This window comes from Bombyx mandarina, chromosome 05 (assembly GCF_030267445.1).
Source record: "Bombyx mandarina strain Sakado chromosome 05, ASM3026744v2".
Taxonomy (NCBI): domain Eukaryota; kingdom Metazoa; phylum Arthropoda; class Insecta; order Lepidoptera; family Bombycidae; genus Bombyx; species Bombyx mandarina.
The window spans coordinates 7,200,962-7,342,108 of record NC_143212.1 but is presented as its reverse complement, the minus strand read 5'-3'; the positions used below and the strand labels follow the sequence as shown (position 1 = coordinate 7,342,108).

The window sequence follows — 141,147 nt, the reverse complement described above, 5'->3', positions numbered from 1 at the left end:
CGAGCTTACCCAAGTCGTTCCAATTAGAAACGAACGCTGAAACCGGTCACGACCAAAGATCCGATAAAAGTAAGTTACGTACATCTATTAGCAACAAACTCGCTCGCAAACGTTTTACAAATTCATCGGGTAACGCGAATCGACAAACTTTAATTAAAATGAATCTCGTCGTGTTCATAAATCGAAAATGCTGTTTCGTTTATATCTACGGAAATTAGGATCTGTTTTATGTGACGTAAAATATAAATAAAAGCGTAATAATAATAAATAGGCATTGAGAAGCACTTCGTCTTCCTTTTCTTCACCTTATCCCACTAGGTGGGGTCGACACAGCTATTTTTTCTCTTCCATTCCCTTCTATCAGCCGTCATCTCAACACTCACTCCTCTCTCTCTCATGTCGTCATTCTCACACTCCCTCCATGTCTTCTTCGGTCGACCTCTTCCCCCTCTACCTTGTACTACCATTTCCATACATCTCCTAATCACATGCATTTTCTCTCTACGCATCATATGTCCATACCACGCTAATCATCTGCTCTCTGATTTGTTGAATATCGGGGCTACTTTCACACTTCCTCTGGGAAACACTTCGTAAGTTTTGGATATCGGGGTGGTTAAATCAGGTTCTTTAAATGGATAAAACAAAGGCAGCTATTAATTATAATCTCAGTATCCGTCAGACCTTAGGTCGCTGTTTATCTGAGATCAACTCTGCAACGATAATTTCCCAAATCGTTTAATACCGTGAACACTCCAGCAGAGTAACGCCATCCGACGGTGCATACTGTAACGCATTACTCTGCAGAGCGCTTAGCACGGAATTCGATTCTACTAATGCCTCCTAATCCTAGCCGGTGCCACGCAAATAGCGGAGTACGCATTCTCGAAGCCTATAGGCAATTAGTTATTTGTAATATATGTACAATATATTCTGTGCGAGCGTAAAAAGTATTCGCATACATATTTTTTTAATTCAAAATAGGCCTTATCAGATTTGAGTTACAAGTTTAAAGGACTTAAGAATTTAAGTTAAGAATGTTGGAGACAGCAGCAACGGCAGTCAGACGAAACTTAATTCGATTTTAAAACAACACTTTTGTTTATTCCATAGTCAGGGAATGGTTCGGTGTTAAATTATAACCCACAATAAGACATGAGGTTAGTTTCACTTGTATTGTGTAACGACTGTCCATCTTTCCAACTGAATTAAATCACTAGTCCCTTTTTTTTCTAAGTCAGATGGACGAGCTCACAACTCATCTGGTGCTAAATGATCACCGGAGCCCATAGACATCATAATTTAAATGCCGCCACCCACCTTGAGACACGAATTTTAAGTCTCAGTTTTCAGTACAACGGCTGCCCCACCCTTCAAACTAAAACGCATTAATAGCACGCAGAAATAAACAGGGTGGTTGTACCTACACATGCGGGCACACTAGACGCCCTACGCCCAGTAATTAGCCAAATTATAATTTCGCTTGCCTAAAAATAGGCTGGATACCTACCTGTGCCATTTACAATACGCCTTACCATTTAAGAGGTACTAGAAAGTACTACCAGAGAAAACAAAAAAATATAAAATCGGTACTATTCATAACCCCGGCATATCCTAACTTACAAATATTGTGGAGGGACTGAAATTCTAATAGCCGTAATAGCTCTGCAATATAAACGGACACAATTCGAACTGGAATCCTAACACTCCATAAAGCACTGGGGGTTTATTAATATTTCCTCTATATTTCAATATCAGTTTATCATTGGATCTTGCTGTAATATCGAATACTCGGAGGGATGGTACTAAGCGGTAAATTACACGTCAATTTTACAGGTCGATAAACTATCTATAATGTTTATTCCGGTCTGGTGAGCGGTGGTTACATTTTTAAATTTGCGTGCATAAACTGTTATACGGGTTCATTTCCGATTTCATTTTATTATTTCGCACGCTTCGAATGCTTATCAGTTTTAGTGGTCAGGGAAGATTATTATTGTTACAAACTACCTACCAACATTATTTTATTTTTTACGACTCGCTAAAACAGGACAAAATGGTTTGTTGTTTGTCATTAACATAAACTAGTATTAGGAGGTGTAATATAACTTTTCTTTTCGCCCGGGAACCGAATATCCGAGTTCCTGCGTCTAGGAGGGGCGCGGGTTATGTGGGACATGTGGCCAAAGATGTTAAAGGTCCACCCACTAAGCGACTACCCTACGCTATCACCGATCCCCGCCCGAGACAGAACCCAAGCATTGAAGGGGAGATTCGGTGGCCAACACTTCAACCAGATGTGCAGCTCTTCCGAAGGACGTGATAGTGAACGGCTCTAAGTCAGCTGTTTCCATTGGGAAGCCCATCAGGTCACCCCTTACCTCAAGCACCGGTCGCCGTCCTCGCCGAAATCGTCGATTGCGACGAAGGCCTCGACGAGTAAATTAATCCATAGACACAGCCCACTGAGTTTCTCGCCGTATCTTCTCAGTGGGTCACGTTTCCGATCCGGTGGTAGATTTTGCGAAGCACTGCTCTTACTGGGGCCAGGTCGCTCCCGGTTTGAGCCCCGTGAGCTCACCTACACGTCAAGGAGAAGCTGAAATAGCCTGTCAAGGCTATCAGCATCGGTAAAAAAAAACTCCCCAGGCGGTCCAGGTGATGTTCCAGAATACATTGCTGGACCAAAACTAAGCCTACCGAGTTGCAAAAGATGCGTGATGCATAATTTCTAATATATTCTGTTTTTAAAGGCGTAACAGCCTTAAAAATACAAATGAGAATTCTTCTCTTTTTGGCCACATTGCCTACGGCACCCACATTGCGCTATTTGCGACCCGTAGGTACTTATTGGCTAATTGCAACTGACTTCGTCCCAATGTTCTGATATTCTTGAAATATTTCAACCTTAATGCTGCTGTCCGTCTTACGTCATTAACTGAAGTCTTAACATCGTTGGAATATATATAAAAGATCATACCAAAATACCGTCACACTTCAGCAAAAAGGTCTCAATTGAGTAGTTTTGACCGATTGGATATCGTTGACAAGTGCAATATGTCAGCTGCAAAACTGCATTATATTACGCAAATACATGCTTTATCAGACACGTGCTTCTATCAAAATGTTATCTGATTACATAAAGATTATATTTATTGATTTACATATTATTATGCACATTTTTTTTTGAGAATATATTGACCTTTGCTGTTTTTTAAAAAGACTGGTAGAACGAGTTCACTGATCATTTCATTTAAAGCTATTGTTTGAGCGCATAGATTTGACAATCTCGATGGAGCTTCAACTTCATCCTTACAAAATCCTATTCTGCCCTCCTTATTGGCAGTAGATCTAAGCTACGTTGTGGGGTTCTTGTAACAATATTTACTGAAGATAGGGATTAAGGGACTGTTAATAAAATATTTAGATGTGAAAACGTTGGGAGTATACCACAAATAGATAGTGAAGCATTAGCAGTAGAATTGTTTCTACTCTTTGATGGTTGAACGACTATTGTTATTAAAATTTGCTGGCCTGACAGCAATTGTACCTTGGTACTTTTTATTGTCACTCAACGTTGTAACACATTGTTTTAAATTTTTAGGTGCTTTCTTATTTATGTTAACATTTCATTGTTTGTTGTTGACAAAATACCTATATCTAAATAGGTCAAGAAACAGAAAGTAATGTTTGTGTAGTGGCCGAGAATAGCGCAATCTCATCTCTTCCTCTAGTGTCGTTAAGGGGGACTTAGCGATGCCTCGCAAAACGGACAGCAGCGTTCTCTAAGTATATTAACATGTTGCGGTCGCCTACCCGCATTTACAGGTATTAGGTAGGGTATTATAAACCCACACGGGCAAGAAGTACTGAACAACCTATTTTTACCCCAAAGGAAGTTTGCATCCCACTTTAAAAGAGGTAATACCCATTAAACAACACAGCCGAGACTTCGAATTCTTGTTTCAAGATGGCTAACAGCATTCACGTTATAGTCTCTATAGTCTCCGTGAAACACTTAATGCGTCGTGAGCTCATCTGAGCAACTACAACAATATATAATATTGTGTAATTTATATCACAGTCATCATTATATCGAACAACTGCCTATTACATTAAAATTAATACATATGTAGATTGTATGAAATTTTCTGTCAAAGTATGCGTTAGAACAAAACCGGTTTTCCAAAAATATATATACAGCAACTCACTCACCACAAATTACAATACCTCTTTGAAATTATTCCGCTGTCTGTTTCCGGAACCGCTGAGCAACTGAAAGATCCGCGGCTCCTTTGAGAGCTCCATTGACGTCCAGACAGATGCGTTGTTCGACAACTTTTTGAAAGACTAACTTCACAGACGACTGATGGTACTGTGTCTACAAGGCGTGTTTTTTCATTCTCGCTGATATTCGTAAATTCGTCGACTGAGACTTAGAAGCCATACACGTGTTTTCTTTGCCTTTCGCATTACGTACCTAACATGTTTTTAGTCTTAAAACTTATTATTATATTCATTCAAATTCTTATGTAATAAAGTAAAATATATTTTCTTGTGGCTTTATGACATCAATAACACAATAATTTAGTTAGTTTATTTATTTATTTTTTATTGCTTAGATGGATGGACAAGCTCACAGCCCACCTGGTGTTAAGTGGTTACTGGAGCCCATAGACATCTAGAACGTAAATGCGCCACCCAGCTTGAGATATAAGTTCTAAGGTCTCAGTATAGTTACAACGGCTACCCCACCCTTCAAATCGAAACGCATTAGGTACCTAATGCTTCACGGCAGAAATAGGCGAGGTGGTAGTACCTACCTGCGCGGACTCACAAGACCTACCACCAATCATTACGAAAATTATAATTTTGCGGGTTTGATTTTTATTACACGATGTTATTCTTTTCACCGTGGAAGTCAATCGCGAACATTTGTTAAGTACGTATTTCATTAGAAAAATTGGTACCCACCTGCGGGATTGGAACACCGTTGCATCGCTAGATACGAATGCACCGAACGTCTTATGCTTTAGGCCACGACGACTTATTTTGGTTACATGATAGCATTACTCCTTCAATGCGGGACAAGTTTGTGAACTACTCGTAGTAATAAACGTACCTACTTATTTATTTGCAAATTGGTATCTGCTAGAATTTTGTACCTCAATAAAGTCACATCACTCCAAATGAATAAATCGGGCGTCTTCCCCATCAAGCCACGGATGCTTAAAACTCATTAAGTCACATGTTGTGTTAAGGTAATTAAGAAATCACAAAATGTGTTCAAAGCAAATTTACAACATTTACTCATTACAAAAGGTAACAATGCTTAATCATGATTCTACCTACGCACTAGTGATTTCATTTTCATGGAAATTAGTACATTTGCCTAGTTTTGGGCCTCTCTACAAACAAAAAACTACTAAATACTGGAGATATTTGTTTTGTTTCTTTTCAAGCACTAAGATATTTTTTTAGTGTAGACTTTTATTTATCTATGATAGTATTTCGAATTTAAATTGATGTTCTTGTAATATAAAAATATATCTTACGTATTTTGAATAATTACGGTTCCAACTAAGAATCGTTGTATATTCCAATTCCTCGTTAGTCTATTCTACTAAGAGCGGTGTCAGCCGCAGTGTTCCACTCAAGTGATTAGTGCGAGTGTACAGTGTAGCTAACTGCTTTAGCCACGTTCCGAACTTCACTCGGATGCCTGATTTAATGCAATGAATTTGAAACGTTTACCAAGTATATACCTTCAGAGACCGAGGAAACTTTTTTATGTTTTGTTTAATTCAAACGCATTTAATAATTCGAATTTAAATGTTTAGTTTCAAGCTTAAGTCTTATCAATGAGAATCGAAGCTAATGATTTTAATTTGAAAACTTATATGATAATCACTACATAGTATAAAACAAAGTCGCTTTCTCTGTCCCTATATCCCTATGTATGCTTAATTCTTTAAAACTACGGAACGGATTTTGATGCGGTTTTTTTTTATAGATAGAGTGATTGAAGAGGAAGGTTTATGAGTATAATAACATCCATTAAATAGTGAAGAAATCAATAACAAATTACAGATACCTATATAATATAAAGCAGCTAGCGTAGTCAGTGTCGTATATTACTATGCTGAAATGTAATTTGCTCATGTTCATAGTGTCCTTTAGTTCGTCAATGCAGAGTTCAACTTCAGCATATGCTGACACAGTATTGAATATGGCCATCCACACTGTTGACATTATCTTGCTGACTGCATCTTGCACGTTTAACTAATCTATTCTTGTATGTGTTCTGTACAAACAAAATAACATATTTACATGAAAATTTTCGGTGCTCATAATAAATAATAAATAACCTCTAATTAAAAACATGTCAGTTTAGTATCAAAAAAAAACTTCCTTTCTACAATATTAAGTAACGCTGGTAGTGTAATAACATGAAACACCTTTTAGTAGGAAAAATTGTACTATTTTCAGATTTGGATTTATGTTTTTCATATACTTTATAGTCAAAGGAAAGAAGGAGCTAGCAGAATGGCAATGTGCTCGTAAAAACGCAATAAGCGCTGGAGGTGAAACACACGGAGAACATACGGTTAAGGGTTAGACAAATTGTTTGAAATACTGCTCTAACTTTAAAACTGGAAAGGCACATTTTAAATCTACACGATAGTACTAACAATTACCTAGTCAGGTCATAAATTCTGTCACATGTTTAATATAAAATAATTGAAACAAGTTTATTCATTATGTAACCATTCATATACCAAAATGAACATAACAAAACATAGATTCTTATGACACTAAAGTTTATTCAAAATGACCTCCGTGATTTTGAATACAGGCCTTCAATCTGCGCGGCCAGTCGTCTATCGCAGCACGAACAAGGTCCATGTCAATATCGGCGGCTGCCTTAATCAAGGATGTCTTGAGTGACTCCAAATTGGGATGAGGCTTTGAGCACGCTTTTTCCTCCAAGTGTTGCCATATCTTGTAATCTAACGGATTCAAATCTGGACTGGAGGAGGGCCAGTCTTCGTGCCGGATGAAGTCGATTTCACGCGCCGCCAGCCAGTCTTGTGTGCTCTTCGCTCTATGAGCTGGCGCCGAATCTTGTTGGAATACCCAGTGCCTGTTATTGAACATGGTATGAGAAACAGGTTCCACAAGGTTCGTCAGTACTGTATTTTGATACACAACTGCATTCGTTTTTACACCTTTCTCACAAAAATGTACCTCTGTTAAGTCCCAATAAGAAACTCCCAACCATACCATGAGCGAGGATGGAAAATGACCTCGTTGGACACGCGGAATACGGTTGCTCGCTTCTTCACTACTGTGTGCGTACACCTTATCATTTTGTTTGTTGTAGCTCTCTTCTACGGTAAAAATTTTTTCATCCGAAAAAAGAATTTCCCGATATTTTTTTCCCGCGTACCGCTTCAACAAAGCGCGGCTACTCTTCAGTCTCAGGTCCATTAGACGAGCATTCAAACGATGTCCTGTTTTTCTTCGATATGCCCGAAGCCCTAAGTCTTCATTTAACACCCTTTTCACCGTGGTTCTGCTTAACCCCATCTGAAGGGCCGACAGTTTCTGCTTACGTTTGGGATTTCTTTGAATTCGCGCCTTCACAGCTTTTATCACTGCTGGAGTCCTAACAGACCGAGGGTGACCACTTCTTGACCTGTCATCTACACTAGAGTCTTCATTGTATCGTTTGATGGTACGATAAACGAATCTTTTGGTTATATTCAAATTTTTCAGTATGTTAAAAATTTGAATTGGCGCGTATCCGCAACGATGCAACGCAATAACTGCAACACGGTCTTCTTTAAGCGTCCACTCCATATTTAAAAATGAGTAAAATTCTAAAAGTATACGTTTTTATTTTCATGAACAATTCGAAATTCGAATTCAATAAACTTTTTTGTGGCCAGCATTCTAAAAGAAAAGTTTTTACTGTGTGACAATACTTATGACCTGACTAGTTATTATCGGGAAGCTCTCTTCTAGATCGTTATGATACTTAATGGTGCGATTGGCCACGGGGAATTTCCCTCTGCCGCGACAGCTCTGTCTGCCCGATATAGAAGGGGTATTTGGTAGAATTTTGTTTCCATTTAAAATATTGATTTATTACACACAGACAGACTTTATTGTAAAACAGACGTATTATTTAATTGATTACTATTAACTATTTACACGCTTAAACTACTTATTATAGCTAAGCCGAAATAAAATCTAAGCTATGGGCCTATGGAAAAAGGAGGGGGGATATTTTTTTATTGCTTAGGGTGGACGAGCTCACAGCCTACCTGGTGTTAAGTAGTTACTAGAGCCCATAGACATCTACAACGTAAATGCGCCACCCACCTTGAGATGATAAGTTCTAAGGTCTCAGTATGATTACAACGGCTGCCCCACCCTTCAAGCCGAAACGCATTACTGCTTCACGGCAGAAATAGGCCGGGCGGTGGTACCTACCCGTGCGGACTCACAAGAGGTCCTACCACCAGAAGAAGTGAAGAGTACACCCAGCTAGGATCTTTCTTGATTGATACCTTGAAGTGGGAATGGAAAGGGGTTAACTTCACAGAATGGGAAGCTGCTACACCCATTATTTGGGGGCGAAAAGTCGGACGAGGGGCACTCTTTATGTCTGCTCTAGCACTACTCATGGTAAGACTTTACTACCACACGACTATCGCGGGATTCAGGAGCTCCTTCAACATCGCTTTATGATCAGACTCCGACAACTGCTTTAACGTCAGTTGGCTGTGATTCCTTAAGCCCTGAAACTCTAATAAAAATTAAAATATTATACTGAAAAAAAATATGATACTTCATCTCATCTATGAATACGAATGTTTCATTCATTTTAATTTTATTTAAACCGCATTCATTATTGTTCCCAATTACATCAGTAATTAGTATGTGAATAGACTTTGAGTAGTATCATTGGCAGTAAATGAATGCTGTAAACTATGTGTAGCAGAAAAACTAGTATCTTTAAAGTGCCGTCAAACTTATACTTCCAAAACGTAGATAACAGAGCACAGCTAACAAAAGAAGCGGTAATAACTCCGTCCCCAACCGCTCTGAGGATGCAAGTGAGACTGCACGGAGTCTTTAGCACTGAAACGTCCATTGACGTCCAGTAAGGTGTAATAGTTCTGGAACTTTTAAAGGGAAACTTTAGTGAGACGACCGTGCATAAGTTTTATGTACAAAAGTTTCGTTCATATTTCACAGCGCCTGTTGTTCATTTCATGATTTTTGTATTGGAAAACGTGATGTATCAAAAACAATGTAGCGAAACTTTTATAGAACATACAGGCAAGAGTATATGCATTGTAATAGTCTGTTCGGCTATTATTGAGAAGACATGGGTATGCTGCTACTACTGTCTTCGATATGCTACCAACGGATCTGTATTGTACTTCTCTTTATGATGTTCATTGAGCGACAAGAGTTCTGAACGGTAGATAGAAACTTAGCTGTACTCCTGGCATTGATGATGTCCATCGGCGATGATTACCACTCGCCATCATGTGGGTTACATGCTTTCACAGTTTACCCCTTTGCTTAATATTCATCTTATTTCTCTGTTTATTTTCACGTACTCCTCTAAGTCTTATTTTGAGTATGAATTAATCAATATTTACAAGTTCTGTTTATTGCCGACTATCTAGTTTCATGTCGCAATGATTCATATAACAGACGTATAAAAACTGGTGGCAGGACCTCTTGTGAGTCCGCGCGGGTAGGTACCACCACCCTGCCTATTTCTGCCGTGAATTAGTAATGCGTTTCGGTTTCAAGGGTGGAGCAGCCGTTGTAACTATACTGAGGTGGGTGGCGCATTTACGTTGTAGATGTCTATGGGCTCCATTAACCACTTAACACTAGTTGGGCTGTGAGCTCGTCCACCCATCTAAGCAATAAAAAAAATAAAAAAATCTACGAACTTCGTGAACATTTTTAGAATATCTTAGATTCCCATCAAAAATAATCTGAAGTCGTAGAGGTTGAAAGGAAAATACGCCCGGCTTACTCGTATGGAGCGATGTGGCTATGCCAGTATTCAAATCCTGTACGCGAGTATCAATTTTTCTAATGAAATACGTACTTAACACATTCTCACGACTGTCTTAAACAATGAAGGAACAATATAATGTAAACAAAATCAAAATCATAAAAAAAGTAGTAATTAGTCGTGATAGAGGCTCTTTTGAGACCGCACGGATACACATTGCCTATTTCTGGCGCAAAACCATAATGCTTTCCGATTTGAAGGATTATACAGCCATTATACTAATAAATAGAGCTATGATGGCCATAGGCGCTGGTCCATACCTAAAAAAAAGTAGAATTACACTTGTTGGCGGGCTATATATTTTATTAATATATTACGGTCCATAAAGTAGCTTTGTAAAAGTTAGAGAGGCACTAGCAGCACTGCTGCGTGTTTGAAGAGGTTGCGTTATTGCGTTGTAAAACTATAAGAATTCCCCAAGCGAAGTGCACTTGATATAGTCTTGAGAACTACCAACAAAATATAATAATATATTATGAACTGTCATTGTAACAATACTATTGCGGGTTGTTTATATATATTCTATGTTTGTATATATTAGACTAAATTGATCTGTTATTTGTTTAGATAGTGATTATTCGTATAATAAAATAATAATTCAGTGTGTTGATACATAGTGCAGAAAAGTAAAAAAAAAGTGTTTTTTTTTTTGCAGCCCAAGGACTGCTGGACATTGGATTGACATGAAAAAGGAAAGTTAAAGAAGAGTAATAAAAAATTAGCTAACGATTTTTTAAATATTTTCTGTCTCTTCGTAGGTTTGTTTGTCGCGCACAAATTTGAAACTACTAAGTAGATTTTCATTTAGTTCTCAGGTAGGTTCTTAGATAGATGAAAGATTTTGAGATTTTAGATATTTAAAAAAAAAATGAGACTTTTTGCTACGGAAACTCTTTTTTAAATAAAAAAAAACCCTTATAAGTTTTAGAAGTCGTCGCGGTATAATGGATAAAACGCCTGAATCACGAATCGCGCCGGCGTGTAGCGATTTTTTTCTAATTAAATACGTTCTTAACAATTATTCATAAATGACTTCCACGATGAAGCATCGTGAAAATTATAATTTGCTTATTTACTTGTGGTGGCGGCATTTACTATGCTAATATTTATGAGCCCTTGTGACTATGTAACACCAGGTGGTTTGTGAGCTTGTCCATTCATCTAAGCTATAAATAAATAAAATTTACTTTCATAATTACATTAATTACATTAATACCATGTTTTACTTGTATGTAAACATATATTGTTACATAAACATATTTTGTTTGTCAGTAGAGGAATGTAACAATACAACACTATATCAGAATTTACGTGCTGATCCGTGAGATTACCATAGTCCATTAATTTAGGCAGCGGCGAGGTCTCAGATGGCTTGTAGTGGCCATTCATTAGCAGCAAAGCTATGGATAATTCTGTAATAATGCGACACAATACGCGATAATTTGTTGCAAATTACTATGAAGCCACTCATAAGCTAGGTGTGACTAAGGAGTAGGAAATACCCAGGAATGGTAATTCAGTAAGTGAGTTTCGTCATCAGCAAACATCATTGTCCTGTGATGAGAAATACGCAGATCGTAAATTCTAGCATTGTTAGCATTTTTTTAGTCTTTAATATCGTTGAGATGCAGCAATCAAGAATATTCAAAGACTCTTAAAACTTCAGTTAGAACCACCTAATCCGATTGTTACCTTAATTAATGTACAGCATACACAGATGAACGAGCTTACGGACTACCTGTTATTTTTTTATAGCTCCTGTAGGCGGACTAACATACGCCCGACCTGATGGTGAGTGGTTACCGTCACGCATAGACATCAGCAATGCCAGGGGTAGAGCCAAGCCACTGCTTAACGTTAAATACTCTGCACAAGCCTCGTTTGAAGCAGAAAATGAAGAAAAAGACTTCGGGAAACACCGTAGGAGGGAGCCCATTCCAAAGCCGGATGGTACGTGACTAAAAAGATCTCTGGAAACGCACTAAGGATGAGTATAGTGATTCTAAGTAGTACGGCAAAAATGAGATGATGGGATCATTTTAAATAACCGCCAGCACCCACCTCGAGACATGAGGTTCAAATCTTAATACCATAACGTCTGTGTAACCTTTCAAGCCGGAATAGATTACAGCTTCACGACGTAAATAAGCTGGATAGTGGTACAGGCGTATCTAGTATGACGTGATACTTGAAAGTATAAACGGTTTCTATTTACAAGTACAATATATTAGGTAATATATTAGGTTTCGATTTTACGGTGTATAATATAGTGGTGTGGGCTCACAAGATACCCTACTACGAGTATTCATCCTAATAATATTGATTTATCTATCATTTATTATTTATGCTATTATCATATTAAATAAACATATATATATATATATATATATATATATATATATATATATATATATATATATATATATATATATGTATTTCATCTCATTACTTTGTTTGTCTTGTATCAACATGCCCCTTCGTTGACCTGGATAATGATATAACGGTACATGTGTGATAATGAGTTGCAAATTACTGTGATATTACTGTCTAGCCACGGTAATACGGTAATTACTTTGGTTAGAACGTCAGCTTGGTTACGCTGTCATCAGCAAAAACAAAACACATCACAAACTGTTTGAATATGTTATTAAATTGACCTGTTTATAAATAAGGTAACGTACACTTGCATACATTACATAACACACAAAGCAGTATACAATGTCACGATTCATATTCATTCATGTCTCAAAGTGAATGGGGGAATATCTCTTGATTTCATTACTTTAGATCGTCGCCTACAACCATATAGCACCAAAATAATGAAATGTACATTTATTTTAGCTTTTTATTGCTTAAATGTTTTAATAATTATGTTTTTCATCGGTTTCTGGACTATATTATCTAGTCTAGCAAAAAAATACTGTAATTATGTATTAAAAACTGTTTGGTTAAGTTATAGAGGAAAAACCAAATGAAAAACTCCTCATAAGAATATTTTCATAGTAGAGATATAACATGACAAAAGATATGATCTATTAAACAGTCAAAGGGGATTGCCCACTCTCCATAGTGTGCTAGGCCCAAGATGGACATCAAATATTACTATAAAAATGTACTGATTCAAATTCTTAAATGTATTGGATATCAAAAAAATATATTGAAATTGACGCCACTATTATAAAAAATATAATAAAAATAAAAACTCGTTTTGAGGTTAATTTTCTATATAAATAAGTGTCGGATTGTGAGATACTTCAAGAACTTTTCTTTTCTTAATGTTTAAGATGTTCCTAATGTATTTTTATCCAATAGGGTATAAAAACACACTTAATTCTTTAAATATCTATATTTTCTTCATCTTCATACACAATTAGTATCATCTAAAAATAGCAAAGGAGAGCATATACACGGTTTTAAATCTCGGTCAGGGTAAAACCACAATTCACACAATGTTTTTTAGTCGTAGTATGAAACGTTATTGATAAAAGTAAAATAAATCGAAGAAAAATCAAAACGCATCCATTTTGTACGCAAGCACAACACCACAAGCAGCAAGCGAAGTATCAGTCAGTCAGATTAAATTCAGTGTTGTCAGTATAAAGAAAAATAATTACATGAAATTCATATATCAATTATTTTTTTAAATAACCGATAATTGATTTATATCTTAATCTTTTTTTTACGAGTACACATTATTTTTTATGTTTTTGTTTTAGTTGTACATATTTAAATAACAATACTAGTAAAGTTTTTTTTATTGCTTAGATGGGTGGGCGAGCTCACAGCCACCCTGGTGTTGCTAAGTGGTTACTGGAGCGCATAGACATCTACAACGTAAATGCGCCACCCACCTTGAGATATAAGTTCTAAAGTCTCAAGTATAGTTACAAGTTAAAGTCCAATGGGTATGTCTTCGATGTTATTTTATGTGCATAAAATCCATTAAAATCGTTTGATTAATGATAATACTTAAAATGATTTATTTATATGTTTTATTTATATACTCAAAATATTTACTTCATACGTAAAAGGATTTGAAGCTGGCAATATTTTTCCCGCAAAAATAAAAATCCTTGTTTTTTCAATAGAGTTACTTTTTTTAAACTACTTATTGTAAACTATAGTGGCGCTTATTTGCAAGAAAGTAAATGCATATTTATTTATGACAAAATTAATGCACTAAGTATTTTTTCTATAATCTATTGTCCGCTTTGGGCCTAAAATGGGCCATCCCCTTTACAATCATTCGATAGAAAGCTCAAACATGACAGAGACGAAACAACCACTCGTATTCACACACCGCCTTTATTCATAGCTAGCAAAATAATCAGACATGAGATAATGGAACGGAAATATAAAAAGTCTAACCTTTAAAGAACAAGGGGCTTAAATACAAATTGTGTTGTAAGTTATCCAGCTTTTACTTTAAATCGTGTACGATTGCCACAATTCGTAATAACATACATCTTACAAAGTGTCCTCCCACTAAATAACGGTCATTTCCCGTTTTCCTCTGAGTTCAATGGCTCGTTTCATTGTCTTGTTCCAATGTATGTTTTTGTTTTATATCTTTATCGGAGCGTTCCGCTGATTCAGGTACTATCGTGCACATTAGTTATACTAAAAATCTAAAAAGTATTGACATAAATACTTTTACTCGGTTCGCTCAAATCTGGTACTCGAGTAAAATTAAAAATAAATGAAGACAAAAGCACTGCTAATTTACAAAAAAAATGCTTTATAGTGGACCTATTATTATTATATATTATGGTCAATAATAAACAATTAATAGTGATATAATGTTTAGTTAGAACAAAAATATTAAACAAAATTTACATTTTTGCACTTGGGTTAATAAACGTAGAAAGCGTCGATTTCATATCAGCGATGCTTCGTGTAATGTAATTGACAACACCCAATTTATTCCGCCATTTCGTGCCCTATGGTATGAAATAAACTAATGAACTCATTTATCTGGGATCGAAGCGAATTTTAAACTCAGCGAAACCCGACAAGCACGCTTACATGCGCCTGTAAAATATTTCAACGATCATTTGTGTCTTCAAACGTTGTACTTGACAATGAAGAAAATATATTATGTTGTTCATAATATAAAGCTTGGATAGTTGAGATCTTAGTGTCTGTAGAATCGAATCAGTATTCTGCACACCATTCGACGGGAGGAAACAAATTCCCAAAATTGAATTTTACGAAACGAGTCGAATACGACACGGGTACACAAACTCGTGGAAGGAACGAGATTTTTATCATTTTAACAAAAACTTCGCGCTTTCGTTCTTTTTTTTTTTTTTTTTCGAAACGTGAGCCCCACACAATTTGACTTCGTTAAGTTTGTTTCGTGTGCTGAAGTTAAAAAGGTAATTCGTCGCGATTTCCCTAAGAATACGAAGCCAATGCCCTAATAAGAAAGGCTAAGTGTTTTCGTATCGATTTATAAGACTATGTTGTGACTATATTGTGATTCGAATTATGAGGATTATTGTAAGAGATTCATGCGTTCGTTGTGAAAGGTAAAATAGTCGTCATTGCAATACAATTTTTACTGGTGGTAGGACCTCTTATGAGTCCGAGCGGGTGGGTACCACCGCCCTGCTTGTTTCTGCCGTGAAGCAGTAATGCGTTTCGGTTTAAAGGGTGGGGCAGCCGTTGTAACTATACTGAGATCTTAGAACTTATATTTCAAGGTGGGTGGCGCATTTGCGTTGTAGATGTCTATGGGCTCCAGTAACCACTTAACACCAGGTGGGCTGTGAGCTCGTCCACCCATCTAAGCAATAAAAAAAATAAAAAATCCACCTCATGTTGCAAGCTACGCAGTTGTATTCAGTGTAAGATCTATGTGCTCCAGTACAGCTTAATTGGCAAATTAATTGGCAATGATTGGCAAATCTACTATAGTAAAATAAAAAAAATCATCAACAAATATTTTAAAATTCAAAATAATTTTAAAGTAAATCTTCTGATAGCTTTGAATAAGATTCAAAATACATAATTCTCGCGTAATCCTTATTAACGTTTAGCAGAAGACTACATAACTTGTGCAAGTCTAAGAATTTCTTCGGTAAGATGCTAGTCGTATTAAGTTCTACTTTGTACAATTTAACAATTGCAACGAACGACAAAGATAATTCTCCAAAGCGATTCCTAATTAAATGCGTCTAGTTTAAGACTGGTATTAGCGCTTATTAAGTATACAGTTAGATTTGAAACTTATACAACGCCATTTCGGAAACAAGTGTCTATAATAATTTAATAACTTCAATATGTTAAATCAAATCTTCAATTATTTTTCTAAGTTTGATTTAATTTTATAATGTAACCTATTTATTGAAATCAACGATCGCGGAGAGAGTATCAAGTGCAGTTTTGTTTTCCACGAGATATTTAAGATTTTATATTTTTCCTAAAGCACTAGGAGTTGTTTTCTATTCGGTCACCCTTTATTTTAAAATTCTAGAACATTTTTTATTAATTAATATTATTCGAATTACGTTTAGAAAATAATGGGCACGTTGTTTTTCTTTTCTTTTCGTTTCGTCGTGTGCTTGTTCACCTACGTATATATAAATTTAAAATAAATTGTTTTGTACCGTGAAACTTCAGTATTCAGATTAAAAATTATAATATTAAAACCTATATAATTAAAACTATTTTTACGGCTTAATCTCTCCCGTTATTTCCAACGTTCCGAATACCTTACAGTTTTCCACGAACGACATTCGAAGATTGTGCTAATAGTTAGTGGAAAGTAGTTTTAATTATATCAACGACTTGCGAAAACTGAAGAAGATAAAACCATGAAAATTTTAAATTGGCTACATTCTTATCGCGGATGGAAGGTGCCGTACCGGACTGTCTCCGGCGTGCATGACACTGAAGATGGCGTATATTAATGCCCGTAGTTTATAGCTCCTTATACAACAAACATAGGCATGTGGCAACATCAGCATTATGTTACATTGCTCACAAATTGATATTCAACCGGCAAAGCATGTTGGGCGTGCTTCGAAAGTACAAACGCGCCGAATGTGCGTCTATTCGAATTGGAGGTTGGTTTGATTTAAATTGCTTGACGTATCTAATACTTGTAGCTTTCAAACATTTTTTGCCAATAACGTTAAACTGTTCTTTTTTAATCCCTCGACTCGTTTCATTATTATTTTTTTACAAAATGAGTCGAATGTTTAATTCATACATTTATCTTACTATTTCAATGGCATAATTAATTCAGTAGTAATTAGCAACATTACAGTTGAAATTGTCTCTTCTCCACCACGAGGTAGGATGGTGCGTAAGATGAAGGAACTCCAATCAATATCACACTGTCGTGGGAGGAGTTTCTTAGACAATTTCCTCCACTTTTCCACACTTTTCTTTCTCTTTTGACTCCTTGGTACGTAATTGGTAGAGATGGTGGAGAACTATTCAACTTCCAATCAGGAGTAGATTGAACTTGATGTTCGGCGTCAGATTTCAACTTGGTAATATTCAATTTTAGTGGATATATGTATATATAGGTTTCAAAACAACATTCAATATCATATGGAATCTTATTTCATAACCTTTCTAATTCTGCTAAGTATTTTATGTTTCTATATTTGCGAATAATATATATAATATAATGCGATCCCCATTGCACAGCCTGGAAAAACTCATCATTCTCTGACAAATGGAGGGGAAGCGCGCTTGAGGAAAAGCGCCAGCTAGATGTTTGGACCAACTCAAGGAGGTGACTGGAGGCCAGATACAGGGAGCGGTACATATGGCGCAGAACCGGACCGAGTGAATAAGATTGACATACAGTCACGATCCTCAGCATTGAGGGAACGACCAGAAAGAATAATTTGCGATGGCATTCTTCTTCTTTCATTCCACCAACTGCCACAGCTGAACGTCCTCTCCCAAGCCTCGCCATAATGACCGGTCCTGTACTACCTGTATCCAGCGGATTCCCACGACCTTCAAGAGGTCGTTGGTCCACCTTGTGGGATGTCATTGCTTATCTTATTATTTATATAAACTAAATCAGATTTTTATCATTACTGGTGGTAGGACCTCTTGTAAGTCCGCGTGAGTGGATACCACCACCCTGCCTATTTCTGCCGTGAAGCAGTAATGCGTTTCGGTTTGAAGTGTGCTGCAGCCGTTGTAACTATACTTGAGACCTTAGAACTTATATCTCAAGGTGGGTGGCGTATTTACGTTGTGGATGTCTATGGGCTCCAGTAACTACTTAGCACCAGGTGGGCTGTGAGCTCGTCCACCCATCTAAGCAATAAAAAAATAAGGAAAAATAGATTAGTAAGTACTGCTCGTATCAATCTCATGCTTTCTGTCAAAATCAGAACGTAGTAACGACAAAACAAAGCCTTTCATACGAATTGAACATTTATGTCAATTCAGATAATACATTCTAATTATTGAAAATCGTGACTGCGTACGTAAAGCGTCCATTACAGGAGATAAGTGCCCTCTGTTCGGCCTTATCTCGGTAAAATGGCTTTGTTACATGTACGGATTGGTGCTTTACGGAGAATTGAAAATTACCACTTTGATATTGTGTAATGAAATACATCTAATTATTAGTACATTTATTTATTACGGAATGTACTACTACTTTTTTTTAAAGTAACAAGGTATATTTGGTAGCTCTGCTTCTACAGATGGACATTGCTTTCATTTATTTTTCATTGCATACCTATTTAAAGGAGAACTCTGATCGTATTGTCTTTCTGTCATAGAATCCACACATCACCTTTTTTTTACTTTGAAGTTACTTCTCCAAATGTTTTAAAGGTATTCAATTGATCAAAATTTATTCACATACAGTTTATTAAAAATTCATTTAATCAGAATTTGTTTAGTTAGTAATTAATCTTACTAATCAACTTAAAATTAATATTGTAAGATCACTGAACTATACTTTCACACTCTATGTAGACGCGAGATAAGCAAACTATGAAAATATTTAAAATTTGGTCGTTGCAAATGAAGGACACAGACTGCGGGAAGAAACGATAAGAAGCGGCAGTTCTGCGTTAAAGGAAGGATGCACAATACCTTTATGTAGTCCTTACTGCAGACTCGTACCACTTCGCGATGAGAAACACCAACGATTTCACTTATTTACGTATTTAACATAACAAAGACACGAAGCGCGCGCGCGGTTGTTCAGCCATATATTTTTTTTCGTCTCGATGTCACCACACGATTTCGCTCGCACGCGTCCGTAGGTAAAGTGCCGGAGAGGGATGGGACAGGATTTGCAAAACCAAATTAAAATGTTGCTATTTTCCGAAACCTAAAACTAACTAAGTTTTAAACCAGCGCAACCATTCCCCCGGGCTTGAAGGGACGCCTTCAAAGTATTATCTAACTAAAACGTGTATTATCTAACTAAAAAACTAAAAAGTGTATTATCTAACAAACGAATAACAATAAATTCAAATAAGTACGCTACGTTGGTCTACTATTACGCTATGTTCCTACAAGAATTAAGAATCTATACTATATCTATATACAACTAACCAAAATAATATGAAAAATCTAAATGAGCTACTGATTGGGTAGTGGGCAGAGTCGCACCACGGGACGCAAATACGATCCGATCGCTGTCTTAACCCGTGCAATGCGTGTAACTCCCGTAGAGTCCGGAAACACTTCTTCCACGACACCCAAAGGCCAGTGTAGAGGAGGCGAATTATCGTTAATCAGAATCACCACCGAGCCGACGACGACTGGATCGACCGGCGTGTTCCATTTGCGGCGTGATTGCAACGTATGAAGGTATTCCCGTCTCCAGCGCTTCCAAAACGATTGAACTAATTTGTCTAGCAAATCGTGTCTAGCAAGAGTAGTTAAATTTTCATCGATTTCTTCCGCAGGCAAGCATTTCAAAGGCGTGAGATTCAAAAAATGCGCAGGAGTTAAGGCAAGCGGTTCTGAAGGATCACTAGAGAGTGTTCTACATAAAGGTCGTGTATTCATTACCGATTCGATCTGAGTGAGAACAGTACATAGCTCTTCAAATGAAAGAATTGTATCACCTATAACGCGATATAGATGAGACTTTAAGCTTTTGATATTAGCCTCCCAATTCCCGCCAAAATGGCTAGCTGTCGGTACATTTAGGGACCATTCAATGCGATTTTCAGCTAAGACGTGACCAAACTCTGTATTATGATACTTTGAACAAAGAAATTCAAGGTTCTGAAAGCTTGCGTTTAGCACCTATATAATTCGTTCCATTGTCCGAATAAATTCTACCCACCGGGCCTCGTCTTGATAGGAACCGCTTGAAGGCTCCCATGAAACTAGCTGTGCTTAAATCACCAGCCAGTTCTATATGTACCGCGCGCGTAGTCATGCAAACAAATAAACACACGTAAGCTTTGGTAGAACGAATACCTCGCCCACGTGTTATGGTAACCTTGAAAGGGCCAGCATAATCTGTACCCGTGTGAATGAAGGGTTTAGCGGATTGAACGACACGACAAGAACGATGATCCGCCATTTCAGGGAATGTTGGCTTAGGACGAAGTCGAAAGCAAGGCATGCATTTGTGTATCCTATTCCTAATTAAATTACGAGCAGAAAGTATCCAATACCTCTGACGTAAGAGCGCCATCAGCAGGTCAGGACCGGCGTGACAATTTAATTTATGATGATATTCGACAAGTAAATTCAAGATCGGATCTTTTCTCGGAAGCAAAATGGGATATTTCTCGTCGTAGCTCAAGTCAGAGTTTCTTAAACGTCCCCCTACTCTAATTACTCCATCTTTAAGAAATGGTTTTAAGTGTCGAAATGCAGGGCTACAAACTTGACCTTCCTCGAGCTTCTCGATATCAGCGCGAAAATAAAACCGTTGAAGTTCACGAAGAATTAATAACTCAGCGAACTCATAATCCGATGCTGACATGCGATATCTGTGAGGTAACAATTTTACAAATCGACAAACGAAAACTACACTGCGCAATAGTTTAGACCAAGATGAGATACGATCTCCTAGTGATAATATAGGAGATTTTTCATTTAAAGTAGCGGCGATAAAGTCTGTTTCTTTTCTTCCGGCGCCTCAGGCTCTACGGAAGGATTAAAAGGAACAGCAGGCCACTGCGCGACATCCAAATGTGCCCAAGGGGGGCCACTAAACCAAAGCGGGTGATTAATTATTTGGGAAGGAGTGAGGCCACGCGACAAACAATCAGCGGGATTGTCTTTACCAGACACGTGATATAGATTTTGTGGAGATAAATAGCTTTGTATCTTCGTCACTCTGTTAGCCACAAAGGTGCTCCATCGATGAGGCGATGAATGTGTCCAACAAAGTGCGACTGTTGAGTCTGAAAACGCGAATATATTGCGAAAAACAATGCGATTTTGACAAGCGACTACTACATTTTTTATGAGCTGAGCGAGTATGAGAATCGCGCAAAGCTCAAGTCTGGCGAGCGACACAACCTTTTTAGGAGAAACCTTTGATTTTGCTGTTATCAAACGTATTGTATTATCATTGTTATTTTGAACGTGAAAATATATCACCCCCCCATATGCTTTCTCACTGGCGTCCGCGAAACCTAAGATAGTCGCGATGCTGTCGACGTTCATACCTACGTGACGTGGGATCTTTATATGAGAAAGCAAAGGAAGTTCTTCTTTGAATCGGCTCCACATTTTTACTATATCTTCGGATGGAGTGTCATCCCAGTCACAATTGCTCAGCCACAACTGCTTAATAATAAGTTTAACGAACAGGACGACCGGTGCGACAAATCCCATGACGTCCCATATTTTAGCAACACATGACAGTATTGTACGTTTAGTACAAATTTCAATCGGAGTGTCAATTTTTATACAAAATTTGTCCGACGTAGGAGACCAACACAAGCCGAGTACTTTATGCTGGTTCGACTCATCGAACTCCTTGACACCTGGCAGGCGATGCGACGGCGGGATCGAATCTAACACTACTTGTGAGTTACTCGTCCACTTCACCAGCTCGAACTGACCGGCCTTCATGAGACCTATCATCTCAGAAGCGGTCGATATGCCGATGTCTTCAGTTCGAATTGAATAAACAAAATCGTCCATATACAGGCTAGTATCAATAATTTCTCTGGCCCGCGGGTAAGCGACACCTTCATCAGCTGCCAGCTGTTTAATAGTACGCAACGCATGAAAAGGACTAGACTTAAGCCCGAAAACTACACGATTAAATTCGTAAACTTGTAATGGTTGTTGAGGAGAAAAACGATATAGAATGCGTTGAAAACGCCTGTCAGATTCTCTGACTCCAATACTCAGAAACATCTGACGAATGTCAGCGGAAAGGGCAACCGGAAACAAACGAAAATTAATAATGATATTAAATAAATTTCCTTGGAAATTTTGTCCACGATATAACAGATCATTGAGCGAAACATTAGTAGTAGTCTTACAACTACCATCGAGTACGACTCTTAATTTGGTTGTGACCTTATCTTGTCTGATTACACCATGATGCGGAATAAAATAAGAAATATCTGAACTGTCACAATCTACAGCTGAGAGATAGTTCTTCTCTAAATATTCGAGAATGATGTTGTCGTACGCTAATTTTAGTTGCAGAGAAGCTTGCATCTTTCTTTCTAAGCAGTAAAATCGATTTCCACTCGCTTGACGCGAATTACCGAGAGTGTTAACATCACCTTTAAAGGGCAAAGCCACCACGTATCGTCCGTCACTATCTCGTGTGGTAGTACTGGTATAAAACTCCTCAGACATTTTGTCCTCGGGGCTGAGTACAGACGGCACGTCTACCTCCTCTAATTCCCAAAACTTCCGAATTGTGGAGTCTAACGGGTCTCGGGTACAGCAATATGAAACGCTCTCGTTGCTAGCTACACGAACGGGAGCGTCACCAACAATAACATAACCGAGGATAGTCTCTAACGCGATCGGCGAAGCATGCGAAGGCCGTCCTTGAACCTTGTTCGATAAGAGCAGATGCGGGAAAATCGAAGCTCCAATCAACAGTTGGATCGGGCCTGGGTTAAAGTAAGTATCGTCTGCCAATGCTATGTCTTCGAAATTCGATAAAAGAGAGGCATCAACTGTGGTAGTTGGTAAACGTTCAGTAATTTTATCTACTACTAACGACTCCATAGTATAATTTACGTTACGATCGAAACGAGAATAAAATTTTATTTCTACAGAACCTTCAATTGTTTTGCTAGAACCTCCTATTCCCTTTACTACGGAACAAGCAGGTCCATTATTTATGTTCAAACCCAATCGTCGACAACAATCACGAGTGACAAAATTGCTTTGAGACGCGCCATCCAACAACGCGCGTACACAATGCTCCCTACCACGTGAATCAATAATAACTACACGTGCGGTCGCAATTAGTACCGTAGTAGGACTGCGTAAGATGCGGTTATAACCTTTCGATAAAGTGCACAGCGTTACGTCATCCGTGCTGACGCGAGCTGGAGCAATGCCCATATCATTTAAGCCTACCGAAGAAGGCATGGAGGGCCGTGCGACAGCCGATGCTCGTGTACCTGGTGACTGCGTGCGTCTAGCATTCGAATGCGCTTTACTCGCGACGGGTTCATTTCCGAAACATAATAAAGTGTGATGCTTAGAATTACATTTTTTACATAAAGAGGACGACCTACACGCGGAAACACGATGACCGCTACTTAAACAATTTATACATAAATTGTTCGATTTGACGAATTGAAACCGCGCATTCGGTTTATAACTATTAAAAACCCTACATTTATAAATGTGATCATGTTTGTCACGACACAGACTACATACCGTTGACTCAGAACTAGATGTATAAGCCTGTGTAGATGATAACTTAGAGTCAAACTGCCCTTTGTTGGCAGCCTTGGGAACTGATGACGTGCGCTCTAATACTTTTATGTGATCACGAACAAAAGACACTAGATCTACAAACAATGTTATTTCGCATCCCTTATTATTTAAGCGCTGATAGGATTCAAACGCACGGGCAGTGTCTGTGTCTAATTTTTAAGCGCAACATGCAAAAATGTAAAATCCGATAGGTCATTGACCTTCAAGTTTTTTAAAGCGGCTACCGACGATGCGAACTTGTCCAAAAACAATTCTAAATTACTAGGCTTCGCAGAAGAGATAGGTTTGAATTCAAATAATTGATCTAAATACGCAGTAGCAGATAGACGTTTATCTTCGTATTTGCTATTTAATAAATCAAAAATTAACGAATAGTTTTCGGCGCTTGGAGTAATTCCCGCGCATATGGAACGAGCCCTGCCGGTTAATTTGCCTATCAAATAATAAAGTTTCTCAGAGTCCGTTAACGATGTATTATTATGTACGACATTCCGAAAGCTAGAGATAAACAAAGGCCAGTTTTTTATATCGCCATTGAATTCGGGAATTTCTATTGGGGGTAGTTTTGGAATCCTATGTTGACCAGCCAGCGTAACGTGATCCCCCGTTTGCGATTGTAACCTTTTGGCAGCTCGTTTCACGCAGCCTAAGAGATCTTCAAACGCCGTAAGAGGTTGATAATTAACTAAATAATCGGGATTAGCCTTTAACTCCAACAAGATTATTTTATCGAGCACACCTTCAAAATCTTCACGCAATGAATCTACTGTTTCAAAGTCGCACAAAAAAGCGTCAGCGTTGAATGACTTTGAATCCATATCTCTAACTTGGCTAGAAATGCTTTGCATGCGGGAGAATATCCTATCTCTTTTAGCATATAACATCTTTAAATTAGTATCTGAAGGTGCCATTTTAAGATAAACGTTAATAAATATTTCAAATAAACAAACTAACGATATTCGAAGCGGCGGGTAAGGTAAACACCTACCTACGAGTACAAATTTATGCGAATAGTAGAAATGTTAATAAATATTTTAGAGTAAAAAACTAAAGATAATATTCGAAGCGGCGGGTGTTTATTAGCACACAGGAATACGCTACTACCCGTCGCCTGGCGTTTCCTATCTATCGCCTTTTACGATATCCCAGGAAGAGGCGGGAGTGGTGCTATTCTACGTAAGGTACCCGACACCACACGGGGAACCTACACTGAATACCTAAACTAATGTATGCGGCCGGCTCGAGGCGTACGCTCGACCGGTGATCTAAAAAAAGAAACTACTGTTTGCAATAACCGATATAATTATGAAACCAGAACGCGGGTTTTCTATCTAGGTACCTAATTTGATATTGTAAATAAGTGAATTTTAAGAAATAATGTGAACGAAAACGATATTAAAGACGAAATCAGGAAAAGCGATATTTTTTCGAAGTATCTACTTGGTACGCGGTTCTAATTATATTAGGTAAATTAGGTAAACCTAGGCAATGGTTGGCGCTGATTTAATACGAATCCGGCTCGAAGGACCAAAAATGTAGACGCGAGATAAGCAAACTATGAAAATATTTAAAATTTGGTCGTTGCAAATGAAGGACACAGACTGCGGGAAGAAACGATAAGAAGCGGCAGTTCTGCGTTAAAGGAAGGATGCACAATACCTTTATGTAGTCCTTACTGCAGACTCGTACCACTTCGCGATGAGAAACACCAACGATTTCACTTATTTACGTATTTAACATAACAAAGACACGAAGCGCGCGCGTGGTTGTTCAGCCATATATTTTTTTTCGTCTCGATGTCACCACACGATCTCGCTCGCACGCGTCCGTAGGTAAAGTGCCGGAGAGGGATGGGACAGGATTTGCAAAACCAAATTAAAATGTTGCTATTTTCCGAAACCTAAAACTAACTAAGTTTTAAACCAGCGCAACCACTCTAACTATACGAAATATCCAAAAACTCACTGGCGTTTTAGTCTTACCGTTTTTAGAACCAGAATTTACTGTATACAATTATTTTAAAGTATTGTTTTCGCCAAGTGTGTACCACAATCTGGCTCGTGATCTTAGATTCAATTTTAAAAATTTTGTTTCACTCGCAACTCGCTTTTAGAATATCAATGAGCAGAACTTATGACTGTTGAGTTTGCATTTTATTTAGCCTTCTTATGTATACTACAGGACTGTAAAAACTTTGGTTTCTTAATAATTAAAACATTCAAATATCTTTATGACCAGAGACAATAGAGAAGCAATGTAGATATGATTTCCACTTCAAAAGTAGAGAATATTAAGATTTTATATATAATTTACAATAAGTTTTAGCGCGTTACGAATAAATAAAGAAAATCTTTCTTTCCATCGTTTCGCATACTAATTACACTCTTCGTATTCACGGACGACTTACCCAGTTCGTTAGGATTGTCAAGGTGAGCCTATATGAAGATACCGACCGCGAAATAAATAAATAAAATGAATAAAATTTCTGACGAAGACATTGAAGTCATTCGCGGCTTGAAAATATTAAATTGGTTATGAATGTTCATCACTACATAGTATAAAACAAAGTCGCATTCTCTGTCCCTATGTATGCTTAAATCTTTAAAACTACGCAACGGATTTTGATGCGGTTTTTTTTAATAGATAGAGTGATTGAAAAGGAAGGTTCATATGTATAATAACATTCATTAAATAGTGGAAAAATCAATAATAAATAACAGTTTCCGAAGCGAAGCGAGGACGGGTCGCTAGTCTTCAATAATACGGAGTTATCGAGGCCCGTCCTCAAATGTACCGCCAACGGAAATTGAATGCGAACTATTATCGAGCACAGACAGCGCTGACACGTTGCGATGGACGTGTACATTCGTCTGACGTATCTGTCCGTCAGCCGACACAAAGACAGTCATCTAGCGTCCGGAACATCTGACTGACAAGTTTCAATTAGTCAGGAATCGATTACTTTTCGTTCTGTGTAGTGTGCGTGTGTTTGCCTCACATGCACCGTGTTCAGTGTGCTTAGTACAAGTTTTTTAAGGTTATCGATAGTGTAAAAGTTAGCCCAATTTGTATGCAGTTGGAACAGCGCCCTAGCAGCAAACGTAGGCAAACGATTCCATACAAATATGAGCTAACTTTTACGCCATCGAGAACGTTAAAAAACTCTCACTAAGCACACTGATTTTATTACTTCTTGATAGATCCGTGATAAGGGTATATCGGAAATAGTTCTATGACTGAAATGAGACTATACCATTATTTGTATCTTGAAGCACCTACTTAGTTTTCTAAGAAAACATGACATAAGTATTCGCGCATGACTATTACGATGAATTAATAACTTAACTTACTTGAAAGCTCGCACTTATTAATGTCACCATGTAGGTTATTTCTCAGGTGACTGGTTTACGGGTGGTAGGACCTCTTGTGAGTCCGCACGGGTAGATACCACCACCTTGCCTATTTCTGCCGTGAAGCAGTAATGCGTTTCGGTATGAAGGGTGAGGCATCCGTTGTAACTAGACTGGGACCTTAGAACTTATATCTCAAGGTGGGTGGCGCTTTTTCGTTGTAGATGTGGATGGGCTCAAGTAACCACTTAACACCACGTGAGCTGTGAGCTGGTCCAGACGTCTAAGCAATAAATAGATACAAATAAATATAAATAAATAGATAGAACAAAAAAAAAGATGAAGCATTCTTGCATTCCAGTTTTAACATAGGTTGGTTGGTAGGTATTTAATGTCGTAAAAACTTTAACCTCATGATTCTTGCGGGTTTTTTACTCATTTACATTAACAACATGAAGGCGGTGAGCTCGTCTAACATAATAAAAAAATAATCACAAAAGTTGTTACTTTCCATCCAACTAATTCCAATTAATCCAATTAATTCGCTTATAAATCATATTCCGAATGAAATACTTTGGCAGCGAAGTAATCTCGTGGAAGGTTTAAAAGACTTGCAAGATATACTTGTTCCAATGGAAATAAAACTTGGATCTGAAGGTATCTGAGAGATCTGAGATATCTGAAGGTACCCCTATTGTGTTAACAAATCTTAATATTAAGGTAAGTCTTATCTGATTTGATATTGTTTTTAAAGAGTAATAGATATGGAAGAAAAATGTATACACATATAATGTGGCATAGAATTGGTGTGACGCGATGATGTAATACTGCAATATAAAACGTGTGTTCCCAAGAATTATTTTATTTCTGGTTTTAGGATACTTAATAGATAATTCATATCCAAATTCTTTAAAATGTTTGATGAAGTATACGAGATTTAATACCTTAAGTCAAGCAGGGGTTATTTTTTTTTTGGCGTTTTCACCTATCAGAATGTATTTATAAGCATTCAGGTCCATAATGCAAAAAATCGATAAAACAAAATTCACATTGTACTTATTTTAAATGAACTATCAGCTAATAGAGGTCATAAAGAAGTTTCTCGAGCTGAAAGTTGATCAGAAGCCACGTATTGAACTACCAAAAGATTCCCCCAACTATCACGAACTTTCAATAACCCTGACTTGGGCCATTGTACTGAAACTTGCTCTTGTAAATAAAGCTTTTTTTTTAACTTACCCTATTTGGTTTGGTTACTTTGAAATGTTTAATTACTGACGATTATTATAGACAAGTATAATTAGTTAAATGAGACCTGATCATGTTTTTTGGTTCTTTATGCCAAAGAGAGAATATTATGGACCTGATGAGAAGTAAGTTCATTAGAAATAGGTATTTCCATCCATTCCATTCCATGTTGGTAATAGGTCCCATCAAATATTTGCAACAATGGCTCGTCCTGTGATATTTGGCAATCGGTCTACCTTGAGGGAACCCTTTCCACAATACGCTTCCCACCACGTGGTCGCCACTTGAGAAAGTTTTTGCTCCAGCGATCATATTATTTTCTAACAGCAACGTACTTTAACCTTGAAGTGGCAATCTCTAAAAGTTATATCTAATCCTTGGTAATCAACGATACATACAATAAATTGTCAGAAAAATTCTGCAAAGTCCATAAAAAATTATTCAATATACAAACTTTTATAGTTAATTTTGTACTATAATTTATAATTTGTTTAATTCAAAATATTACATCAAGAACGAATCAACCATTCATAGGACCCTATAAACAAAAAGGAAGAAGAGCGACTGTGATACGGTTTTCAATTTCCTTTTAGATCGCAAACAAATACTTGAGGTTGGCGGATTGTATGAACGTGAACTGGTATCTATAAAATATACTATGTTGTCTATTACATTTTAGCTTGCCACGTTTGAAATTTTACTAATACTATATTACGATATAGCTTGGATTTTCGTAATAATGATATTATCTCCATCTTTCTCTTTTTACATGAAATTAATATAAGTATTTATTTTTCAACTCAAAACACTTAATGTCGGATTTACTTTCACAAAATACTACTTTTCGTTTAGACTACAATTTTTGGTTCAGATAGGTTAAGAAATATTAAAAATGATTCTATTTCTCTACAATACTATGGAATCAACTGCATTTTGAAATATTTCATTTGAAAAGTAAGAGCTGTGGATATACGACCTTTTGGTCTGAATGCGAATGCGAATGTGAATAAGATAGTGTGAGATTCAAAGAGAGTCAACCTTTACGTAATGATGATAAAATCACAAGTTCTTTGTATTCACCAATACCTATAAGCTAGCTCAGCTCCATCTTAAATTTCTAGTGCTAATTTCTCTTTGTGCCAACATTACAAAAACAAATCTCTGAAACGTAATCCCTTTTTCCGTTACACTGTACTCGTGAAGTTGAAATTAGTGGAATAGTAAAATAGTGTTATGCAAAATTAAGCAAGTTCATAATGAATATTTATCGGTTTAATACCTTCGAGCTGTTGATTCACAGAGACGTACTCAGGAACGTTTTAGCTGTATTAATACCCCCCTGGGTAGTAAGCCGACAAATTCTTGTTGCTTTTTGCTTTGAAAAAATGATAAAACGAATAAAAAATAAATAGCTCAAATGGATAACTTGTGTTGCATAATGTCTATCGACAGGACAGTTTGCTAGTGAAATGTAATAATATAGCAGCAAAAACCTTCTTCTTTTTTTATTGCTTATATAGATGAACGAGCTCACAGCCCACCTGGTGATAAGCGGTTACTGGAGCCCATAGATATCTACAACGTAAATGCGCCACCCACCTTGAGATTTAAGTTCTAAGGTATCAAGTATAGTTACAACGACAGCCCCACCCTTCAAACCGAAACGCATTAGTGCTTCACGGCAGAAATATGCGGGGTGGTGGTACACACCCGTGCGGACTCACAAGAGGTCCTACTACCAGTAATTACGCAAATCATAATTTTGCGGGTTTGATTTTTATTACACGATGTTATTCCTTCACCGTGGAGGTCAATCGTGAATATTTGTTAAGTACGTATGTCATTAGAAAAATTGGTACCCGCCTGCGGGATTCGAATTCCGATTTCGATTCGACACCGAATTCTGATTCTTTAGGCCACGACGACTTCATAAATCATTACACTAACATACCAACGTCCATTTATCTAATACTATGCAGATTTTTTAAACTATGAAAATGTTGTATGTCGTAGAAAACCCTCAATATATGTTCAGAGTACAGCCTCGTGTGTCCCGTACGGAGTTAACAGCGGATAACAATCGGCGTTGCATAGAAAATTACTACGTTAAGTGGCCTTTTTATTGCCACAATTCGCTTCGGGGCGTCGAAAAAACTTCTGTGTGAACGCTGCCGGAAAATTATTACGAGCGAGTTATTTTTAATTGGTATTGTCTGATTTTTTATTAAAAAATCTGGTTAATTCAATTTGCAAATCAATATATGTACATATTTGTGAACAACAAAAAAAAAATATGCTGTAAAAATAAATGTTCCTCCATGCGTTTACCTGATTGAGTCGGAATTCGTTATCGTTGCTTTTAATATTTCAACGAAGGTATTTATAACAGTATCATAAATGTACGAGATGATGCACAAATAATTTCAATATATTTTTATATATTAGCGTCATTATCAAAAAACACTGCGTAGTGTTACCGGACTTAATTATAAAATGAAATATTTTATTGCCTAATATGACTTTTCAATAATTGTCCTCACCGATCACCTCTAGATCTTGCTTGTGACGGTTTTTTCTTCTACTTTATTTGACAGTTTACTGTAGAGTGTGCCTGTGTATTTATTTTTACTAATAATTATACATTAATATGTAGAGCTTATTCTTAACATGTGTCTCCATCCATGCCCCTCTATACACTAAAAACATATTATTATGATCTTGAGACTAATCAAATCTTTCACACAGATTTAATTTTAATGGAAAACATTTATTCTAGATATTTCGAAATATTATTACTAATAAGACCCAAAATATAAATCTCAATGCTGGTGGCATAAAGTCAGATATCTTGATCATAATCAGGCCAGATTGTGTTAGAAGTAATTATAAATGTTTAGGATAATATATAAATGTAAATATATAAAATGTATAATTGTTATTTCAGTAAATTATCCAAAGAATAATGTCGGTCTTGAATCTCAAGAAAAAACAAAACCACATAAAGACAATGATTAAAAATTTTAATAATATTGTATTTAATGCCGACAAAAAAATACAAAGAACGGTCCCTATATTCTTTATTGCATTTCCTGCGGTTAAGTTACATCAACGGACTATTGCGGTCACATTGGAACAGAGCTTGTTTGTACGTTAAAGTAAACTGGACGTCGGTATTAGTAGACTAAAGGAAATTGCTCACAATCGATACATTACGATACAGCATTTCAGAACATCTATACAATTAATTTGATTCTATCCGCGCATTCGCTGTGTGATAACAGCTAGCAAAAATAATTCGACTATATATACTGTATAATTCGACTATAACGGTCGTCTGGTGTAGTGGTAAGTGACATGGTCACTACACAAGGGGGTCGCGGGTTCGAATCCCGCCAAGGGAAGATATTTGTATGATAAATATAAATGTATTTTCCAGGGTTATGGATGTATATTAAATATATGTATGTGTATAATAAAAATATTATATTTATATCAGTTATCTGGTACCTGTAACACAAGTTCTTTACGAACTTATCACGGGACCAGTTAACGTGGCGTGATTGTTAGTAAATATTTATTTATTTATTTATCTATACCTTCGTCTATCGATAGACTCCATCTATTAAGGTTTTCCTTTTATTTAACATCTTGCGAAGTAAAACCTTATTCATCTAATATATTTTTAAAATTTATTTACGAAAAAAGACATCCTTTTACCTTATTTTTTTTATTTTTAAATTTACTCGAATAACTATTCTGATATCACTTTCAAGAAGAAAAAAAATTAAATCAAAACTTTTTGGTTATTGGAATGACATTAATGAAGATGAAACAAGTTATTGTATAATACAATAGTAATAGCTTTCAAGCAATCATGCTTCACTAAATTTAATAATCAGGCTTAATACCCAACATCATAGTTCCTTAATGTAATTAGCACCATGACTGAGGCTTACGGTCATATCTTTTTCTTTTTTTTTCTTAAATATAGGCCGAGAATGGAAGAAGAAAGAAACGTAGTCGTGCGGGATTATAATATCGTCTATCACCTCCTTGTGTATTTACATTATTGCGAACTGAAGAACTATCTTAATACAAGCAAATCCACCTTATTACTCGTTTCCATCGTATATCGTATAAATAAAATTAGAGTGTCTGTTTGTAGTACATATGCATGTAGTAAAAAGCAATTATTTCAATATATAATATTCAATATATAAATATAATATACGGTACACACACCAATACAACATTTTTTACAATTTTTATCTGTCTGTCTGTTTGTTCCGGCTAATATCTGGAACGGCTCGACCGATTTTGATGAGACTTTCACTAATAGGTAGCTGATGATATAAGGTGTAACTTAGGCTAGCTAAGGAGTAACTTTTTTTTAGACTAGCTTCGCCCCGCGGCGTCACCGTCGTACCGCCCGCAACATGGCAGGCTTCGCCTATCAATAATAAAATGTAATGTTTCCGAAGCGAAGCGAGGGCGGGTCGCTAGTCGGTTATATAATTTACTCAACTTTCATCTCTATAGAATTAGGAGAATTTTATGGCTAATTCTACAAACGTTAACAAAACTTTACGGGAGCCGCTTGAGCAGCTTATTTTCACGACATGAATGAATTTCTATGAACTAGTATTTCAGTAATAAATCCCCACTGAACCGACACTAAACTAATAATAGAGGTTTTATTGAATTAACAAGAGTAAAAAGAGCCACTTTGCTCAATATTCTCCAATACTTTAATGTTCTATATAAAAACTTACTTTCATGTCGCTTCGTCCACGATGTGAACTATATCTATAAAGCGCTACCTATAAAATCCATTAAAATAGCCGTATCTACGAAATAAGGCAGTTAAAAATACTTCTTCATAACACCCCTTTTACGCAAGGTTATAACAGTATAGACATTGCGTCCACTCCTTAAGTACCTAAGTCGTATTTTCTCCGGGAAACATTGCAATACCTTTGTTTGTTCAGATTCGTATTTTTATAAGATGCCTTCGAGACTTGGGAGCTACTGATGGTTTCTCTTGTAAAGTTTTAAGCTGTGGGAGGATTTTAACATGAATTCAAGAATAATAAATACATTTTTAGATTTTTTTTAATAATAACGCTTATTAAATGTGGAAAATATGTAAATAACGCTCATGTTCACGCTCAAGCTCACGCATCATCAGTTTGTTCGGAGTGTTCAATGGATCCTTTAAGGTGAAACGGGACCTCACTATACAAAACCAGCTGTAGTGTGTATTTTTTATCCTTCACACGACAGCACCCCGTAGTTCCCTGTACTTTAAATGTATAATCTCAACCTAAAATGAGTGACATAGCCATCTCCAAGCCCCTTAAGAAATTATTAGTCTTTTTAAACTTCTTAATAAGTATTAAGAAATGGGATAATACTCCAGATGGTCTGTATCACAATTACGGCACAATCGTATTTATAGTAAAAATTAAAACTATATAGTCAATAATAATTTGCGCAGGAGTTGCCGCCCCTTTCAACATGTCCTCCGCCTGAAGAACAATAGATCAAAGCGTGGCCATCTTGTGTCTTTACCACTTCGACAAATAAGATGCTCCGGCGACATGTTGCATGGGGCGTGGTTTAACAGTCTTTGCACACGGCACTTGGATCACCTGATGTGACGTAAAATCATATGATTTCGGTGCTGTGTTGTGATGTGCGAGTTGACTTGCTCACTCGCCACAATACAATGCCTTAGCTTATTCTCAAAGTCAGGGCTCTAAGGTAAATGACTCATAAACCGTGCAATTAAATGCAATTGAGACTTTGATCTTACGTTGAGCTTGCATCATTCACGATGCGATCTCTAGATTCCGGTAACCACTTGAATCCAGTCGTTTCACGACCTCGCCTCCTTAATTGCAGTGACAAAAAAAACTAGACCCAAGAAGAAGATCACGCGTTTATAATAAATCAATAGCTTCGTCCATGTGAACTAAGTCTCAGCGATTGGAAATGGCATACAGCCATTTAAATTATTCTAAAGTAAAAACATATTCACAGTTTAGATAAACTCATATTAGAATAGTAACAGAAGCACTTGGTGGTAGTCTGTACTATGCGGTCCGTGCCACCCATGATCGAACACAGTGAAAGAACGTCACATGTGGTCGCGATCCTAAGTGAGGGAACGATATAGAACAGATATTAGAATATAAGAAGTTCGTTCTAAATATTCATTAAGAACGATGGGTGATGCTTTATTTAGAAGTTAATGATAAAGGGAAGAACTTCCACCGAGCAGGTGGAATTGATCGGTAGATCGACCGACGGTCCAAATGTTCATGTTCGAAGCTTGTATATTTGCAAGCTTATCTTGAAAATGTCGTAAGCGACAATCAGGCATCTTTTTTTTTTTATTGCTTAGATGGGTGGACGAGCTCACAGCCCACCTGGTGTGAAGTGGTTACTGGAGCCCATAGACATCCACAACGTAAATGCGCCACCCACCTTGAGATATAAGTTCTAAGGTCTCAAATATAGTTACAACGGCTGCCCCACCCTTCAAACCGAAACGCATTACTGCTTCACGGCAGAAATAGGCAGGGTGGTGGTACCCACCCGCGCGGACTCACAAGAGGTCCTACCACCAGTAATTACGCAAATCATAATTTTGCGGGTTTGGTTTTTATTACACGATGTTATTCCTTCACCGTGGAAGTCAATCGTGAACATTTGTTGAGTACGTATTTCATTAGAAAAATTGGTACCCGCCTGCGGATTCGAACACCGTTGCATCGCTCGATACGAATGCACCGGACGTCTTATCCGTTAGGCCACGACGACTTCTGTCAAATCTGGCATCTGTCAAATATCTTGTGTTGTACGATGGCTACGGCCTCACTCTATGGACAGGTTCGACAAAACAAACGAAGTTCGAACATGCACCTAAAATTTCAATTAGGTATGCACCCGAATTGTGTTCGTGCTACGGTTTAATGCGTTTTAGATTTCAGTCCGCATTATAGATCCGTACTGTTGGTCCTAATGCAGTAGTGTCGACAATAAATTAAGAAAGGTATTTTATTTTAAGCCTGATATTGACGTCGCACCATTGTGTCAGAACAGAACAGAGAATCGCTCATAAAAACTTATGAAAGATTGTATTTTCCAGAATTTTATTAGCCGATTTATTTCTTTTTCGCACGCAATAGGATATATTTTTCACTAAATCTATTGGTTTCAATGAGTACGAAATCAATCAGCTACCTAATTCTAAAGACAGCAGAAGCGTCCGCTCCGTTGAGCAGAAATGCATTCCAATAACGTGTGTATTCCGAGCTTGATGATCCACTGTCACGATTCCTGACATTGTGAGGATGTAGTCACATGTATGCAGTAAGAGCGAGTATTTTGGGCTTCATGTGCATGATGGATAAGTTTGTGTGAGGTGTAGAGTGTATTTGTCCAATTATTTATTATCATTTCGAATACTTTTATTTTTAATGGCGGACAAATCCGATAACTACTAAGAATACAATTTGCGCGACGTTTTTTTTAATCTCTCTCTCTCTCTTCTCTTCCTCAATCTGTGTCCACCGAATGCTGATCTCTTTACATGCACTCCATTCTTTTTGGTCTCTTACCTGTCGTATTCAGTTCTTATCAGCTGTATTGACCAGGTCGTTGGTTCACCTCATTGATTGTCTACCCACGTTACGATGTCCAATACATTTGGAGTAACAGCGTTTTTTTTGCTGCGTTGCCCTACCCTTCAAAAAGAATGAATTACCGCTCACGGCAGAACGAGGAAGGAGGCTGGTGGTACCTGCTTGTGCGGGTTTACAATAAACTCTATCACCATTTGACATCTTGATCGTGAAGAACTTCAGCAATCTTTGCTCTTCAGCAATCCTGTACGGGAAGAAACCATATTACGCAAAAATAATAATCTCGTCGCCTACCTAGGGCTCAATGGTTTCCAAAATACAAAGACGCTACAACTTAGTTATCATGAAATATCACAAAAATAGCCTTTAATATCATCAAGCTTATTTTGGTTTTTGTTAGTTATTGGTTGAATATGACGGGTATAGCCAGAGATTCGCATTGTGGAATGTTATAGCGGTTGCAGCAGCGATCACGAGAGTACGGTCCAATTATTCAGCACATTAGAAGCGCTGTTCAATTGGGAATGCTTCTGCACTTCGCTTTATGCTACCACCTAATATCCATCGATTTCCTGTAACAAGTACGTCAATCTCGAGTCAATACGTGAACTATAATGACTAATAACAGACATATTAAGGAACTAATTTCGGTTTCGCCGCTTTCACGACGACACCGGCACTCTTCAGATGAACCACTGATCTCAATGTCACGATAAATAGCCGGTAATACACTTAGGCTTGCGACGACCGACCGTAATAGCTTGGAGCGTAACGTGATTTGCTAGATCACTATTACCTTAATGCTCCACAAGTATTCCGCCAACAAAGGAAGGATCTTAATATAATATTATATGGAGGTATAGGCGTCACGTACATACATATGTAGGTGTTACTGTGTGTTGAATTTGGTTTTGAATAAAATTTGGCACTTTATAAGTTATTTTGGACTCTTTATTTAGACTTCACTTCTACTTCATCTAAAAGATAGAATATTTATTTATTTATTCGGGTCTACCGATCTGGTCTATAACTAAAATTACAGAAAAATAATAATAATAGGTCTTGTATGTAGCACGGAGACCGATGTCATTAGTCGACTTCAACGCGATACCGTGAGTCTGGTTATTAGTGTTCTACTACTCTGCTTGGGCCCTGACCACAGTTGGAGATCGGACGTCGAGTGAGAAAATACAAGACCCCCAAATCCCTCGCGCTCCCTAGACGCGGAAACCTCATGAAAGAGGTTTGGCTCCTGCCCGAAAAAAAAAGTTATCGTGTGTGTGCAACTATTTAACGGTAAACAAAACGCGTGGTTCAAGAAAGATAATGATGAAATAATAAGATAATCTTCGAAAGAAGGTGAAGTACTTGTTTTCTTATGAGTCGATCAACTCAATATAAACCACCAAACATGGAAGAGAAAACGTGTGTGACATTAACATACTTCGGTTAACTGTGCACAAATTATAATCAATACTTGTGTTTAATTTAAAGTATTAATGTGTTATGTATTTTCTCATATTAAAAAACAATCGGTCTGATTTAATATCAATAATATGGCTGAGCTAACTAGTTGTATTTGTATGATTTGATGATATCGCAGGGTATTTCTGTGACTAAGTATGTACCTAGTCTGTTGTACTATAGAGACTTCGACTTGATGTCCTAAAGTCTGTGGCTGTATTCATTTTGTGAAATTTATCGGCTCCGGTGTAACCACTTCATACCATTTTGGCAATAACCTCGTTCTGTCAGTAATGTTAATAATGATGTAAAGAAGAAAAAGAAAAAAAGAAACCCTCCTTTGTGAAGTGATTTCCAACAAATTGATTCCAAACAAGAACTGTTATTATTAAAATACCTTGAAAACTTTTATGTTATATTTATTTACATCAATTTTAAATGTAGATAAAACGAATCGCCTTGTGTCAAGTCCCAAAATGCCCTAAGGTCGATTCACTATCAATAGACTAATCGCTTATGATGAAGATTTATTATTCTGTAAAGTCATAGATTTCACTCGAGTCAAGGAAAACGGCTGAGTAATTAATTATTTTAAGGTTTTTTTTTTCTTACATATAATATACTAAATTTTAATAAGATTTAAATATTTGTACTGATGCACTATAACTAAATTATTTTGTACAAGCGGCTCGCTCCGGCTCCGCTCGGATCTTTAACAAAAATTTCAACGATATTTATTTATATAACACATATTGCGGCATAACTATAATGTGTTCTACAAAGTATTATTTTATTCTATCATCAATCATTTTCGCAGGGCACGCGATGTAAATAATATTTTAGGTAATTTTTTTACACCTTATGTTACATTTTTGGAGTTTTAGTAAGGACATCTAATTAAAAAAAAAGAAGTTATAGCCTATGTCACTCGGGAATAGTGTAGCTTCGAAACAGTGAAAAAAAATTTCAAATCGGTTCAGCAGTTTCGGAGCCTATTCAATACAAACAAACAAACAAATCTTTCCGCTTTATAATATTAGTATAGACTAGTGAAAATAGAAGTGTAGACTAGTAAAACGAGACGTCTATAGACTAATCTTGTTAATGGTATAAAGGATAGGTCTAGAGTATAGTGTATGGAGCGAGCCACGACTTAATATCATAGCTAAACCATCAGACGGCCATCGCCGCCGTCTTAAGTGCACTTCAGAAGACCGTCACTCAGATACGTGTTAGTAACACTCCTGATATTGACACCTACTTGCATATTCCGATATTTCATGCAAATACATACGAGAGATTCGAATTTAGTAATCGTTACATATAAATCCAACCTAATTCTGATTGTAAGACACAAAGGAAGATTAAATCGATATCCGAAATCTCACAAGTCTGAAGGACTATTTCGAGAGTACTTGCTATTAGCAATCTACTTACGTTTCCTTTTACCTCGATAAAATGGAAAAATACTTTTATTGATATTAGAAGTTTAACCTATCTTATCGGAGATAATCATTCAAAGATTTCTCAATTCTATACCGTATTTGAGCTTCTTTCAATTTATTTATACATACAATATAATGTTTATGGGTACAGCTCACACGCTGATGATTTGTCAAAGATGGATAAAAATTGAACTGGTAAGTAAGACTTATGTAAACATTTTAAATATTAAATCGTAACTATATATTAAGCTTTAAAAGATAAGAATTAATACTTGATCTTTTAAAAGTTAATTTTACACGTATTCGCGAATAATTTGATTTCTTTATTTCTAGGATAAACCAACAACGAATACTGTACGTATGTACCAATGCAGATTATAAAGGATTAAGTGTTTAGATTGTAGAAAATAAAACCAATGAGAGGAGTGTTCGGGAGAAGCAATCGATTTTTCTTTTACTTTTTATTTTAGTTGCGCTATATTTTCATACACATCACAATTTGAATTTAGTTACATGATGCATTCTAAAGATTATATTTAATATTTGCGTATTTGCCTTAGATATCTCTTCTTTGTAATAATTTATTACTGGTGGTAGGACCACTTGTGAGCCCGCGCGGGTGGGTACCACCACCCTGCCTATATTCTGCCGTGAAGCAGTAATGCGTTTCGGTTTGAAGGGTGGAGCAGCCGTTGTAACTACACTTGAGACCTTAGAGGTTATATCTCAAGGTGGGTGGCGCATTTACGTTGTGGATGTCTATGGACTCCAGTAACCACTTAACACCAGGTGGGCTGTGAGCTCGTCCACCATGCTATGCAATAAAAAAAAAACTTAAATACCGTGTTATAGATATTAAGTAAATCAATGAAATGTATCATCGAATGTACGCCTGGTTTCCGTTCACGATTTTCTCAAGGCACATCGCCGATTCGGGTCGTTCTAACTTGATTTCCCCAAATAGAACAGCTCTCTTTGAGTGCTCTTCAAACGTTTGCTCCGTAAAAGGCATATCTGCGATGGTCACTCGGAGTCCCTATTGAAAACGATACGTGTTTACTTTATGCTGAATATGAGGCTTCTTATGCTTTTAACGGGACATCATTTTCGACTGTTGATGTTTTGTTAACTACGTAATAATATAATACATGTTTTGAGAGGCTTCCGTACGTATGACGTACTTTAAGATCAGTTTTTTGTTTAAGCGTGGTGTTCGTGCTATTAATTGTACTGTATAAAACGTATCTTTTCACCTATTGGGCTTTGATAATTTAATCAAAAAGTCATCCCTTATGGATTGTCAACAACTGTGCACAGTTGTTAACGTTAACCAGATTAAAAAGCTTGATAAATCTTATATCATATATACTATATATAAGTTTTATTAATATATATATGTCGTGGATAACGACTTTTAGTAATATTAAGACGGTGGTTTTGATTATTATTTTAAATGATGAAATGTTGTTTTGATAAATATCACAAAATGGAGGGTAGACTCCGTAACGCCACAGTATAAAATGGCGGTACGTGGACAGAGTCGTGGCATTCGTGTCAGACAGTGATTCCGTCCGTCTCAGCAGTGAGTCTCTGACAGTCAGTCAGTCAGTCAGTCGGTCTGTCGGTATGTGCAACGAAACTGTCGGTTTATCCTGTCATTGTGAAAGTTGTGTGTGTTGAGTTTCAATAATTATTATTGAAAAGTTTTATTGACTAAACTGAGTTCAATCGAATACGAGTGATGACGAAACTACCGCTCAGCCATCCCTGACGTGTGCCAACATATAAATATTGCCATATACTTAGTCTGGCCATAAAAACTGTTACAATAAAAAATAATAAAAAATCTATTGCAAATAACATTTATTACTTTTACAGTGTGTTAGTTTAATACATAAATATAAAACAATTTAAAGTATTAAAGCTTATTCGAAGTGGTATCCATTGGCTGCAATACAGTTCTTTAAACCTTGAGGCCAGTTATCAATAGAAGCACGCACTCTTTCCATGGGAAAAATTTTCACTGCCAATCGTACGGATTGTTTTAGGGACCCCAAATTATCATGGCGTTTAGAGCAAGCCGTACTCTCTAAAACTGAGTATAAATCATAATCCAGCGGATTAAGATCGGGAGTAGACGACGGGCAGTCTTCAGCTCTGATGAAGTCCGAAACGTTCGTTTCCAACCAAGACTGCTAGACCGAGCTTTATGACCTGGCGCCGAGTCTTGCTGGAAGGACCATTCTTGATTATTGGACATGGTGTTGTTAAGGGGCTTCACTACCTTCTCAAGAACGGTATCTTGATACACTTGTGCCGATGTTTTGATACCTTTTTCACAAAAGTATGGCTCAGTCACTCCTTCATAGCTAATACCCCACCAAACCATCACTGAAGTCGGATAGTGCCCACGTTGCACTCTATCGACTAATTGAGAAGCTTCCTAAGAGCTTTGAGCATAAATACGGTCATTTTGTTTGTTAAAATGTTGCTAATTGTAAAAATTTTCTCATCCGTAAACAACATTTTTCTACGACCTCCCTTTGCGTACCGCTTCAGTAGTAGTTTTGATTTTACCACCCTATTCTCTTTTAAATTATCAGCTAAGAAATGACCAGTACGTCTCTTATAGGCTGCAAGTCCTAAGTCATCTTTTAAAATACGCAACATGGTTCTAGGTGCTATCTTCATCTCCCGAGATAAAATCTTTTGCTTTCGGACAGGATTTCTTCGAACTCTTTCCCTTACTGCTTTGACCACCTTTTTCGTACGAACACTACGTGGACGGCCAGATCTTTTTCTGTCACAAACAGAGGAGGTCTCATTGCACCTATTAATAGCCCGGTACACAAACATTTTACTAATACCAAGCGTATGGAGAGTTTTAAAAATTGCATTTGGCTCCATACCTACTTTGTGTAATCACAGCGATTCGGTTCTCTTTATCACCCCACTCCATTTTAATATCGCAAAATATTGTACAATGTATTGGCACCAAAATGAGAAATCATATAAAAATGACAGATCCAAATTCAAATGTAATGTTTTGTTTATTTTTAATTGTAACAATATTTATGGCCAGACTAAGTATATACCACAGTAGGTGGGAAATGTACATGGGCAGCTCAAACCGTGTCCGAACCTTGAGTGAAATTTTTGTAAAAATAATTAAGGCACACTAAAGTAGTACCTATCTCAAAGAACTATTTTGACTGCTGTTGCCCAAATAAATGGGTTAATGAGCGGGAAAATGACGTCATCCATCTTAGTTGGATTCCCCTTAGCATTCCCGTGCCACGGCGAGCGCGTTCAAATTCACTTCATTAATGTTTTAGTACATTTATTTTATTGCATGTAACTTGAAAAACCAGATAAGCTATGAAATAATGAATTCAAAACTTTTTGTTTGTTGTAACTATACAAAGTATTCCAAATGCTCAATAAATAATAAATAAATAAATATTTTACTAACAATCACGCCACGTTAACTGGTCCCGTGATAAGTTCGTAAAGAGCTTGTGTTACAGGTACCAGATAACGGAAATAAATGTAAGATTTTTATTATACACATACATATATTTAATATACATCCATAACCCTGGAAAAGACATTTATATTTATCATACAAATATCTCCCCTTGGCGGGATTCGAACCCGCGACCCCCTTGTGTAGTGACCATGTCACTTACCACTACACCAGACGGCCGTTAATGCTCAATGCAGTTGAAATTTGATTTTGATTTGTTAAAATAAACTTTCAATTTTTTTTCTTTTATTTAAGAGCCCGCTGTAAATACAATGCTTTTTTCAGTTTCATTAATAGACAATACTAGAAGTTGGCTCGGTCTTCAGCAATTTAGCAGAGTATCATTTAATATGGTTTTATGATGTACTGGTCATACATAACCTTTAAATGTTATATAAATAATCAGCTAAGGTCATCATCATCATTCAGTAGTCATCATCAGCCTTTATCGAATTAATTTATTAGCAGGATCGCTATCTTGAATTCGACGGTTTCCTGAAATAGGTCTAAGAATCGATCAGCGATCGAAATAGATACCGTTCATTTAACCGCACAAACGTCGGACAGTTAAGTAGTTCCGTTCAATATTTCTAGGATTCTAGAATTGTATTTCGTGAAAACTACATGATATCCGCCCAAACTAACGAACACGGAATTATGTTTTACAGGTAAAGCCCGAATGCTGCGTACCGTAATCGGACATATTACTTTCACGAGCAATCATGCATTCTAATTTCAAGGGTGGGATAACTGTTTTACATTACAATTGATTGATTTCCATCTCGTGTCAAACTTAATACCTTGCAGGCCGTGAGCTCGTTCATCAACTTAGTAAATAAATAAAAAACTTATATTCTATATCTAGATAAATCTAACTGTTCTAGTCTATCTATAAAAGACTGTACCTATTTGAAAAGTGAAATGGTTTCATTATAGCTAAATAACTAATATTACCTTTTTTTATTGCTTATATGGGTGGACGAGCTCACAGCCAACCTGGTGTTAAATATACATCTACAACGTAAATGCGCCACCCACCTTGAGATATAAGTTCTAAGGTATCAGTATTGTTACAACGGCTGCCCCACCCTTCAAACCGAAACGCATTACTGCTTCACGGCAGAAATAGGCAGGGCGGTGGTACCTACCCGTACGGACTCACGAGAGGTCCTACCACCAGTAATTACGCAAATTATAATTTTGCGGGTTTGATTTTTATTACACGATGTTATCCCTTCACCGTGAAAGGTAATCTTGAACATTTGTTGAGTACGTATTTCATTAGAAAAATTGGTACCCGCCTGGGATTTGAACACCATTGCATCGCTAGATACGAATGCACTGGACGTCTTCTTTAATATCAGATGGATTGCAAGCTAGTGTGAATTAAGAATTTTTTTTTTATGTAAAATGGCGCAAAATCGAAATAAGTTTTTAAAATAATATACATGTTCCAAATTCAAAATAATAAAAAAGTTGAAAAAAATTAAAGGTACATTTGGCAATATTTATGGCCAGACTAGATACAACTTTAATAAATTGACCAGTGATATTTCAATCGAGAATTCAGCGGTATTATTCCAATAACGTTCTTGGCAGTTATCAGAGAATACCCATCCGTCCGTTAGTGACAGTATTGCATCCAAACATCTCGGCGTAGGCTGTTATCCCGAACATTCTGTCGCCGCCGCTCCGTTATCTGCGACCCCAAGCGGACGCAAGCCCTCTTTATTTTGCATTGTCTCGCTATATTACTTTCGAGAATGTAACAAAACTATTTACATGAGATGAAGTGTTTGAATTTCACAGAACACTGCCGCCAAGTAACATTGTGGATTTTACTTTCGTACATTTCGCATTTTTTTTTAAATCTTTTATATTATTATTATTAAAGCTTTTGGAACGAAGTTCCTTATAGGACGATGCGGAGGGGTACCCTAACCGGGAAAAAACGTCCGTAACGTAAGATTTTTATTAGTAATGCACACAGTGTACGACTTAACTTTGTAAGAACGTACAAAAATAACATATTTTTTTATCATTCATTGACCACGATCTCAGAGCGTTCGTTTGCGCAATGCACTAACACACAATAAGTTCGCACGCTACCGACCGTTTAATGACCGTGGGTTGCTGCGAAACGTCCAGTTCTATTTTCCTTTATGCCTCGAATAGAACTTAAAATTAATATTTTTATAATAAGGAACTTCGTTCCTATCCGGTGTCCCACGACACCGCACATCTTTTTTTTTAAATTTACTTTAACTATTGTAATAATGACAGTCGGTGTATTTATATTAAGCTATATGTTTACTAGGCTATAATTAAGTGAAAGGAAAAGAATGGCGTACCTAGTGATGATCACTGAGAAATCTGGGTTAGTGGTTCAATAGTCCGCATTGAAAGATAATGCTCGACGGACGATTCCATCACGGTCTATGCCCGATATCGCTAATCCGATTTCAAGTCGTACGCCCGTCCGCTCGGAACATCCGTACAAAGAACTTCCATTAACTGACAAAAAGCCCTTGAAACCCGTTTTACCTTAACGCCTTTCGCTGGTCACGTTACATCTCACCTGGTAACAATAAAGCTTATCCATTCCCGATTCAGTAAATAAACATTTACAAATTACATATACCATGATTTAAAAACAAAAAAACTCATAAAAAATAAATTACACTGTACATTACTTACTGGTAGGTACCTCTTGTGAGTCAGCGCGGGTAGGTACCATCACCCTGCCTATTTCTGCCGTGAAGCAGTAATGCGTTTCGGTTTGAAGGGTGGGGCAGCCGCTGTAACTACACTTGAGACCATAGAACTTATATCTCAAGGTGGGTGGTGCGTTTACGTTGTAAATGTCTATGGGCTTCAGTAGCCACTTAACACCAAGTGAGCTGTGAGCTCGTCCACCCGTCTAAGCAATAAAAAAAAACATAAAACTTGTTAAATCATTTCAATCGATGAACTTAAAATAAAAATTGAAAACATTACACAGCTTTCGTTTATCTAAAAGAAACAAATTAATAAGGTTCAGACGCAATCTTGCGGAAGGAAATTTTAATAAAGCTTCATGATAAATTGACTCGATAAAAGTTCATGAAGTTATAATTGTTGGAGTTTAAAGTTAACTTAAAAAAATGAACGATCAGAAATTGAAGTCATTTTATATGGGCTACTATCATTGTACTGAGCAAGCGGCTGCCGTTCCGAGATTTTGGGATAATATGGATAATCCACGCCGTTCGAAATGAAGCTACCGAGATCCTTTGCTGTTCAGCCAACTCGAAAATTATTTATTCATTGCCTCGTTTATGACTACGATTATGCTGTTTCGTTAATAACATAATACCGATATTGTTTACAAGAATCTCACAAGTCTACAAGCGGAAGAGAATGAACGTGATTGACTTCGCTGTAACAAACCCGATTATAGACAAGTCGTAGGTACCCAAATCAATAACTTTATCTTTAAATATATATATTTTTTGTTGCTTAGATAGGTGGACGAGCTCACAGCCCATATGGTGTTAAGTGGTTACTGGAACCCATAGACATCTACAACCATCCACTTCGAAGGTCTCAAGTATAGTTACAACGGCTGCCCCACCCTTCGAACCGCAACGCATTACTGCTTCACGGCGGTAATAGGCGGGGTGGTGGTACCTACCCGTGCGGACTCACAAGAGGCCCTACCACCACTGAAAATATTTGTAGATGCAAACGAATACTCACCTTTATTTGAACACTACACGATTTGTAAAGATTGAGGTTATTACAGTTACAGAAGATCCTTTAAAATTAGTAAGAGCTTCGATTGACTCACATGCGAGATACTTATTGTGTTGAAAAGTACTTGAGAACTCGAAGCATGACATCATACAGTCTTATTTCGAACTCATAATGATAAGTGGACAAACGCAAACGGATCGAACCGCAGCCTTCTGTCATGAACAAAACCAATAATATTGAACTCTTACAAGTACCGATTCACAATATCCACTTATTATATTCTTTTTGTACTTTTCTTTGGATCTGAACATTTATTACTGTCTTATTGCTTGTGGAGTGCTTGGGGCAGCAGAGTCAACAAGAGGTTATTATGTTGAGACTGGCGAAAAATGAACGAGAAAAGATTTTTGCATTTCGTCCTTGTGCTACAGAGCGTTTTAAAGACCTTCGAGCACTGAACGTCTGAAATAAAAGTTGCAATTTTGACGATTGTTCTCAGTTTTAGTAACGGGAAAAACTCCTATTAAGCCTTTCGTTATAGTTTTAACTCGGATTGTTAGTTTAATAGTTGTATTCGGTAATAGCATCTGAATATTACGTCAATATTAACGGTGCAAAGTTTAAGCTACCACAAACTTTGTTGATTTAAATTGGTAAACAAATCAATATATCAACAGCATTCCATTCGTAATAAATTGTTTGCGGCATCATTATTGAATAAATTTATTGAAAATAAGAAATAAACATGTAATGTAAAAATCAATTGCTTATTTTTAGAATAAACATAATTCATTGATTCTTTCATTCGGTAATCATATTTTGCTTGGAAATTTTCATGTATGCCAGTACTACCGGGATCGTCCTATCCCCTGACAGGAGCATGGAACGAACCTTGGAGCGAACCCCTCTGTCCGGGCATGAAACTCCCTGCCACACAGGGCAGGAGTGAAATGTTGCTGGGATGAGCTAATTGGGGGATGGGGGATGTGAGATACGTGCACCGGTTACTTAAGGGGGAGTGATCCACCCACGGCTGTGGTGGGAAGGATGGATCATCTGAGAGGGGCACCCCAACAAAGTGGGGGAAGCGACGAGCGGGTATAGCTCAGTCCCACGGATCACTCGTAATGAGCGCTCCCATTTCACTCCGGTTAAACCGACTATTGCACCTTAGCAGGGGGTCATCAGGGGACCATCAGGTGGTCTTTTTTTTATTATTACTTAGATGGGTGGACGACCTCACAGAGTACCTGGTGTTAAGTGGTTACTGGAGCCCATAGACATCTACACCGTAAATGCGCCACTCACCTTGAGATATAAGTTCTTAGGTCTCAAGTATAGTTACAACAGCTGCTCCACCCTTCAAACCGAAACGCATTACTGCTTCACGGCAGAAATAGGCAGGGTGGTGGTACCTACCCGTGCGGACTCCCAACAGGTCCTACCACCAGTAAAAGTGTTGTCCACCAGTTGTAGAGGTACTCGTAGGGTCTACCGTCAGGCAGCTCATACCTAGCACGAGCTAGCCTCCGGTTAAACTCCTCGAGCGACTCCACTGCCACATCCCAATATACAAGTGAATGAACGACTATTTGCTGTTCAACTTTATACATGTACTAACGCACTAGAGTTGCAAACTACATTCGTAAACCAACTCTAAGTCGTTATTCGACATTGAAGTGAGAAGCGAGCGAGCGCACGTGGTTATTCCGCGAAAACCAATAAACGGTAAAGAGATACTAGTTATTTGCTGGCTTTAAACGTATTGTGCAAAGAGAATCCTCGGCCTTATTCCATAATGCGTATAAAGGTACATTTGGTGTGGATTTATGAAGGAGGCCCCGCTTGGTTTATGATGACAATGCGACCGCCGCGCGCCCCCGACACCACCTCATTTCCTCTCTGTAAGTTATAAAAACATATTGAAAATGAGATTCGCGCTGGAAGACCTAGCAAATGTTATCTTGTTTTGTGATTTGCTTGTTTTTTATGTACGGCCCGGATAAATGTAGATGTATTTTTGACGGAGATCTTCACAATTCAGAGCCCTTCGTGATAGGTTTGATCATATGATGCTGTATGTTGAAGTATTTTTATTAAACCAATATACGATTAACATTGGTGTGATGAGTAATAAAATAATGGTAGTAATAACGGCCGTCTGGTGTAGTGGTAAGTGACATAGTCACTACACAAGGGGGATGCGGGTTCGAATTCCGCCAAGGGAAAATATTTGTATGATAAATATAAATGTTTTTTCCAGGGTTATGGATGTATATTAAATATATGTATGTGTATAATAAAAATCTTACATTTATTTCCGTTATCTGGTACCTGTAACACAAGTTCTTTACGAACTTATCACGGGACCTGTTAACGTTGTTAATAATAAATAATAATAATAATAATAATAAAAATAAAATTTCAAATTCAAAATTAATAATAAAAAATAGTTGGTAGCCAGCACCCTTTTCAAATGCTAAATATAATTTACACTTATACCAATTGTTGTAATTTGTATTTGTGCGATTTTTATTTGCTGGGCCCAAGATGGGATTTTCTCCTATGTTTTCCCCTGTGTCAAGTAGGGATTGTGTAATTGGAAACAAATTTACATAATTTAAACAAAAACAATACATAAAAATGTGTACAAAAATACTAACTCTGACCGAGAGTCGAACTCAACTTGCAAAGTACATCACGACCTAAAAGTTGGTTTTAAATCGACTATATTTTACACATCACATATCTGGCCTTGCGTGGAGTACTGCTCCTCTGGGCTCCCAAATACCGGCTACTTTCACTTTAATCCTACAGAAGCGGGCAATTCTGTTAATAACCTCACGGATCCTTTGGGCCTTCGGGAATTACGAGGGACTTCGGTTCTCTCTGCATTTTGTACCGCATGTTCCATGAGAAGTGCTCTGACGATTTTCCATGAGTTCCATGAGAAGATAATTCAATCATCTTATCATCACACCTCTCGCCACCGCACTATCCGGTCCGGAGCTTAATCATTCTATTTGGAGCCGTTATTTCATCGACAGTGCGTTTTCAGACACTTTTTTTTGCCACGTACCACCCGGTTCTGATATGCAATCCCCTCCACGGTATTTCCCTAGCGCTATGACATTAGGATCTAGGTTAGCATATTAGCTTCAAACTAGGTTCAATGTAAGTCCTCAACAGTAGACATCGCCTTTTTTTTTAATGCCCTTGTAGGCAGACGTCGACGACGACATGTGGGCCGTAGGCTACTTGTAAAGGCTATTTAAAAAAATGTGACCAAACTTATTTGGAATAGGAATCCTTAGATCCAGTAAGATGAACTTCACACATGCACATGTTAAATGAGATTTCTTAATTCAAGTCATTCGATGTTGGACCACAGTAAATATGTTTTGATAAACAAAAGATGCACATGAGCTGAAAACAAAGATAACATATATTAACCTAAGACTGTGTTCTTAATTAATTAAGTTTTTAATTCAATGTGAATTTAATTTCATTGTAATATTCAATGTGAATTCAAAAATTATTATAAATCAAACCACCTGCGCTGCACATTTTATTTTACTATACACTATCCCATGGTAGGGCCTTTATATGCCCGATACGCGCTCATACCCTTCAAACTAGAACCAACGACTGGTTTTCGGCAGAAATAAACAAAACAGAGTCTACAAATTAATAAACTCTGAATTTCATACAAATGTACATAATATAGTGTTATTTATTGATTGTGAAAGTCACGCGGGAACTATATATTGCATGTGTTTGTTGAGAAAATAAAATAGTACCTGTTCCTTGAACCCTCTAGCGACACTCAAGATGTGTGCACACTACACTTTAGTCATTTCGCGTCAATGCTTGTACGATGGTTTCATTCTAGCCCACTCTTATCTGTTTAATACAAGAAAATATGCAAGTTTTTTAGCAATGCTACTGAAATCCAACAGCAGTCCGGAGCTTACCGTCAACCTGTGCTTTCATACACACACATACATATTATATCTGCTCCTCCATTATCGTACACGAATTTCATGGCTCAAATTCAGGAAAAGTTTTAGAGCTTATTGTCTGAGTAATAATTAAATTTAATTATTAAAGCAGAAACGTGAAAATGTCGTATAATTTAGTTAACAAGTTTGTTACTCGCGTTACTTGGCATTTAGCAAGCTCGCTTACGGCGCTCGGATCTAATTACGTCTAACATATAGGTGAAGGGAACTTATGTAATTTTAACATTTTCACAAAATGGTATCACGTTTGTACGCTATTATACTTACGGCGTGCTCTACGCAGAATTCGGGACAAAAACTGAATAACACATTTGTATATATTGATTTTTGTTTACTTGGAAACCTGGAATTTAAACAGCACCTGGTGGTATAATCTCATTCGAGCATCCCCACATTTCTTATTTCTCTCATGAACAAATTAAGTATACCGATCTGAAGTGTAGCTGTTAATGTAAGTTAATAAATATCTCATATCTAAAGCAACATGAATGCATGCTGCTTTAGTTTAGCTTTAGAAGCAACTTGGTATTCGTTCAAAGCCAGGTGGACCGAGACAGTTCTAAGCCATTAAAATTAAAAATTTGTCATAAATAAATACATTATTTAGTAGAACAAACAGTCGTTCCTTTAATTAATCTTCACGATTCAAATATTGTACTTACGATTTGATCAAACCGTAGGGTATATATTTTTTCCGGTAATTAAGTTAATCTATTTCCGAACCCGGCACTAAGCACTATGACGAGTTTTAAAAGAGCGAACGGAAGACTAAGCTCTTGTTTCGCCGGTTATTCGTGTGAGGGCACACAAGTTGTTGTCTGTCGAGGACCACCACTATGTACAAAGATTGTCTTGTCAAGAGCAGCCGAGCTCGGTGGTTCAGTGCGACTCACTCCGTGCTACGCGCCGGACGCTACGCCATTCGTTCGAAGACGCGTAGCGCCGTAGCTCGCGCACCCGCTACGTTACTTGTACAAAAACTTTACTAGTAAAAATTTGACTAGAATTTAATGTTTTTAGTTGTGTTTTTAAATAATCAAATGATTTGATATTTTTAGAAGTGGATAATTTAAAAAAAGAAAATTGTAAGTATTGAGTTTAATAATAATTATTCTGTTTAACCACCATCAATCATGCTAAAATAATACATTATTAAAAACTTTAATTACATAATTAATACCAAGATACAAAAATGTCAATGCAAACAGTCATAAGTTAATGTTGTATTTTTTATTACAAAAATGAGCATCTCATTTAATTTCAAATATTTATGTTTCTGTTTTGCAAACATTACATTTAATCGGGAGACGGTAAAGTTTGAATCATCGTAACAAAGAAATGAACGACAATGATGTTACTCGTACAGAATCTCTCAATTTATATCGACATCCCTTGTTTGTATCTTTGAAATCGCTTTACCTTAGCAGCTCAGATGAAAGGAAAAAATAATTAGCTACATTAATAAAACCGCTTTGTAGTCAAAATAATAGCCCCTTGTTTTAAAGAAAGAGAATTTTAAATGCAATGGATCGTAGTTGTGTGTACTTTGAACGAAAGTAGATTTTTAATGAGTAACTTAATCAAATGGCTCTTCTTAATGTATTTGGCGTCCTAATGAGAAAATTCAAAATCGAAAGTCTGAATATTTTTGTAGATATATAAATTAAAATAAATTAAAATTTATTAAGGAAATCTCGATTAAAACCATAAATGTTCACATTCTCAATATAAATAAATTCTGATATGAAATTTAAACTGAAAATGGTACATTTTACTGTAAAAATATTTCCAAAATTTTCATAATTGAAGTTTCATTGTGAGAATACGTAATACGTGCGTATCTCATATTAAGTGAAAGGAACTCGCAGGTGAACGATAATCGACCATTAATATTAATCAGTTGCAAGGTACAGTTTAAAAATGAAAATGAAAAAATATGAATGAAAAAGAAAAAAATATTTATTGCTTCAACTTATAAATTAAACATACAGGGTTTGGAATCTCCTTTTAAGCAAAATACATGCTTGTTTAGGAAATACCGTTTAATTATTGAAATACAGTTAGTTATAAATCAGCGCCGAATTTGTTGAGTATGATACGAAAACGAAATCTTGTCGACTTCAGTTTTCAAGGTGGACTGACTAACGCTCGTTCTATGAGTGATATCTACAGGTTCCGATAACTATTATAAAGTGTAGATAAATGTGCTTAATGGCGCATATTTATTTAATTATTAATCTGTATCAGTTAAGCTAGGTGTAAAAAACACTTAAAAGTTTGAAATTTACGGGAAATTATTTTGGAACGAAGTTCCTTATGGGACGATGCGGAGGGGTACCCTAAACGGAAAAAAACATCCGTAACGTAAGATTTTTTTAGTAATGCACACAGTGTACGACTTAACTTTGTAATAACGTACAAAAAATAACATATTTTGTTATCATTCATTGACCACGATTTCAGAGCATACACACACTAATACTTATGCAAACAACCGTGAATGAAGTTTTCCACAATAAGTTCGCACGTTACTGAATATCCGTGGGTTGTTGCGAAACCTCCAGTTTTATTTTCTTTATACCTCGAATAGAACTTAACATTAATATTTTTATAATAAGAAACTTCGTTCCTATCCGGTGTCCCACGACACCACACATATTTTTTTACCAACTTAGCTTCCAGCAATACAGAATTCGACTTAGGAACGGTTTTTTTTATTGGAACTGCAAATGTCAGGGGCGTAATAACATAATGCCGTTTCGATTTTCTCAGTGGAAACTCCTTCTAAAATTAGAGACTCGTAGTTCTCATACATATTACCCTACACGCTTAAAATTTAGATTTCAACTAAGACTTCAACCCAAGACTAAAGCATTCGTACTGTTATTAAGTACTATTATTACTACTTATCATTTGGTCGATCTTAAGTCATATTAATAAATAAACAAAAACGTTTTTGAGCAACAGCCATCCCCGAAATATAGAGAACCATTAAAAGCGTAAAAAGAGCTATCAGGATGTTTATGATTTCAACTTTCTACGCGTCCAATTTATTATGCAGTAATAAGTTCTAAGATGAGAGTTCTTTAAATATTTATCTAAATAAGAATAGCCTAAAGCTTCAAAGAAAAAATAATCTAAATCTGAATATTTTATGGATATTGCGAGACAAGAGCGATTTTTGTAATTAGTATAAATATATGCACATACACACACTCACGCATATATATATATATATATGCGTGTGTGTGTATGTATATGTATATATTGGACTTCACTCAACGACTCAAAACTCAAAAAATTCGTACCGTGATTTTTTTTCGAACATATAGAGCAAATAGTCTAATTTTAATATAAATGAATTAAAACGCATGCCCAACAGTTATTAGTCTATTCAATTCAATTTCTTTGAGTTCATTTGAACAAAGTGTTTTCTTTGAAATACTCAGAGTTGAAATTAAATTACTTTATCCACCCGTCACGGATAAAATATTTATCCCGCTCACGAAATAATTCAAATTCTAATTTCTGAACGTTATCCTGTTTTAATAAAAGCGTATTAATTGTACGGCTCATTTACGAAATAAACAGCAATACGAAATGACACGATAAAATTAGTTTTTGAAGTTTTAATTAAGTACATGACCTTTTTTTTTTTTTTTTTTATTGCCTTTGTAGGCAGACGGGCATACGGCCCACCGTTACGTCAGAAATGACGTAATCGCCCGGGATCTAGATGTGGAGTCGCTCGAGGAGTTCATCCGGAGGCTAGCTCGTAATATGTACGAGCGGGCTGACGGTGGACCCCACGAGCATCTCCACAATATAGCTCCCTTGCACGCCAGACCACCTGATGGTCAGGCGCTACCAAGGGAGCTACTGGAACCCCCGGCTATGGTAAGATAGTCGGCTTAACCGGAGTGATATGGGAGTGCTCATAATGAGTGCCCCCATGGGACTGAGCTGTCCACACTCCTCATTTCCCCCCACACTGTTGGGGTGCCCCCCTATGGGGACCCATTTCTACCACCCGTTTGGGTGAACCACTCCCCCTTAAGGGGAGTGATTTACATCGGTCCCTCCCCGCGACGGTCTTCCCCTTCTGGGGAGCCCCTAGCGGGTGAGCGCCAAACCAGTGCCGCGGCTCCCCCTCTGACTTGTAGAGGTGGGGCAGCGGCATGGGGCCGGTGGCGGGCCCCACGGTTGCTGACTGTTGGCCCTGTATTGTATATAGTAGTTGTAATTAGGTTAGTTAGTTTAGTAGTTTTGTAGTTAGTAGTAGAAAAAAAAAAAAAAAAAAAAAAAAAAAAAAAAAAAAAAAAAAAAAAAAAAAAAAAAAAAAAAAAAAAAAACCGTAGGAAGCAGACGACAGCAGCCGGCGCCGGGGAGACTCCTCCACGGGCATCACTCCAACCATGACAAGCCCATCGTATTATATATAAGTATTTATTATTTTGTCGATGCTATGCAACCGTATACGCGCTGCGAACAGTCCTTCCCCGTCTCGTCCTGCATTTATACCACCCCTGCCCTATGTGGCAGGGAGCTCCGTCCCGGGTAGTGGGGTTTGCCCCGAGGCCCGTTCCATGCCCCCGTGAGGGGGTATGACGACCCTTCTTCTCTCTTCTCATACGGCCCACCTGATGGTGAGTGGTTACCGTCGCCCATGGACTTCAGCAATGCCAGGGGCAGAGCCAAGCCGCTGCCTACCAATACCTTGCTCATGTCCTTTCATTACTATACTGTACTCTCTTTAACCCCCATACCCCTACATATCTCAAAGAACGTTTCGAGTTCCTAGGTGATACGCATACTTTTTCTCTGAGATCATCAGATAACCTGAGACTGAAAATGCCGGTGCATTCATCATCATTCTTTGACAATTCATTCACCGTCCAGGCGGTTCGATTGTGGAATGCTCTGCCGGATGCAGTGAGAAGTGCTCCAACTTTAAACTGTTTTAAAAGAATGTTGAAGGAACACTACTTATCTGCTTAGTGCTGTTTGTTGCATCATTATCATTTATAATTTCCATACTGTTGATTTATTATGTGTGTGTAAGTATATTAGTATGTATTGTATGTAAGTATGTATATTGGTATATATTATATTATGTAAACGGTATATATCTGTTTATATGTATATATTTTCTATAATAATGTATTGTATATGGTACACCGCAACATACCTGCTATATTTTTTATATTTTACAGAAATTCTGTAAATTAAACGGTTGACTGGAAGAGATCGCTTTTAGCGATAAGACCGCCTATTGTACATATGTGCTTTTTGACTGTTTTTTTTAAATGTAAATTGTGTTGGTGTGCAATAAAGTGTATTCTCTCTCTCTCTCTCTTGCTTACATTAATGATACGTTTTAAATTGATTTGTTCAAAAGTAAGCTATAGCTATACGTAGGCTTAGCAAGCTATGACAGCTATTTTCACTAAAAGTAACAATTAAATATCGACTTTCTTTTTTCACTGGATTAAAGAAACCGATCACATATTTTAAATTTAACATTTTTCTTATTATTGACAAACACAATACACACACACACAAATAAAATGTTTTGATAAAAAAAAAATGATTTTTTTTATCAAAACATTATTATTATTATTAACAGTAATTTGCACTTAAACAACAAAGTTTATATTCGTTTTCGTATACACATCACTCACTGAGAATCGCCCTCGAAAACTGGTCGGATGGAATAACTATCGGAGGTCGGAAGATTTCAAATCTTCGTTATGCAGACGACATCACTTTAGTCGCGTCAGGTGTTAGCCAGATGGAAGAGCTACTCGGTAGAGTGGAACGCGTCAGTCTTGATTTCGAACTTAAAATTAACCGCAACAAAACAAGTGTCATGATTGTCGACCGTGCTAATAATAACTCGCCAGAGGTCACAAAAATTGCGAACTGCGATGTCGTACAGTCATACATTTACTTAGGTGCACTGATATCGAACACTGGCGGGTGCGTTGATGAAATCAAGCGGCGTATGGCTGTTTCGAGGTCAGCCATGGACAGGCTGAAGAAAATATGGGGGAATCGAAATATCACTAAAGCCACTAAAATCAGACTTGTAAAAGCGCTGGTCTTCCCCATTTTTCTTTATGCTGCTGAGACCTGGACATTGAAAGAAAGTGAGAAAAAGAGGATAGATGCTCTCGAAATGTGGTGCTGGAGAAGAATGCTGCAAATATCGTGGACAGAGTTCAGAACGAATCAGTCAATTCTACAGGAACTCGGCATCAAGCAGCGACTATCCTCCATCGTTCAAGGTCGCATTCTCACTTTCTTCGGGCATGTGTCGCGGCGAGGTGACGACTCAGTTGAGCGCCTTGTGGTGCAGGGCATGATAGAGGGTACAAGACCGCGCGGCAGATCACCGTTACGATGGACCGACCAAATAAAGGCAGCTCTAAACGGTCCCGTTAACGAGTGCACAAGAAGGGCTGCGGTACGCGAGGAATGGCGACGTCTGGTGAAGCGCACCACCAACCCAAGTGATGACCACAACCACTCTGCCAAGAGTGCATACGACTGAGAAGAGAAGAAGAATACACATCACTCACATATGTTCCAAAAAATGGCGTAGACAGTAGGATAGACTTATAACATATTTTTGGCTAAGGAATCATGAGTAATGTAAGATAAAGCCATTTTATTTGTCCATGACCACAGGCCAAAAATTATAAATACTCAACGATTAGACATTCTACGTCAAATTTAATTGTCTGTGTCTTCAAGCGTTCATGTAGGTTTATCTTTTTTTATTTTTTTATTGCTTAGATGGGTGGACGAGCTCACAGCCCACCTGGTGTTAAGTGGTTACTGGAGCCCATAGACATTTACAACGCAAATGTGCCACCCACCTTTAGATATGAGTTCTAAGGTCTCAAATATAGTTACAACGGTTGACCCACCCTTCAAACCGAAACGCATACTGCTTTACGGCAGAAACAGGCAGAGTGGTGGTACCTACCCACGCGGACTCGCAAGAGGTCCTACCACCAGTAATTACGCAAATTATAATTTTGCAGGTTTGATTTTTATTACACGATGTTATTCCTTCACCGTGGAAGTCAATCGTGAACAATTGTTGAGTACGTATTTCATTAGAAAAATTGGTACCCGCCTGAGATTCGAACATCGGTGCATCGCCTCAACACGTATGCACCAGACGTCTTATCCATTAGGCCACGACGACTTAAATATAAAAATATGTCCTACTTTTAAATAACTCGCTAAAATTCGCTCGTCCCTCTCTTGAAACTTTAGATGAAATCCTAAAATCAGAATGCTTGCTATTAATAGCAGCCTAACATTACCTCGGCTTTTGATACAAAAGACTTGACTGACGTCAAATAAACAACAACTGGCAAACGGAAAAAAGTTTTTTTTGAACAGCACTCAACACTTAAAATTATATTGTACACTGGAAAACTCATTCTATTTTCTGATATTAGCTCTTCGTAGCAGATACTAAATAATATCCTATAAATAAAATCAATTCTGACAGGTCGCGGCACTAAAATTGAAACAAATATTTCATTGAAAAGCTCGGAAAGAATTTTAAACGAAATGACGTTTTTAAAGGAATACATATTATTATAAAGCTCATCTTTAAGGATATTTAAGTGTAAGTCTAACTTAGTTTTAATACTTTTTTTAATAATGTATTAGATATTTATTCATTGAAATATTTAGTAAGTTAGAGATTTATAAACCTCCTTATACAATTAATGTATAATAACATAAATAAATAAACAATTCAATAAAGTCAAAATTAATCTTGGTATTTGGTATCCGACATTATGATTTTGCTTGTAGTGTAATTAACTCTCTACTGCATTGTAATATTGGAAGATCTAATATTGTTGGCATCAACCTATGCAGGCATATCATACTATACGTCCTTCTACAAAACCCAACAATATTATAAGTTAGGTAGAAAACTAGCTAAAGAATAATACTGCTACAGACTCAATGGCTATAATTATTAAAAAAATTTAAACCTACATCGTACAGTGTAGCATTCGCACAGGTATGTGACACCATCCTGCTTATTTTTGTCGAAATAAATTTAATTAGTAATAAGTTAAATTTTGTGATCGAAAATAAAGACAATAATTTAATAATAGTGGGCAATAAACTCGTTTACCCATCTGGGCAATAAAACTAGTTGAGCCACCACAAAACGCAGTCATGCTGAGTGCCATTAACTATATCAATAAATTACTGATATGCTAATCATGAGTACTCATGAATACACTTCACGTTGCGCACTTACGAATTACGTACGTGCTCGGCTTCGAACCTGCAACCCCTTGCACGAAAGCGGCGCGTAATACTACCGGATTATAAGCATGTATTTTTTCAAGTGTAAATAGTAAGAACAAACACAACATAAAAACATTGCCACCGATAAACGAACAAGTCGTTGGACTTTTTGTTGATTAGTTGCTTGTAAGTTACTATTTGTTTGGAGTTTGTCGGGGTGTCCCCAAACTCCACCGTATTCATGCCTCCGTTGAGTAATTACTGCCCGATCAATCGCCACATGTTTATTTAATGGAACTTGTAACTCCCGTATTTGTAACCTCAATTTATATTCAGTGGCATTACCGTAATTACGAACAGACTAGCACGAAATCTTTTTATATTGTTGCCGTTTGTGGATAGAAATCGTTGTCGTTGTGCTTAATGTACCTGTTGATGAAACAATTTGATAGTAATCACACAATGTAGCGTCCATGATCTGTTTTGTGGGTGAGTGTTAATAGATCAGCAGAAACATTAAATTGAGATTTGTGTAAGCGTTGCAATATTTATTTAGATTTGAGATTTGTGCAACTACATAACATTAAATAGCATGTAAGCTAGTCCACGTTTCTATAACAATAAAAATCACTGGATTAGAGAGTCGAGGCGACAAATTGGATTTCTTTTGCAAACTCTGAGAATGCAAAGTTCAAAATCGTTAGACATGCGAATTCTATAATTCCTTTTGCGTCATTTTTTTTTTATTGCTTAGATGGGTGGAAGAGCTCACAGTCCACCTGGTGTTAAGTGGTGACTGGAGCCCATAGATAGCTACACCGTAAATGCGCCACTCACCTTGAGATATAAGTTCTAAGGTCTCAAGTATAGTTACAACGGCTGCCCCACCCTTCAAGCCGAAACGCATTACTGCTTCACGGCAGAAATAGACAGGGTGGTGGTACCTACCCGTGCGGACTCACAAGAGGTCCTACCACCACCATCATTAGGTACAAGTCATGGAATAGTATTAAAGGAAAATATTAGACATCTGAGATCGGCGTTGTCTACTTCTTAGTCATAGTCACGAATTTCTCTTCTCACCATTATTAAAATTATAAGACAATACCAGTAAACAGCGATTACTCTTCAGCTAATCAATTACTTCGCCGAAAATCTCCTTTTGAGCAGCCATCACTGAGAAGGCCGAGGATGGCATAAACAGAGGGATTGAATGTCCTACGTTCGCACGTCGTCGCAGCGCTATCTACCCGCTCGCAGTCATTAACGGCAGTGTTGTTGTCCGAACTTATTATCGTTTAATTTATGATCACACATTACCGCTTAAGGCGCCATTAAGCCGTGCCGGGAAAGACCCCGGGAATAAATAAACCGACGAAGTTCGCATGATGAACAGCCCCGAACTCGACTCGCACGGCCCAGCACGTGCCCCTTAATTTGCTGTCGTCGCGGACCATAAAACATTTATTGTTTTGTATGATGTTGTTTTTTTAATAAATTCATTAAGCGATAAACGTAGGGATAGGAAAATTACTGGTGGTGGGACCTCTTGTGAGTCCGCGCTTGTGGGTACCACCACCCTACCTATTTCTGCCGTGAAGCAGTAATGCGTTTCGGTTTGAAGGGTCGGACAGCTGTTGTAACTGTACTTGAGACCTCAAAACTGATATCTCAAAGTGGGTGGCGCGTTTTATATTGTAGATGTATATGGGCTCCAGTAACCACTTAACATCAGGTGAGCTGTGAGCAATAAAAAAAATATCTAGGCATTTCTTTAGATTTAGTACTTTAGAAGGGCTATCGAACGAGTGACTGGGTCCATCAAGGCTTAAATGATAGAATGGACGGTAGTACCAAGATAATAAAGTTCAACTTCACATGTCAAGATGACCGATGACTACCATCTTACAAACGTGCAGAGAGTCCGTTGTAACCTAATAATTCGACAGTCCAGTTTCATTTAAAAATGTTTACAGAATATATACATTTCACAAAACAATTGCACGGACAGTTTTAGGATTAAACATTTTTTTACTGCCTTAGAAAGCAGATCAAAACAGGCATCGGATGGTGAGTGGTAATCTGCGCTCATGGATATCAGCAATGCCAAAAAGGACAGTTGAGTCGCTGCCTATTGCTCAACATTTTCGAACTTCGAAGGACATATTTGTGTACTCCGAATACTGAAGAAGGGAATTCGTTTCTGAGCCAGATATTTCGTAGCAAAAAGATCTTTAAAACATGATTGTAGATAATCACTATTTATTATAAAGTATTCTGAATCGAAACAATAAGTCAACGCACCAATACATTACTTGGAAAAAATAATCGAATAAGTCTATTTACTCGAATGGAACATATACATAAATGGAATAGATACATCGAACTTCGTTAAGAGACAGCCCCTTGCTGATTTGTATTTATCATTTTTATTCATAAATATGGGCATAGAACATTACGGCCCATCTGAAATCTATAGATATAATGGCGTAGATGTCCAAATGTAATTGAGACTTCGACCTTGGGTCTTAAGGGGTGGTGAAATTCACATTGATATGTCTACGACTTTGAGCATTACAAAACATTGTACCGAAAAATCTCTGTTATAAACTTCAAACGCCGTTATGCATGGATAAGTTAGATTATAAGTTTGCGTGTAGGTGACAATAAGGTACATAGTTCACATTGCCACAAACATGCCCTTACATTGTCATTGCAGACCATTATGAGGACCTTAACAGCAAAGGATGACAACAAAAGGTCTACAGAATATAATAGCGGAGTTGTTAACCGAAATTTTTCATAAAGCTCACCACATCACATTTCAGAAACCCAGCCTAAAACTAAATAAATAAATAGTTATCAGAGAGGAATTTCAGAGAACGAATTTTACTATGAGAACATCGTCACTAGCGTTAAAAAAATGATGACCACATCTCTATCGATTTTCTGTCTTTCGATCGATAGCTGCTCACAGATCTGAAGAATTTCAAAATTGAAATAGTCAACAATAAATTCTTTTTCAAACTCCTTTCTATTTTGTTTGAACTGTGTTGTTAAAATATAAGCCGCCTAACCGATTTAATTGTTTTAATATTTTATTTTTATTGCTTAGATGGGTGGACGAGCTCACAGCCCGCCTGGTGTTAAGTGGTTACTGAAGCCCATAGACATCTACGACGTAAATGCGCCAGCCACCTTGAGATATAAGTTCTAAGGCCTCAAGTATAGTTACAGCGGCTACCCCACCTTTCAAACCGAAAGGCAGTGCTGCTTCACGGCAGAAATAGGCAGGGCGGTGGTACTTACCCGTGCGGACTCACAAGAGCTCCAACCACCAGTAATTAAACATTACAGTATATTAATTTTAATCTTTAGTTTAAAATTTAGTGCTTATTTAAAATTATATTTAAAGCAAACATTAACTAGATACATTCGTCATATCACACAATTTTAAAGCAGCTTATGAAATCATTGGCATTATCTTATAAATTTTTTTTTCCATTTCGCTTATTACAAAAAGAAACGAGATTTCTTCGTTCTATTAAAATCGAGGTAATATACAGTCCCAAAGTTTGAGAACACTTAATTCTCAATTCTGGATTCATTCCATATTTCACAATTTCACAAGTAATTTAACTTCGCGTTTAAAGACAGACAAAGGCGCACATCATTTTTATATAATAAATTCATCGTATTTTAAGCGTATTCAATATTGATTATAATTCTCATCGGTACGGTAATATTACAGAGCCTTATTTGAATAATATAAAACAAGAGCAACCAATTAAATTCAATTTAGAAGGGTTAAATTCTAAAATTTACTCTCGACTTTCCACTCGACCGGTGTTTAACTTTATATTTACTCAACAAGAATTAAACAAATGAAAATACATTATGGAGACAAAAACAGTGAATTTGCTTTAACGGAGAACCGAGAGGAATTTGTCTAGACATACTTTGTCCCTTCGAAAATGTACTCTACGTGCTTAAGTTTAAATTTAATATCGCTTGAATGAGTTACATTCAAGCAAGAATTTTGAAATAAAAAGAAACAGTTCTAAAACGTGTAGCTTCTTTTCTCTGGACAGTAAAGTTCAAATCGCAACAATAAAGGTGGGTCAAGATTACCTAGACATTCAGACGATAAGCGTCCAGTCGTTACAGAGGTTGTCGTAGACCCTCAAAATATAAACATCATCCAGATGTCACAGATAAGCGAGGGAAGCTCTTTGCCCTAATGGGAGATTACCCCCAACCGAACATATTGCGAGCCCACCCCGATCTCGTGACTTATTGAATGGAAATTTTTCAAGATCTGATAAAGCTTGAAGAAAGTCGATAAATTCAAAAGTTTCCTTTCAGATACAGCCCATTGAAAAGTAGTCGTACAATACAAAATATCTTGCCATATTCAGCATGACAAAGTTATTTCTCTGAACGTGAATAGTCCAACTGGGTTATGCTGTTAAGTTTTAAAGGGTATCAAGATGACCACAATCTAAAAATTGATTTTCAAATAACGAATAATATAATCATATTATATTAGATTTATATAAAAAAAAATATGTTCAGATACTAAAGCCGTTTCTTGTTTTTATAAGAATCCCCCCAACCCTATGTTATTCGAGTTTAAAAAGAGCCTTTTACTGGTAGGCAGTGATTTTGCTGTTTGAAGGGACGTTAGCCACTTACGTTCTTTAGGGTTCCGTGGATTAATGGCAGAACACGTTATTTCCTTTTGCTTTCGTCTCTCCATCTATTTGTCTGTGTCTGTCATCGCTTATATTATCTTTGGAGTGTTCATTGGTATTATGTAGATTTGATTTGAAATTTTTGAATGTAGTTTGAGGAATAATACTCTCAAGTAGTTCTGTCTCCAATAGTAGACAGCTGTTAGCTGATGATGTAGTATCGAAAAAAAAATTGCGTAAAATAAGTACGAAAATATTATAGACAAATATTAAACAAGCCTTAGGGTATTTTATATACTCGTAGATTCAAAAAAATGTATGTAGGTTTCTGAATTAGGTTTAAACTAAAATCAGTAATTACTGAAGTTAAGCACTTCTAAATTACTAAAAAGTATCCTCACTAATAGAATTTTATTTTTATTTGATTATTACAGTATCAAACAGCTCACGGTACTTAAAGTTTCAATGAAAGCCAATTTCAATAAAATGTATTATATCCAAAATCAATGTAATGTTTACGTCCGGCTTGCTCGTTTTAAGTGAAGCAACTATTAACAGCTGGAAGTCAATACCCAATTCACGAATAATTTCTAAAACGGAATAATACCGTGTTTTAAGTGGCCGAGCACGGGCTCAAATAGGAGGTGCGAGATTTACTAAAAGCTGCCTCAGCGCATCCGTAGAAGAACTTTTTTTTTTTTGTATTGCTTAGATAGGTGGACGAGCTCACAGCCCACCTGGTGTTAAGTGGTTACTGGAGCCCATAGACATCCACAACGTAAATGCGCCACCCACCCTGAGATACAAGTTCTAAGGTCTCGAGTATAGTTACAACGGCTGCCCCACCCTTCAAACCGAAACGCATTAATTACTGCTTTACGGCAGAAATAGGCAGAGTGGTAGTACCCACCCGCGCGGACTCACAAGAGGTCCTACCACCAGTAAAAAACAGCTAAAGCTCAGCTAACAGCTCAAGGGCAGCTGAGTCGCGACTGCATCTACCACCGGACCAGAATCGCGTTGGAAAGATCAGACGAGAAACTCAGTTGGCTTGTGTATGGGTTAGGTTTCACGTCGATATCTTTGACGAGTTCGACGGGTACGGTTACCAGGGTCCTACCTACCTAATCTTAGAGCTGCAGACGTCTAATGCCAATTAGTGGATCAGACGGATTCGTAAGGGCGTGTTTAGGGTGTTGAACACGACTGGTTTCTGCGTGAGCTGATATCGAGGAGTAGTCAGCGGCGGCTACGATGAGAAGATTTTCATGACGCACGGTCCTTACACTCTTTACATATGGGTGGAATGTCATGGCTGCAGTGGTAGATTTTTCACTTTGATGGATGACACAATTATGAGAGAGAGAGAGAGCGAGACAGAGAGAGCGAGAGAGAGAGAGACAGAGAGAGAGAGAGAGAGAGCGAAAGAGAGAGCGAGAGAGAGAGAGAGAGAGAGAGAGCGAGAGAGAGAGAGATCACTATTACAAATCAGGGGCTGCGGCAATCACATCATATAAGCTAGACTTTATACGACTAGCTCGTTTATAAACGACCAAAATCAATTCACTTTTAGTTCTTATAAGCAGCAAGAGACGACATTCAATACTTCTCGACAATAACTCGGTATACCGCAAGCTGTACGGTTTTGTCGGTACTAATTAGGTTGGCCTAATGAATACAGGGTGGGGCTCATCCGTAGTTGTCTGGGTAATTAACAGCTGAGATAGGAAATATTAATATTTATAAACCTCGTAACTTCGAAGATAAATTTTCGTTATACGTCGAGACGGGCCCGAAGTGGCGCTATGAATTTTACATACGATTTTATGATCGCCTAATCAACGGAGATTTTATACGTATTTTATTGGAAAAGTTACTCATTTTTTATAGCAATCATTAATCAATGCTGTTGATGATTTATCAACATCGGCTATAATAAAAATATGGTAACATAAAGCTGTGAAATTAAACCCGGTTAATGGAAAACCGGTGGAAGCAAAATGAAAATTCTAAAATTGAAAAAAAAAAAATTTTTGAGTACCGAATATTCTTAACCGAGTATTCCGAACCATTATCTACACAAGCTCGTAGAAGTCAAGCACCATGACATGAGATGTAAAATATTTCCATTCAAATAATAAAGTATGCTGAAGGCGGGACCGCAGTACATTTAATATGCAATAGCATAACAAAGGGCGTTTTATTACACGTTATATTTATGAAACTTAACGGTCACGAATAAAAATTTCGCGTTGTTAAATCTGATTTTATTTTTATTGCGTCAACAAAAACAAATCGTTTTATGTAAAGATTTAAATTTCAGTGTAACGCCGAGGGGCAGAGGCCCGTCTGTAATAAGGCGGATGTTTTTATTACAGCGCCCCCCTCTAATAAGCGGACAGTCATTGTTTGTTCACAAACAATTTCATCCCGTTTCGTAATTTTACACCTAACAAAATTAGTGAGGCTAAATAACTAGATGAAACCGGGCGAGTGCGATCGAACTACATATAGAGACGAGTTTCGTGCTCAAGATAAATATTAAAATTAAAAGTTGACCACTTCAATATTTTTTTCGTGCTTAATTAGAGTAAACGGAGTAATATTTCTCAAAAAACGGATATTTAATTGTGTAAGGAGGTAGGTATTGTTTTCACAGTCAAAAATATATACCACAGCCCTGCGATTAGAGAAGGACACTATTATTATAACTTCAGAAGCGATTTACGGCGAGAGAGAGAGAGAGAGAGAGAAAGAGAGAATATGCTTTATTGTAAACAAAAATACTAAACAGTACAATGGGTGGTCTTATCACTAAGAGCGATCTCTTCCAGGCAACCGCGATATTTATTTAACAGCAAATTAACAAACTTTAATATTTAATATTTTTTTAAGCTCCGTCAGTCTTGTGACGTCGAAAATCTATTGGTTATTTCAATTTTTATAAATCGATAGTTCTAAACAGTGCCAATGGGTCTCTGAGTTCTGACATGTAACGATGGATAAAGTCATATTAAATTGTAGGCAGCGGCTTTGCTCTGCCCCTGACATTGCTGACGTTCATGAGTGACGGTAACCACTCACCATCCGGTGTACCGCATAGTCGTCTGCCTACACGAGCAATAAATAGTAAATAAAAAAAACATGCCGAAAATACATAATATGTAACGATTTTTTCTTTATCTACGGAACCCTAAAGTATCTTTTGTATTTTTTTAAATGCCAATATTAGTAGGCGTAGATAACGTCACAATTACACCCACGGACCTTTTATATTATAAGAACAACAGTCTTTGCGCAAAATGTAAAATTATTCTTAAACTTGCCTGTCAAACTGTCGAAGAACAATAGAAAATACAACGACCTCGATTTTTTTATTCTCAAAATATGATGATTCTATTATTTTATGTACAGAATTGGTTATTGAATGCGTACGATTCTTTGATAAATTACTACGAAATCGGCCGAACTAAAGATTATTCCTTTCAATTACCTCACCTAAAGAGAAATCCTAGAGCTACCTCTTTCCATAAAACTTTACTCTTGCATCTTTCGAAGCGCTATAATGCATCTTTTTTCAAATGATGATTAAAACAAGCATTTTATGTTAGAAAGCGACAACTGATATTGTCGATGTCCATGGGCCGTCGTGACAATTTTCCACCAAGCTCCGTCGGCCTTCGAAGGCAATTAAATACCATTCTCTAGACTGTTTCTTAACTGATAACTGATCTTTTCTCTTTTTTGTTTAGTATCTATTCGTTAAGAGATTTCGTTGTTTTCAACAAAACATTAGGAAATAATCAGTTTTTGTCAATAACAAAAAAAATGTATTATAAGTTTTAAATGAATCTAAAATTTGAGGCGTCAGTGGTTATAGTTGTATATAACTATATGTATATAGTTGTAGCAGTAGAAAATATTAAACAATTATTAAATGAAAAAAACACATTTTTTCGCATTCGCATTCGCAATTCGGTACATCACTATTGAGAGGAACCGTAAGGAGGTCCACGGTATTCATTTTGTGATGAATATAAGTTCACTTTTTTAATACGTTCACACAACTCAATAAAATCTACACACATTAACTTTCGACTTGAGTAGAAAAACGAGTATGATATTGGAGTCACCCTTCTAAGTATGAACACAAATTACACAAAGTCGGTTCTGTTAAAAGTTATCAAAGACAGTATTTTTTCATTAAACATCACCACTTGAGGACTCACTTAAAGTCCTGTGACCGTCACGCATTGTGGGATAACGTCAACTTCACATTGGTATTTTTGCGTTACATTATATGTATTTTTACTGGTGGTAGACCTCTTGTGAGTCCGCGAGGGTAGGTACCACCGCCCTACCTATTTCTACCGTGAAGCAGTAATGCGTTTCGGTCTAAAGGATAGGGCGGCCGTTGTAACAACATATACTGAGATCTTAGAACTTATATCCCAAGGTGGGTGGCGCATTTACGTTGTAGTGTGTATAATGTCTATGGGCTCCAGTAACCACTTAACACCAGGGGGCTGTGAGCTCGTACACCCATCTAAGCAATAAAAAAAATGTGCAATGCTAAAATAATAAAAAAATCAATCCAATTATCTGAGGCTTCAAAAATCAGATACAATATGATTTCTCTTTGTTGTCAGAAGGGCGTTGTCACACACACCGCTACCGCGAATATTGTAAACAAAATAGAGCTTTAAAATGAAAACAAATGTCATTGAAATTTTTATGCATTTAAATACACAAAAAGCGTTGTAGTCAGTCGATTGAATGTGAACGATCAATACAGACTATTGGACACCCTTTCATTCTATATAGACCATTAAAACGATAAATCACCGTAGATAGTGCCCTAAGCTATCACGAGCCAAAATCATAGAAAGCAGCCATTATCTTTCGAAAGCTTAGGTATTGGGTATCTGAATTGGTTCTACTATTTAATGAAGTTTTTATAGCTAACGTATATCCTAGCTTTATTCCAAATATTTTAGTAATGGTGATAAGGTGGTATCAACGACCAGTGTCCGAGGATAATACAATTTGAGTGCGGCTTACCTCGAGACACGATTACGAATTTGCGATTACATTTAAGTAACGGCTGTCATTCCGGGACTTTCAATGTTTTCTGGCACAACTAGACAGAAGGAAAACAACAATACATATCGTATCGCAAATTACGGTCAATGATACCACTAGTAAGTACACATATGTGTAGTCCTTCATAGTCAAAGTTATTCAAGAGCTCGTGCCAAGACTGGGAAAGTAGACAAGACTACCGCTGTGGTCAGTCGTACACATAACGACCGAAAGAATTAGGTACACGGAGATTAAAAACTCTTTCGTAGGAAGATCAGCGATCCCAGTGACAGCCGATCCCGCAGCTCCCTTTCAGTAGAACTATGGAACATCAAATATGATATCGCCGTGGGTTTATAGTAAGTACCCAAATTGAAGATTGGGCTGCTTCGTGGTCTTTTAAAAAGGCCAATAATAAAGATGGTCGTACTAGGTAAATCAGATACTAGGTCCAACTGTTCCTAATCTTAAGAAATACCTAATTCACATAATCTTCCTAATCTCATTCACAACTAATACTTTACTTAGCAAGCAATCTCAATCTGCCTATTCCTAATCTCAAGTTCTGAGTTCGTTATTAGGATTTGATTAATGTGATCGTTGGATCATTATTTGGATGATTAGGATTAGTTATTTAGGGATTGTAAGATACGTTGCAACGTGTAAGTGAGTGAGATAACGCAGGAACAGCTGGGAGCGTATGCTGAACATTCGATTCTAAGTTTTAACAATACGAAGATTAGGTGGAACAGGGGGATTATAATACACATTGACAAAATAGGATTAGGTGCAGCCTAATCTCGTATGTTCTAATAAATCCGACTCATCTCTAGCAAATAAGTATTTTAAGGAGATCGAAACCGAACTACCGAACGATTTACGATACCGTCGCAAATATCATTTCTCTTTACATTGTATTACGCAATGGCCGCGTTGGTATATTTAAAAAAAAACACAGTTATGCTTCTATTAGCTTTTCTATCATATGCTCTGATAAAAATGGAAAAATAAGTAAAGATCATTTAAAAGCGTGAACAATATAATTACCTATAATTACCTTATAAATTAAGGGTAAGATCCAACGAGATATTAACATCAAGCCTCACGTGTATTATAACTGCATTATCCGTTAAATATTCATGAGTGACAAACTTCGCCTTAAGTGAAACTGGTAAATTCAGCAATTTATCTGTCGCTGTTCGAGTTCGCCCCATGAATATGGAGCTATGTCACCTAACTGCGATAAGCGTGATTATGTTCAATTACTCGAACTATTCTTGCAACATATTTAACATTCTGCAAATAAAATCTATAGGTACACGAAGAAGTGATTTTTACCTTATAGTACAGACGAAATAAAGTACAGCAGTAATAACTTACATACTACTCTGCCTGGAAAAGGAATATAAAACATTACAGAAAATTTACTTTACGAAAAAAAAATACATTGAATTTTGTTGTTAAAAACATTTTTATGATGTCCATAATCGAAATAAAATGAGCTGTGAATCCAATATGGGATAAAAAGAAGTATGTTTATTTTAGAACGATCCTCTAGTCATTGGTCAATAAACATAAAAACAGTCTGCATACATTTAACATAAGCGGATTCAGTTTTAAATTATATTTAAAAAAAAACTTACCGGTTAATCTTACTATAACAATTGTGTTGTAGAAACATAAAATGATTATATTTATTTATTCAAAAAACAATATGCTAATAATAAATAATTTCCATATAAAATATCCCCTTCAAATATCTCAAAATTGTTATACATAATTCCTACGATATTATGTTACAGCACGTCACTAGTTCCAATGTAACTTTTTTCTCAGAATCCTATTGAAAATTCTTTACGTAGAGCCCCTTATAGATATGAATTAACGTGCTTGCAAGCAGTCGAGCGATATCGTCTAAATAAAAATCAATCGCTGTATCAGTTGAGTTTCTTCCTCACAGTCGATTTGCTTCAAGAACGTAGTGCTTTTTCAAAGAGATTTCTTCGGCCCTTATTTCGAGATCCTTTAGGACCACACTTGAAGTACAGCGCAATGCCTTTAGGGGCCCGCTTCCGCCCTTCCGAGAAATGCCCGAGATAAGAGAGACGTTTTGGCGCCATTCATGTTTATGGCCGGGCAAATGGCCCTAGAATACTGCGTACTTATTATAAACAAGTACCTACCTATACACAGTATATTAACATCGGCTTAGTGGCCGAGATTCAATAGTTATTATTCATAAGATAAGTAGGCATCTACTGTCTCTGAACAAAAATATTATCGTTCAATATATTTTTCCTTTTAAAATATCTTTGTAGCCAATATAAATAGAGAACTAATGACAACTTCATTGTTTTAGGTTGCGTAAAGGAAGGGTTTATATTACTTTATTTTACAAAATGTAGTCCCAGTAAAATTTTATGGGAGCCGTTTTAGCAAAGGGGCCGAAGCGACGATCATTAACAGCCTACCTATACGGCGGGTGATGCTACGCAGGGTTTGTCCGACTCATTTATTTCAATTACTTTCCTAATTGTTAATTTTGAACGAAGCCTATATTATTATCGTAAGTAATTGCTCTGATACCGTTTTTGATATACATTCTTATTATTAAACGAACGCAGTAAATCTCGGTAAAATTTACGAAAAAATGCTACGTCTGACAATTTGTAAATTACTTTAAATTCTTTACTTCTTTTTATGCTTATTAGGTTTGTGCATTACGATTCCATGTTGTATTTTATGTTATTTTGCAGCTTACGCTTACACGGCACGTTGATCTGGAGGCAACTTTCATTGGAAATAATCGACCTTTAAATGGAAAGTCAGAATAAGATATTTTTTTTATTGCCTTTGTAGGCAAACGAGCGTACGGCCCACCTGATGGTGAGTGGTTACCATCGCTCATGGACTTCAGCAATACCAGGGGCAGAGCCAAGCCGCTGCCTACCGCTTAATACTCTCCACAAGCCTCGTTTGAAGAAGGACATGTCATAGCGCTCGGGAAACACCGTGGAGGGGAGCTCATTCCATAGCCGGATGGTACGTGGCAAAAAAGAAGTCTGGAAACGCACTGTGGAATGACCGCAGTGGCTCCAGGTAGTATGGATGAACTCTACTGCGGTAGCAGGTGGTGCGATGGTAAAAACGAGATGCCGGTATCAATAATCTCGAACAATTCCTCAGAGCACTCCCCATGGAACATATTTATATATTTTTTTAATCCTTGAAAGTAAAATAATTACAATAGTGTGTGCTGTTTTGTGATTTTACGTACAAACAAATCGACTGAAATCGTCCAGTGACTCACAAGCAACTTTTTATTCCGAGAGAATTCAATGTGTTTCATTCTTTATTTAGTACAAATTGAATAACGGTGAAACCGTGGGGCAAGTCTAGTATTAAAGAAATTACTACAACATAAACTTCGCGGTTATTACGGTTTTGCCTATTTGTGATCACTTAAAGACAACATTTCCGTTTAGATAAACCGAAATTGAAAGAGCTGCCATGAATAATGAAAAAATAGATTTCTTTCTTAGATTTTCGGGAATCGTAGACGTAGGTAGTCAAAACTAATGTTACGGCTTAATCTCGCGTTTTTTATTGTCATCATATTATTTTCGACGTTTAGAATGCTTAACAGTTTTCGTGGTCACGGGCGAATAGTAAAATACAGTGATGAATAACAACGATTCCACATTATTTGAAAATACAAATAATACACTTCGAGAGCAACGGAAACAAGCGAAAAAACTAATAAAATCGGAATACAGAAATGTGGTCTCAGAGGAACAGACAGAGTTTAGGAGCCTCCTCCGGGGCACTTGCCAAACAAAGTTTTTGTTTTATCAAACTGGTAATTCACATTTTTTGTTTTATTGCCCTAAAAGCTCAAGAGATTTATGGGTGGACATTTTGCATTAATTTATCGTTCATTACGGATCTCCTATTTAGGGTGAATATTTTTGTTAGATTATTCAATGCGAATAACGATGCAAATTTTTTTTATCCTATGCTGATAGCCTTGAGAGGCTACTTCACTTTAACGACGCAATAAGCATCTTACTTGTTTTTATAGTGTGACCGTTAAATGTATTTTAAAAATCGAATATTTATGTATCTCTTTTCTTTATCGAAACGGAAAAAACAAATAATGAAACATTAAAATAGTTGAAAACAGAAAGGGGTGAAACACAGAACAGACGCTCCTCTTGACTCGGACGGAAACCGCACATAGCTTAAGTGAACCATTAATGAAGATTAATTGTTGACGACGAAGCGCTCCTACCAAGATACGTAACGTTATTGTGTGAATAAATGACATTAATCTATGAATCCATTGCTCCGATACAGCTGTGCCCGTGTGTACTCTTATGGTAGATTAAAATGACTAAATAATGCATTACGTCATTGATTCTCAGTGTCTTTAATCACATTTACCTTTCACAGAGCCCTGAATCTCATTCATTATGCTAAAAACCCTACACGATATTCATAAGCCAGTTTGAAAATCACTGACTAGTAAGTACTACTAAAAAGTTCAGAAAAAAATATTTTTAAAACAAAAACAAAATCATAATTTCTAAAACTAAATGCATTTTTTATGAATTATTTTATTTTTTATGAATCTCCTTGCAAACAATCGAATCGAATTTAGGTGTATTTATATTTATTCACTTATAAAATATAAAAAATCGATTGCGACTAATTTCAACATATTTTTATCCTAAAAGGACAGATATGTGCAGACACTATATATATATTTTAGATGAGAATTCTAAATTTATTTAAATACGTATTAGTTAGATTCATACAATACAGCTTTTAACTTATTCATTATCTGTTTCTCGGCAACCAAATAATATGGCATGTATGACATCAAAATTACATAATGGGTTCTATTTAAAAACCAAACCACCAACAGATTCTGCCCTTTTTTCTGATATTCTCGTTGATTGAATTAAAAAGTTTAGGTGCACTGTCTACAATAGTAATGGTTACATATTCTATCTATGTACTAGATCTACCGGAATACATTAGAACCGATTTTCTTTAGAAATGTTCAATATGAAAATTCTAGCTCATTGATATTCGACATTATATGTCTAACATTACGATCATAATAGAATCAGGTGCGTATGATGACCGGGAAATCTTGTAATATTTACCATAAGGTATTATATTTTATTAACTTTTAAAATATCCGAAGCGTCTATAATTTTAGTACTCTCACGAGTGCACAATCTTTTATTTATAAATTAAATGCTTTGATTTTTGGAACGAAGTTCCTTATGGGACGATGCGGAGGGGTGCCCTAACCGGGAAAAAACGTCCGTAACGTAAGATTTTTATAAGTTATGCACACAGTGTACGACTTAACTTTGTAATGACGTACAAAGAATGACATATTTTTAAGCTATTGCATAGCTTTTATCGCGGTCCTTGAGCACGGCGACCAAATCATGAAATTCCGTTACGAAAAAAAACCTAACACCCCTCACTCCGCCTACCATGTAGCTCACGTTCAACACATTCACACGTTGCGCTTGTGTAGTGTTTGTGAATAAGCGCGTGGCGTGACGTCACACTGCATGCGCATCATGAAAAGTCTGCCCATCTCTCTCGCTCGTGGTCTATCTTATGAGTGTGAAGGGGACAGTTAATGTTTTGCTTTTATTAATGTTTAATATAGCGTGGTCTTGTTTTATTATTGTTTTAATATTAAATTATCATTGTCTAATTATAATTGCATAAGTTGATAAAAAATGCTATGCAATAGCTTTACCGCGGTAGCTCCCGAGTGCCACACGTTTTTTTTATTGTATATTTTTTATAAATCATTGTGAATAAAATAAAGTTGATTACTTTTTAAAATAGTTTTTATTTTATTTTTATTAATAAAAAAATCATAATAAAAAATGCATACCCGAATAATTATACCTCAAATAGAACTTAAAATTAATATTTTTATAATATGGAACTTCGTTCTTATCCGGTCTCCCACGACACCACACATCTTTTTTATTATCTACTTAAGATGGCTGTGTACCTACCACCCCATCTTTTTCCGAAGGTAACTTAAAAGGCGACTAAGGAATTCACCGAAATAAAATAATCAGTCGCGTTCTCTGAATTCTCGTTCTCGCCAACCGGAATTTACTTATGATAGTACGTATTCTAAGCCCGCACGATGAGATACCATTTTCCAGTTATTTCTACCGCGAAGCAGTTATGCATTACAGTTCGAAGATTGAGACAGTCGTTATATATCACAATTGAGACTTCGACCTCAAAGTCGGTGACAACATTCACGATTTAATCTCTGTGGGTCCAGGTAACCACCCAATACCAGTACCGGGAGCTCTTTCATCTACTACGTAACTAAACATGAAGCAATCAACCGATTTTAGACTGTGAATACAAAGCAATGGTGGTCCGTCAAACGACGAATGGTAGGAAAATAAGAAAGAAAAACTGGGCCCTTGCGATGCTCGCATCTTATTTCGCTATAATATTTCGACAATAAAACATTTACAAACACCGATTAAAGCATTCCAATGAATTATTATTAACAAAATTTTCAGTAAAGCATGTCTTAAAAATGGTATCTGCGTATTAATCAAAATTTACGACCATAGATAAGATTACGTCATTGTGTAATGCGATCCCTAATGGTTTTCCCGCATCGTTAACAATCTTAGTATCAAGCGATGCTCGTACTATCGAGAGGAGGCGAGCTATAGTCACCATTCTACCCTCTCAAAACTGTAATTGAGTGTAAACACATCGACTAATGACAATTCTATTATAACAAAGTTTAAACAACTTTTCTTTACGATTCAGGTAAATATTTTTCAATAATTCTATTGTGGTTTTTTTTTTATTGCCAGATGTGTGGACGAGCTCACAGCCCACCTGGTGTTAAGTGGTTACTGGAACCCATAGACATCTACAACGTAAATGCGCCACACACCTTGAGATCTAAGGTCTCAGTATAGTTACAACGGCTGCCCCACCCTTCAAACCGAAACGCATTACTGCTTCACGGCAGAAATAGGCGGGGCGGTATCAATATTTTTTAGATATTTAATATTTAAATAAGCGACAATTGAATATTATTATTTACATTCCATTTCGGGATTATTATCAATTTAACGCGTTCCCTCTGAACATTTGTCAAAATAAAATTCTTCTAAATATAACCTACTTACTCTACGTATTGAATTAGATATACTTATTTTAATCTATTTAAAACCCTTCATAGAAGTTTCAAATCCATTACGTTAGATTCCCTTTGCCGTTACTAAGGAAGCGCTAGGGAGTCGATAAACCGAAACATAGTTGCAAATTTAAGGTCGAAATCACTTTGCCCGTTCTGGGAATCATTTATCTAAGAGCTGCCCCCCTACGCCATCAAAACTAAATCATGTAGGGCGAGGAGCATAAAATCGGCCGCCCTTGTACTTAGATAAATGTTAAAGGAAGTTTGATTCAGTCGCACGACACCGCACGTCGGAGGCGGCCACAAGTCGCGCCCCGACCCCAACGTAACGACATCTTTATACTGAGATATCTCTCTATTTGACTACGACTCATATCTCAGAGTGGAGGGCACTTAGTGGAACATTATTGGAAAAGGCGAACCCACTTTTCAATTCGAATGAAATTCTTTATTACGTACCTTTATTTGGGCTACTCTTTCTATATTCATCATACATTATAATAGCAACATATTCTATATGTAATTATTTTAGGTACTTTCAAGGATAATTTTTTTTTCTTATTCTTATTGTCACTCAAAGATATTTATTCCCAATGACAGTTGACACCAGAGAAATTTGTCGTGTAACTTGCAAAATAAACTGCAACATGAAAACGTGGTGCACAGATCTAATAAGTTACCACGAAGAAAAAACATTAAAGTATTTATAAATTACCAGACATATAATTAAAACCATTTTCAATACTTAATCTTGCCTTTATTATCTTCATTTTATTATTATTTTCCATATGTAATAGCACAATATCCATATGAAAAACCAGTTTTTATTCGAAAATCGAAGAAAATACTTTAAATTCATGCATAAGTAATAAAACACTCGTAATGGTAATTCAAGAAGTTTTGTTGATGTTCTAACGCTATTAACCTTTAATTACTCGTTTGAGTTCAAAAACCAGAGGAGGCTGATCATAGCCAACATTGTGAACTGCGAGGTGGGGGTCCGTCTGAAGATGGGCGGGAGACGGTCAGCATCTGGTTCGGTAATTAAGCGCATCTGCCTACGTTCAATTTTGAAACGGTGGATGAGAGTTACCCCGCGCTTTCGGGTCCATTCTGGAGGGTGCGAGCAAATTGCTAAACTTTCAATTAAAGAGTTGTTATTCAAACCGCCTCGCTCCACGATGGAATTATATTTTATTTCACAACGAAAATTCTTATTGGCACTCGTTCTCCGCTCTACATAGCTACAGCTTAACGATCCGAAAGGAAAGCGTCGAAATTTATTAGCAACTGTCTGTTTTAAATAATTTGCGAGGCTGGATTTCGGAAGCGGCTTAAATATTATAACTGGATGATCTGTTAATTGTAACGGATCGCGAATTATGATCGAGGAAAATTCTATCGTTGGATATTGAATGGTTCCTATTAAAATTTAATAATTGTTTTTGTTTCTTCGATACCTAATAATTGATTTTGTTGATTTAACCAATTCAGTGTTTTAACTTATAATTTTTAATTGCATTTAACGGGAAATATTATTAAGCCTATTTTCTTATCAAAATCTAGTTTGGATGCTATTTAAACAATTTAACTTTTAATAAAAGACAGTTATTATAGTTACCATTGACTAATATGCTAAATGGTAGTTACTCCGATTTAGGATTTTTTTTATTGCCCTTGTAGGCAGACGAGCATACGGCCCACCTGATGGTAAGTGGTTACCGTCGCTCATGGACTTCAGCAATGCCAAGAGCAGAGCCAAGCCGCTGCCTACCGTAGATACCGTTGATTTCTATTATTTGATTTACATGGAAAGATATCACAATGTAACCAATCTTAAGACATGACATGATGACCGCCCTGCTTATTTCTGCCGTGACGCAGTAATGCGTTTCGGTTTGAAGGGTGGGGCAGCCGTTGTAACTATATTTGAGACCTTAGAATTTATATCTCAAGGTGGGTGGCGCATTTACGTTGTAGATGTCTATGGGCTCCAATAACCACTTAACACCAGGTAGGGTTCGTACACCCAACCAAGCAATAAAAAAAGAGGTCTTACTCTCAATCTTACGTGCCGTGCGAATTCAAATTCAAATTCAAAATAATTTATTTCAACTTAGATGTCAGCATAACACACTTGTTGAATGTCAAAATATAAATAACAATGTTAACTCTACAACCGGTTCCAAAAAAAAGCCATAGTCCTGAGAAGAACCGGCGAAACAAACTCAGCGGGCTTTTTTTTTGTTATTTCTCAAATATTTTTTATTAAATAAGTAAAAATATTTGCAATAAACGAAAAAACAAGTCAAAAAATACAATTACAAAATAATAATAATAATAATGAAAAATGAAAAGGCCAGGAGCGAACCAAAGGCGGATCCAGGGGGGGGGTCATGGGGGTCATGACCCCCCCCTGAGCTGCTTCCAAGACTTCGGTGAACCACTAATTGAACATAATGATTTTATTTATATATTTTGTCACCATACAGATTTTATGTAACTACATACCTTCAATATTTAATTAATTTAATATAATATAATAACTTTGTATGATGGCGGAATGAACGCATCGAAAATTTCACTATGTGACCCCCTCCTGGCGCCAAAGCTGGATCCGCCCTTGGAGCGAACGCCTCATTCCCACGTAGTGTCATCTAGTAGATAATCCTTAACTTTATAATAGCCCTTGTTGCACAAACGTATCAAGAAGAATTATCAAGATGCCCTACCTCCAGAATCACATCTCGAAACATGGCCGCCTTACCATTCAGATCGGAACACTCAAATACTCTGTGGCTTACATTAGCGGTGTACACTGTACTTTATTGATTGTTGTTTGTTTCAGCAATACCAAGTCAACGTGGTTTTTCGGCTCGATGTGCGTCCGCAGCGCGAGGAGGGAGCATGCTGGTGCACCTCTTAATACTTAGCACCGCTCTCGCGGCAGCCAACTCCGGTAAACACGGTATGAAAAACATTTTCTTTCGAAACAAACGTATAACCACAAATACATTTGTATATCAGAAATTTTCATGCAATATCTAATATAGAGTATTTAATTTCATGGGATGTATTTATTATAAAAAAAATTGATCGTTAAGGCATAATATTCACTATGCCCTTGTCCTTTATTGATTTTTTTTTAAGAGATTTTATGACCCGGTAACTAAGACCTTTAAGTCATGTCTTATTTTACTTTATTTTCTTAATTTTATGAAAAATGATAATATGGAGTGAAATGAAATGAAGATGATTAATTTGAGACATTAATCAACTGGGATGAAATTTAATGAAATGAGATGATATGGGATGAAATATAATCGCAGTAAAATGGTGGTCATTTACTGAGATTTTTTCAGTGGACTTTTTGGAGGAACCCGAGAAGTTACGTCCAGCAGCTTTGTTTCATTTTCCCACATTTGTGCACTTTCACAGATATTAAACAGTTCATAAACCACTATTATTACACATGTAAACCTGAAGAAACACTAAATAGACAAAATAAAACAAATCACACAACTTCACTCCTCGCGTTCCCGCCAAAAAGTCTCCTTTATTGATCTCTTATTCGACCATAGATTATATAACAGTTTTAATTCTAACTACAACTCTGATGCAAACGTATACTTTTCCTGCGACATTTTTATTTACGGAAGAGGAATATACGGAAGAATCAAAAATCTACATTTAACATTTACTCTCGGTGACTTCGTCAACGACTTTCGTTTTGACGCTATGTACTGTTTTGTTATATTTGTTACATATTGCTAAAAGTATTAAATACAATCTTTACTTGTTAAAACGGACTTGCCAATTTGAATAAAAATTATATTCAAGAGAATTTAATAACGCTAAAAACGCATACTATCGAGCAAAAAAAACAAAATCAAAAGTATTCATTTTATATTATTATGAGTAGTTGAAGAACAAAGGCATAAAAAAGATTAAGACACGAAATTACATTTTCGGTAAAAATTAATACAATTATATGAATTAATTGACGCGTGGGGCGTCCTCCATCCAGGTGGACTGACGACTTAGTGCGCACGGCGGGAAGTCGTTGGATGCGGAAGGCGGAGGACCGCATTATGTGGAAGGCATTAGGGAAGGCCTATGTCCAGCAATAGGCAGATAAAGGCTGATGATGATGATAAATCATCTATTGAATGACCAATTTAAGATTTCCATAGACAACGATTTTCATATTATAGTTAATCACAGTACAATAATGGTTACGTAACAATTATCGAGGCTGAAACGAAATTTTCGAGTTTTTTCGAATTGTAACAGACGGAAGCTTGTTGAAAAATTTTTATGCAGTGTTACGTCTGACAGCCTTTATAGTGTTAGTTTAACACTGAGTGAGTCACGGGAAAATCAACCCAGTTTGGATGAACGAACTTTTTTAATGTTCAGAGGGGTCGATGAACTCCCAGCCCACTGGGCGAATTGTTAATCGGAGCCCACCTTGAAATTGAGGATTATCTCTCAATTGTGTACTAATCACCCAAATCAGAATCTTTACGGATCTTATTTTATTACTTCAAGGTGAAAGCTATTCGTGGATATAATCAATTACGTATTCCATCACTTTTATCAATTTATATACATATATTTATTCTGTCAACAAGGAGATGTTTAAAATTTTCGAAAATAAAACTGATACTTAAACATAGAGATGGTTCAAATAAATTGCGCAAACAGAATACCTGTTATTTCGTACGTATATATTTCCTTGGAAATTGTTTCATGTAATGAAGTTCCTATAATATAGAATGAAAATCTGAAAGGTGAGCTCGAAGTAAATAATAATGCAGTAGTTTTATTAATCCTAAGCACTATTTCTATTACTAGTATTGTTTACGATTGCGATTCACTAATCGAAAAAATACAATAAAATATTAATATAAAACATTAACATTAACCTAATTTCATATTTTCAAACCTCCCACTTCGATCAAACTAAAATAGTACTACAAATAATAAAACCTAGCAAATAATTGAATGCCGTAATAATAAAACCTTACCTTTGAGTAACAAGTTTAGTAAAATAACATTTCCATTGTTCACAGTTATGAGAGAAATTATTCAAAAACGCCTTATAGGGGCAAAAAGAATAATTTAAAAGCCAGTCGCTGTTGTTTGCAAATAATAAGAATATAGACTTTGAAAGTTAAAAAATTCGCGTAAAATTTGCATAAACCTTGCGTAGCCACGTTCTGTTTTTTTTTCCACTTTTATTTTTATCTCATCTTTTATACGCTCCGTGTTGAACTTGTTTTATTAGAAGAATTTTCTGGCTAACTAAATCACAACTTTATTAAATATGATTTACAAATTTATTTGGAATGCTCACGGTCCTTAGAAGACTTTAAGAAAATTGAGGCCGTTAGCGCCAAAGTGGCATAAGCTTACCATAGTTATTATGGAGAAATGAGATTTAAGTTTTCTTGAATTAGAATTTGAGTAGGCAAAAAAACAATACGCGCAAAAATAATGTTTACAAAGCCATCTGTTATCTATGAGTGAAACTATGGACAGGCCGGTTTTGCATAAAAATTTATTATATTTTAAATAAATTGCAATATACATAATTATAAACATGATTATGAAAAATTGTGGGTTAGGCCACTTTTGCGCTGACGGCCTCAATTGTGAACGCTATGCTTATGCTTCTTTCATTTTAAGAAATCCTAGTTTGATACCCGAGCTCTACCCCTCGCATAGTTTATGGAAAGAGAAACACGTGTTATCCCGTCGCTAAGCCAGCCAGATCAAACATGACGGTGATCTACACTTCCGAGTGAGGCGTCCGCTAATGCCTACCAAGCCACCTATTTTTTTTTCTGTTCGACTTACTCCCTTCACTCAAGCGTAGCAACAGGAAAAGGAAAGCACTTTTATTAACAGAAATTCCAGCGGGATAGAAATCAATCGGTAACGTTCCCAATTTTGGTGTGTTATTTATTTTTCAAAGGCAGAAGATAGCGAAATAGTTTTTACTTGTAACACCTTGTCAAACCACTAAATGAAACAATAAACAGCTTTAATAATTCAATAGAATAGTTGGAAAATACAATTTTTATTTATTAATAAAGGTTTTCTTCGGTATCTAACGATCAACATAAAAAAACCACCTAAAATGTATTAGATCGTTGTAATAAAACATTCAAGAATGTTATTAGAAAAGTAAAGAAAATTCATTTGACAAATTTAGGAATATAAAATGAAAACAAACACATAGGAGTAGACAACTGTTTAGATAAAATGAAAATACCGAACGTAGCATTGCCTTTGTGAACTTAGAACCGTATCCCTAGAGGTTTATGTCTTTTCGGATCAGAAGGCTTACCAGAGGACGCGCGAAGAAAACTCCTTTCCCTCATAAATATTTACTTTATGAAATAACGCGTCCCGAGCTCGGCTTAGTCTTCGCCCTACACTGGCTGCCGACAGGTGATAACTGACGAATACCGAAAAATGTTTTTTTGCTATTAAGAAATATGCTTTCAACGCATCATGCGTAACGGGGTCGGTAAATTAAGAAGAAAGCCTCATTTTAAATATTGATGAAAATGAAATGAAATTTTGAAAAACTAAACACGACCAGAATGTTTTAGGCAAATTTCAATTTATCAACTTTTCTTTTTTTTTATTGATTGAATGGGTTTTTATTTTTTTATTTTTTTTTTATTGCTCAGATGGATGGACGATCTCACAGCCCACCTGATGTTAAGTGGTTACTGGAGCCCATAGACATCTACAACGTAAATGTGCCACCCACCTCGAGATATAAGTTCTAAGGTCTCAGTATAGTTACAACGGCTACCCCACCCATAAAACCGAAACGCATTACTGCTTCATGGCAGAAATAGGCGGTGGTGGTACCTACCCGTGCGGACTCACAAGAGGTCCTACCACCAGTAATTACGCAAATTATAATTTTGCAGGTTTGATTTTTATTACATGGTGTTATTCCTACACCGTGGAAGTCAATCGTTAACATTTCTTAAGTACGTATTTCATTAGCAAAATTGGTACCCACCTGAGATTCGAACACCGGTGCATCGCTGAATACGAATGCATCAGAAGTTTAATCCTTTAGGCCACGACGAGTTCAAAATTTTTATTTTTGTTATTTACCTTAGGCAAGCTTTCGAAAATAAGTAATAAAAGTATTTTCGCTTGATTTGCTGATTAAATAAACTTCGCACTCTTTTACATTACATTACATTACAAAACAATAATAATACAATCCGAATATTACTCTAATGAATTAATACAATATTCATTGAACGCATCACAAATCAACCGGATTCGACGACATGTGAAATACTCATTGCTGATTGGTGCATGCGCTATAACGCCATCCTCGAACAATGTATTGCAACGTTGAAAAGTTACGTCCAATTAGCGGAAATCGATGACGCATGAATCCACTTTCCGAACGAGCGATTTTGGGAATCACTGTCAACGTTCAAATTCCAAATTCTTTATGTACTATATACGCTACGCTTAACCAAAATTTTCTGGAGCTTCTCCATCCCATAAACAAACTTTGCAGTCTATAATTGAACATTATCCAATATAACTTTCACAACAAAACATATTTGAGTTTGACTGAAAAGCGAAATACGGCTAACTCTGATTCTCTCCAAACCTTTACCTGAACCTCGCTAAGCGTGCAATGATTACTCTATAAATAAAATAGTTAGACTTTCCGAGAAAATGGACAATCATTTTACCGTTTCAGTTTTTCGTTTTGAAGTTAACAAATATGTACATATATTTGCGGAAATCGAATTGGAGAATAACATAAAAGAAGATCTGCGTCATTGTAACTAATGGGAATACGGCTTAGAGCAGAAAGATACTAAGCTGTATGTTGGTCGATAAGATCAAATAATAAATCGCAAAACAATGAACATCTTCAGAACGAATACGTCCTACGCATTTACTAGTATTTTTATTAAATCATTCAATTGAATGTGTATTAACGCATCAAATGTTAAATTTAATAATCTTTCTACATTAATGTGAAAGATCAAAGCCTTATTATAGGTTCTCACATAAAGTATTGGTTCAGGTTGCCACAAAGAAAATTCGCTTTTCGTGTATAGTCTGGGAAACAAAGGAAATGAACACACCAATAAGGGGAACTCCAATAATTATATAGAACATTACAATAGCGGCATGATCCCCTGCTGTTTTGCTTTCGTACTTCTTTTACGAGAGTATTGTTAATACAATGTCTTATGAGAAATAATTTTCTCTATTTTGTTTTTTTGATAAATTGTAATAGAAGAAACGAACCCTAATTCCTGAAGATTATTACTTTAGAGCTTTGTTTTTTTACTTTTACAATTAAAGAGAGTTTATAACTAAAATTAACATGACTAATGTTGACTTACATCTGTCATTCATCATTATTCGGAAATCAATCTAAGCAAAAATACGCATAAACTTTCAACGGCTTTAAGCTATAACAGATTTTTTTCCTGTGTTATGGGTGCCGAAAAATTTTAATGAATGAACTCATGACGTGCAATGTGGATAAGCACAGCGGTCGCTGATAGACCAAACACATATAATTATCACTAACGCTTAAAAAGTATATTCATGTTGCACTATTGATAAAATAATCCATACAATCGCATCGTACCGACAGGCCGACTAGCCATCGGCTCGTTTGGTGGTTAAAAACCCACTCTTATTTCTTCTTAGGAGCTGGGCTAATATTATCTAAACCATCAACTCATGGGACCTCTGGTCTTTCCCCTGTCCACCTTACTCTTCATCTCCGAGCAATGCTCGCGTAATATATAATTTTTACGATTCGTGGGCATAATTAAAGCTACTCTATTAGGATTAATTTGTGTTTTTTATTTACTCATTATCATATGCATATTATATTGATTTTACGGTAGACAGGGTCTTGGCTCTGCCCCTGATATTGCCTACAAGGGCAAGAAAATATCAATAAATAAAAACGTTTTAACCGAGATGAAACCGTAAAAACGAATATTTTTATTTTTACTCGATCGACGCACTCACAAGCTATGTAATGCATAGTGTCTACAACGTAAACTCTTAGACGCGTTAACCTATACGCCATTCTCCACTGTAAGACATCAGGTTCGAGTCTCCAATGATTTGAAATAAGGGATAACTTACTCTTTATAACGGGAAGCACGCAATGCCTCCGGCAGATAAAAGCTGATTAAAGGTACCACTGGGAAAACACGCCCTACAAGCTACTACGCAAATCCACAAACTTTGCAGCTTCATTTTAATTGACAATGCTACATCGTCATCATGAAAATAGTTCAAGAACGATCACATTTTCAAAGCAATTTTATTTTCTTTATAAATTATATAAAACGAAGGAATTAATCTTGCTAATACTCATTTGGACTGCATTTATCAATCGGATTAAAAGATATTGCTCTTAAATGAAAGCGATATTGACCAATGAATAATGAAAGTAGATTTGAATAGAGCTGCCAAAGAAAGCATTTCTTACAAACGATGGATATTCAGCAAATGAAACTGTAGAAGAAGGTTTAATCTCCATGAGGTACAAATCGCTCGTTATGTAAATTGAATCTCCTGCAAATTTGAATCGCTTTCATAAGCCAATTCCCTCTGAATAAAAACAATAGGATACTCTTTCAACATTTTAGATATTACTTGAGAAGATAATTTATCTCGACTCATTAATTATTCAACTCTGTAGGCAGGATCTAGTTGTTACGTAAAATCATTTTCAATTTTTTTTTTTTTTGCTCCAAGGCATCCCTGTAAAGTAATCAGCAGATGTTTTCTTCGGAAGTATAGCGTGAAAGTTAATATTTTTAAGACTTAATATACTGTTTTTGAGCCAGTACGATATTATCTAAAAGCCTACAATCAAATTCCTAATTAAATATTTTAAAGTTTGTCGTCGTACGTTATGTGTATAAAATTATCGACTAGAAATTACATATAATACTTCCATGTCAGGTTTCAATATATTTTTAACAAACAAAAGACGTTATATTTTGTAATGGGAAAATCTTCTTTGAACTTAGAAACCAATGAATTCCTTATGATTAGTAGTACTTTAACAAATATAGCTCAATATATAGCTTAGAATAGATCCGGTTCGGGGCGATAGAAGGAATCAAGATCGCGCGGCGCTTTACCACACTCTAAAGCGGTTCAGAAATTATATAAAAAAGCCACCGGCTGGCGGTGCATCGCGTTTTGACCGGTGAAGCTGTTAGTGCCTAAAAATCAACGCTAGTTGACAATTACACTTCGGACCGTATCAGTAGCAGCAGCAACCTCCCTTTGTCCTTTATTTTTATTTTTTATAAAACTATTTTCTAGTCTGTAAAAGCCAGTAAATGTTTATTTTTACGTACATAATATTCTTTCCTTTCTTTTATCAGTAAAAAATGATATACAAATTTCAACAACCACAATTTTTTAATGTTCTTTTCCACATAAGCCGAACCGGCTTTTAGGCTGGTATGCCACGTAATATGTAAGTGATTTTATCGCTCAGAGTCAGCCAAGATTAAATATAGCTGATAAATATTTTTTAACATAGTCTGGAGGTAGATCAATATGGCATTTCACTTTAAAAACACTGTTGTGGGGCTGATTCCAACTTTATACGTTCTAGATACGATTTTCATCTCAGGATGCCACATACATTTTGAAATACTCCCCGTTATACACCCAGGGTGAGAATTTGCTTTAAGAAAATAAAAACACGTATTTATCCAAGAAACTCAATCTTCTCTACCGCCAGATCCAAAAACTCATTAAAGAACAACAGTAGAACCAAATTCTGAGCAAAAATGGAAGCAATAAAAACGTACAAAACACGCAATAGTTGAGGCTTACAATGACGGAGCAAGACACGGTGTCAAGTACAGAAAATTATGTCCATTCATCCAGCGCAGCCGAGGATTATGAGAAACTAGGTCGTATCTTCAACGTCCTGACTTTTGACTGCAACTGGCGACAAGTTAAACCATTCTACATGAAATAAGTCCGCCTCTGCGCAGTGTAAGTCTGCTAATTAAATGTCTGTTGCAATTTATAGCGATGTCAATGTGTAGCTATTTGAATGCGAGTTATATTTGAAAATGCAAATGGTTATAAGAGATTGCTTTTGGGAAAATAGCGTACAAGCTGATTCGAGCCCACGGTTCATCTTAACTAAAGTAGTTACAAAAGTACGATTACATTTTAATATAAAGATCGCTGGCCCTCTCACGAGAGATCAGGACTAAATTGCAGTTAAAAGTCGTCGTGGCCTAAAGGATAAGACATCCGGTGCATTCGTATCTAACGATGCAACGGTGTTCGAATCCCGCAAGCGGGTACCAATTTTTTTAATGAAATATGTACTTAACGAATTTTCACGATAGACTTCCACGGTGAAGGAATAAGACCGTGTGATAAAAATCAAACCCGCGAAATTATAATTTGTGTAATTACTGTTGGTAGAACCTCTTGTGAGTCCACATGGGTAGGTACCACCACCCTGCCTATTTTTGCCGTGAATCAGTAATGCGTTTAGGTCTGAAGGGTGGGGTAGCCGTTGTAACTATACTGAGACCTTAGAACTTATATCTCAAGGTGTGTGGCGCATTAACACCACTTAACACCAGGTGGACTGTGAGCTCGTCCACCCATGTAAGCAATAAAAAAAAAGTTCTGTTAAAATAATGACTGAACATTCTTTCTTTCAAACGAAAGAGTATGATTGGTTCTCTGCAGAAATAGGCAAAACGGTGATACCAACGAGATCTATCTCATAATATCCAGGGGTGAAAGGATATTTGGATTAAGCGACATTCCGCTTAATACGCGATAATTTTTTTTGGTAATTAAAGAAGCGATTGGAAAAGGAAAGCCATGGACAAAGTGATTTGGAAGAAGCTGGAGGAGGCCTTTACCCGACAAGGGGTTCCGATTAATGGTACAGTAGAAAATAACGTTAGCGAATAAAAGAAAATTAAAAAAAATCTACCCTCGTATATTTAGATATTAAATCGCATGTAATAACGATATTATTATGGATTGGAAATAAGCGGGCTTTATTATTATTATTGTTAATTAAAGAAGCGTTTTATTTGGTATTAGCGTAAAAAATTCGATATTTTTAATTGAGCTTCAAGTAAATTTACCCCATTCAAATAGCTGAAGAATATTTTTTTGGTTCTTTGGTTGAATCTTTTCCAACTTTTAAACCTTAAATGGCTCTCCTGTAATGTTCCAAAAATGTACCCTAAACCAAATTAATAGCCTTTCACCTTTTAATATGCTCTAATTAACACTTTGCTGGACACTTCGACTATAACCATGCACAAAGAATTTTATAGCATAAATATCTGCTAGATCCGTTTAATTTTAATAATAGCTCACTCAGAGATGTTAACACAAATATAACGATCGTAAAATACATTTATAGTTAATATATTGCAATTATTATTCAAGCCCCCACTATCGTTCCACGTCATTTAACCTTTCGTTTTTTTTCTCTATGTCTGTTTATTTATTTATAACTTCTTATACTATAAAGTATAAAGGCGGACTTAATGCCATAGGCATTCTCTAATAGTCTGCCTTAGGGGAGTGCAGAGATGAAGCTTGGTAGGTGTAGTGTGAAGGTGATATTACTGAAACATAATAATATGTCTGTTATGTATGTAGTAAATTTAAAATATTTCTTACATACACTATGACAAACAGCCTCATAAAAAATCTCATCTCATACAAAATCTGACTCTACTTTGATCTAGTGACGTGTAGAACATGAATGTGTCTGTCTGAATATTTTGTTCCTTTTAGATGAACGATAAAAGATCGTGATATTGAGTCTTATAGAAAATATTTCAATTCTTAATCTTCTCAACTGAAGAAGATCACGTCCGCGATAACGATCAGTTCTTCGGCAGAAAGTCATCAACCAGCCTTAATGAACCAGTCTAGATCGAACCACGAAGGGGCTTAGGTAGGCAAAAAATTTACCGGTCAACAGCGACATCAATATATACATCGTGCTCTAGTTCAGAGCTCTAGTTCAAACCAGATCCATGGCATCAATCCTGGTAAAGTGGTGTGTATGAATTGTATTATGCCACTTTTTACTGGCGAATTTCCGGAACCACCAGATGGGTTAAAAATACCAATATCAATACCAATACTAATTATTCCAACCACTTCTGATGCAGCTGTATCTGAAATAACATTTATTAATTGACTGAAATTTCACAACATGCTACGATATAGTCCCCTAATTTAGGGCTGTACTGAGTTGTTACACGGAATTGTATGTTCTTGGAGGCAGTAGGACAGTCACCTAATAAATAAATGTATGAAAAATATTACCTATTTATTACCCGGCAACTTTTAAATACACCCGTAGACATTGGCCACATGTGTATTTTCTTCTTCGTTAATTGTCCATAGAACTTCAAGGACTTAAGATTAATCACGTGTATTTTATTATCTTTAAATTCTTCGTCATTTTCAGAACCTCACCTAACAAATACCTATGTACGTCCAAAATTACGTAATAATCAATTGTAACTATTTTCAGTTTCTATATTCCAGAACATCGAGCAGAATATCCGAGACTGAAGTAGGAAGAGCTCGGATAATATCTTACACTAATTAAAACTTTTGGAGCACTCAGAAAAAGGGTTAAGAAATATGGCATTTGCCAGATGGTAATGACGCCGTGGTCTTCTGTATAAATAAAGTCGGATATTCTTACAGATTCAAGGCAGTTATCTTAAATCCTATCCTATCATTTACATATTCGTGCCGACTACTTATTAACGTTGCCACTGTAGCTAGTTCTTGTGATAGTTTTTTCTACGATTTTTTTACTGCAAAACCATTGAACGTATAATATTTACATATAATATAAAACGTATTTTTATACGTAGGTACGGGCGTATTTTTCAAAAACTTATAAAGTTTTTATCTGCTTTTTTTTATGCTAGCACTATACCTACTTATAACATTATATTTGAGTTATACGATCGAAATAAAAGTAAGTTTCATTAAAAAGAGTTTAATTAACATTATTTTCTCAGGTGCATTGTAGTTGAGATCTTTTCCAATCACTTTTACAATGAAAGAATAATACATCATTGGGTATTGAAAATTGAATTCCATAAGTATTAAAAAATTGCTTAATTACTGGTGAGGTAAGGATATTGTACCAGGTAGGTAAATAAATAAAATAAATTAATAAATATTTACTAACAATCACGCCACGTTAGCTGGTCCCGTGATAAGTTCGTAAAGAACTTGTGTTACAGGTACCAGATAACGGATATAAATGTAAGATTTTTATTATACACATACATATATTTAAAATTTAATATACATCCATAACCCTGGAAAAGACATTTATATTTATCATACAAATATCTTCCCTTGGCGGGATTCGAACCCGCGACCCCCTTGTGTAGTGACCATGTCACTTACCACTACACCAGACGGCCGTTAAATTAATATTGTGATTGTTCCAACCGCGAAGCGGCCATACACACAGAGCACACAGAGTTACTGGTGTCGTCGTGAAATCTGCTGCCCATTCTTGAGAAACAAGATTAAAGTATGAATTGGATTAATATGACAGGTGTTCTAGCATTTAAACTGGAACACATAATCACTTAGCGTTAGGAATAAGGTTTGCAACAGCTTACCCATACAGAATAAAAATAAAAATGAAATTTAATATCCCGTATAATAGATTACTAGCACATATATTATGATTTAATCATACATTGTCCATATTACTTACTATACAAAACAATTAACATCCATTCATGTGCTATTGACACCTTACAATATTTTTACGAACAATCATTATCTTAAAGCAAAACTGTATTTACAACATAGTTTTTTTTGTTGCTGATTTCGCAAGTCGTAACTGAAGTGACGTATTAATTAATTCCGTCATCAATCATTCTCGGCTCAGTCAGCCGCTTTCTCCGGTGAGCTCGGCGTCATTCACATTGTTACAAGTCAACGGGAACGTACGAAAATCTGTGCACCATTCAACAATAACAATGCTATTAATAAAATCATTAATATAATTAATATCATAACAATATTGAAGCATTTGGTAGTTCACAAATCACATCTGTCGCTGTCCATTTTTTCAAATTTTTTTTAAAACGATAAGGCATGACTGTTCCGCGGTAGGAATAGGTAGGTCGGTGGTACAAATGGAGATTCGATCACCATATTAAAATGCTCATGGGGATGGCGGGTGCGCTGACCCGTCTTCTTCCCAACGTCAGAGGATGCACCGGTATCAAAAAAAGGTCTGTGGTACAAAATACTCTTGCGAGCTTATGATACGCTCTGACACCAATATCATACAAATTTCAGTTTTTGCGGGTTTGATTGTTATTTACCGAATATTATGCCTTCATCACTGAAGTCACTCGTGAATATGTGTTAAGTTCGTATTTCATTATAAAATTGGCACCTATAGAATTTAAACACTGACATAGTTAGATCGTAAAATCGCACCTTATGTGTTATCGTTTATGTATGTCTTATCTTGATGTATTCTAAGAATAGAATAGCATCAAATGATAAAAACAGACTTTATAATGTTTGATTTGTAGAAGGTTTATGTGTTCTATTCGTTGTTTTCATGCCTTGGTAGGCAGTTGAAGATACGGCTCCCCCTGTTTGCCCCTGAGTGCTCAACATCACTAATAGCAGTCTGGGCCTTGTTTGAGAGGCTCAGGAAATACCATGGATGAAAGTTCAATCCAAGCTCTGGTAATACGCGGTACAAAAGGATCTCTAGAAATACACAAATAACTAGTCAGGTCATAAGTATTGTCACACAGTAAAAACTTTTCTTTTAGAATGCTGGCCACAAAAAGTTTATTGAATTCGAATTTCGAATTGTTCATGAAAATAAAAATGTATACTTTTAGAATTTTACTCATTTTTAAATATGGAGTGGACGCTTAAAGAAGACCGTGTTGCAGTTATTGCGTTGCATCGTTGCGGTTACGCGCCAATTCAAATTTTTAACATACTGAAAAATTTGAATATAACCAAAAGATTCGTTTATCGTACCATCAAACGATACAATGAAGACTCTAGTGTAGATGACAGGTCAAGAAGTTGTCGCCCTCGGTCTGTTAGGACTCCAACAGTGATAAAAGCTGTGAAGGCGCGAATTCAAAGAAATCCCAAACGTAAGCAGAAACTGTCGGCCCTTCAGATGGGGTTAAGCAGAACCACGGTGAAAAGGGTGTTAAATGAAGACTTAGGGCTTCGGGCATATCGAAGAAAAACAGGACATCGTTTGAATGCTCGTCTAATGGACCTGAGACTGAAGAGATGCCGCGCTTTGTTGAAGCGGTACGCGGGAAAAAAATTACGGGAAATTCTTTTTTCGGATGAAAAATTTTTACCGTAGAAGAGAGCTACAACAAACAAAATGATAAGGTGTACGCACACAGTAGTGAAGAAGCGAGCAACCGTATTCCGCGTGTCCAACGAGGTCATTTTCCATCCTCGCTCATGGTATGGTTGGGAGTTTCTTATTGGGGCTTAACAGAGGTACATTTTTGTGAGAAAGGTGTAAAAACAAATGCAGTTGTGTATCAAAATACAGTCCTGACGAACCTTGTGGAACCTGTTTCTCATACCATGTTCAATAACAGGCACTGGGTATTCCAACAAGATTCGGCGCCAGCTCATAGAGCGAAGAGCACACAAGACTGGCTGGCGGCGCGTGAAATCGACTTCATCCGGCACGAAGACTGGCCCTCCTCCAGTCCAGATTTGAATCCGTTAGATTACAAGATATGGCAACACTTGGAGGAAAAGGCATGCTCAAAGCCTCATCCCAATATGGAGTCACTCAAGACATCCTTGATTAAGGCAGCCGCCGATATTGACATGGACCTCGTTCGTGCTGCGATAGACGACTGGCCGCGCAGATTGAAGGCCTGTATTCAAAATCACGGAGGTCATTTTGAATAAACTTTAGTGTCATAAGAATCTATGTTTTGTTAAGTTCATTTTGGTATATGAATGGTTACATAATGAATTAACTTGTTTCAATTATTTTACATTTAACATGTGACAGAATTTATGACCTGACTAGGTATGTACGATACAAAATATAAAAAGTGCCGAAAACCCTTTGTACGTTCTAAATGATCTAAATAATCCAAACTGTCCCTTTCTATGTGAAGTTAAGTGGAAGTAGCTGGAATCATTTTAAAATTACTGTAGTGATTTTAAATAATTTTCAGGTATTCTGTTTTTGTTTTGATGACATCAATGAACTATTCGAACTGTTAAATTTTCTAATTCTAAACTTAATCTTTATTTTTATGGGCTGACCAAAAAATAATTGGCCGGCACTTCTATGAGCCTTGGGGGCTTTAGTCCAGACTAATGTTTATCTATTATTTGTTATTCATTCCTCATTGTATGCGAAAAATATGGACACCAAAAAAATTATACCTTCATTAATAATTATAGTCAGAGGATCTTTATTATTTAGTCGAACGTTGAGACCAGTATGATGTACTTATTTTTTTCACATTTTCCGTCGAATATCCAACTAGACAGAGCGAAAATGTTTGCTATTAGAAGGCAATCTTTTGACTTCCTGTTGAGTCGCCATCGTCGCAATTAGGCGCAGGAAGCCCGTTAATGACATATCCAGACCCAATCTTTTCGTACAGGCCACACCTGCGCAAATAAAGTGACACGTCTTTAATAAATACACACTACAATCAAACGACTGTTTTGATTCGGTTTCACATTTTATCAACGTTTCAAGAGATATCCAATCAAGTTTTTGTGTTCTGAATCTCAACGTGTTCCGTAAGTTTATTCAAACCGAACGTGGGCGTCCGTGTGAAATCTCATTTGGAAAATCCGTTGAAACAACGGCCCCAGTACTCGGGCGGTTGGCAACATTATACTGAACAGGAGAACTCGTCCGGAATGCATCACCTTTACCTGTAATAAACCCGAACAAAACGAGCCTCCTTCCATTCTTTTATTTCAATATCTCTAAGACTTCGCGAAGTTTCTGTATCATTATGTTTTCTGAAAGTAAAAAAGTTCATTCGAAACTTTAGTGTTTTTTTATGAAGCGGAAAAATTGCTTTTTTAAAGACAACTCAACTGGAGTATCGTAATTCGGAATCGCTTCGAACTTATAAAATTTAATAAGACCTAGCACGATTAAAATTTATGTAGACGTGTAGATACATCGTCAAAATAAATTATATTACAGGAGGAAAGTGCGATTCTTCGTCACGCGAACTCTGATGGCATAATAAAGTTGGAAGAAAGGAAACTTTGCAACGAACACGCCGTGGCGGGACTCGCTCTTTTGCGTATTTATTAATCTCGCCAAAATAAAAAGAGCTGTCGTAGGATTTCGTGCCGGAGGTGTGCGTGCAAGGCTTCGGTAAACCACTGGAGACCTGACATTAGTGGTCTTGTTGTGAAATCTGTTTGTGCTAAAGTCGTCACGTGCTCCCGCTGATGAGCCGTAGACGTGATATCACTCACTTGAACGTGACTCTCGTTTTATTTGAGATCTTACGCCCAAGGCCTACTAAAATCGTGAAACAAATTCCTCCACGTACTTAGTACTTATTAAAAAGCTGTTAATCTTATTCTCCTAGTATTTAGAAACTGAACATCAGTTTGATGATTTTTGAAAATTTCAGTGTGCTAAAACCTGATTTTACAAACACCACGTAATTATGGTAATAATTATATAAATATATCATGCTTAATATTTATTGTTCATTTGACACATTAAATAAACTTTACTTTTTATTACGACCATAACAGAATTCCTGCGTGTACAACGAACGGTGATACAATGCTGTTTATATTTTATTACAATAGTTATTTCTCCTCTGACTGTATTGCTTGTCAAGTCAACAAAAATTTCAATATTAATAACCGACTGTGTCATTGAAGTAGCCCTTAATAAAAACTACTAGTCAGTAAAGTTTCTTAATTACGTTTCTATTATTCTATTGGAACATTGTAATCGGTCATTACAGCTTCATCTGTTGCTGCCAACTTTAAGGTTTCCTTCAATTAGAAGTAATTATGAAAATGAGAAATGGGAAAAGTTCATTCTGGCGGCCATCGTATAGCGGCCTAAAAAAATTTAATGAACTCTGTAATGGCTGCCTCTTTTATTATGAAAAATTAATTATTTCTTTATTTCGAACACAAAAAGAGACTTTAAAATGAATTCGGCTTAAATTCGAATAAGGTGAAAATGAAATGTTAACTTTTAATTTAAGCACCATTTACTTATCTTTAACCCCGTGTGGGTAACATTAATTTGAATAGGCTTTTGATGTCTGCCGCAAAGCTATATTGACTCTAATTAAGTACATCTCCACTTAGACTTTTGCCGTTAACTAACAACATACGACCTTCCATAATTTTGTTTCTAATTTTATAAACAATTTAGATTAGAAAACTGGTGGTAGGGCGTCCTGTCAATCCGCGCGGTTCGATTATCATCGCCCCGCATATTTCTGGCGTGAAGCAGTAATGCATTTCGTTTTGAAGGGTAGGACAGCCGTTGTACTTTTAAACTGAGAGTTAGAGCTCATGGCCCCGGGTGGTTGACAGAATTTACGTTGTGGAACAACAAAAACACACTATTTTAAAAGCCACTGAAATCTTTGACCGCTATTATTAAAAAATAAAATAAGTCGTCGTGGCCTAAAGGATAAGACGTCGATGTACCGGTGTTCGAATCTCAGGCGGGTACCAATTTTTTCTAATGAAATACGTACTCAACAAATGTTCACGATTCTCTTCCACGGTGAAGGAATAACATCATGTAATAAAAATCAAACCCGCAAAATTATAATTTGCGTAATCACTGGTGGTAGGACGTCTTGTGAGTCCGTTCGAGTAGGCACCAACATCCTGCCTATTTCTCCAGTAACCACTTAACACCAGGTGAGCTGTGAGGTCGTCCACCCATCTAAGCAATAAAAAAATATTAAAAAAAAGTTTTATGAAAGTGTTTCTGCTCGGGATAATGAATGACGAATATTGATTGTCGGGTTTTAACTATCGTCTCCATGACCGCGTAATATTTAAATCATAATATGTACAAAATCCACATAAAATAAATTCTTCTCCAGATATTATAAAGGCAAAGCAAAAACTACCAGAATCTAAAATTGGTTAAAAAAATCGCATTGCTTTGGAAATGGGCCATAAATGCAAAATGCTTCGCTCTGTGATGCCGTTTAGTACGTGACTTGAAATTAAGTAAAACTCATCACATTTCATAGAACTTAATATTTACAATGCAGTAATATATAATACTAATACTATTTTTGGAAAGTTGAATTAGCAGTAGAAATATACAGACACCAATTGTAAAAATATATCTGAAAAACTATTATTGATCTCAACAGCATTAGATGATCAAAGTGTTATGTAAATGGTCTACTTATAGAACGGATATAATCGTGAAAGACTATTTTAGTACTTAGAATGTCAGGACGTTAAATTGAACCTTATGTGTTAAAATATGTACGTAATTTCGTAGGATTGCTTGATGACGTGAAGCTTCTACACTAAAAGTCAGGTTATTCTTTTTTTGTTCGTTGATACAAGGCACTTTTTTTTTTTAGATGGGTGGACCAGCTCACAGCCCACCTAGTGTTAAGTGGTTACTGGAGCCCATAGACATTTACAACGTAAATGCGCCACCCACCTTGAGATATAAGTTCTAAGGTCTCAGTATACAACAAACCGAAACGCATTACTGCTTCAAGGCAGAAATAGGCAGGGCGGTGGTACCTACCCGTGCGGACTCACAAGAGGTCCTACCACCAGTAAATGAGCACTCCAGCTTGAAAGGTGAAGCTTTACTTCATTATTTTATTCTTAAAATAAGCAATAGAATTTAACCAATTGCTATAATCAAGATATGCATTGAATAACTAATATTTTGAGGTTATGTCGCAACATGGATTCTGACGTTCATTTTGTGACTTCGATAGGCTAAGGTAACAGCTTACAACCAGATAAACCATGAGTATATTTGTCAATCTAGGGTTATTATAACGAAATAACCAAGATAAAAAGCGCGGTAACAAATTTTGTTATACAATATTTTTGTTGTTATGACATCTAAACGTCGGTCGATCCAAACATCTTTTTTTAATTTAATATTTTAAAATAAGAGTGCGCGTACGTACTGTATAACATAATATTTCGTTAAAAGCGAGATATTATAAAATGTTTTCTTATTTCGATGACGAAATTCGTTAAATAATTCACAAAAGACAGTTCACCCGAAGTCAATAGTAAAACTGACATCCATCTTGGAAATTGCTTTCAAAGCATTTGAGACATGCGCTTCCATGATAAATGGTGGTGTCTCTTTATGAGATAGACATTTAAATGTGCCATGTAACGATTCATCTCGTAACGTGATTTATATTTAAACGTTCGTCACTATTTGTAATACACATTAATTATGCTTTATGGATTAAATAACAACATGAAAACTTAAAAATAATCACAGAATCATTTATTTTCATGATGCTTTAAATAAAAAAATAACGAATATTATACTGCAATAATAAAAAAAGAAAATATTCTTCAAAGTATTGAGAAAGAGACAGGCTTTTTTTTCTAAATGGGTTAGTTCGCTAATCAACAAAGAAATGACTCAATTTTATATAAATGGAAACTTCATAGGTAAAGCATATGAAGTTACCTATTATCATAATCTAATATTGATCTAAATAATTCAATAACTGGCAAAAGAAGAAGAGGACGACCAAAGAGCAGATGGATCGACGAAATAATAGCAGCAACTGGAAAGGAATGGATAAACAAAGCCAAGGATAGGGAAGAGTGGAGTAAGCTGGAGGAGGCCTATACCCGAATGGGTTTCCAATAACAATAACACAAGTTTATAATTAATTTTGTAACTTTTTATTTGATAAGGTGTTTTTTTTTCTCTTTTCTTTGTTTTTGGAAATAAAATGGGCTTATTATTATTAATTCAATAACTAATCAATGTCGATTTAAATGGCAATAATTAAGTTTACATACTAACACGATGCACTTCGAACGGCATTGTCACATTAAAAGTTAAAAAACGGGTTACAAAACGCAGCCTGCGCTCATACCACATTAATAATTTATCAGCCACATGACGGCTGTTTGCTAATAAAGCGTAGATTCGCGCTGGAAATATTAATAAAAGCAGCTTGCAGCCGGAACTCTGGCGGAACCCACCCAATGACAAATGGCCAGTACGAAGTTTCATTTAGTTTTCATTTGAATAAAACAAACAGATCGAAACTCATTGTGTATGAAACGAATTTTAGTTCATTCCCATTTTACTTAATGAATAAACTTGAACAGGAAAAACTGGTTCGTTAGCATTTACCAGCCCCCGTGACCCGAGATAAAGACCAATTTTATATGCTTAAACCAAATTCTAACATCTGACAAGAATCTGAAAAACACCATTTGCATTGGAAAAGGCAGGAACCAAAAATGTGTTCATTCTCAACTTGTGTAACGTTTGTCCGCATTTCAACACATAAATGAAGCTACAAAATATTGCGTTTCTATCTCATTTAGTTATCAACAAGTCTGGTTATGTGTATTATTAGTGCTACTGCTGAACATTACAGTTGTGGGTTTTTTTTTGTATATATTATATGTTTTTTGTATATATTGTTTTTACTGGTGGTAGGACCTCTTGTGAACCCGAGGGGGTAGATACCACCACCCTGCCTATTTCTGCCGTGAAGCAGTAATGCGTTTCGGTTTGAAGGGTAGGGCAGCGGTTGTAACTATACTGAGACCTTAGAACTTATAATCAAGGTGGGTGGCGCATTTACGTTGTAGATGTCTATGGGCCCCAGTAACCACTTAACACCAGGTGGGCTGTGAGCTCGTCCAACCATGTAAGCAACAAAAAAATTTTTTTTTATGTCAAATAATTCATAGTCTATGTTAATGACTACATAAATATTGGATACTTTTTACCATGATAAAGAATATGACCCGGGCAACGGTATAATTATCTGTTAAAAGGACTGAAAGATTGCTTGTTCGAGATTTTACGTACCAACGGATCTATGTAGCTAGTTTAAGGACCAGATAGGAATAGACAGTAGGCAGCGGCTTGGCTCTGCCCCTGGCATTGCTGAAGTCCATGGGCGACGGTAACCACTCACCATCAGGTGGGCCGTATGCTCGTCTGCCTACAAAGGCAATGAAAAAAAAAAGAATAAATTATTTTTCTTTATAAAACTAAGACTTAGAACTCATGTTTTAGGATGGGGGACGAAATTTAAGTTATTGATGTCTTGAGTTCCGGCAGACACTTAACAGGTGGGCCGTAAGCTGAATCAACTAAGACTTTGTACATTTTTTTATTTTTATTGCTTAGATTTAAGATATCACTATAGTTATAACGGCTGCCTTACCCTTCAAACCGAAACGCATTACTGCTTCACGGCAGAAATAGGCAGGGTGATGGTACCTACCCATGCGGACTCGCAAGTGGTCCTACCATTAGTTATGCTACAATCAATGTATTTATTAAATTAAACAGTGATTGAGTTGAAATGTATATATGTAGTTAGTATTTATAAAAATAAAATTTAGCACCACCTACTCCGATTCGGGAAAGTCAAACTCAACAAAAAATTCATTTTTATTACATAAATAAAACAGGAAGTTTCAAGATATAAATCTCCTTTAAGCTGTATGCGATAACGAAGCGAGTGCAAGAAACCGGACGGCTAACCTTAAACCGTAATACAAAAGCAATATCCAGCACTCGTAGTGGCGCTCGCAACAAAAGCAGGATATTTTGTAAACATTTTACTGCGTCCCAGTCTGTGACGATATTGTGGAAGCTGTCGTTGCAAAATGGCAGTTTTTACAGCCCTCCACGAGACCGTTCGGCACGTTACATTCACGACGTATTCGAAACAAGGCGAAAAATACTTCAAAGGGCCTTCATACTTCGTTGGAAGAAATTAAACGATTCGATTTTGTCATCTTTGATCTTGGTTTATAATTAAGACCCACAAAAAAATGTACTCCATTTTGAGTCAACAAAGGCGATGAGGCATTAAAATTAAATGAAAGGGCTAAGCAAAAGCCTGTACAAATAGCGGGTTGAGCAAACAAAACGAAAATCTGGAATAGATTTTCATAGAAATTCAAACCGAATGTATTCAGAGGTTCCTTACTTAACTGATTAACTAGTTTCACCACTAATAAATTAATTTGTTCAGTGTCGATTTGAAATCTGAAACATCTATAGCCTGATGGGTGTCCCTTTTTTTTTTCCTGCCTAAACTGGTAGCCTAGAGAGGCTATTCCAGCGGAACCTTAACTAGTAGGTGAGCTCACGGGGCTCAAACCTGACGACGATGCTAACACTGATCCTAGCAAGAGCAGTGCTTCGCAGAATCTACCACCGGATCGGAAACGCGACCCACTGAGAAGATCCGGCGAGAAACTCAGTGGGCTGTGTCTGAGAATTAATTTACTCGTCGAGCCCTTCGTCGCTAGCGACGGCTTCGACGAGAACGGTTACCGGTGCTTGAAGTACCTAGAAGCACCGTTAGTAGATCGGGAGGATCCGAGATGACGTGTTGGGTGACCCGTACTCCTATCGAGTAATATGGAAATGCCAGGCCCCAAAACTCAATAAAAAAAAAATCATTAATTAGTAACAATAATCAGATTCCGAACGCAGGCGTTAAGGTGGACGGGCAAAAAAGTCTTAACATTCACGAGCTCTTCTATCCGTTTATTACGAAAATAAAATATACAAAGTTAATGCACTCGTGAATATATCGCCCTCATAACCATTAGAACATGGAACAAGAAATTCGTGTTACTCTCACAGACCCTGCACTAGGTCCATAAACATTGCAAATTTTTTTCGGGGCTTGTGTTGCATTTTTACCTTTTTTGTAGTAAAATTTTAAAATGTATAGAGTTTCTTCATTAGATTCACTCATATTGACAGTACGAAAAATAAATAAAAATCACACATTTTGCTAATTTGAATTTGGAATTATCTTCTTTAAAATTTAAACATTTAATGATAACAAAACCAGCCAAATACAAACAGTATGGCCAAAGAGATTTTATTACAAGTTCATACATACTATAATGCGAAAATACTTTTTCGTCAACCTATTATAATGATACAAAGTAAAAGCACTCGTGAATATATCGCCCCAATAACAATTAAAACATGGAACTAGACCGCATCTGATCTGATCTAGTTAGAATCGCATCCAAAGTTATTTACGTTTGTCCACATTTCTGAAGTCAAACTAGAATAAGTTGAGGTGGTTAGTTGACACTTTGTTGCAAGGTCTTCGGAACAAGGTGCAACTGGCGACGGTATCGCGGAAGGGAACTTTGCGGCTGCATCCGTGATAAACCTCGAGTATAGCTCACAAACTAATGGCACCGGAACTGAGTACCGCTGTGAGACTTCGCGTGCACGTTTCTAGTTGAAATATACCAAATACTTTGTAACCCAGTTTAACAGATCTAAATATCACTAGGAGACAATAACAATGGTATAAAATAACATAACAGAGCATTTCTTCGATCGAACCGAATCATTCCTCTTTGGACGTAGGGAAACAAAGAACGAAAGAAGATGTTTTCTTCTTGATATGTAAGGAATAAAAAAGTTCATAAAGCCCGTAGGCCCCACAACGAGGTCTCCGTTGCTTCAGATTAACTCTAATAATTAGAGGTATAAAAGATGAAGTATCCATGTTTTCATCTTTACAAATTATAATTAATTATATTATATACCATGTGTAGGTAGATACGAGATCCTCTTCGAAAATGATTTCTTTAATTTTTTTATGCTAAAAAAATAATATGAAAAACATTGATTTCTTGGATCTACTCGCGTGCCTCTTGTCGTAGGAGGGTGTTATTGTGACTAGAACCTTTCCTGGAATACCAACAATAGCTCTACCAAGTCTGTTTGATCACAATCGGATGAGAGGCTTAGAAACAACATCAAAACAAGCATTTTTTTTAATAGACAGATAAAATCCAATCTGATAACTGAAATTTTTAGTTTTGATAACTACGAGTATTATTCTAAGTAGGATACAAAGTAATTTTTTACTGTAGAAATATAAATGATTGATGGGAAAAACAAAGAAGCGAAATAAGCTATACCGATGCTGGAGAAGTTATAGAAGTAGCTAAAATAAGTCCCTGTCCGTAAAATAAGTGCGTATCATTAGATTATTTCATTAAAGTCTGAAGAATAGACTATTAGACTACTATCAGATAAGATCCCATAACCAAACTTCGTCAATCCTTAACCAATTTTTTTTTTTATAGCTTAGATGGGTAGACTAGCTCACAGCCCACCTGGTGTTAAGTGGTTACTGGAGCCCATAGACATTTACAAAGTAAATGCGCCACTCACCTTCTAAGGTCTTCTTCTAAGGTCTCAAAGTATAGTTACAACGGCTGCTCCACCCTTCCAACCAAAACGCATTACTGCTTCACGGCAGAAATAAGCAGGGCGGTGGTACCTACCCACGCGGACTCACAAGAGGTCCTACCACCAAATTACTACAAGCAATTGTTAAATTATCTTGAACGTACAAATAACTCACGTCTTATTTTTATTTAGGCGGTGTGGAGTTTCCAGAGTTTGGGCAGCCGATCACCAACCTAACGGTGCCATTAGGACGCGATGCAACCTTCGAGTGCATTGTAGTCAACCTTGGTAATTTTCGGGTACGTTATTTATTATTTATTTATTTACGTTACTCAATATTCTTCCAAGCCCAAGTTTAAACTTCGCACAAATACTTCAGTCTTACAAAACTGAGATCAAATTTTTATATCAATAGTACAGCGTTAATTGCGCTAGAAAGAATTTTAAAAAATAGCAAGCCTCTTGACTTTCACACCGAGCGATTCTCGGTATTCTCTAACTAAAGAGATCGTTACCGAGACTTTTCTAGATTTTATATTTTGTGAACATATAATACAATATGAAAGTAGCCGATAGCAATTCCACCCCCGCGTCTCCTCGAGAATGCTTAACCCACGCATCAGTTGATTTTGATTCTTATAATATATTGCCTGCAGTATAAAAACACAATTGAAAAAATTAGTTCACAAGATGGCTGGAATTATCAACACTATCAAGAAATGTCTAAAACGGTACACGTCTTATATTATACTATCATGGACCTACATATACAGGGTGTGCTAAATTCTGTAAACAATAAACCTATAACTTACCTTTTTGTGCTAAAGGTGGGGTGGGTAAAAGCGGATACAAAAGCAATTCAAGCCATACACGAGCACGTGATCACACACAATCCTCGAATCTCCGTGTCACACAGTGACCACTCGACTTGGTATCTCCATATTAAAAACGTCCAAGAAGAAGATCGGGGACAGTACATGTGCCAGATCAATACGGACCCCATGAAAAGTCAAGTAAGTTAAACTTTCAAGCATATAATGATTTTAGTTTATCTTTGATCTATTTTTGAGTTGTTGTGAAAAGTATGCAGATTTCTAGATCTTGCTAAATCTGAGGAATACTACAATACCGTTTCATCATCTGTCCATAGTAGTAATACCATTATATTCGGATCTAACACAATACAATTATCAAAATTCTAACAAAATATTAAAAAGTAAAATAATAAAACATATTGCGGTTATCTATTACGCAGCGAGAGAGTTAGACAGAAAAAAAAAGTGTTCATGTCTGTAAGCCGTCATAAGAAATTATAAATATTTCCATAAGAGCAATTCCAAAAATAATAATAATCACTGTTAATTGTTAATATTCTCCAGCTACTATTGACTAATTTATCCATTCTCCTGTCCACAAAAATGGCGATGTACTTCTGAATCTAATCTTGGTATCTATACTAATATTATAAAGAGGAAAGATTTGTTTGTTTGTTTGTTTCGAATAGGCTCCGAAACTACTGGACCGATTTGAAAAATTATTTTTCCATTAGAAGCCGACATTGTCCCTGATGAACATAGGCTACTTTTTTTAATTTTTTTTTGTTTCATTTGTGTTTTAATGTTTCCGAAGCGAAGCGAGGGCGGGTCGCTAGTTTAGGATAAACGAGTTCCCATTGATCTTATAAAAACTATTTGAAGTGAATTACGTACACAATTTCGATGCTTCAAATGTGTATATCAACGAAAATGGCATGTTAATTCGGTGATATCGTAACAATCAATTAATGATTGTAACATACGATGTGTTACCACAAGCGGAATTTATCGCCGAATTCGAGTGATGTTGCAATACCAATACAATTAATTGTTTAATGGTTGAGTTTTTTTTTTTCGAATAACCGAGCCTATTTCGTGTTAATTAAATTATGATTGTATGAAAAGGTAACGGAATAACGTTAAAATATTTTTCTTATTTGACAGAAGTTTAAGTAAGTCGAGTTCATGAACCTTGCTCATATTAAATACTTACTGCCCACATATAAGCCCATAACGTTCCGCCTTTATGTCGCTTTTCAATTTGCGTCTCGTGCGTCTTGAAGATTTTCTTAAAAGGAAAACTTTAGTTATTTAATGCCAGCAAAAGCGAAACAGTGGCCCGTTCGTAATATGATAATATTAAAGTGTATTTACTGTACTTCTACATCAAACAAGAATTTGTTGAAAACTTGGCTACAAGATAAGATGTAAATAAAACCAGAACCAACAACTCCACTGCGCTCTTCGCCAAAGCGTCCGATCCCCTCCGTGGTCAGATTCCGAATGAGGTAAGGGGGTTACAATACAACCAGAACAGACCCAAGACCCATTGTTTTAAAAGATTACCTATGTCATTCATGAATGGGATTTCAAATTAGATTTTTTTTGTCATTGAAATAAAATAATCTTTTAAAATGGACTATATACACATGTACTGAATGATCTGACTTAAAAGTTAAAGCAATAACTAGACATAATTCAATTATTTCTTGTAGATGGGCTTCCTAGACGTAGTAATTCCTCCTGACTTTATACCTGAAGAAACGTCAGGGGACACCATGGTGCCCGAGGGAGGTACTGCAAGGGTGTCCTGCAAAGCACGAGGTGTTCCGCCTCCACGGGTGATGTGGAAAAGAGAGGACGGACAGGAAATCGTTGTGCGGGACCAGACTGGAGCAAAAACTAAAGGTAAATTTTATATATTGAACACTTCCAGAAATACAAAAAAATAAAACATATTCCGTTTGAACTGGTGCTCGATCGATTTTTGTCATTTGTCTGATAGTCTGTATTTTCATTTATCTATCCATCCATCACTTGGGACTTCGATCGTATGTAACTAGTAAAATATAAAAAGCCAAGGGGACGACGAAATAACATAGCCAACTCAATAAATACTAGAAAATGGAGAATAACAATCATAGATACAGTTTCGGTGAATATCCAATAAATATAAGTCAGTTAGGCATTCTATTGTAGACAAAATAGAAATAAATTTCATTTTTAAGCTTTTTATAGTTTGCTAATCAGTAATTATTAATCCAGAGATATTAAGATTTAGAAAAACACAAAATAATAATATATAGAACCCCTTAGGTATACTGAAATTGAAATCAAATCAGTCATTGCAATATGAAATTTTATGATACACGATTCTCAACTTTACATTAAGGATAGTGAGCGGATACAAAGCTTATTTTGAATCGCGGCTAGGTAGTTTTTTAAAGTACGCTGCACTAAGTTAATGATCAGATGAACTCAGAACGATTTGACGATACTCGGATACTGCAGTAGAAAATATGTAGTTTCCAAAAAACAGGCTTGAATAGCTATCCAAACTAACAATTATTTTAATATTTTTTTATCCTATTGACACTGGTTAGGTTATTAATGTAGAATAGAGATCGCAGCGCATAAAATAAAAGTTACACTGTTCCATAATCTTCTGTTATAATAATAATTAAAAATTAATTAACACTTTTATTACGCCTTGAGCATTTTTTAACCGTCTTCGCCATCTTCCCTTTCTCTGTCATTCTGCCTGTCATTATCTTCTCCCTTTCTTTCCGTTTTCTCTCACTCACATCTTAACGCTCCGTTTCACACTCTTTTCTTAGGATCCATTCTTACCAACCTTACATAATTAGAGCGAAATTATACAATTTTATTTTTACTATATTAAATTGTAATAGGGCATTGATGCTTGTGCAATTTTTGGAACGAAGTTCCTTATGGGACGATGCGGAGGGGTACCCTAACCGGGAAAAAACGTCCGTAACGTAAGATTGTTATTAGTAATGCACATAGTGTACGACTTAACTTTGTAATAACGTACAAATTACTAATGCACACAGTGTACGACTTAACTTTGCAATAACGTACAAAAAATAACATATTTTTTATCATTCATTGACCACGACCTCAGAGCGTTCGTTTGCGCAATACACTAACTCTTATGCAAACAACTGTTAATGAAGTGTACCACAATAAGTTCGCACGTTGCCGAATGACCGTCGGTTGTTGCGAAACCTCCAGTTTTATTTTCTGTATACCACGAATAGAACTTAAAATTAATATTTTTATAATAAGGAACTTCCTTCCTATTCGAGGTCCCACGACACTACACATCTTTTATTTTAATTAATCGGACATATTGAGTCGATTAAAATGATTTTCAAAAATTCTGTTACAAACATACTTATATTATTATGTATATGAAATAAAAGAAGTCGTCGTGGCCTAAAGGATAAGACGTCCGGTGCATTCGTATGTGGCGATGCACCGATGTTCGAATCCCGCAGGCGGGTACCAATTTTTCTAATGAAATACGTACTCAACAAATGTTCACGATTGACTTCCACGGTGAAGGAATAACATCGTGTAATAAAAACCTAACCCGCAAAATTATAATTTGCGTAATCACTGGTGGTAGGACCTCTCGGGAGTCCGCACGGGTAGGTATCACCACCCCGCCTATTTCCGCCGTGAAGCAGTCATGCGTTTCGGTTCGAAGGGTGGGGTAGCCGTTGTAACTATACTGAGACCTTAAACTTATATCTCAAGGTGGGTGGCGCATTTACGTTGTAGATGTCTATGGGCTCCAGTAACCACTTAACACCAGGTGGGCTGTGAGCTCTTCCATCCATCTAAGCAATAAAAAAAAATAAAAAAAAAAGATAAAGAGAAACGTATGTATTCTGTAAGTTAATTTTGTTACGTTTATATAAACAATAGGAATATATATCTTCGGAAGCTGTCCCCCCGATTCTCAGTAAAACGTCATTTCAAATATTTAGCCGGTCATAAATATGCCAATGATAGATATAGATATGATATGATCTCAGTAACAAGGGTTGACGTGTCAACTTTGACGTTGCTCAATTACATTAATGTTGCTTCTGTTTTCATTACAATCTGTTTGTAAATAAAATAATCTACTATTATTAGGTTAATATAATTTAAAAAGAAAATAAAGCAAGACCTGTTGCATCTATTTAAATGTTATGTTTGAAAACATATAATTGCTTTTATTATAATGTTAATAATCCCTAAAAATGTTTAAGTAAAAAAAAAACTAAAACAATTCGGAGATACTATGATATCAATAAATATTTTTAAAGGTGTGTCTCTTTTCTGAAATACGAATGTTAATTTTGTATACCAGTTGTCCAGATACACGGAAAATTTATGAAAAGTTCACAACAGAAATAAGCAATATGCTGATTAGCGTATCTGCAATCAATTTTGATCCGTATTTTCAATTGGTCATCATCCCCCGTGCAGTATATATGTTTGAATATGTATACTGGTGGTAGGACCTCTTGTGACCCCGCACGGATAGGTACCACCGCCCTACTTATTTCTGCCGTGAAGCAGTAATGCATTTCAGTTTGAAGGGTGGGGCAGCCGTTGTGACTATACTGAGACCTTAGAACTTATATCTCAAGGTGTGTGGCGCATTTACGTTGTAGATGTCTATGGGCTCCAGTAACCACTTAACACCAGTTGGGCTGTGAGCTCGTCTACACATCTAAGCAATAAAAAAAAATATTTTTATCCGTAATTATAGTGGTTATTAAACTTTATGGCCTGGTTTCTAATTAGAAATTGAATTTACCTAAGTTGAAAACCTTATCTTCTTTTCACAAAATTTCTGATCCCTTACTCTTCGGAACTAAGATATTACTGTGTTATAATAATTAAAAAAGCAAAACGTACGCTTTAGACACACAGGCGGACACAAATTTAAGACAGATTTTATCGAAAGACCTAAAATCTCGGGTAGTTTAATTTCGTTTATTATTAGAGCTTCGCTACTGGGGTATTGTTTCACAAATTACCGCCGTAGAAAGGCAATAGGACTCCGCCCGAACGACCAAATAACACGGCAGTAAAATCAACATTCGGACACGCTACTCCGACAAGTGATTGACTGCTTGTGATCTACAGAAGATGTATCGATGTGTATGGAATATGTAATTTGGAATCAAAATACGACAATAACATTACTACACCAACATATTTCATCAAATCTATTCGGAGCAGAACGATACTTATTGAGTTTTAATTTTAAATTAAAAGCACAGATCTCACAAATCATTAAGGTTTAAATAAGTTCCTTTTTTTATGATTGAAAGATTACTGGTGGCCTGGAGGCCTTTCCAGTTTCACCAGGACATGTGGGCGAGCAAAGGCTCAGCCAGGAGGGGTGGCAGTAGAGTTCCGTAGTTAGGAAGATGTATCAGGCAAATTGTAAGCCAATTATAATTTAACATTTTACTGTAGTTGAATTCTAACAATTTGTAACGGATATTACACCATATCTCAATTAACATATTTATGATCTGTATCAACAAAAATATTTACAACTTTTCACAATTTTCGAATACTCTAACCTTTATTAAACAATTTACTTCAACAAAAATCTCTATTAGCAATCTCCATATTAAAAGCAAAGAATACCCCATACGTCTAAATATCATTTAAATCACTATATTCTTTAATTCCATTCACTATACTAAAGAGGTTATTAAAAAAAAAGATGTGTGGTGTCGTGGGACACCGGATAGGAACGAAGTTCCTTATTAGAAAAAAAAGAATTTTAAGTTCTATTCGAGGTTTCGCAACAACTCACGGTCATTTGGTAACGTGCGTACTTATTGTGGTACACTTCATTCACGGTTGTTTGCATAAGAGTCAGTGTATTGCGCAAACGAAGGCTCTGAGATCGTGGTCAATGAATGATAAAAAAATATGTTATTTTTTATACGTTATTACAAAGTTAAGTCGTACACTGTGTGCATTACTAATAAAAATCTTACGTTACGGACGGTTTTTTCACGGTCAGGGTACCCCATCGACCCATAAGGAACTTCGTTCCAAAAACAAATTATGAACCCCCTAAAGTACATAAACATAACATAAGATACACAAGCTGGAATTTAAAAAGGACTTATTAAAAAAAAAACTAATAATGATAAATTAAGAGAACGAATTCAACTGCCACCCACCTACTTACATAACGAATGAATCCGAATTTTTTCAGCGCACGAAGATAAAACTCTAGAACTAATTAAAAACGAAGGCGAAAAAATGTCTTATTTATTTGAATAACGCAAGTACGGGGCATTGTTATTCTGAATATGTATAATACGGGAGTCGGTGTGACCGCATTTGTGGTGGCACAATGAACCGCGCAGAGACTATCCTCGGGATGAGTTTCGCGTCCAGTATTGTTTAAAGTTTGTCGTAATTAGTACAGTTCCGCACTGAATAGACTCCCAACGACTTATTACACGGAATGTTGAAACCTTTTAATTGCTTATTGAAAATATTTTACTGTTTTCGTGCTGGATTAATTTTAAAAATAAAAACGAACTGTTTGATTTAAAACGCCTTTTCAAACGAATTTATCAATATTTCTATGAATATTCAATCAAGAATAAAAGCAGTGAGATTAATGATTGATACACGATGCTGGGTAACATGCTGCACCGTGTTTTTTTCTTTACTGGCTACGATTAATTATACAATTTAATAAAAGTCTTCGTGTCCTAGACAAAGATTCCCGGGATATTCATAACGAGTGTACGCGCTTGAGCTTAAGCCTTGCGAGCGGGTACTATTTTTCTTACTAAACTATACTTAAAATACATTCATGAATGACTTTTAGATTATATTGTAAATGAAACCCCCAAAGCTTATAAATTTGCCGAAGCATGAATTGCAGCCCGTATTTGGAGTTTCCATGGTTAGGTACCGACAACTATCATACCTATTCCTGTCGCGAAGAAATCAATTCTTGCCGGAACGAGAAACCAATTCGTTTGGTTTAACTGCTATACAACTGGGACTCTTATCGTATATCTCAAGACGGCATAAATTTTGTTGCACGTCTATACACTTCGTTAATCTTTTAAAGCCAAGTAGGCTATGAATGTGTTTACGCATCAATTTAATATATATTACGCATATCAGGTATTTTTTTTTAATGCTTAGGTGTGTGGACGTGGTTACTGGAGCCCATAGACATCCACAACGTAAATGCGCCATCCACCTTGAGGTATAAGTTCTAAGGTCTCAAGTATAGTTACATTTGCCTATGGAATTGCCGCTTAATATAGGTAGAGAAAGTAAAAGTTTTTTTTTTAATCTATTTTATTTCAATCAATCAAAACAGAAACAGAAAAGAAAAGAAAAAGTAGAGGTGTACGGGAGCCAACATACTCTTAATTTTGTACTGCCTCTCGGTACTGAAGTTTTTTGCTGCCAAGAAGCAGTATAAACTTTGAAAGTAGAAGTAGAAAAAAGTAAAAGTCTGTGAGCACAGAATCTGGCGAGTACGGTGTGTCATGCAAAATATCCAACCCTAGGTCTTGTAGCTAAGAGATCGTCTATTGTGCCGTATGAAGTATAGCGCTGTCGTGTAGGAGTATTGAGGACGAGCAATCGCAAACTCTAGTACTCCTCTCCGCTACATCATTGCGTCCAGTGTTTCACAGTATACATCTGTAGTAATTTTAGCGACATTTTGGTGAGGGGATGTGATTAATTATACCGGCACTAGACCACCAAACAGTGACCATGTTGTTTGAGAGGTAAGTTTTCACTTGGGGCATTGCCTAATTGCAGAACTAAGTTCCGAACCAGGGTCTAACCAACGTGATGATCACTTCGATTATTAAAAAGAATTTGTTTTCTAGCGCAAATGACAATACGATTCAAAATCCCTTCGTTTCTGTGTCTGTAAAGCACCGTGAGGCTTACCATGCGTTCGTCGGGCTGGGGATCGTAATATGTGCGGCACCCACTTATCAAGTTTGTTACCTTGCTAATTTGACGCAAATGGACCATTATTGTTTTGGTGCTAACTTTAGAAGCTATTTCTAACTCAACGGTAGCCTGAGTATCAGCTTTCACTATCGCCTTTAATTCGTCGTTGATTATTTTAGGTTTCGTGAGACAACAGGGTTAATTTTTAGATTAAAATTTCCATACGACACGAAGCTATTCAAATCAATAACGAGTGATGCGTTCTTTCGTAGTATCCGTACACATAATGAATTTTGTGAGCCGTTTAAGCGGCATAACTACCGCGATGGATATTTCATAATTACTCGTATTTTTATAGTGTCCATATTGTTTTTAAAAAGATACAAATGTAGTGAAAACAAAACACTAATCAATAAAGAAATGTCTGAATTTTAAAATATAATTATTTATATTAAAAATAAAATTCTTTTGACAATATAATTTATTACCAGATATAGACAAATTACGTGTCAAATGGCCACTATCATAAGTCGACAACTTCATAGCTATTATTTACAGTAACTTACATAATATCAGTACCCTTGCGATAAGATCACGTTTGATTCAGTCAGCTACTATCAATGCTAAAACAAAATAAGATTTAATTAGGTCTATATGTTGCCGCCAACTATCAACAGATAGACATTGTTTACAACAGACATTTTTCTCAAAGAAATATATCGTATTTATTTCTGGCTATTTTAAAAAACTTCAATCTTCTGTTTTTTTACTTAATAGATATACACATGTGATGCTCACACTATGGAATCATTTGTCATAACCACTAACGGGTATGTAATTTGACATCTCCATTAGGAATCCCGAAATGTAATTAATGCATAAATGTCATTTAAATTCGTTACAGCTCTTTAGTGTCTCTTTCGTGTTTAGTTCACTTTTAATACATTTTCGAAATCCTAGAGCTTACATGATAAGCTCACAACTTACGTACATACATTGATATTAGTAATTCAGGGCATGGGGAATATAAAGGGCCCAGTCCATCCCTACTACTAAAACAATTTTTAAAGGACTAACTGATAAATTTAGTTTATAACTTATAAACTAACAACAATTTATCTAACAATTTAATTAACAACCAACAATAGCATAGCCTTTGTCACTTTGAATGATGCAAGAATTCTAACAATACCCCATACACCCATCTGTTAGGGCATTTAAAATGTACGATGGAATAAAGAATACAATACATATTCTGCACAAGCGCATACATACCCTTAAAACATTTCACTCCTTTTTTCGCAGTCGTGTATACCAAAAAATTTAATAATCTAACAGACGAAATGAAATATATGAATATGAATACACAAAATTAAATAGAAACCTTTATCAGAAATAGAAAAGAATGGAAGAATTCAACCAAAAGTAGCGTTGGTGGAAAATTAAAATTTAAAAATAAATTAATTGATGCCACTCAGTAAAATCTTTGTGTATTTGCTTACTAATTTTATATTGAATAGCAAAATCCACATTGGGTACTCCCACCTTAAGCTGTGTGGGTAGCGCTTACCCACCACAAATAATTAATGAAACCTATTACAATAATTTTATTATATTTCAATTTCTTGTTTGACGCAAGAAATTTAAGTGCTGTTCAGCAAGTAATGAACTCTCAATGTGACTGTATGTTTCATTGAATAATTCTTTCAGATCAAGGTAAACTAGACTTGCAGTTTTCATACTTTGACGCTACCCTAATACTTTTTAGTAAGCAAAAGTGGATCACGCCCAAGAATAATTGTTAATATCAATTTTTATTTTAATAATCTGTTTGGTAATGGGTATTGTAAGCACGGGTGAGTAGATATCACTATTGTGCCTGTTTCTACGGCAAAGCAATATTTCTTTATTTTTCTACCTATTCGCTGGTAGCCTAAGAGTCTAAGATACTCCAGCTACGCCCGGATGGGTGGACGAGCTCACGGCCCACCTGATGTTAAGTGGTTATCGGAGCCCATAGATATTTACAACGTAAATGCCGCCACCCACCTTGAGACATGAGTTCTAAAGTCTCACTTTTAACTACGGCTGACCCGACCTTCAAACCGAAATGCATTACTGCTTCACGGCAGAAATAAGCAGGGTAGTGGTACCTACCCGTGCGGATTCGCAAGACGTCCTACCACCAGTAATTACGCAAATTATATTTTTTGCGGGTTTGATCGTGAACATTTGTTAAGTAAGTATTTCATTGGAAAAATTGGTACCTGCCGGCGAGATTCGAACACCGGTGCACCGCTACATACGAATGCACCGGGCGTCTTATCCTTTAGGCTACGACGACTTCAAACGGGTCTAGACAGTGTCGGATAATCACCCAGTACCAGGTTACCTATGAGCTTATCTGTCTATTTACCGAAATAAAAGAATACCATAAAAACAGTTTGAATATAAGGAAAATAGTTTCGAATATTTATTTGCAGTACTGACGTATCAAGGCGAAGTGTTGAAGCTGACGAAGATATCACGCTCTGAAATGGGCACGTATTTATGTATAGCGGGTAATGGAGTGCCGCCCACAGTCAGTAAGAGGATCCACGTCAGTGTACATTGTAAGTCTATCACATATCCTCAAACATTTTACGTCCGGTCCTTACACTTTAGGAATATTATTATAATATAAAAAAGCATTATAGTTGAGCTTGTAAAACGAATAAAAAAATCCGTCAAATATTACTTGAAATTTAAGACTAGAGTGTTAAGTTTTTATTGCTTTTATTTCAATCGAACACATAGTGAAATGCTGTATTTTGTGAATAAATTAAATAATTTATTCGTGTGCCTTCCAAATAGTATTTTTGGGTTTTATTAAAATTATCCGATTAGTAGTCACTCTTATTTAAATTTGAAAAGAAAACTCAAAACCATCGAGATTAAGTACATAATATCTCGATGCTCAAAACAATGTTTTTACTTTACACATAATAATATGCAAACACCGTATTTACGTTTAACTATATTTTAATTTTCGAAAATAATAACGAAAGTAAGCCAAAAAAGTTTATTTACCAATTTAATACTACGAATTCTAAGAAAACTTGTATATATAACTTTAACCTGCCATTAATAACAAATATGTTCTTTTCTTTTGAATTTGGACTGTCTCAAGGCTTCACGCAAAACAAAGAAATAATTTTATTTACATTATTTTCGTGATGCTAAAAGAAACTATATAGTAATGATTTGTAAATAACTAACTTTAAAAAAAACAGTTTAAATAAGACAGCGGCTTGGCTCTGCCCCTGGCATTGCTTTAGTCCATGGGCGACGGTAACTACTCACCATTAGGTGGGCCGTATGCTCGTCTGCCTACAGGGGCAATAAAAAAAATACAATTCTTATTTATCAAATCTTGTTTACCAACCGTACCAATTATTCCAAAAGGTTGTTGTTTCTTAATAATTCGAATGATTCTACTACGGTTGATTTATTTAAATTAACACATCCGGTAAACTATAAATTTACCGAATCAGTAATTTACGATTTCTCAGTTCATCCTGTTATACAAGTACCAAATCAGCTGGTCGGTGCGCCGCTCGGTACTGACGTCACGCTTGAATGCTACGTCGAGTCCTCCCCGAAGTCAATCAATTACTGGGTCAAAGATCCCGGTAAGTTCCAGGAATATCCTTTTGAGTGCCACTTAGAACTAAAATTGTTTCGTACGTGGCAAAATTCAGCAAAAATTTAGGAAGGCTGATTTTGAGAGCCATGATCAATCAAAAACTCTCATCCTTTTTATTGCTTGGATGGTAACCACTCACTTTGAGACATGAGGTCTAAGTCTCAATTGCTTAGTCCTAGCTGTACCAACTACTGGCAGAAATAAGCAGAGTGATAGATAGTACTCACCCTTACGGGCTCAAAATCTTCTTCTTCTTCTATCTCAAAAAAAACTACTTTTGCGGTTTAATATATACCGGTTCCGATCAGCTTATTGAAAACAAACGTAAAATTCTAGTAACATTTTTATTTAGGAAAAATAGACGGTAGTCAGAACAATATTCAAATCACACTGAAGAACATATTGATCGTCAGTGACTACGAAAACTGAAAAGTATTCGAAGCGTCAGAAATAATAAAATAACAATATTTTAAGAAAATGCAAGATTAAACCGTAAAAGTAATTTTAATTATGTCTACGACTCGTGAAAATCGAATAATATACTCGTTTAATATTTGAGTGTTAAAATGATTTCTCAATACGTATATATAAATGAATATGATGCCCATCACAGACATCTCCGCCCCTCCTGTTTTACTGGTGGTAGGACCTCTTGTGAGTCCGCACGGGTAGGTACCACCGCCCCTCCTGTTTCTGCCGTGAAGCAGTAATGCGTTTCGGTTTGAAGGGTGGGGCAGCCGTTGTAACTATACTGAGACTTTAGAACTTATATCTCAAGGTGTGCGGCGCATTTACGTTGTAGATGTCTATGGGCTCCAGTAACCACTTAACACCAGGTGGGCTGTGAGCTCGTCCACAAATCTAAGCAATAAAAAAAAAGAATACTTTTATTTATTAATTAAGTACAAAGCTAATAGTAATTAAGACCATCGTGTACAATCAACAATGAGAAAAAGAACCAAAAAACATAACGCCCGTAAAACTCTTATACATCTGCCCTAAGTTTTTACATTTTTCATAAAACTTTAACGCGGAAAGATGAAATTCTAATATTGAATTCGAAGTGAGTGTTTCGAGTAATAAATTTTTCCGCAGGTGAGCTGATAATACCGTCTGAACACCACGAGATGTCTGTACGTCAGAAGTCCATGTTCGAAGCCGAAATGAGAATGACGATAAAAAATATACGACGCGAAGACTTGGGAAGCTACATTTGTGTCGCGAAAAACTCGCTCGGCGATGTCGAGAGCAAAATAAGGTTATATGGTGAGAGAGATTTTGTCATATTTTTTCATGTATATGTGTTAGAAAATTACGAAGTTTCTGCACGCAAACAATCTCATTAAATTTACAAGAGGCTTTTTTTCCTTTCCATAAAAGTTTTATTAGATGAGCTATCGGTGTGCTAATGGTCGGCTATGCATCTTCATAATAAATCACTCCTTTCTGTCATAAATTATGACGACAACTTGTTTTTACCGCGAAAATAAGTATTAAAATTAAAAATCTATTGTTTCAAAACATGAATCTCCTGATTGCTATTCAGCTAAAGACTAAAGAATACTAACTTAATATATATTTTTTTTTATAAATATTTACTAACAATCACGCCACGTTAACTAGTCCCGTGCTAAGTTCGTAAAGAACTTGTGTTACAAGTACCAGATAACGGAAATAAATATAATATTTTTATTATACACATACATATATTTAATATACACCCATAACCCTGGAAAGACATTTATATTTATCATACAATTATCTTCCCTTGGCGGGATTCGAACCCGCGACCCCCTTGTGTAGTGACCATGTCACTTACCACTACACCAGACGGCCGTTTTAATATTAGCATTGATCTGAGAGCTAACCACTCAAATTTAATTAACAATTCCATAGAAATACCAGGGAATGATAGACATTCGTACCATTACCCTGAGGTTCGGGTACCGACCGAGGACGACTACGGCACCGACAGCTATGACGATATGGAAGTCGAGGACAACGACAGCACTAAAACGAATAGGGTACCAGACCACGCCAATAAATGGTACGCTAATGACGGAAAGGTAATCGTTTCACAGTCCAACGATGCGTTCAAACCAACACCGTCATTCCTGACAATCATAACGATCTTCCTACTTCACAATCCAGTATAATCGATGTTAATTTAGTAAACAAAACGAAACTTTTTTTTATTCTGTAGATAGCATAGGGAAATTAACCGATAATAACAGTCCCCTGTATCAAACTATGTAATTATGTTTGATTGGCATTATTTTGTCCACTGTTGAATGATACTTGCTATTCGTTTTACCAGACAATTACATAAATACAGACAGCATGTAACGTGATAATAATTAGTGTTTAAATTGTATAAAGTTTATATCTATAGGACAAATATGTAAACCATTGTATTATTATATAATTATAAAGCTATTTGTTTCGCGACCGATCAGTGAATAAATACATTTAGATATGTGAGATTTTGACAAGCTGTTATTAACGAATATGGCGTGTATATCGCATATGTACTGATTTAATAATTGTTAAATAAAATAAGCGTAAAATATTATGGTATAGTAAAAATTAAAAACAAATATGTTTCACGTGGAATACAAAATAATATATTAAATTTTGAAACATAATAAGATTACACTCGATGCATTTCAATAGCTTTAACTTCATTTGCATTTTTAGCGGGTTTTCTGAAACTTTAAATTACAGCCAGTTTTAAAATAATTTCATCACTAATATTCATTTGACGAGTCAGTGCACTCGCTCTGCATTAAATACGTGCACAAGTAATATACCAGTTAAAAGATGCAAATGGAGTTTATGTCGGCGTATATATTGTAGAGAGCTGTTGTACTGAATTTTTTTTTTCCAAAAATGTACTTTAAATCCAGGTCGTTATAAAAAAAAGTATTAATAAAATTAACAACACGTCACGATGCCTCTTAATTTCATCCAGCACCATTGTTTCGCGGAGACTTTAATGCCTAATTGAATATTTCACTGCTCGTTCTATGCTAATATTACGAGGGGTGATAAATGGTAATGCCCTTTTCTTCGCCGTATTCAATTCTCGATGTCTTATAACGGCCTTATTACCTGTCCGGAACGGCAGTAATTTAATATTGTTTTAATAGAATATGTTCCATTTTGTCAGGCCTTCATCGGTCGCTCCTTGCAATCCCATTGCGGGTGGGTTACTTTGTCTGAAAAAAGAAACTTCCTGAGCAAATCATCTAGATTTTTCGTCACTTTAAGCAATATTCTTTGAAAACATTTTTGTTCTGGCTCAGAAGTAATAAAAATTTAGAGACACACCCCATGGACAACATAAGTAGAATAAGTGGTAATCTCGTAAAATAAGCTTGGTACTTAAAGTAGCACAATGATAAGCTCTCGATTAAATATTTCCACGCATAGTGAAATACATACAGAATACAATATTTCGAACCGTGACAATTAGTTCAATTAATTCGTCTACTGACGAATGCATCGATTTTCACTGTTCAATTAAGTCATAATTCAATTACGACTGCACCAAAATATATCGTATTGAAACTACTGATTCAGTTGTCACTTAACATTGGGAGCATCAAACGATAACCCATAAAGGGAACCTTTGATAACTCGAGGGTATCATTCTCCCTTATTTTGCGAAATGAAGACGGAAATAGGTCGTTGAGAGGTTAACCCAACCAAACACATCTTATAAAAAAGGGTTCGAACTAAGTTTTCTGTCCCGCAATCTTTCTTACTAAGACCGAGACCCATCGAGTGGCGCGGCCTTTTGTCTTTCAATCTCGTCATAGACTTACAACTTAACAGGTAAGTTGAAGTAAGTATGTATTCAGTACTTAAAAAAGAACTAAGGTCTATTCCATTGAATAATCATTAACTCAGTTATTTCAGTTATTTAGTTTCACATTCGAGTTAATTAATGTTGTAAATGTTTAAAAACAATGCTCTATCGACATTCAGGGTTTGAATATATAAAAAATACCTAACAATGTTAATTTTATCATGTCATAGAGATAACAGCAGACTAAACCAAATAGGCGTCTAAACATTATTTCATCTGCGTGCTGATTTGGAATTCAGAAAAAAATAATCGAATTTTCCGAATACAATTCCCAACCGTGTCTAATATGTTCCGCTAAATTAATACATAATTTTGAAATATACGAAGCATTCCTTCGGGTATGAAACTGATATATCTCGTCAAACAAGGAACAGGTGTTTATTATAAATGTACGAGACCCACAAAACGTCTCCGGATCATTGTGACAAACATCACATTTGCTAAGGACTTCAGGTTCAAACCTAAACAGAATAATGGTCGTTATTATTCATGTCAACCTTCTATCATATTATGTATAATATGTTTTGTTTAAACAAAATATAATACGTAAAGCACAGAAATTCGAGAAATGTATAGAATATGCCTCTATTTAACATTACTTATTAGGGATATACAGTAATATACACATATTTATGTGGGATTGTAGGGCAAAATGTATTTTTTATATCAAAATACCATTCGTAAAATCGCAATCTCAATCGATGACTGACATTAACATTCTTTTTCTTTTAAAGCGAATCGAGTGTGCCAGTGTGAACTAACTAAAAAATACCAATCTTTGAATATACGAGTATGTATGTCCCATGTTCGATGAATTGGTTTACGTTGCTTTCATTGAAGGGCACGTTTTATTCGCTGATAATTCCGATATAGATTTTTTCCAACTGTGCTGTAATCGCTAACCGCTAACTCGCTAATTCGCACTTCTATTATTATCTCGACTGGAAACTTCATAATAATTAGAAGTGGATGGATAATATAATAAAGGCGTAGTCGGGCCTATTTCTGCCGCGAACCATGACACGCATTCCGTGTCGACGCATAGGACAACCGTTATACAATACAATTGTACGTAACAACGTAAGGTAAGACTTACGTTATGATGTCTATGGTATCCGGAAATCATTTTACATCAGATAGGCTGTAAAATTGTTAGAAAAAATATGTGTATAGCTCTCTATAAAGAGGAAACTATTCATTGCCCTTAATTGAGTTAGCGGCTTAAGCTTTGCAACATTAAACTTACAATCTTCTAACTGATAGGTATCACGTCTTTTCCGGCACTAGTGCGTAGCAGTCATCTCTTCTAGTTAGCTAGATCGTACAGCCGCCGTGTAGAATTTCAACGACATGTCTCCAAATGTGAGTTCAGATTATGATGTATACCGGCACCGGCAGCAACCGGTGGGCTGTGATCTCGACTACCCATCGCGTACAAGGAACATTATTGCAATCTCACTCTTAAGGGATGCGTGATGGCCTTGTGACAGAAACCATCTATGGCATTAATTAAGTCAACATTATATTCGTTTGTTTGTACTAAAAACCACATATTCTTAGTTAAAATACACACCGAAACAATTTCTCGCCTATTCAAGGATTCCGTGTCAATTATTTTTATACGAAACACTTTTATGGTATTCCCCTTTTAGGGTTGCTGCAGAATATGTTGTAGCATTCACGTGATTTTATATTTATGGCACTACGAAACAGCGTCAAATTGACACGTGCCGACAGAATTAGAAGTGATTACATAGACGTTCGTTCGCAACTTTCTTATCGAATACAAAAATAAGATTCTTATAATTAGTAGCTGGTATACATTCATATTACTGAAATAGTTATCAATTTAAATGGGTTCTATTACGGTGGGCGCGTTATAAAATACTCTGCTAGAATGAGTCAAGCCATACAACATCAACGCACAGTGGTCACTGATAAACTGATACGCTTAAAAAATATGCAGAGGAAACTAGGGTAAGGGATTTCACAATTTTCGTTTACCTCATCAAACCGAGAAAAAGTTAGCTCTTGCGCCCAAGCATTTCTTGAAATAAGCTGCCTACTCCAGTATTAGGGGTAAAGCTGACATTACCCTTAAAGATGGCCCACACTACTTTAGATCAAAAGGGCCTTGAACATACCTACCTTCTAGCCAATAATATATAATACCATTCTAGTCCAGGGATAACACGTCTAGTTAGTATATTACTCAATTTTCAATCAAACACTCAACAAGAACAATGACGACAAAGGTATATTTATCGTTGGTTCACCCACTTGAGGTTCAAGGATAACTAGTTGATCTCAAATGGGTGTTTGTATGGGTTTTCTGACGAAACTACAACCTATTGTAGTAGTCTTTGTTAAAAGTTTCCAGAAAGTTCCAATTGTTTGAGAAATACCGATATCGTGTTTCCATAAAACTTTCCTTTTAAATTTCAAATTCTATACGCGAGTTCTAAGAAGCATAAAGTAGGTTTTACTTTTTCAAAAATAGCTCTGGCACAGATTTGTGAAAATTTTGATGTTTTCTCAACCTCCAAACTGTAATAGCTAAATTAGTAATATTAGTATTAAAAATAATAGTAATTGATAAATTATTAAAAGAAATATTACGTTAAATGGTCGTATAATCACCATTAGAAGTTATTGCAGTCTCTAAAACACTAACCGTTCTTTATTTCGATACTTTTTTTTTTATTGCTTGGGTTATGTGGACCGGCGTCGTTGGTCATCGACTATCGCCTCGACGACCCGTCGGTCGGGCGTCCTCAGGGTGGCGCAGCGTGTCTGGTTGTAGTATTGACCGCGGGAACCCCCCTACTCTGACCGGGTTCTGACCCTGGATGGAGAACGGACGTCGGGTGTAAGAATGCAGGGGAGTCGTTTAGTGCGGTAGGGCCCTAAAACTCCTAGGGGAACGCGATCTGTTCCCAACACCTTGCAAATCGTCAAGTCCCAGATACTCAACGCGACCCTAGGCGCGGGGACCTCGTAGGAGGTTCGGCCCAGGAACTGAAAAAAAAGGTGAACTAACTCACAGCGTACCTCACTGTAAATACCGCCACCCACATTGAGACATTGAGTTTTAAGTTTTAGTTTTTACAGTACAACGACGGCTCCCCCCTTCGAGCCGGAATGCATTACTGCTTCACGGCAGAAATAGGCAGAATACTACTGGCTATATATGATTACACTATCATATACGAACGATACATAATCTCGTAAGGCTTATAGCTTTATACATATAAAGAAAATTCTCATTAAACCAAATGCTCTACCTAATGCTTCTTTGTAACGGAAAAGTCAAGATGATAATTTAATACTGCATCCATTAAGCAGTAAGCGAGCTTTTCACTGGTAAGGTAATATGTGCACGTGTGTGTAGTGTAATCAAGCTGAGTTTTAATTTTATTTATCACGAAAACAATATAAACCAATCTAACTGTTTATGTTTCCACTTAATTAAGAATGAAACCTCTATTTACTCCGTTTTAAGAAAATCATGTTTTTTCTGTATAATTTAAAATATGTTCTGTATCTTAAATATTTATACCTCTTGCGATCTGACAGCACGATTTGGACCATACCTACGAGTACGTTACTTCAAACATACTTCCATCAACATTAATTTAAAGCAAGAAATCCTTTATCTACACTACAGTTAAATTACAGATCCTTTAAGACATTAAAAAAATCGGTTGTCTGTAAAGTCGGTTTACTGACGATAGTTGAACGTGACAACGTCATAAGAAAATACTGATGGAATGGTTTCATTTTTCAAAAGAAAATTTTAATTTTATTTGTTTGGTAGATATTTTGTATGGACAATTGACACCACATTCACTTTTCACTGAACTTCGTACTTGACGAAAACATGTAAATGTATTATTGTATAGCAGCTGTCCACGCGGATGCATCGTTCACTTAAGTAGGAGAGAGACAGATGTCGAACGCTGACGAACGCGGAGGCCGATTGTGCCTCTTTGTCGCTCGTTGCGCGCTCTCGCTTGCACTTCAAGCCTTAAATGGAACGCCTCAGAGCGAGATAACGCCGCATGAGTCATGTTTTTTTGTGCGTGCAGCCGGCTCTATCGAATTATAAGACGTTGTCACGTCAAAAAATGATTATAATCAATTTAAATTTTAACTTTACAAACATTCTTCTCTAACGAACATTGTTAACATAAAAAGATCCATCACGTTGCAACACAATGAAAACGTCTCGTGTAAGTCTATGAAGACGTCATTAAGCAATCTCACTCAGGTACGCCAAACACTGAAGTTGGTTTATGTCGAAACTCGTTTGCAAACTCTGTCCGTCTAAACTTCATATTATTTTATGTTTTTGGTTTTTACGGCCGTTCCGAAGTTTCGCAAAGGCACCTAAGCTGGCTTTAGGACTCACAGATAATACCCCAAATCAAATGTTTTAAAAGTATACACTTCCTATCTTTTTTTATTGCCTTTGTAGACAGACGAGCATACGGCCAACCTGATGGTGAGTGGTTACCGTCGCCCATGGACTTCAGCAATGCCAGAGGCAGAGCCAAGCTGCTGCCTACCGCTTAATACTCTCCACAAGCCTCGAAAAAGGACATGTCATAGCGCTCGTAAAACACTGTGGAGGGGAGCTCATTCCATAGCCGGATGGTAAGTGGCAAAATCTGCGCAATGTAAGGACTGTTTCTGACTGTTCTGAAGGTAGCTTCTTAAAAAAAAAAGGAATATTCAAGACTATAACTAATGCGAGTAGCAATGTGTCAATAATAACAGAGTGATAGCCGGTTTTAAGTTTGACTATGAAATGCTGAATTAAACATTATGTTCTGACTAAGGACTCAGTGGTTAGCAATGCAGACCTAAAATGTTGTATACGCCATTCATTTTTTTTTATTGTTTAGATGGGTGGACGAGCTCACAGCCCACCTGATGTTAAGTGGTTACTGGAGCCCATAGACATCAGACATCTACAACGTAAATGCGCCACCCACCTTGAGATATAAGTTCTAAGGTCTCAGTATAGTTACAACGGCTGCTCCAATCTTCAAACCGAAACGCATTACTGCTTTACGGCAGAAATAGGCAGGGCAGGTACCAAACCGTGCTGACACACAAAAAGTCCTACTACCAGTAATTACGCAAATTATAATTTTGCGGGTTTTGATTTTTATTACACGATGTTATTCATTCACCGTAGAAGACAATCATGAACATTTGTTGGGTACGTATTTCATTAGAAAAATTGGTACGTGCCTGCGGGATTCGAACACCGGTGCATCGCTCAACACGAATGCACCGGACGTCTTATCCTTTAGGCCACGACGACTTCAAATCGCTCGCCTTGACACATACGTGGAAATCTTAATATTATTGCTATATGGCTTCATCCCTCTGAACTATCGAATGGTTCTACTATACAAAAACTCTAAAGTGCTGGTACCATCATATCGAGGGCTGAAAGGATGTTTGGTTTAGGCGAATTTTTTACAACTTTACAGGAGAACCTTAAGGATTCAAAGCTTAAAATTTGGAAAAAATATCATAAATAAAACTTCTTCAGCTATATGAATAGAGTAAGCTTAATTGAAGTTCAATTAAAAACATTAAGCTGTTGAAGCTAATACCAAATAAAACGCACCATTAATTACAAAGATAAATGTCGGTAAAGGGTTGAAAAGCTATTTGGTTTAAGTGGAATGTCGAATATGCCTTTCACCCCTCGATATGCATAATGCATTTCAGACACAATCGAACGACATACAAACCCAAAGAATATGAATAGAAACAAAACGGGCACAAATCTTATCTTATCGTGTAATAAAAATGAAACCCGCAAAATTATAATTTGCGTAATTACTGGTGGTAGGAACTCTTGTGAGTCCGCGCGGGTGGGTACCACCACCCTGCCTATTTCTGCCGTGAAGCAGTAATGCGTTTCGGTTTGAAGGGTGGGTTAGCCGTTGTAACTATAATTGAGACCTTAGAACTTGTATCTCAAGGTGGGTGGCGCATTTACGTTGTGGATGTCTATGGACTCCAGTAACCACTTAACACCAGGTGGGCTGTGAGCTCGTCCACCCATCTAAGCAATAAAAAAATATATACCTATATATACCGTGTATAATTATTATATTCGTGTTTTCAATAATCAACTTTATGGCTCTTCCCGACATCTATTGGCGAATAATAATACTATTTTTCATAATTGAGAGCAGCTAACTGCTTTAAATACACAATAACACTAAAGCTATTTCAGCAGATGGCATTGTTAAGCCACCCGAAGCCAATGAGTGTTTGGTTTAAGGTTAGACCAAGAAAATGAATTATTTATTTATATTATTTGTGTCTTTTTAACTCACGTGTTCACTTAAAAATTCATAAGCGATCTTGGAATATTTCATCTTTTAATCAATATGTAATTCGAATTTAAATATAATTTCTAAAAAACGCAATTTATCAAAAAAAAATATCATCGTCTAGTGTGAATTTAAACTATAACTGTAAATGTCTACACAATTAGATACGCACTGAATATTAATAAAATTAATTGATAACGCTTTGTACGTGAGGTGTTGGGTAATATTGAAATCCGATTACATTACTCACGTTTCAGAGATTGAATTACTAATTAACATTTAAACAACAATTTGATTAAATATTAATAGTTATTAAATATTAATTGAAGTTTTTTTGAGGCTCTCGCGGAACCGTGTTATAAGTAGATACCGGTAAAAAAGCATATTGCGAGAAGGTAGTATGAACCACTATAAATATTCTATAATCGTTGCTACGAAGAAGTCAGATTAGATTTTTTTGGGAAGGAAGGATCACGCCACCAAATGAGCCTTAACAACTCAAAAGCAGCTACTTCACGAACGCATCTGCTACCGGATTGGGATCATACTGAAAAGATCCGGCGAGAAACTTATTGGGCTAACGAGTACCTACAGCTACCAGGAGCCGTAAGCCTATTCCTAGTACTAGAGCTGTAGGCGTCTAATAAAAGTCTTATGGGACCAGATATATCCGTAAGGACGTATTTGGGGGGCTTAAGATGACTGCCTCCGGAGTCTAGAGAGCTCTAATTCGCTTAATTTGGCAAAACTTCATACTGATAATACTTTTTGTTATGCAATTTTATGACCGTTCATGCGATATAGCTCCCTTGATGACATACCTCATTCCCATCATCACCAGCTCACATATACCTACGACTTTATATAAGCGTTTCCAGTAAGGCCTTTGGTTCTCCTAATCCACTATTCCTGGGGTATTTTCGAAGTGATCCCTCGACCTGGCCCGAGGCGATTCACATAACGTCTACCCATTATAGTTCTCCGCTCACAAGACCATTTGTTCCAGCGATCATCGGTATTTTTACTTACCATTTTGTATCTTACTTATTGTCACTTCACCTTACAATTTATCTGAGACCTGGTTTAGCCTGATTAATTAAACTCTAGACTTGAAATATAATTCATTGAGATATTGTAGAAGTCGAAGTATGTCCTATAGACTCTGAAACGTCTACACTGATTTCAATGATTGTTTTCAGGTAGTATTCAGATTGGCCTAGCAGGCAATCTCGTTTGACTAGTATAATATTATATAAGCCATAGGATGCTGCGATGAAATTTTAATAAGTACGCCTGAATGAAGACTTTACATTCTCGTTTATCAACTCTCAAAAAAAAACAACAAAATTACAAAAGAACTATTAAAGTAATTAATTATCAGTTCATCAATACGTCAGTTGAAAAAGTAACGCGTCTGAAATTCAATTAAATTTCTTAATTTATGTCTATATAAGGTAAGTATGTATAAAAAATTGTTACGTCATTTATTACATACAATTTATTTATATATAAAAAACAAAGTGAATTAAAGGACGCAATCAAATTGCTAACTGAGCCTATTATTTTTAAAACTTCATAATTATATTTTATTAAGTAATAATTATAGAAGAACAAAAAAAAAAAACATAATATGAAAATGTGACTCATCACTCAATGACTAATAGAAAATTTTCAACGGATGCCCCTTGGAATGAAGACTTCTATATTTTATTAGTAGATCAAACTGTCATTGTGGCTCCAACCTAATAAACAAAAGTCGTTCTGTAATCGAAACTCTTGTAATTATGTACGACTATTTCCTTTTTTGTTTAATTATCCTGAAAACAACTCCCGTAACAACGTCAATTGTAGTCAAACAAAACAAATTGCAATTCATTAGGACTTGTTCAAACAAGAGACCTGATGCAAATGACTTTACTTGCAACACAAAGGCAGTGTTGATGTAAAACAAATAACTCTAAATAATCTATGCTGTATCAACTCCTCTTTGCGTAGACAATTTAACTAACAAAAATATCAAGAACATATCGTTCGATTTATAGTATCATATATGTTGATGTTTCTATTTGTTATTTTTTTTATTGCTTAGATAGGTAGACGAGCGCACAGCCCACCTGGTATTAAGTAGTTACTGAAGCCCATAGACATCTATAACGTAAATGCGCAATCCACCTTGAGATATTAGTTCTAAGGTCTCAAGTATAGCTACAACGGTTGCCCTACCCTTCAAACCGAAACGCATTACTGCTTCAAGACAGAAATAGGCAGGGTGGTGGTACCTACCCGCGCGGACTCACAAGAGGTCCTACCACAAGTAATTACGCAAACTATAAATTTGCGAGTTTGATTTTTATTACACGATGTTATTCCTTCGCCGTGGACGTCAATCGTGAACATTTGTTGAGTACATATTTCATTAGAAACATTGATCCTCGCTTGGGATTCGAGCACCGGTGCATCGCTCAATACAAATGCACCGGACGTCTTATCCTTTAGGCCACTACGACTTCGCAAGTCAATGGGATTAAAACCTTTAACATTACGTCACCCTTTGTGTGAATCGAAACTGATATAATTCATAAGCGAATACTTAACTACTTCTATTTTGTCGGCAGCTTGCAGCTATTTAAGAATAGATTTCTATAAAAAACAGACAACGACAAAACAATGCAGTACCGTTTTGTCCTCTATTTCTGAACAAATTTTCTTATTTTTGTTCACTAGCTTTTAAATAGCTTTAATTTTTTTATTTTCAAACTTCTACAACGAAATAAAAGAGAAAAAGCGATGCAAGTGAATCTACACATTGAGGCATACGTGCATATAGTCGAATTTCAATCGTTAGGCGAACTCTTGTAATAGATATCAATAGGGATAGTTCTGTTGCAGATTCTCCATTAGGTTAAAAGGCTAAAAATGTACAATGTGATAATTACCTACTGCCAGCTTCACTGGCTACAGCAGCCGGTCCTATATTGCTCGTAGCAGATTCCTTCGAAATTCATGAGGTCGTCGGTCAATTTGCGCCACAAAAGAATCCCAGGATACAATTTCAAAAATCAAGTAAGTAATTCTACTAAGAAAGTAACGCAAATTATTTACGTTGTATTGTTGCCCAAATATAATGTTTTGATAATTTCACCACCAATTAACTCTATAAAATTATTGTCAATAGAAAGTGAAGATCCATCGTAATCTGAAAAGAAAACAAATTCGAGATTAAACTTAAAATTATCTTTTACGAATCTAGAATTAACAATTTAAATCGGAAAACCAATACAGACGGCAATGCAGTCTTTTTTTAAACTAAATCTTACTTTAGGGGCTTAAGGTGCTTAAAGGGTTTATATAATTTATATGATAAATTATTGCTAAAATGGGTGTACAAGCTTACGGCCCACTAGGTGTTAAGTGGTCAGCGGAGCCCGTATACAAAAAACACATACTCTACATCTACATATAATACAACTCATTACCCAGATTTTAGAAACCCGCCATATAATTTTGAGGCATTGCGGTAAATCACTAAAATCGATCGTAACAATAACAAAGGCTCAATTATAATAGACACCGAACCAATCACTTGTTTCGGTCGTTTGTCGTTTACAAAACACGAGTGAATTTGTTCAATTTAATAGCATGTTTTAATATTTGTATTCCAGATGAAAATGTTTGCGGTTACGGCTAGCCGATTGTAAAAGCGATGGCTTTCGATCGACTCTTTGTTCTTTGTAACCTGAAGTTCTAAAATATTTAATTGGAATACACATTCGTGAAAAATTTCTATTTTTTATTTCAATCGTTAGGCGAACATTTGTAAGAGATATAAATAAGGATAGTTCTGTGTTGCAGATTCTCCATTAGGTTAAAAGTCTATACGTATAATGTGATCATTACTGCCAGCTTCATTGGCCACAGCAATCGGTCCTATATTGGATGGATGATCTATTGAGGTTCGCGGGGATCCGCTAGATGCAGGCAGCGCAGGACCGGTCTTTGTGGCGAGGCTTGGGGGAGGCCTATGTCCAGCAGTGGACGTCCATGGGCTGATAAGAAGAAGAAGAAGTCGTGTGAATCACAGCCTCAATTATATACTAATTGCGCAAATTATATTTTTTACGAGTTTGATTTTTATTACACAACTTCATTCCTTCATCGTGGAAGGTATTCGAACAAAATTTGCGTTTATTAAAATCATAGTTTCGTTCTATAATCATATCGTGAAAAACGTTCTTTATTCCCTACCTATTCATCTAAGAAGCTATTCCAGTTACGCCCGAACAATTAGGTGAGCTCAGCCTGAGAGAATTTGCTAATACTAGCCATAGCAAGAGCAGTGGTTCGCAGAATCTACCGCCGCATCGGAATCGCTACCCAGAGAGAAGATTCAGCAACAAAATGAGTGGGCTGTCTATGGGCTAGAAAACGTTCACCTTTTTTTTTATTGCTTAGATGGGTGGACGAGCTCACAGCCCACCTGGTGTTAAGTGGTTACTGGAGCCCATAGACATCTACAACGTAAATGCGCCACCCACCTTGAGATATAAGTTGTAAGGTATCAGTATAGTTACAACGGCTGCCCCACCCTTCAAACCAAAACGCATTACTGCTTCACGGCAGAAATAGGCAGGGCGGTGGTACCTACCCGCGCGGACTCACAACAGGTCCTACCACCAGTAAACCTCTCTTTGCATATGACTATTAATACATGGACGGTCTTACCTGTCAAAGCACGGAAGCTTCAAAATATAAGGACCTGCTACGTCAAGTATAATTTGGAACTGAATAGTGACTCAACAATCAATTTACACAGAAGCGAAGTTGTCGAAACTAGCGAAATGTGCAAATTTAAATAAAGCCTTAACCGAATACAATGTTAGAGGCTCGTGCAGTCGTCGATCGTTTGTACAGAAAGTGGTATTATCAATTCAATGCACAGAGGTGAGAGTTGCCTGTACTAACATTTACATTAGCTCACAAACTTTTGCTTTTAGTCAGAATGAGAACTGATATGAGGCGGGAACTTTGACAGTTCCAGTCATCCGTTAATAAGAGATCGCTGATACGTGAAGCTTATAAAGGAGTGCATTCGTTTATATTTCTTTAGATTAACCTTATGATAACAAATGCTTTTTATATGCTATTGTATCCAGTATTTGAAGAATGAATCAAGCATATGCCTTGTCTCTTATACGCCAGAGATTATCAAAATCATCGATCTAGGTTTATTTGAAAGCTAATTTTATTTAAACAAACTGATATATCGTCGTTGTCAAACCAAAATCTGCTATGTGCACTTTTGAAATTTTTACTTTTTGACCTTTTCATATAGTTCACAGCCCTAGCTACCGTATAAAAAAAACTGTTATGTATATATAGCTTTAATATTTATCTATAGCTTTCATTTGATATAGCTCTTAAAAATTCACCTTCATATAAAATTTTATACGAAAATGTTTTTACTCGTTAATTCAAAATAGAGTTTTTGCTCATAACAGATTTTGGTTTGACAGCGACGATATGCAGTTTTTAACGAAAAGTTTTTGTTATGAATGTGAACCAAACGACTGACCACAGCAATAGCGGTAATCACATTAACAATTTTATGACAAAATAAGGTCGACATCGTATAAAACTTTCGATTCCATAGTTTTTACTACCTACTTGTACAAACCTGCAAATTCACAAAAGAAGAACTATGGCTATCTTCGCTTTTTGCGTGGACTAGCACAAACATTTCATAGCAACAGCCTATAGGCGCCCACCGCTAGAAACAGGCCTCCTCCAAGGTTCGCCACAAATACTGATGCCGTGATGCCTCGCTGCCTGCATTCAGAGAGTGCCCGCATCCATCGGCCTTGCGATGCACGGTCAGCACACTTGAAGTAAGTATACTTGTAAGTAATTAAATCATTCGACCACTGCTTAGATACGTATTACAATAGAATTATGTTGTAATGTGACAAAAGTCTTACCAAAATCTATTATTGAACACTCACGTAAATGTAACACGTAATAATATATAGACACGGCTACGTAAAGCCTCATTCACTTGCTTGATAATCTTTTGTCATACGATCAAAGCGTCTAGACGGTGACAGGACGAATTCGAACCGACCGTTTCAATTGTGCCTTAAACTAATGTACCCTTAAAAACTGAAGTAAATGACGTGAGCGTAAATATGCAGACTGAAGTAATTACGTCAATCACGTCAGCCGTTTTCGTATGACAATGAGAGCAAGACAGGCATAGGTCGCGCGAGCGCCGCACAAAGGCGTCAGTCGAACTAATGGACCGTGAATAATCCGAACGAGGCTCTCCATTCAGCAGCAGTAGCTGGCAAATTTTTGAACGATGATTTACGAAGTATCTGCTTCAATGCGAATATGAAATGCGACAATCGAGGTCGACGAACTTTCAATATTCTATGTAGAGAAAACAGCAATACGATGTGTTAGATTTTGTGAGAAATCAATATGAGATTTATTTCTACTGTGGCTTACGGAAGAAACTACCTTAGTTTTTTTTTTTTAATAACTCTATTTTAATTCACAGTCAAAAATTCTGATGAAGTTTGTAGTGATTGATTTTTGAGGATAATATGTGTAGCGGTTGTCTCTTTCGCTCCTCTTCCAATCTACAACAGCCATAAAATCCATTAATACGATTATCAATTCCAGTAATAATTCAAACAGATAATTATCCTATTAATCACGTCTTCTCCTGTAAATACGTTAAATTAAATTTGGTTTCGTTCTCTTGATATTCATTCTACTGGTAGTTAGGTTTATCAAGCGCTATCCCGAATAGGTATCACCATCCTTCGTGTTTCTCCTACAATACAACCATTCTTTCTTATATGATGGGTGGGACAGTTATTATACAATACAATTGAGACTACGACCTCATGTCTCAAAGCGACGACACTGTACGAAGCTGTGATATATATGGGCTCTGGCAACCACTTAACACTAGGTGGGCCGTGCGCTCCTTCCTCCAACTACTCCAAAAAATGCATCAGAGCGAATAAAAATAAAACCTAGTACGGTAGAGTGAATAAAAACATTACCAAATACCAACCGCTTAAATTACTTACCCACCTTTTCTTCCCTCGGCTTACACAAGCAATTACAGCGTAAAAAGACCGAGGTGAAAAGTCAAATTAAAATATTTCGTACAAGCAAAGTCTGCGCAAAAGTTATAATTGATGCTCAAATCTGTTATCGCTTCGAACGATATTGAGTTATAAAAACAAAGTTGTTAACATAAATTGGAAAAAAAAAAAACGTTGCGGCGTGATTTTTTTATTACCTGTCATAAGCGCTTTACGATTATTTGGGCGTTCAAAACGCATATAAATTTTAAAGGTTATTTGCCGTCAAATAATCTAACGAAATTACCAAGATGTGAAATGGAAGCCGAAGTAATTTATCGCGGCAAAATTAAATAGCCTACGTAAAACGCCATTTTGGTAGTGACTAGAACATTCTACTTATATAGGTATATTGGCAAAAAGTCCTTCTCAATCACTCGTTGAAAAATAATAATAATTAAATATTTCTTTAAGCTAATCAATTTATTGAAGTGAAAACTTCTTTAGAATCGTTGTGATTTCAAACCGGATGCAACGGAAAAAACGACAGGTAAGAGACACAAATACAAAAATGTGTAGGATGAAGCCAGCAAAGAATGAGACAGAAATATACATACTATTTAATACAGCGCCATCTGTGAGATTTTTTAATACTAACGTGTGTATGAAAGCTCTTGTAGTGAATTTTAATTTAGGATTATACGTGAAATTAAAATATCAATTCACAGAGGGCTACCTTACAATTATTTACTAATGACAAAATTTTACATATACTTAAGACGTTTAAGATAATTGTATTTTAATTTTGGAAGGTTTCACTTCTACCACGTGTGAATTGCACACATTTTGTTTTTTATCTTTGTGAGCATATCGGTCAAAAGAGTCAGAATAAAGAACGGGATAAGAATCTAACCGAGACTTGAGTCATTTGTCTCAATGTGCACCTAGCACTGTTAGCTATACCTATAGTTCCAAATGGACCTCCGTCTGCATCGTTCCGACTTCAAAAACAAGCAAGCACGTCACTTGTGTAAGTCGCATGTTATTGTTATTATTGTAGAATGAAAAATAAATAACTTAATTAAATATTACATAACATTACGGAACCCTTTCCAAAACTATTTGATATCACAATTCAATTAAATACCCATTGTAATGTTTGCCAGTATCATACACATGAATGAATCATTTACACAAAAATAAAACATTACCTTTATATTAAAGTGTGATAAATAATGTAATGTAGCCAGGAAGGGACCACTCAAGGTACGTATTAAGCTTCCGTGTGTTGGAGCGTAAATTAACATTTGACCCTCTCTGAACTTCCCACACTAATTACCGGAGAACATTCAAAACATATGGGCATACTCAAAAACAAAATAAATTAATCTTTGATAACAACTAAAGAATTGCGTTTGTGAATGTGTGTCTATGTGTGTGTGTGTGTGTGTGTAGGTGGGTGGGTGTGTCCGTGTGTTTTTATTCATGGCGACAGATTAAGGGACCGTAACGTGGTTCGATATTTTTATTGTTTCACTAGCGACCCGCCCACGCTTCGCTTCAACTGATACACTATGTCAATTGAAACCTGCCAACGTACGAGTATTTTGCATCCGACGCGTGTTGGTAAAAGTTCATTGTTTTTCAATATACCTTGAAAATTGGCATAAAATTTTCTTGAATAACTTTTGTTGCTCTAAATGACGTCATTTGAAAGCAATTATTGTATTGGTAGTGGACATGCATCAAAAAATGTTTAGAATCTGTCCCATTTCGGAAAACCAATGAATGTAGTGACTTTGGTGACGATAGCAATGACGTCAATTTTAGTTGACCCCTCGCACAATACAATCCAGGAGCTTCATTTTTAAACTTAAATTCCTTGGAATATTGGCAACAACACAACGTTCATTGGTCCAATAGCAATGTTTTGCTGTGAATTGTGAAATTCATTATTTTTACATCCTGTTAAGTATTGGGTATTTAACATTAACATTATTGTTTCTCACCCCCACAAAGATTCTCATCATTAACGCCCCCGCAACTGGTGTAGGGAGTCCAACACTCATATAAATATTAGCCTATCCATTAAGTACATGTATACCAAGTTTCAAGTCAATCGGATGCATGGTTCAGTAGTTATAACGGAACATCCGTAAAAACCATTGTATATAAATATTTATGTATTAGTATAGATTTTCAATTACATCTGACAGAGCGAAATTGTACTGTTTATATATATATATATATTTGTTATTTTATATGTATTTATATACCTAGTCAGGTCATAAATTCTGTCACATGTTTAATGTAAAATAATTGAAACAAGTTTATTCATTATGTAACCATTCATATACCAAAATGAACTTAACAAAACATAGATTCTTATGACACTAAAGTTTATTCAAAATGACCTCCGTGATTTTGAATACAGACCTTCAATCTGCGCGGCCAGTCGTCTATCGCAGCACGAACGAGGTCCATGTCAATATCGGCGGCTGCCTTAATCAAGGATGTCTTGACTGTCTCCAAATTGGGATGAGGGTTTGAGCACGCCTTTTCCTCCAAGTGTTGCCATATCTTGTAATCTAACGGATTCAAATCTGGACTGGAGGAGGGCCAGTCTTCGTGCCGGATGAAGTCGATTTCACGCGCCGCCAGCCAGTCTTGTGTGCTCTTCGCTCTATGAGCTGGCGCCGAATCTTGTTGGAATACCCAGTGCCTGTTATTGAACATGGTATGAGAAACAGGTTCCACAAGGTTCGTCAGGACTGTATTTTGTTACACAACTGCATTCGTTTTTACACCTTTCTCACAAAAATGTACTTCTGTTTAGCCCCAATAAGAAACTCCCAACCATACCATGAGCGAGGATGGAAAATGACTTCGTTGGACACGCGGAATACGGTTGCTCGCTTCTTCACTACTGTATGCGTACACCTTATCATTTTGTTTGTTGTAGCTCTCTTCTACGGTAAAAATTTTTTCATCCGAAAAAAGAATTTCCCGATATTTTTTTCCCGCGTACCGCTTCAACAAAGCGCGGCATCTCTTCAGTCTCAGGTCCATTAGACGAGCATTCAAACGATGTCCTGGTTTTCTTCGATATGCCCGAAGCCCTAAGTCTTCATTTAACACCCTTTTCACCGTGGTTCTGCTTAACCCCATCTGAAGGGCCAACAGTTCCTGCTTATGTTTGGGATTTCTTTGAATTCGCGCCTTCACAGCTTTTATCACTGCTGGAGTCCTAACAGACCGAGGGCGACCACTTCTTGACCTGTCATCTACACTAGAGTCTTCATTGTATCGTTTGATGGTACGATAAACGAATCTTTAGGTTATATTCCAATTTTTCAGTATGTTAAAAATTTGAATTGGCGCGTAACCGCAACGATGCAACGCAATAACTGCAACACGGTCTTCTTTAAGCGTCCACTCCATATTTAAAAATGAGTAAAATTCTAAAAGTATACATTTTTATTTTCATGAACAATTCGAAATTCGAATTCAATAAACTTTTTTGTGGCCAGCATTCTAAAAGAAAAGTTTTTACTGTGTGACAATACTTATGACCTGACTAGTAATTTATATATTTTATATATTATATATTTGATAATGACAGTCTTTAAGGTTATATTGCTTTTTAATATTCAACATTTATACGATACAAACGTATTAACTTTATTGAATGAGTATAGTAATGTAATGGCCATTGTCAGCATCTGCTGCGGAGTTTCAGATAGCAGGCATAAGCGAGGTTAGAACAAACATTCCTCGATCGACAAAAAATAAACTGAACGATTCGATATTGTAATAGTTTTAAATGGCTCTAAAAAGGATGGATTACTAATCATTTTTATTGGCGAAGATGCACAGAGGAACTCACGGGTCCGTTGATATCAGCCGGTAGTGAAGTCCGTAAAGAGACATCCCTACCATTGAGATGAGTCTCAATTTCATTGGTACCTCAACTTTCCTACCCATCAAATCAGAAATAGGCTTGACTCTGATATCCAACTGTGTGGATTCTCAGTATTCGCTACAATTACAAATCCTATAATTACAGAGGATTAAACCTATTAAACAAAATGCGTCTTAGCGTCCTGATAATAAGTTTTACTGAGTTATGGTATTATCTCATGATCACATATCATGTTTTCATATTACTTAACAATGTTTGTGGAATGCAGCAAACGCCATAGCACCTCCATGACCTCAAATCTTACCGATCGTGCCGAAATCGTATGGATCAACGCATGGCTTCCATGACCATCAAATGATAGCAGTTTATAAAGTAATGTTAGTATTGCGAAAGCTCAGAATGACTCATAAGAATTTGAGGTAAGACTTCTTAAGCAACAGCCTTCAGGGTATAACATATATACGGACCACCGATAACCCATATGCGTTCTCTATAAACAACGAGGTTGATATTACTTCACTACGATGGTTTAATTTTGAAATCAGCTGCTCGCGAACTCAGTTCATGAGTTCAGTCGGCCTATTTTCGTCAGACAACAATTAAATTTAGCAATGGAACTATCTCGAGAGTGTACACTTTCAAACTAAAAATAAATTTCCAAATTCGATTAACTAACGCCGGTGAATTTTTTTTATTGCTTAGATGGGTGGACGAACTCACAGCCCATCTGGTGTTAAGTGGTTACTGGAGCCCATAGACATTTACAACGTAAATGCGCCACCTACCTTGAGATATAAGTACTAAGGTCTCAGTATAGTTACAACGGCTGCCCCGCCCTTCAAACAGAAACGCATTACTGTTTCACGGCAGAAATAAGGAGGTGGTGGTACCTACCCGTGCGGACTCACTAAAGGTCCTACCACCAGTAAAAAAATATAATACAAAGAAACTGCTCTTTTTTAAGACAAACGAGAGACCGATTAGTCTTTTTTTTAATAGAATTGTGTATGCCGGGAACAGATAAGTGTCTAACAGGAGATAAATGGAAACAAACGATGGTGAAACGTCCACCACGAGTCTGATACTGATCTTAAAATTGCAATACTGTTTTCATATTAAGTTCAGATTGAAGCTTTTTTTTCTGTATTTAGCAGCGTGAACTTGTTCTTACTTATTTGTAGTCGCAAGACAGGAAGCAACGCGAGCCGCCCGCCTTCCCTGCACCCACTCGTAACTTTTAATAGACTTGAAGCGTGAATATCCATTTTTGAACTTATCAGAATATGTCGTATCGTAACATGTATGTCAACCAGGACTACGTCTTTGTTTAAGGTCATCTATATATTAATACGTGAAGCAAAAATTTTGTATCCCTTTTTACGAAAATTGTGCGGACGGAGGAGTATGAAATTATCCACACTTATAGAGAATATAGAGAAGAAGTGCACAATGCTAATTTTTTTTTTAAATAATGCACAAAAGATACATTAAATCAATAAAGAAAACATTACACACACTACATACCATGTATTTGACGCACACACGCATGCATACTATTTATTATCAAACTTTTGTTCTTGACATTTGTTGTCAAATTGAGAATAGATTAAATATTATTTGTCTTTGTTAATATTTTTTATACTGTAGTTTTGGCGAAATTTGTCATTATAGAAGTATAAAATACAACCATAATAGTGTACAAACTTACAATTCCAATTAATTATAGTTGAATTTCGACTACCGCGGGACCACTAGTTTCAATAATTAAGTATTTGATTTTATAGAATAGGACAATGACAGCCCTGTTTTAACTGACTTATGTCGCAGTAGATAACACCTCTGATTGTTGTACTGAGAATCGTGGATTCGATTCTAAGCATCGTGCAACCATTTACCTAACGAACAGGCTTCCTCTTTGCCACGTTGTTTAACATTTGCCAATCTCAAGATAGCTTCTGGGTACAAAAAGACGTAAATATCAAGAAATATTTTATTATATATTTCGCAGTAATTACACAATATTGAAATGACGATGAGTTTGAAGTCGTCGTAGCATAAAGGATAAGACGTTCGGTGCATTCGTATCTAATGATGCACCGGTGTTCGAATCCCGCCGGCAAGTACCAATTTTTCTTATGAAATACGTATTTAACAAATGTTCATGCTTGACTTCCACAGTGAATGAACAAATTCATGTAAAAAAATCAAACCCGCAAAATTATAATTTGCGTAATTACTGGTGGTAGGACCTCTTGTGAGTCCGCACGAGTAGGTACCACCACTCTGCCTATTTCTGCCGTGAAGCAATTTATTCCTTAGTCTTTGCTAGAATCTGATCATAGACACAGTTGCGTCAATAGAAGGCAAATAAGAAACAGAAGCCACTAAACTAATTAACCTAATGTTTTTGTTCACACTGCAATTAGTACATGGTGTGTAGACACATCGTAGACACTGTCCGCACCTTCGCAGCCACTGTAACGATTATAAAGATAAACTGCACTTCATGTAAACAAACTCCTAGTGATTTATATTGTTTTTTTTTGTTTCTTTTACCATTTCACTAATCAACGGCGTTGCTTGAACAATTTTTGTTACCAACATAATTTCTAAATTAATTGTAAAGAAGGTGTAACGGTACCCCGCTTATAAATCTCTTGAAATATACTTGAACATCGCACTGAGTAGCGCTCCTATTATTTACGAGTGTTTGCTATATTAAATTTTACACGTTAACTCTTCAGGAGGCGAATTTATTTAGCTGTCTGCAAATACGGGTGTGCTTCATCACTCCTCAGCAAAGCCATGGATTAGATTAACACTCTTAATAGCTTGTCAAGCAATCCTTATTACGTAAACTTAGGTCTTTGTAAACACTTAATTTAACTTCAGGGTCGCCCTTTATAATTTGAGTTGGAGAGTTGGACGCGATTTGTTTGTTATTTCTGAAAGTATACCACGAACAGTAAATTATTAAGCGGGAAAGTTGACTGAAAAAAAAAAACTTGAATTAAAAATTTTAATTTACGTCTTTTAATTTTAACCCTAAATACAATAATAATGTAGTTTGTTTAGGCCATAACCCTCAAGTAATTTTACAATGTTCATAGTTGGATCTATGTTACTCTATCGCTACCTACATGTTTGTAATTCGGAAATTGAAAGAAATGTTTTATTTTTCAATTGAAATACGATAGCTCACAAAGTAATTACCGTAACGAGGAAAAACACTTTCTCATTTTAGAACTCATTCTAAATGTATAAGGAAAAATATTATCCCTAATAATGAATGACATGACCTTCTGCTAAATTTAATGGTAGGCAGCGGCTTGGGTCTGTCCCTGGCATTGCTGAAGTCCATGGGTGACGGTAACCACTCACCATCAGGTGGGCCGTGTGCTCGTCTGCTTAAAAAGGCAAAAAAAAAAAAAACCATATTTGGTAAATGCTGATTTTTAAATTGTCTAATAAATATTGATACTAGTATAAATTTTATACTTGCTTCAAGTTATACTATAATATACAGCATATCAAGTTATACTTGCTTCACGAGTCGCAAACATATTTGAAAATACGTATATAAGCGCTCACAGTCCTTTGTGACCACAAAAATTATTAATAATAATCGTATTCCTCCTCCTCCAATTTATCCGCTTGAGACTTTTTCTTATGACAGACGGCACAGTCGGTCAATCGTACAGTTCAATACGTCGCTAAGTCTACTGTCCAGATACTCGGATACTTGATCACTGCAAAATCGTATTCAGTTGAAAATCTATACTAATATTATGAAGAGGAAAGATTTGTTTGTTTGTTTGTATTGAATAGGCTCCGAAACTACTGAACCGATTTGAATAATTCTTTCACTGTTTGGGAACTACACTGCTCCGGAGTGACATAGGCTATAATTATAATATTTAAAAAAAAATTAGATATCCTTACTAAAACTCCAATAATGTAACCCAAGGTGTAAAAAAAATACCTAAAATTTTCTTTACATCGCGTGCCCTGCGAAAATTATTGATGATAGAATAAAATAATGTACTACGACTTTATAGAACACATTATTATTTACAAAAAGTGTCATGACAGCATATGTCTGACTATTATAGTTATGCCGCAATAAGTGTTCTTTTATTTTTTTAAATGAAATAACGTAAAATATCGTTGAAATTTTTGTTAAAGACCCGAGCGAAGCCGGAGCGGTCCGCTTGTATAATAATAAAATCACTATAAATAAAAAGCCATATTAAACCGTAACAGCAGATTTAATTATAGCATGAATAATGATTATGTGCATATATGAGTAAAATAATATGATTCACTTTTACATTCAATCAGATTATAATTTTCTGAATGCATAACCTTGCTATTAAATGAGCTCTGAATAGTATAAATACGGTGGTAAGTTCTGCGAAGTAATGCTCTTACTAAGACCAGTATTAGCAAAGTCGCTCAAATATATATACATATTTGATTAAAAGTAAAATTAAAAGTATCATCATCTTAGCCTTCTACTGTCCACTGATGAACAAAGGCCTCTCTAACTGATGTCCAATGCGGCCGGTTCATTGCCACCTGCAACCAACCTAACTCAGCGATTCTCACTAATTTATCGGTACATCTGATAGGACTCCGTCCCACGCTGCGCTTGCCAGTACGTGGTCTCCACTCGAGGATCCTTCTGCCCCATCGGCCGTCCGATCTTCGCGCTATGTGGCCTGTCCACTGCCACTTCAGCTTGCTAACCCTTCGGACTATATTAGCAACTTTGGTTCTTCTACGAATTTCCTCATTTCTGATTCGGTCTCGTAAAGAAATACCAAGCATAGTCATCTCTATAGCTTGCTGCGTGACACTAAGCTTCCTAAAAAGATCCCCTATGAATTTGGAAAGCCTTGTGGTGACCGGTAAAATCGAGGGAAAAAGGCCTAGGGGTAGAGGTCCCAAACGATGGTCGGACCAAATAGCGGAGGAACTGAAAATACCTGTTAGCGACGCACTCCACCAAGCTACAGAACGGGATCGATGGAGACAGCTGGTTGACGGAATCGGACGAAGTCACAATCCTCAGCAATGAGGGACCAATTGAAGAGAGAGAGAGAGAGAGTGAAGCACCACG

At 36.3% G+C, this 141,147-nt stretch overlaps 4 protein-coding genes across 4 annotated transcripts; 1 reads left to right on the top strand and 3 right to left on the bottom strand.

Annotated features, from left to right (window-relative positions):
• Nucleotides 1–19,687: 19,687 nt before the first annotated feature.
• LOC149502933 (uncharacterized) lies at nucleotides 19,688–21,053 on the bottom strand. Its single transcript, XM_089727495.1, has 2 exons — nucleotides 20,540–21,053; nucleotides 19,688–20,178 (listed from the first exon to the last, which is right to left on the bottom strand). The coding sequence occupies exons 1-2, from the start codon at nucleotides 21,051–21,053 to the stop codon at nucleotides 19,688–19,690; spliced, it is 1,005 nt and encodes a 334-aa protein (XP_089583621.1).
• A 113-nt stretch (nucleotides 21,054–21,166) lies between these two features.
• LOC149502932 (uncharacterized) lies at nucleotides 21,167–23,278 on the bottom strand. The gene has a single exon (XM_089727494.1). The coding sequence runs from the start codon at nucleotides 23,276–23,278 to the stop codon at nucleotides 21,167–21,169; it is 2,112 nt and encodes a 703-aa protein (XP_089583620.1).
• An 872-nt stretch (nucleotides 23,279–24,150) lies between these two features.
• On the bottom strand, nucleotides 24,151–24,912 carry LOC149502931 (uncharacterized). The gene has a single exon (XM_089727493.1). The coding sequence runs from the start codon at nucleotides 24,910–24,912 to the stop codon at nucleotides 24,151–24,153; it is 762 nt and encodes a 253-aa protein (XP_089583619.1).
• Nucleotides 24,913–51,308: 26,396 nt separating this feature from the next.
• Nucleotides 51,309–117,724, top strand: LOC114251348 (lachesin). Its single transcript, XM_028185572.2, has 9 exons — nucleotides 51,309–51,525; nucleotides 78,579–78,698; nucleotides 102,477–102,583; nucleotides 103,112–103,297; nucleotides 104,815–105,007; nucleotides 113,575–113,703; nucleotides 114,643–114,762; nucleotides 115,872–116,042; nucleotides 116,673–117,724. The coding sequence occupies exons 2-9, from the start codon at nucleotides 78,638–78,640 to the stop codon at nucleotides 116,930–116,932; spliced, it is 1,227 nt and encodes a 408-aa protein (XP_028041373.2). The 5' UTR covers nucleotides 51,309–51,525; nucleotides 78,579–78,637; the 3' UTR covers nucleotides 116,933–117,724.
• Nucleotides 117,725–141,147: the final 23,423 nt, after the last annotated feature.

Coding starts and splice junctions, on each gene's coding strand:
- LOC149502933 (XM_089727495.1), bottom strand. CDS start 21,053: ATGTCAGCATCGGATTATGAGTTCGCTGAGTTATTAATTCTTCGTGAA. Junction 20,179..20,539: donor TACCATAACACGTGGGCGAG/GTATTCGTTCTA, acceptor ATCGCGTTATAG/GTGATACAATTCTTTCATTT.
- LOC149502932 (XM_089727494.1), bottom strand. CDS start 23,278: ATGGAGTCGTTAGTAGTAGATAAAATTACTGAACGTTTACCAACTACC.
- LOC149502931 (XM_089727493.1), bottom strand. CDS start 24,912: ATGGCACCTTCAGATACTAATTTAAAGATGTTATATGCTAAAAGAGAT.
- LOC114251348 (XM_028185572.2), top strand. CDS start 78,638: ATGCTGGTGCACCTCTTAATACTTAGCACCGCTCTCGCGGCAGCCAAC. Junction 113,704..114,642: donor GATCCACGTCAGTGTACATT/GTAAGTCTATCA, acceptor ACGATTTCTCAG/TTCATCCTGTTATACAAGTA. Junction 114,763..115,871: donor TTACTGGGTCAAAGATCCCG/GTAAGTTCCAGG, acceptor ATTTTTCCGCAG/GTGAGCTGATAATACCGTCT.